At 39.4% G+C, this 121,896-nt stretch overlaps 2 protein-coding genes across 6 annotated transcripts; one reads left to right on the forward strand and one right to left on the reverse strand.

Annotated features, from left to right (window-relative positions):
- The first annotated feature begins 19,111 nt into the window (after nt 1-19,111).
- On the forward strand, nt 19,112-72,554 carry ECHDC1 (ethylmalonyl-CoA decarboxylase 1). 4 transcript variants are annotated; one of them, XM_027551047.1, is made up of 6 exons: nt 19,112-19,389; nt 40,893-41,111; nt 45,779-45,921; nt 50,567-50,619; nt 55,670-55,750; nt 70,735-72,554. In XM_027551047.1, the coding sequence occupies exons 1-6, from the start codon at nt 19,380-19,382 to the stop codon at nt 71,141-71,143; spliced, it is 915 nt and encodes a 304-aa protein (XP_027406848.1). In that variant the 5' UTR covers nt 19,112-19,379; the 3' UTR covers nt 71,144-72,554. The 4 variants fall into 4 exon arrangements, with proteins under 4 accessions (XP_027406848.1, XP_027406850.1, XP_027406849.1 ...); XM_027551046.1 differs by lacking the exon at nt 19,112-19,389 and adding an exon at nt 29,581-29,651; XM_027551049.1 differs by lacking the exon at nt 55,670-55,750 and having other exon boundaries at nt 19,126-19,389.
- A 276-nt stretch (nt 72,555-72,830) lies between these two features.
- Nucleotides 72,831-100,136, reverse strand: RNF146 (ring finger protein 146). Of its 2 annotated transcripts, none has more exons than XM_027551045.1 (3): nt 100,041-100,136; nt 91,686-91,788; nt 72,831-74,541 (listed from the first exon to the last, which is right to left on the reverse strand). In XM_027551045.1, coding segments are annotated over exons 2-3 (1,044 nt in total). In that variant the 5' UTR covers nt 91,688-91,788; nt 100,041-100,136; the 3' UTR covers nt 72,831-73,499. The 2 variants fall into 2 exon arrangements, with proteins under 2 accessions (XP_027406846.1, XP_027406845.1); XM_027551044.1 differs by having other exon boundaries at nt 91,686-91,793; nt 100,041-100,125.
- Between the last annotated feature and the right edge of the window lie 21,760 nt (nt 100,137-121,896).

The raw sequence follows: 121,896 nt of genomic DNA on the forward strand, positions 1-121,896 counted from the left end.
TTAAAGACCATTTCTTGTCTATGATTTTCTAGCAACCCTGTGTGTGTGTGCGCTAAGTTGCTTTAGTTGTGTCCGACTCTTTGCGATCCTATGGACTGTAGCCCATGAGGCTCCTCTGCCCATGGGATTCTGCAGGCAAGAATACTGGAGTGGGTTGCTGTGCCCTCCTCCAGGGGATCGTTGCAACCCAGGGATCGAACCTGTGTCTCCTACTTTGGCAGGTGACTCTTTACCACTAGTGCCACCTGGGAAGCCCTATAGCTACTCTGCTGCTGCTGCTGTTGCTAAGTCACTTCACTCTACCTGCACCAAAACATCTAAAAGAGTAGTTTCTAGCCTTTGCTTTCACTTCATTATCATCCTTTGAGTTTTTAATCAGTTGCACTGTTTCTTCCAACCTTAATGAAAACTGGTCTCTCAAAGGTAACCAATTTCAGGACTCCCACTTCTAGGATGGCAGCATGAGTTCTACGGGCCCATTCCCCAACCAAATAAGCATAATTAGTAAAAAACTGTTTTTAAAAGACAACCATTTAATGTGTGTGGAAATTGGCATAAGGACATGCAACAAATAAAGAAACATTTATTCAAGAAAACTACTAAGTGCAATAAGAACATTGAGAATCTGGGCCATTTGAATCACAACCTATTCCTCTGTCCCTTCCTCTGTTCCAGCTCAGCATGAAAGAAACTTCATTCCAGACAAATGCAGCCAAGAATATATAGTTCCCTCTCATCTTTAGTGCTATGCAAGGGACAGGCTGCCAGTGTTTATCAAACACCCCAGCTACCCTTTTTAGACGTTAAATTCCAGGTGACTGCAATAGAGGTCACAGGCTGTCTTCTTTCACCTAGCCTCAACTCATAGATCAGAGGCTCTACTACAAGCATGGTAGGCTGAAAAGATTAGGACCTTGATTTCTCCCATGCTAGCTCCTGTGGAAGTGAGAGTTCTACTACAGGCGAGGCAAGTCAAGGGGACCAGAGGCTGCTGCATACACCTTGCACCCTCCTCCTAAAGGAAGAGAAGTACGTAGAGAAGTCCCCAGCCTTTGTTCCATGGCTCAGAGATTTATTTTCTCCTCGGGAGGACAAGCAGGCCTTTAGAACAGAAAGTTCTGAAGCTCTACCAAATGGACTAACTTTATATGAATCAGAGTGCAGGCAAAGGTTGAACCTAAGTGTGCTCTTAGAAATAGTGGAGCTGTTTGTTGGGAGTGAGAAAGACGAGCTAAAAGATTGACCAACAAGTTTGTTAGAGGGAAACAGGGGAAAAGTTACCTAAGGAAATCACCCTTGGGGTCAGAGCAATCTTCATACGCTGGCTTCATACATTACCCTTGTAATGAGGCCTGGATTTAACTGCATCAAACTGTGGCGCAACTTATGCCCAAGGGCATTATAGAAAAATACCGCAGATCAGCCAGAAATTAAAGGAGTCTGACATCTGAGTGTGATCAGGGAAAGAGACAGTCAAAGAGAGCCCTGCTAAAACCACTATTATCCCAGGAATTGTTTGCAGTACCATCTCCAGACAATATTAGAGTCTCCAAACTAAAATAGTAGCACCAGTAGCTAAAGAAATAAACAGGCAAACAATGAAAAGCACCAAATGGGTGGGGGCGAATCATATGCAGAGTTGCTACAGTATATTGTCTAAATGTAAAGTTCGGGACTTCCCTGGCAGTCCAGTGGTTAAGACTCTATGCTTCCAATGCAGGGACACAGGTTTGATCCCTGGTCAGGGAACTAAAGTCCCACATGCCACACCACATTGACAAAAATAAATAAATAAATAAATAGAATTTAAGACTAAAATGTAAATTTTAAAATAATGAGACATGCAAAGAAACTGTAAAGTGTGACACATACATTTTTTTTTTTTAAAGCAGACAACAGAAACTTTATTTGAAGGGGCCCAAATGTTGACAACTGTAAAGACTTCAAAGCAACTATCACAAATACCTTCAAAGAATCAAAGGACATCATCATGCCTAAGGAATTAAAGGAAGGTAGAGTATTATGATACCTCATCAAAGAGAGAATATCTAAAATGAGAAGAAATTACAAAAAAGCAAGAGAAATTCTAAAATTGAAAATACAATAACCAAAAGAAAGAAAAATCACTACAGGGCTCAAATGCAGAACTGAACTGGCTGAAGGAAAAAGCAGCAAATAAAAATAAAGGTTGACAGAGATTATGCAATCTGAAAAAAACAGAGGGGACAAGAAGAATGAAGGAAAAATGAACAGAGCCTAAGAGAAGTGCATAACACCACTGAGCTCACCAGCATACATGTAATAGGATTGCCAGAGCATGGAAAGGAGGGAAAGAAGCAAGCAAACAAAACTACAAAAATGTATTCAAAGAAATCATAACAATTTATTATATTTCATTAAAAAATTATCCAGGAGCCTCAACAAACTGCAAGTTGGAAAAACTCAAAGAGAGATTACCCAGAAACATGGCAGTTAAATGTTCAGATATTTTTGTCTAAAGGGAAAAATTTGAAAGCAGCACAATGGAGCTCTAATAAACACAATGCCAGATTAACAAAAACTGAAAAAGATTCATTGGAAGTCCATCCAACTAACATGAAATACTAGAAGAACTTCTTCAGCCTGAAAACAAGTGACCTCAGACAGTACTTAGAAATCATATAAAAAATAAAAGAAAAGTAAAAGATACTGGTAAGGATAATTAGGTAAGGAAAAAAACATTGAATCTGTATTGCTTCTCCTTTCTTCTCCTAGTTGACTTAAAAAGCAATTATGTAAAACAACATGTGTATCAGTTCAGTTCAGTTCAGTTCAGTTGCTCACTCGTGTCCGACTCTTTGTGACCCCATGAATCGCAGCACGCCGGGCCTCCCTGTCCATCACCAACTCCCGGAGTTCACTCAAACTCATGTCCATGGAGTCGGTGATGCCATCCAGCCATCTCATCCTCTGTTGTCTCCTTCTCCTCCTGCCCCCAATCCCTCCCAGCATCAGAGTCTTTTCCAATGAGTCAACTCTTCGCATGAGGTGGCCAAAGTACTGGAGTTTCAGCTTTAGCATCATTCCTTCCAAAGAAATCCCAGGGCTGATCTCCTTCAGAATGGACTGGTTGCATCTCCTTGCAGTCCAAGGGACTCTCAAGAGTCTTCTCCAACACTACAGTTCAAAAGCATCAATTCTTCGGTGCTCAGCTTTCTTCACAGTCCAACTTTCACATCCATACATGACTACTGGAAAAAACCATAGCCTTGACTAGATGAACCTTTGTTGGCAAAGTAATGTCTCTGCTTTTGAATATGCTATCTAGGTTGGTCATAACTTTCCTTCCAAGGAGTAAGCATCTTTTAATTTCATGGCTGCAGTCACCATTTGCAGAGATTTTGGATCCCCCCCAAAATAAAGTCTGACACTTTCCACTGTTTCCCCATCTATTTCCCATGAAGTGATGGGACCAGATGCCATGATCTTCGTTTTCTGAATGTTGAGCTTTAAGCCAACTTTTTCAATCTCCTCTTTCACTTTTATCAAGAGGCTTTTGAGTTCCTCTTCACTTTCTGCCATAAGGGTGGTGTCATCTGCATATCTGAGGTTATTGATATTTCTCCTGGCAATCTTGATTCCAGCTTGTGCTTCTTCCAGCCCAGCATTTCTCATGATGTACTCTGCATAGAGGTTAAATAAGCAGGGTGACAATATACAGTCTTGACGTACTCCTTTTCCTATTTGGAAGCAGTCTGTTGTTCCATATCCAGTTCTAACTGTTGCTTCCTGACCTGCATATAGGTTTCTCAAGAGGCAGGTCAGGTGGTCTGGTATTCCCATCTCTTTAGAATTTTCCACAGTTTATTGTGATCCACACAGTCATAAGTAGGTCTATAGCATATAGAAATGTAACATTTGCCAATGACAGCACAGAGGAGATAGGTGGGAGCAAAGCCACACTGGAATAAAGCTCAAATTTTGAAGACAGCCATAAATGATAAACATGGTTTATATAATAAGTGCTATAAGTATATATTTGTTCTTCTCTCTGTTTCTTTAAAAGATATACAACTATGTAAATTAACATGTATAACAACGTAATAGGGGTGTGTAACATTTGTAGATGAAATATGTAATAATTATGGAACCAAAAGGCATAAAAAAAGGACTACATAGGAATAACATTTCTATACATTACTGGAATGAAGTTACTATAAATCTGAAGAAGATTCTGATAAGGTAAGATGCATATGGCAGATCCTAGAATGACCATTAAGAAAATAATCCCCAAATAATGAAAAAATTGTAAGCGGGAAAAAAATGTGACAAGAGAAAAACATTCATGAATGTAAAACTAAGAAGTGAAAGAAAAATGAAGAAAAAAAAGACATGAGACAGAAAACAAAAGGTAAAATGACAAATGTAAATCAAATATATCAATAATAGCATTAAATGTGAGTAAATGAAACAATCCAATAAAAGGCAGAGATTGTGACACTGATTTAAAAAAGCAACAACCAAATATATGCTGCTAGAACAGACAAATTTAGACTTTCAGGTACAAATAAGTTGAAGGTAAAAAGATGGAAAATATGTATCATGTAAACAATAACAAGAAACCTAGACTGCTTATTCTAATATAAGGCAAATTGGACTTTCAGAAAAAATATTACAAGAGACAAAGAGGGATTTTTAAAAATGATAACAGTGTCATTCTTAGATAGAACATTTGTAACCATGTTTATCTAAAATTAGAGCCAAAACTGCAGGAAAAATTCACAAAACTGAAGGGGGAAATAGACTTAGAAAAACACAAATTCAACAGTAATAATTCAATATTACCCCACTTCCTTCTCTGTCCCCAGATTTGTGGAAGTATATTGACAAATAAAATTCTATATACTTAAAGTACATAATGTGATGTTTTGATATATGTATACATTGTGATATGATTGCCACAGTCAAGCTAATTAACTTATCTATTACTTCATTCAGGTATGACTTAAATCAAATCCCTTATGATTATACAATGGAACTGACAAAGAGATTCAAGGGATTAGATCCGATAGAGTGCCTGAAGAACTATGGAAGGAGGTTTGTGACATTGTACAGGAGGCAGGGGTCAAGACCATCTCCAAGAAAAAGAAATGCGAAAAGCCAAAATGGTTGTCTAAAGGCCTTACAAATAGCTGAGAAAAAAAGAGAAGCAAAAGGCAAAGGAGAAAAGGAAAGATATACCCATTTGAATGCAGAGTTCCAAAGAATAGCACGGACAGAGAAAAAAGCCTTCCTCAATGATCAGTGCAAAGAAATAGAGGAAAACAATAGAATGGGAAAGACTAGAGATCACTTCAAGAAAATTAGAGATATCAAGGAAATATTTCATGCAAAGATGGGCTCGATAAAGTACAGAAATGGTGTGGACCTAACAGAAGTAGCAGATTTTAAGAAGAGGTGGCAAGAATACACAGAAGAACTATACAAAAAAGATCTTAATGATCCAGATAACCATGATGGTGTGATTACTCACCTAGAGGCAGACATCCTGGAATGTGAAGTCAAGTGAGCCTTAGGAAGCATCACTACAAAAAAGCTAGCAGAGGTGATAGAATTCCAGTTGAGCTATTTCAAATCCTTAAAGATGATGCTGTAAAAGTGCTGCACCCAATATGCCAGCAAATTTGGAAAACTCAGCAGTGGCCATGGGACTGAAAAATGTCAGTTTTCATTTCAATTCCAAAGAAAGGCAATGCTAAAGAACGTTCAAACTACTGCACAATTGCACTTAACTCACATGCTAGTAAAGTAATGCTCAAAATTCTCCAAGCCAGGCTTCAACAGTATGTGAACCGTGTACTTCCAGATGTTCAAGCTGGATTTAGAAAAGGCAGAGGAACCAGAGGTCAGATTGCCAACATCCTTTGGATCATCAGAAAAGTAAGAGAGTTCCAGAAAAACATCTACTTCTGCTTTATTGACTATGCCAAAGCCTTTGAATGTGTGGATCACGACAAACTGTGGAAAATTCTGAAAGATATGGGAATACCAGACCACCTGACCTCCCTCCTGAGAAATCTGTAAGCAGGTCAAGAAGTAACAGTTAGGATTGGACATGGAACAAACAATAGACTGGTTCCAAATTGGGAAAGGAGTTGTCAAGGTTGTATATTGTAACCCTGCTTATTTAACTTATACGCAGAGTATATCATGAGAAATGCTGGGCTGGATGAAGCACAAGCTGGAATCAAGATTGCCAGGAGGAATATCAATAACCTCAGGTATGCAGATGACACCACACTTATGGCAGAAAGTGAAGAAGAACTAAAGAGCCTCTTGATGAAAGTAAAAGAAGAGAGTGAAAAAGTTGGCTTAAAACTCAACATTCAGAAAATGAAGATCATGGCATCTGGTCCCATCACTTCATGGGAAATAGATGGGGGAACAATGGAAACAGTGATAGACTTAATTTTGGGAGGCTCCAAAATCACTGCAGTTGGTGACTGCAGCAATGAAATTAAAAGACACTTGCTCCTTGGAAGAAAAGCTATGACCAACCTAGACAGCATATTTAAAAGCACAGACATTACTTTGCCAGCAAAGGTCTGTCAAAGCTATGTTTTTTCCAGTAGTCATGAATGGATGTGAAGAATTGGACCATAAAGAAAGCTGAGTACTGAAGAATTGATGCTTTTGAACTGTGGTGTTGGAGAAGTCTCTTGAGAGTCCCTTGAACTGCAAGGAGATCCAACCAGTCCATCCTAAAGGAGATCGGTCCTGAATATTCATTGGAAGGACTGATCCTGAAGCTGAAACTCCACTTTGGCCATTTGATGCAAAGAACTGACTCACTGATGCTGAGAAAGATTGAAGGCAGAAACAGAAGGGGATGACAGAGGATGAGATGGTTAGATGGCATCACTGACTGGATGAACATGAGTTTGAGCAAGCTTAGGGAGTTGGTGATGGACAGGGACGTCTATTGTGCTGCAGTCCATGGGGTCTCAGAGAGTCAGACACAACTGAACGACTGAAGAGAACCATTCTAAATCACTTCACAGTTACCTTGTGTGTGTGTGTGTTTGTGTGTGTGGTGAGAACACATAATATCTACTCTTTTAGCAAATTTCAACTATGCAACACAGTCATCATGCTATATGTTAGATCTCCAGGATTTAGTCATCCTACATTATTTAAATTTTGTATATTTTGACTAATATCTTCTCATTTTCCCCATCCCCCAACCCCTGGTAACCACCTTTCTAGTATCAGTTTCCATGAGTTTGACTTTTTTATATTTTACAAATAAGTGATTTTATGCAGTATTTATCTTTTTTGTCTAACATTTCACTTACCATATCCTTCAAGATCCATCCATATTGTAGCAAGTGGAATGACTCCTTTCATTCCTATGGCTGAAAAATATTCTTTTATACATCTGTATGTGTGTATATATATATGTCCATCAGGTATAGATGTTGCTATCTATAGAATATATTAATTTATATTTTTAGAATATGCTCATACATTGGCAATTTTCACTGTGTGATGTGACTAGGGAATGTTTTTGTTGCTTTTTAAAATTTGTCTTATGTGCACAGTAACATTTTATTCCTAAGCAGAAAAATTTTTTCTAAAGCCAGCAGAGAATTACACTGTTAAAAATAGATGGGAGAATACAAGGGAATATCTCTTGCTATCTTGGGAGTGATGAAGTGTCCGAATGAGAGAGAGGGAGAGGGAAAAGCATGGTCAAGAAAGAGGAGAGCAGAAAATGGCAAAGTAACAGAAGTTATAACCAATTGATGCCCCTCATATTTGATAAAAATATCTACATTTATTTCTCAATTGGGCTTCTCTTGGACATTCAGACTCGTTAGAAAGGGATGAATGGTGACTATTCAGATATAAAATTGGGTCAAAATGCTTTTTAAGGTTTCAAAAAGTCTTCTGGGATTGTTGTAAACACACACAGAGAAAGTAATTAAGCGTGACATAGAAAAGAAAATTTTATGTGCCTCAAGAGTGAAAGCTATTTTGAGCGAATCTTTCAGAAGAGTAGACACTCAAAAGTCTTGACTGCAGAACATGAGATGGAGTAAAAGGAAGAAAGGCAGTTTAACAGCAAGTCAAGTGAAGGGGGATAAGAATAACTGGATAGGTATTTTGTGAAAACTCAGACGACTGGGAAGCCTGATGGGCTGCTGTCTATGGGGTCGCACAGAGTCGGACATGACTGAAGCGACTTAGCAGCAGCAGCAGCAGCACAAGCAGCAGCAGGAAACAATAAAAGAAATAACAAACTAATATTTGCAGATTAAGCCAGCAGTTAAACGTGGACTAGGCACTGACTTTGGCCACCTGATGTGAAGAACTGACTCATTGGAAAAGATCCTGATTCTGGGAAAGATTGAAGGCAGGAGGAGAAGGGGAAGGCAGGAAGAGAAGGGGATGACAGGATGAGATGGTTGAATGGCATCACTGACTCGATGGACACAAGTTTGAGCAAGCTCAAGGAGTCGGTGATGGACAGGGAAGCCTAGCATGCTGCAGTCCATGAGGTCGCAAAGAGTTGGACACGGCTGAGCAACTGAACTGAACTGAACTGAGGCACTGACATGGTAATATTACAGAGCATTAGTTTTTCAGTTTGTGGTTTGGAACAAAGGTTATTGTTATGAAAGGTATATTTACACTAAGTTATATGTAAAGATACACTGAAACGGTATGAGCAAACAGAACACTACTGGAAAACAAAAGAATGAGAAAGACTAGGTCTTGGAATAGAAAGCTTTATCCTACAGGATATGAGAAGCAAATATCAGATATCCTGGAGTCAGCCTTCCCAGCTCCCACCTTCCTGTCCTTTCAGGACACTTAAATTCTTTTCTGTGGTTTAGACTCAAAGTAGATCCCAATTTATCAAGGCTAATTACCTGGTGGCTTAGTTGGTAATGAATCTCCCTGCAATACAGAACACCCAGGTTCAATCCCTGAGTGTCACTGCATCACACCACTGACATGTCACTGCAGATTCTCATCTTTTCCAATTACATGCTTATATCTGTGGGTGAAGAGGAACTTCTGGGTGTGAAGCATAATAAGAGAAAAGAAATGCTGGCTGATCTCTTAGCATATTAGTTACAGAGCTGAAATGCTTATGTGTCATCTGTGCTACTTCCCATGATCTTCACTTGTTGCCAGCACAACTGGCCAAACTCCTAAGTGCTTTGGACCCCTTTTGATTATGTATATAATTTTATAACCATATATATTAATACATGTATGAAACTTTACATATTTTATCGCCTCAATTTGACGCTAAATTCTTTGAGAACTGGCAAGTAACCAAATACTCACAGAAAAGATAAGATATCGGATAGACTCATCCTTAAATGAGATGCGTTAAGAAAGAAAGATGCTATCAGGGATCTACACAAGCTGCTGAAGCTGCCAACCTTGGAAAAATGCAATATCCTGTGTTAATACACAAAGCTGGTGCAATACCACATGTCCTATACAAATTCATGACACAAACCAGACATCTAGTTACTCCCATTCATTATGCAAACTAGTTAGTGCTCCTGAATCACCTTTAAATCAAGTGAATATTTTGTTCAACAGTGTGTAATGGTCGAAGTTGCCCATTTCATATTTACAAGTGTGTGCTCAGTCATGTCTCTTTGTGAGCCCCATGGACTGTAGTCTGCCAGGTTCCTCTGTCCATGGGATTTTCCAGGCAAGAATATTGGAGTGGGTTGTCATTTCCTCCTTCAGGAGATCTTCCCAACCCAGGGATCAAACACATGCCTCCTGCATCTCCTGCATTGCAGGCAGATTCTTTTACTGTTGAACCACTGGGGAAGCCCCCCCCCCCCATTTCATATTGCTAGATAGGAATTTACTCATGAGCAAGGAGAGGTGGCCTAGCGGAAAGGGATACAAGCTGACCTTTAAATTCCACCCAGGTACTCCCAGGAGAGCTCACAGATATGCTACAAAAATAATCACAGAGACTTTTCCAACTCCTGCACAGGTGCCCTAAGCACACAGAGGATACAAACTAACCACAGGGGCTTCCTCAAGGAACTATAGGCAGCCAGGAGCCAATTAAGGGCTCATAAATAATCTATACATATACACATCTGATTAGAACAGACTAAATTATGGGAAGACATACACAACTGAGCCTGTTGTTATATAACTTGAAATTGTCAATTGGCCTTGAATATATGCCCATCTGCATCTCCTTTCTTGACTGGTGGTGGATATAAGCTCTATTTTGCATAGGGCACAACCAAAAGGAGGCTACGGGAAGTATGAAAAGGGGGATGCCAAGAGGGAGTACGAAGACTATGACTCCTTCAGAGTTGGCCTGCTCTGCTCATGTCTTAGGAAAGGTCTGAGGAAAGATCGGTCTGTTTGAGTTGAACTGTACTGTGACTTGTTTATTGCTTCAACCTCTTTAGTCTGTCATTCCAAAATCTCTGTTGTGATAAGAACCAAGGAAGAGACATGAAATGATCCAATCATATTAAATAGAAATGAAATACTTCCAGTAAGAACTTCTTCCTATTGGTTCAATCTTGTTTGCCACTTCCTCCTTATTGTACACATCTTGTTTATCAACCCTGTATTTACTGAGACCCACCTTCAGTTCCTCCTCTTTGACAGTTCAGTTGCTTAGTCATGCCAGACTCTTTGTGACCCCATGAACTGCGGCACACTAGGCTTCCCTGTCCATCACCAACTCCCAGAGCTTACTCAAAATCATGTCAAGTCCATCTAATCTGTGATGCCATCCAACTATCTTATCCTATGTCTTCCTCTTCTCCTCCTGCCTTCAATCTTTCCCAGCATCAGGGTCTTTTCCAATGAGTCAGTTCTTCACATCAGGTGACCAAAGTATTGGAGTTTCAGCTTCAACATCAGTCTTTCCAATGAATATTCAGGACTGATCTCCTTTAGGATGGACTGGTTGGATCTCCTTGCAGTCCAAGGGACTCTCAAGAGTCTTATCCAACACCATAGTTCAAAAGCATCAATTCTTCGGCACTCAGCTTTCTTTTATAGTCCAAGTCTCACATCCATACATGACATCACATCCATCCATCTTCTTTGACAAAACAATCCCAAATCCCATTCCTGGAGAAACATAAGCCTCCTTTCAGCCACCTTTCAAAGCATCTCTGATTGGCAAATAACTGTAAGCTTGTTGAGCAGTATACAAACTGCCAACATCCGTTGGATCATCAAAAAAAGCAAGAGAGTTCCAGAAAAACATCTACTTCTGCCTTATTGACTATGCCAAAGCCTTTGACTGTGTGGATCACCACAAACCATGGAAAATTCTGAAAGAGATGGGAATACTAGACCACCTGACCTGCCTCCTGAGAAATCTGTATGCAGGTCAGGAAGCAACAGTTAGAACTGGATATGGAACAACAGACTGGTTCAAAATTGGGAAAAGAGTTTGTCAAGGTTGTATATTGTCACCCTACTTATTTAACTTATATGCAGAGTACATCTTGAGAAACGCTGGGCTGGACGAAGCACAAGCTGGAATCAAGATTGCCCGGAGGAATATCAATAACCTCAGATATGCAGATGACACCACACCCATGGCAGAAAGCGAAGAAGAACTAAAGAGCCTCTTGATGAAAGTAAATGATGAGAGTGAAAATGTTGGCTTAAAACTCAACATCCAGAAAAGATCATGGCATCCCATCACTTCATGGCAAATAGATGGGGAAACTGTGGAAAGAGTGGCAGACTATTTTGGGGGGCTCCAAAATCACTGCAGATGGTGACTGGAGCCATGGAATTAAAAGACGCTTACTTCTTGGAAGAAAAGCTATGACCACCCCAGACAGCATATTTAAAAGCAGAGACATTGTTTTGTCAACAAAGGTCCATCTAGTCAAAGCTATGGTTTTTCCAGTAGTCATGTATGGATATGACAGTTGCATTATAAAGAAGGCTGAGTGCTGAAGAATTGATTCTTTTGAACTGTGGTGTTGGAAAAGACTCTTGAGAGTCCCTTGGATAGCAAGGAGATCCAACTAGTCCATCCTAAAAGAAATCAGTCCTGAATATTCATTGTTAGGACTGATGCTGAAGCTGAAACTCTAATACTTTGGCTACTTGGTGCAAAGAACTCATTGGTAAAGACCCTGATGCTGGGAAAGGTTGAAGGCAGGAAGAGAAGGAGAGGACGGAGGATGAGATGGTTGGATGACGTCACTGACTCAATGGACATGAGTTTGAGTAAGATCTGGGAGTTGGTGATGGACAGGGAGGCCTGGCATGCTGCAATCCATGGGGTTGCCAAGAGTCAGAGAGGACTGAGTGACTGAACTGAACTGAGCAGTATAATGAAGCTTCCTGGTGGCTCAGACTATAAAAAATCTTCCTTCAATGCAGGAGACTCAGGTTTGATCCCCTGGGTCCAGAAGATGCCCTGAAGGGAATGGCAATGGATTCCAGTATTCTTGCCTAGAGAATTAGATGGACAGAGGAGCCTGGCGGGCTACAGTCCATGGGGTCACAGAGTTGGACATGACTGTCTAGTACAGACACACACACAGACAGAGAGACAGACAGATACACACACACACACACACACACACACACACACACACACACACACAATGTCCCTATCACATGTGGTATATACGCTGTCTTTAACAAATCAACGACAAAAAAACCTCTCTCTGCTCAAGAACGCAGAAAAGATGTTTAAGAAGGTACACTAGTACAGCCACTATGGAGAACAGTGTGGAGATTCCTTAAAAAACTGGTAATAGAACTGCCTTATGACCCAGCAATCCCACTGCTGGGCATACACACCGAGGAAACCAGAATTGAAAGAGACACGTGAACCCCAATGTTCATTGCAGCACTGCTTATAATAGCCAGGACATGGAAGCAACCTAGATGTCCATCAGCAAATGAATGGATAAGAAAGTTGTGGTACATATACACAATGGAGTATTACTCAGCCATTAAAAAGAATACATTTGAATCAGTTCTAATGAGGTGGATGAAACTGGAGCCTATTACACAGAGTGAAGTAAGCCAGAAAGGAAAACACTAATACAGTATCAGATCAGATCAGATCAGTCGTTCAGTCATGTCTGACTCTTTGTGACCCCAAGAATTGCAGCACGCCAGGCCTCCCTGTCCATCACCAACTCCCGGAGTTCACTCAGACTCACATCCATCGAGTCAGTGATGCCATCCAGCCATCTCATCCTCTCTCGTCCCCTTCTCCTCCTGCCCCCAGTCCCTCCTAGCATCAGAGTCTTTTCCAATGAGTCAACTCTTTGCATGAGGTGGCCAAAGTACTGGCGTTTCAGCTTTAGCATCATTCCTTCCAAAGAAATCCCAGGGCTGATCTCCTTCAGAATGGACCAGTTGGATCTCCTTGCAGTCCAAGGGACTCTCAAGACTACTTCTCCAACACTACAGTTCAAAAGCATCAATTCTTCGGCGCTCAGCCTTCCTCACAGTCCAACTCTCACATCCATACATGACCACAAGAAAAACCATAGCCTTGACTAGATGAACCTTTGTTGGCAAAGTAATGTCTCTGCTTTTGAATATGCTATCTAGGTTGGTCATAACTTTCCTTCCAAGGAGTAAGTGTCTTTTAATTTCATGGCTGCAGTCACCATCTGTAGTGATTTTGGAGCCCAGAAAAATAAAGTCTGACACTGTTTCCACTCTTTCCCCATCTATTTCCCATGAAGTGGTGGGACCGGAGGCCATGATCTTCGTTTTCTGAATGTTGAGCTTTAAGCCAACTTTTTGAGTCTCCACTTTCACTTTTATCAAGAGGCTTTTGAGTTCCTCTTCACTTTCTGCCATAAGGGTGGTGTCATCTGCATATCTGAGGTTACTGATATTTCTCCTGGCAATCTTGATTCCAGTTTGTGTTTCTTCCAGTCCAACGTTTCTCATGATGTACTCTGCATGTAAGTTAAATAAATAGGGTGATAATATACAGCCTTGACGAACTCCTTTTCCTATTTGGAACCAGTCTGTTGTTTCATGTCCAGTTCTAACTGTTGCATCCTGACCTGCATACAAATTTCTCAAGAGGCAGATCAGGTGGTCTGGTATTCCCATCTGTTTCAGAATTTTCCAGTTTATTGTGATCCACACAGTCAAAGGCTTTGGCATAGTCAATAAAACAGAAATAGATGTTTTTCTGGAACTCTCTTGCTTTTTCGATGATCCAGCAGATGTTGGCAATTTGATCTCTGGTTCCTCTGCCTTTTCTAAAACCAGCTTGAACATCAGGAAGTTCACGGTTCACATATTGCTGAAGCCTGGCTTGGAGAATTTTGAGCATTACTTTACTAGCGTGTGAGATGAGTGCAATAGCGCAGGCGGCTGCAACATGGCACGCCATAGCGCGGCCAAGAGGAGCCACCCCACGTCCGAGGTCAGGGGCAGAAGCTGGGAGGACCCTATGCCTGAAGGGCAGCGGCCAAGAGGAGTTACCCCACGTCCGAGGTCAGGGGCAGCGGCCGAGAGTACCAGACTGCGACAGCGCAGGAACAGCCGAGAGGAGCTAGCCTGCGTCCAAGGTTGGGGCGGCGGCCGGGAGGAACCACCCCACGCCCCCATGCCTGAGGCCAGGGGCAGCGACCAGAGGAGCTACCCCATGCCCAAGGTAAGAGAAACCCAAGTAAGATGGTAGGTGTTGCAAGAGGGCATCAGAGGGCAAACACACTGAAACCATACTCACTGAAAACTAGTCAATCTAATCACACTAGGACCACAGCCTTGTCTAACTCAATGAAACTAAGCCATGCCCGTGGGGCAACCCAAGACAAGCAGGTCATGGTGGAGAGATCTGACAGAATGTGGTCCACTGGAGAAGGGAATGGCAAACCACTTCAGTATTCTTGCCTTGAGAACCCCATGAAGAGTATGAAAAGGCAAAATGATAGGATACTGAAAGAGAAACTCCCCAGGTCAGTAGGTGCCCAATATGCTACTGGAGATCAATGGAGAAATAACTCCAGAATGAATGAAGGGATGGAGCCAAAGCAAAAACAATACCCAACTGTGGATGTGACTGGTGATAGAAGCAAGGTCCGATGCTGTAAAGAGCAATATTGCATAGGAACCTGGAATGTTAGGTCCATGAATCAAGGCAAATTGGAAGTGGTCAAACAAGAGATGGCAAGAGTGAATGTTGACATTCTAGGAATCAGCGAACTGAAATGGACTAGAATGGGTGAATTTAACTCAGATGACCATTGTATCTACTACTGCGGGCAGGAATCCCTCAGAAGAAATGGAGTGGCCATCATGGTCAACAAAAGAGTCCGAAATGCAGTACTTGGATGCAAGCTCAAAAACGACAGAATGATCTCTGTTCATTTCCAAGGCAAACCATTCAATATCACAGTAATCCAAGTCTCTGCCCCAACGAGTAATGCTGAAGAAGCTGAAGTTGAACGGTTCTATGAAGACCTACAAGACCTTTTAGAACTAACACCCAAAAAAGATGTCCTTTTCATTACAGGGGACTGGAATGCAAAAGTAGGAAATCAAGAAACACCTGGAGTAACAGTCAAATTTGGCCTTGGAATACGGAATGAAGCAGGGCAAAGACTAATAGAGTTTTGCCAAGAAAATGCACTGGTCATAACAGACAACCTCTTTCAACAACACAAGAGAAGACTCTACACATGGACATCACCAGATGGTCAACACTGAAATCAGATTGATTATATTCTTTGCAGCCAAAGATGGAGAAGCTCTATACAGTCAGCAAAAACAAGACCAGGAGCTGACTGTGGCTCAGATCATGAACTCCTTATTGCCAAATTCAGACTGAAATTGAAGAAAGTAGGGAAAACCACTAGACCATTCAGGTATGACCTAAATCAAATCCCTTATGATTATACAGTGGAAGTGAGAAATAGATTTAAGGGCCTAGATATGATAGATAGAGTGCCTGATGAACTATGGAATGAAGTTCATGACATTGTACAGGAGACAGGGATCAAGACCATTCCCATGGAAAAGAAACGCAAAAAAGCAAAATGGCTGTCTGGGGAGGCCTTACAAAATAGCTGTGAAAAGAAGAGAAGCGAAAAGCAAAGGAGAAAAGGAAAGATATAAGCATCTGAATGCAGAGTTCCAAAGAATAGCAAGAAGAGATAAGAAAGCCTTCTTCAGCAATCAATGCAAAGAAATAGAGGAAAACAACAGAATGGGAAAGGCTAGGGATCTCTTCAAGAAAATCAGAGATACCAAAGGAACATTTCATGCAAAGATGGGCTTAATAAAGGACAGAAATGGTATGGACCTAATAGAAGCAGACGATATTAAGAAGAGATGGCAAGAATACACAGAAGAACTGTACAAAAAACATCTTCATGACCCAGATAATCACGATGGTGTGACCACTGACCTAGAGCCAGACATCCTGGAATGTGAAGTCAAGTGGGCCTTAGAAAGCATCACTACGAACAAAGCTAGGGGAGGTGATGGAATTCCAGTTGAGCTATTGCAAATCCTGAAAGATGATGCTGTGAAAGTGCTGCACTCAATATGCCAGCAAATTTGGAAAACTCAGCAGTGGCCACAGGACTGGAAAAAGTCAGTTTTCATGCCAATCCCAAAGAAAGGCAATGCCAAAGAATACTCAAACTACCATACCGCATAATACAGTATACTAACGCATATATATGGAATTTAGAAAGATGGTAATGATAACCCTGTATGTGAGACAGCAAAAGAGACACAGATGTATATAACAGTCTTTTATTTTTATTTTTTTAATTTTATTTTATTTTTAAACTTTACATAATTGTATTAGTTTTGCCAAATATCAAAATGAATCCGCCACAGGTATACATGTGTTCCCCATCCTGAATCCTCCTCCCTCCTCCCTCCCCATACCATCCCTCTGGGTCGTCCCAGTGCACTAGCCCCAAGCATCCAGTATCGTGCATCGAACCTGGACTGGCAACTCGTTTCTTACATGATATTTTACATGTTTCAATGTCATTCTCCCAAATCTTCCCACCCTCTCCCTCTCCCACAGAGTCCATAAGACTGTTCTATACATCAGTGTCTCTTTTGCTGTCTCGTACACAGGGTTATTGTTACCATCTTTCTAAACTCCATATATATGTGTTAGTATACTGTATTTATGTTTTTCCTTCTGGCTTACTTCACTCTGTATAATAGGCTCCAGTTTCATCCACCTCATTAGAACTGATTCAAATGTATTCTTTTTAATGGCTGAGTAATACTCCATTGTGTATATGTACCACAGCTTTCTTATCCATTCATCTGCTGATGGACATCTAGGTTGCTTCCATGTCCTGGCTATTATAAACAGTGCTGTGATGAACACTGGGGTACACGTGTCTCTTTCCCTTCTGGTTTCCTCAGTGTGTATGCCCAGCAGTGGGATTGCTGGATCATAAGGCAGTTCTATTTCCAGTTTTTTAAGGAATCTCCACACTGTTCTCCATAGTGGCTGTACTAGTTTGCATTCCCACCAACAGTGTAAGAGGGTTCCCTTTTCTCCACACCCTCTCCAGCACTTATTATTTGTAGACTTTTGGATCGCGGCCATTCTGACTGGTGTGAAATGGTATCTCATAGTGGTTTTGATTTGCATTTCTCTGATAGTGAGTGATGTTGAGCATCTTTTCATGTGTTTGTTAGCCATCTGTATGTCTTCTTTGGAGAAATGTCTATTTAGTTCTTTGGCCCATTTTTTGATTGGGTCATTTATTTTTCTGGAGTTGAGCTGTAGGAGTTGCTTGTATATTTTTGAGATTAGTTGTTTGTCAGTTGCTTCATTTGCTATTATTTTCTCCCATTCTGAAGGCTGTCTTTTCACCTTGCTAATAGTTTCCTTTGATGTGCAGAAGCTTTTAAGGTTAACTAGGTCCCATTTGTTTATTTTTGCTTTTATTTCCAATATTCTGGGAGGTGGGTCATAGAGGATCCTGCTGTGATGTATGTCAGAGAGTGTTTTGCCTATGTTCTCCTCTAGGAGTTTTATAGTTTCTGGTCTTACGTTTAGATCTTTAATCCATTTTGAGTTTATTTTTGTGTATGGTGTTAGAAAGTGGTCTAGTTTCATTCTTTTACAAGTGGTTGACCAGATTTCCCAGCACCACTTGTTAAAGAGATTGTCTTTAATCCATTGTATATTCTTGCCTCCTTTGTCAAAGATAAGGTGTCCATATGTGCGTGGATTTATCTCTGGGCTCGAATAGCCAAAGTGATCTTGAGAAAGAAGAATGGAACTGGAGGAATCAACCTACCTGACTTCAGGCTCTACTACAAAGCCACAGTTATCAAGACAGTATGGTACTGGCACAAAGACAGAAATATAGATCAATGGAATAAAATATAACAGTCTTTTAGACTCTGTGGGAGAGGGAAAGGTTGGGATGATTTGGGAGAATGGCACTGAAACATGTATAATATCATATAAGAAATGAATCTCCAGTACAGGTTCAATGCAGGTTACAGGATGCTTGGGGCTGGTGAACTGGGATGACCCAGAGGGATGGTACCGGGAGGGAGGTGGGAGGGGGGTTCAGGATGGGGAACACGTGTACCCCCGTGGTGGATTCATGTTGATGTATGGCAAAACCAATACAATATTGTAAAATAATTAGCCTCCAATTAAAATAAATAAATTTAAATTAAAAAAAGAAAAGGTACAGCCTTGGTAACTTCTCTCCCCTCCCCTTTGGAAATTCTCCTGGACTGTCTTTCTTCTCCACGTTTACATGGAAGCCTGAAAAAAAGCAGGACTGCAGGATTTCAGAGCTTAGGGGCCCCAGCCCTGCATAGCGAAGCTCGGGCCCAGAGACCCGCTTTCCGAGATCGCTTACTACACGAGCACCTGCAGGCACCTGGCAGAGAGCGGGGCGCTCCGCGTCCGGGGCTCCTGGGTCTGGGGTGCCCGCCGAGGAGCGGAAAACCCAGACGCCCAGAGAAGGAGCAGACATTTAACATAGGAACCTGGAAGCAGCGGGCCAGAGAGAGGGCGGCCGGCGCGTCCGGGACGGAGTGGAAAAGCGGAAGGGAAGCCGGACGGACCGGAAGAGGGGCACGCCGGGGCGGAAGAAGGGCGCAACGGGGCGGAAGAGGGGCGCAGAAGAGGGGGAAGGGGATGTCGTCGCCAGTGCTGTCTTCAGGTCCCTGTGTCTGCGGGAGCTGCACTTTAAGGAGCGTGTCTTGGCGAACCCTAGCAGTCACTGTGTAATGGACTTTAGCGCTTCTTCACTAGAATTCCAGACGACGACCCGCGGGGCTTCGGCGGCGCTGTCCGTATGAGGCCAGGCCTGTGCGGGGCGCAGGTATCCTGTGCAGAGCGACGCAGAGCCCTTTGAGGGAAGGTGATGGGAAAAGGTCAGTGGAACTTTCCTGTGAAGGTGAAGAAATAGCTGATGTTGACATTTTCAAAAGGATAAAGACGCGTGATTTCAGTGCTGAATTTATTTAAATTTCATTCAAATGCTGAATACTTTCTTATTCCTGTACTCAGTTGTTGTTGTTCAGTGGCCAAGTCGTGTCAGACTCTCTGGGACCCTGTGAGCTGCAGCACACCAGGCTTCCGGGTCCTTGAGTATCTAACTGAGTTTGCACAATCTCACGTCCATTGAGTTTGTGATGCCATCCAACCATCTCATCCTCTGTCCGTGGCTTTCTCCCCTTGCCCTCAATCTTTCTCAGTAGTGTTAAAAAAAAAAAAAAAAAGACGAAAGAAGATACTTTAGGTGATACATTTAAGTTCACACTGCCATGAAGTGGGCAGCCTCCTTTTGGAGAACTGCAGAATAAAGTGGAAGGCATGAAGCTTTCAAGATAAAAATAAAATATCCAGTTCTTTTACCAGCAAAATGGGCTTATTTGGGTGTAGCCAAGGAATTGGAGTTGGGACAAGCGAACTATAGCAAAAGCCATAGGTAAGTTCAACAAAGGAGAGGCCCATTATGTTAAAGAGAAGAAGGAGGAAGTTGAAAGGAGTTGTTTTGAAGAAAGTCCCTGGGTTGAGGTGAGAGTTCAGGTAGTGATGGTTTCTCATAGGCTAAGTAGCTAGGTGCACAGGAAATGTTCCCTTCTAGTGGGTCTGTGAGTGATGCTCTCTTGTTGGAGTATGTTATTAACAAGGAGTAATTGATGCCTTCTTTGGTAGTGTGTCCTTCCAACTATTTTAAATGATTTTTTTTTTAATTCAGTTTGACGTTTTCTACTTTTTTCTGAAAGCATCGCTGATGAAGAGGCAGGTTTTCTAGTTTCAGTGGCCTTTGTCCTTCGGTGCCAAGAAGGACTTCTTGCTGGGTGTTGTGCCCCACCTTGGCGGGAAAATGCACCGATTGGAAACCTATTGAGAAAACCTAACAAGGAGGAGTAGGAGGGAGAAATTGCGATCTTAAGATCTTAAATCGTTTGAGATCGTTCTGATCATTTTGAAATGTGGAGCAGGCCTCATCTTGTTGGACAAACTGGTTGTACAAAGATTTGACAGGCAACAAAATACAGAACTTAAAATAGTTATACAGAGTTAGAAGTTTAGAACCAAATTGTGTGATGGTTCTAAACAAAGACCTTAAGCCTGAGAGTAGCCGATAGAAGAAATCATGTTGGGAAAGGGGGAGTGTCAGGTGACTCTGTTGGAAGTGGTCTTTCTCTCTGATTCTTCTATGCAATTGAGTTTCTGCTTCTCTAATCATGTTTTGTTTGACATTTACTCAGACCCAAGGGAAAAAAGGCTCTTCCTACTGAGCCAAACCTGGAGTCAGGTATGCTTCCTGGAAGTTCCCACTCAAGGTGACCATGCATGCATACTAATTCGTTTGAGTTGTCTCTGACTCTTTGTGACCCTATGGACTGTAGCCTGCCAGGTTCTTCTGTCTATATGATTGTTCTGACAAGAATAGTGGAGTGGGTTGCCATGCCCTCCTCCAGGGGATCCTCCCGACCCAGGGATCTAACCCACATTTCTTACATCTCCTTCACTGGCAGGTTCTTTATTACTAACACCACCTGGGAAGGCCATTAAAATAGTATTGTTATTTCAAAAGAACTGTTTAGAACCAAATGTATTACCCAATAATACAGGCCGTAAGGTTGCAAATTCAGAAGCCATGAATCTAGGTAAGAATCCAGAATAGTTAATAGTCCAGACAAAGAAAAACTTAAGTGAATTCTGAACCTTCTAACTCAAAAAAGAAAAACAAACAAAAAAAACTGGCAAGTGAAAAGATTAATTTGTCATGGAGATTCTGAAAAGCCATAATCAAAAGAAGAAGTTGTCCCCTTTCACTATAATTTGAGAAATACCAGTAGGTATGTTGGGTGTTGTCTTTCCGTGAAAGAGAGAAAGGGTGTTGTCTTTCCGTGAAAGAGAAAAGCAACAGTGACTAAACGGGTATACAAGCCTGGTCAGGTCATCTTTGGAAAGCTGTCTGCCTCAGTTATTAGCTGCTGCTTTTCCTAGTCAGTTTGATTTAGGCGTTTCCAGTGTTTGTACTGGAGAAGGCAATGGCACCCCACTCCAGTACTCCTGCCTGGAAAATCCCGTGGATGGAGGAGCCTGGTAGGCTGCAGTCCATGGGGTCGCTGAGGGTCGGGCACCACTTGAGCGACTTCACTTTCACTTTTCACTTTCATGCATTGGAGAAGGAAATGGCAGCCCACTCTGGTGTTCTTGCCTGGAGAATCCCAGGGACGGGGGAGCCTGGTGGGCTCCCGTCTATGGGGTCACACAGAGTTGGACACGACTGCAGTGACTTAGCAGCAGCAGCAGCAGTGTTTGTACAGGACCAGCTGTCAGGTGCAGTCTTCTTTAGCTGTGAGATGTGTACTCAAGTTTCAAGTCCTTGAAGTTTGGTTACCTTCCAGGTCGTGAGGAGGACCTGGTATAGACTGTTCTAAGGAAATTCAAGAGCAGTCTTTTTTTTCTTACTGATTTCAAACCAGAAAAGTGGAAGAAAATTGAAAACATTAGTTTGAAGAGGAGTAGCCAGACATGTAAGGATAGGAAAAATATTTGACCAAAGAGTTACTTTGGCTACCTGCTGCCAAGAGCTGGCTCATTGGGAAAGACCCTGATTCTAGGAAAGACTGAGGATAGGATGAGAATGGGGCGACAGAAGTTGAGATGGTTGGGTTGAATCACTGACTCAATGGACATGAGTTTAAGCAAACTCTGGGAGGTAATGAAGGATGGAGAAGCCTGGTGTGCTGCAGTACATGGGGTCACAAAGAGTCAGACATGGCTGAACAACAACAGCAGAAAAATTTGGAATCCAGTCCAGCATATAGGTATGTAACAAAACCTTGAAGATCATTGGTAGGACTAGAACTTAATATCTGTGTAAGTGAAAATATGATTTCTTTCTCCCATGTTTATCCTTTTATTAAAGACACTCATAGTAAAACTAACTTGTTGGTATTGAACTTTTTTTGATTATTTACATAAATGCCATGAGAATAGTGACTGACCATATAAGCTCTTTTTCAAGTTTGTTTTGCTTGAACCTTGTAAACAAGGTATCTGGCCAGTTTATTTATTTATTTTCTTGAGTAGGTCCTTAAAGCTGTCTGGTCACATCTGAGTCTATGTACACCTTTCCTGAGTATGATAATACAGCCAAAACTATGGTAATATAGCCAGTATTTCCAGTGGTGTCTTGTTATGAGGAGAACAGATTCCCAGTGAATTTATGCAAATATACATATTGTCACGAAGAAAAAAAAAAAACTTAGGTTTTCAAATTCTGGAGGAATCAGGAAGGGAGGAAAAAAAATAAATGTTTTAACCCTTGTTGTAAGATACATTTTCTTAAAGGAGAGGGAAAAAAGGGTCCTTTAAATCCAGTTCTGTGCAATATCTTAAATTTATCTAATACTTTCATCCTAGAGTATTTGTCAGGATCTTTTCCATGAATTTCTTTGAAGATAAATACACTTGCAAAAGCCTCGGCGTATGAACAATAATTGTGTATAAATGACAAAAGACTTAAAAATAGTAATAATTAAAGATGAAGGTTCAATTTAATGTAATCGACAAATCTGTTTGGTCATTTCTTTGACCACATCTTTAAAACCATGGCTGTATATCGTCAGCCTGTTTATTTAACTTATGTGTAGGGTACGTCATGAGAAATGCTGGGCTGGATGAAGCACAAGCTAGAATCAAGATTGCTGGGAGAAATATAAATAACCTCAGTTATGCAGATGACACCACCCTTATGGCAGAAAGTGAAGAAGAACTAAAGAGCCTCTTGATGAAAGTGAAAGAGGAGAGTGAAAAAGTTGGCTTAAAATTCAGCATTCAGAAAACTAAGATCATGGCTTCTGGTCCCATCACTTCATGGCAAATAGATGGGCAAACAGTGGAAACAGTGACAGACTTTATTTTTGGGGGCTCCAAAATCACTGCAGATGGAGGCTGCAGCCTTGAAATTAAAACCATTTGCTCCTTGAAAGAAAAGGCATGACAAACCTAGACAGCATATTTAAAAGCAGAGACATTACTTTGCCAACAAAGGTCCATCTAGTCAAAGCTATGGTTTTTCCAGTAGTCATGTATGAAGGTAAGAGTTGCATTATTAAAGAAAGCTGAGTGCTGAAGAATTGATTCTTTTGAACTGTGGTGTTGGAAAAGACTCTTGAGAGTCCCTTGGACTGCAAGGAGATCAACCAGTCCATCCTAAAGGAGATCAGTCCTGAATATTCATTGTTAGGACTGATGTTGAAGCTGAAACTCCAATACTTTGGCCACTTGATGCGAAGAACTGACTCATTGGAAAAGACCCTAATGCTGGGAATGGTTGAAGGCGGAAGGAGAAGGGGATAACAGAGGATGAGATGGTTGGATGGCATCACTGACTTGATGGACATGAGTTTGAGAAAGCTCCGGGAGTTGGTGATGGACAGGGAGGCCTGGCGTGCTGCAGTCCATGGGGGTCTCAAAGAGTTGGACATGACTGAATGACTGAACTAAACTGATAACATTATACTAGAACACATGAGAATTGTCAGAATTTTCATACAATATCTAAAATTTCATACAATATCTAGATATTTCATACAATAGATATCTACAATATCTAATATTTAAATAATATTCATGTATACAAGATAACCTAAGAAAGTTTATTATAATTTCTTTGACAAAGCTTCCCATAAAATTTGACATATCAAATAAACCTAATTACCATCTCCTTTTATAAGAAGAGAGAACATGTTCTTTAAGAAGTTCTAGGGGCCCCTCTGGACATTCCTAAAGTTATTTTCAGGTCAAAAAAACTTAATTTAGAGTTTGAATTTTGGGGGGAAGTTTTTCAAAAATATCAAAAGGTTTTGGACAATTCAACAAATAGGATTACAGAAGATTACAAAACACTAAGTATCTGTTTAATCAAAATGACAAAAAGATTTCAGAAGATAAATAGAGAAGGTTACATAGCTGCAAAACAAAAAAGCCAAACCAAACCCTTAGCTCTTCTTTATAAAAAAGACAATTTTTAACTTAAAGCACCTGAAATAAATTTGATTAATGTTTTGCCAAAAGTTTTCACTTTTGTCTTGGTTCAAAGGGTTTGTTAACCTAATAAGCCACTCATTCTATACAAACGAAATAATACCAATATTTATTAGAGTTTTCTAGCTTACTTTCAATATGCAGTAACATTGAAGAGAGAAATAGAAATAGCAGAGGATACGTCATCAAATTGGGTTTTAACCAACATCCAGACTCAAACAGTGCTGGGAAGTCCCATGACACAGCACATCTGGAGTCCTAATTGGGAAAAGGTCCTAGGTAGCACGTCCACTCTGTGGAAGAGACTTCAAAGACTGCATTTCAGGGTTCCTGCTTATAATCCTAGGACACAAACTGATATCATCAACCTGTGAGCAAATTGCAGCTCTGAGTTCCTGTTTATCCTTTAAACTTGGAATGTTGTTAAGCCCGGGGCTTGACTGGCCACCCTGTCTTGAGGGGCTCAACAGTCTCAAGATTCGTCCCCTGTCTTACCTATGGTGCTGCAATTCTTACAGTCATAGCTGTCACTCACAGCCAGGGCAGTGTCCAGGCAGGTTAGAAGCAAGGTCATAGGTCTGCTCTGCTGTGTCTCTGAAGCCTAAACAAAACTAATTTCTCTAACAATGAAATGGTCTCTGAGGAAAATGAGAGATACCAAGGGAACATTCCATGCAAAGATGGGCACAATAAAGGACAGAAATGGTATGGACCTAACAGAAGCAGAAAATATTAAGAAGAGGTGGCAAGAATACACCGAAGAACTATACAAAAAAAATCTTAATGACCCAGATAACCACGATGGTGTGGTCACTGACCTAGAGCCAGACATCCTGGAGTGTGAAGTCAAGTGGGCCTTATGAACTATCACTATGAACAGAGCTAGTGCAGGTGATGGAATTCCAGCTGAGCTATTTCAAATCCTAAAAGACGATGCTGTTAAAGTGCTGCATTCAATATACCAGCAAATTTGGAAAACTCAGCAGTGGCCACAGGACTGGAAAAGGTCAGTTTTCATTCCAGTCCCAAAGGCAATGCCAAAGAATGCTCAAGCTACCACACAATTGCACTCATCTCACACGCTAGCAAAGTAATGCTCAAAATTCTCCAAGCCAGGCTTCAGCAATATGTGAACCATGAACTTCCAGATGTTCAAGCTGGATTTAGAAAAGGCAGAGGAACCAGAGATCAAATTGCCAACATCCGTTATGTAGAAAAAGCAAGAGAATTCCAGAAGAACATCTTCTGTTTCATTGAATATGCTGAAGCCTTTGACTGTGTGGATCACAACAAACCATGGAAAATTCTTCAAAGATGGGAATTCCAGACCACCTGACCTGCCTCCTGAGCAACCTGTGTGCAGGTCATGAAGCAACAGTTAGCACCGGACATGGCACAACAGACTGGTTCCAAATTGGGAAGGGAGTATGTCAAAGTTATATATTGTCACCTTGTTTATTTAACTTATGTGCAAAGTACATCATGTGAAATGCCAGACTAGATGAAGCACAAGCTAAAAACAAGATTGCTGGGAGAAATATCAGTGCACCTCAGTGGTGCAGATAACACCACTCTAATGGGAGAAAGCCAAGAGGAACAAAAGAGCCTCTTGATGAAGGTGAAATAGGAGAGTAAAAAGGCTGGCTTAAAACTCAACATTCAAAAAACTTAAGATCATAGCATCCGGTCCCAACACTTCATGGCAAATACATGGTAAACAATGGAAATGGTGAGAGACTTTATTTTGGGGGGCTCCAAAATCACTGCAGATGGTGACTGCAGCCATGAAATTAAAAGATGCTTGCTCCTTGGAAGAAAAACTATGACCAGTCTAGACAGCCTATTAAAAGCAGCGACAAAGGATGAAACAGAAGTGTTTAGAAAAGACACATGTAGGTGGGAAATTAGTGTGTATGATAAAAACAATTCTAGTCAATCATGTAATTTATCTTGCAAAACTCTGACATTTTAAGTTACCTCAAAAGATTTCAGTATGCTATTTTAAGTACATATATTGTAAAATATAATTGTTGCACCTAAAAACTCTTATCCCATTTTCATCTATCTGAATTATTTGTTCCCAACATTTATGTTTAAGTTACTCACAAAAACTTAATGAGTCATTAGACAAAGTCTGCCATCATCTCAAGCAAATTTTTTTTCTGACAGATTTGCAGCAGAGATAATGTGAATTTATCTGACTAGTAAACGCATGTGGGATTAAAGTATTCAGTGCTGATGACACTAAAGACGTGCCTGTTTCAGTTAGACTAACAAATTTAAACTATCACATGAACCACAAAAGCATTCGTGTGAGTTGCTCTTATATTTCTGATAATTTACTTAAGTAATATTTTTAGACCAATTAAATGGAGCTCTTTTTATAAATTAATTTTGGTAGTACCATCTGGCAGTATAAAAATAAGACATACCTGTGACATAACATACAGCCATACACAGAGATCTTTTAGCATGGTACAAAACTCAAAGGAGAATATTTAGATACAAATTGTACTTCTGACAGATAAACTAAGTTAAGCCTACCTGTTTATTTGCATGCTATAAGGATCCTCTTGGAGCTCTTTTCAGACTCATCTTGTCTTTTTAGAAATTTCTGCTTACCAATAAAAGAAAGCATTCCATGGTCTTTGAGATCAGGTGCCCCAAATATCAAACCTGAGTTTGAGCAAAACTACAGTTGTTTTGAAGATTTATATCCCCTTGAGGCCAAATGTTTTAAAAGGTAGGTGCTGTCTTCCTATGAAGAAATTGAGAAATTTCAGGGGGGTGGGGGTGGGGTGGGAGAGAAACAGATTATTTACATAGTATAACAGAGTAGAGAATATAAGACTTTATCGAAAAATTTGATCTCCATAGGAATGGATGTCAGTAGCATGTAGAAGTTGGGAACAATCAAGTGTCAAGGGATAACAGTGTTATTTATTGCCCCGAGGTTCTGAGCAAACCTATCCCTCTGGCCTTGGGTTTTCTCATGGGGAAAATAGATGTGTTACAGGGAATGCGTTTATTGCTTTGAAAGATATTTATCTACTATCAAGTTCTGGAATTATTATTTCCTTTTTGGGGGAGAAAGAAATCCCAGGATGATAACTTTTCTAAAAAGTCTTGGCTGGATCATCGAAAAAGCAAGAGAGTTCCAGAAAAACATCTATTTCTGCTTTATTGACTATGCTAAGGCCTTTGTGTGGATCACAATAAACTGTGGAAAATTCTTAGAGATGGGAATACCAGACCACCTGACCTGCCTCTTGAGAAACCTATATGCAGGTCAGGAAGCAACAGTTAGAACTGGACATGGAACAACAGACTGGTTCCAAATAGGAAAAGGAGTGTGTCAAGGCTGTATATTGTCACCTTGCTTATTTAACTTATATACAGAGTACGTCATGAGAAATGCTGGGCTGGAAGAAGCACAAGCTGGAATCAAGATTGCCGGGAGAAATATCAATAACCTCAGATATGCAGATGACACCACCCTTATGGCAGAAAGTGAAGAGGAACTAAAAAGCCTCTAGATGAAAGTGAAAGAGGAGAGTGAAAAAGTTGGCTTAAAGCTCAACATTCAGAAAACGAAGATCGTGGCATCTGGTCCCATCACTTCATGGGAAATAGATGGTGAAAGAGTGGAAACAGTGTCAGACTTTATTTTTCTGGGCTCCAAAAATCACTGCAGATGGTGACTGCAGCCATGAAATTAAAAGACGCTTACTCCTTGGAAGGAAAGTTATGACCAACTTAGATAGCATATTCAAAAGCAGAGACATTACTTTGCCAACAAAGATCCGTCTAGTCAAGGCTGTGGTTTTTCCTGTGGTCATGTATGGATGTGAGAGTTGGACTGTGAAGAAAGCTGAGTGCTGAAGAATTGATGCTTTTGAACTGTAGTGTTGGAGAAGACTCTTGAGAGTCCCTTGGACTGCAAGGAGATCCATTCTAAAGGAGATCCAGTCCATTCTAAAGGAGATCAGCCCTGGGATTTCTTTGGAAGGAGTGATGCTAAAGCTGAAACTGCAGTACTTTGGCCACCTCATGCGAAGAGTTGACTCATTGGAAAAGACTCTGATGCTGGGAGGGATTGGGGGCAGGAGGAGAAGGGGACGACAAAGGACGAGATGGCTGGATGGCATCACCGACTCGATGGACGTGAGTCTGAGTGAACTCTGGGAGTTGGTGATGGACAGGGAGGCCTGGCGTGCTGCAATTCATAGGGTCGCAAAGAGTTGGACACGACTGAGCGACTGAACTGACTGAACTGTGGTCCTAGTGTGATTAGATTGAATAGTTTTCTGTGATTATGGTTTCAGTGTGTCTGTCCTCTGATGCCCTCTTGCAACACCTACTATCTTACTTGGGTTTCTTTTACCTTGAACGTGGGGTATCTCTTCGCGGCTGCTCCAGCAAAGGAAATAGTGAAGGACAAGGAAGCCTGGCTTGCTGCAGTCCATGGGGTCACAAAGAGTTGGACACGACTGAGTGACTGAACAGCAACAACAGAGTCCCTGAAAGGGGAAAATTCCTAAACAAATTGCAGGTCATAGCCCAGCACAGTTCCAGTGGGAACAGCTTAATTTCAAAGGAGTTGGGCCAAATGCTAAGTGCATGAGTGCTCACAGGAAGGATAAAGCCTTTAATACAGAAAGTTATCTACTGGAGGTTGTGTCAGTTTGGATTTGCTGAGGAGGCAGCCCTGGCAGCAGTAGCTGTATTTTGTGCCTAGAAATTGATTCCAACCGTCAGTAATGTTCTCTGGGAACTCTATAATTGTCCTTCTTGCTGCCCATATTAAGTTATCTTAAGTAAAATTTGCATCATTGATTTCATGCAGCCAACAAAAATGAAAAACTCATTTTTGGTAAATGTTCTTTCATTCTAGTATTCTTTTTGAGCCTCAAAAATTCTTTTAATACTACACACACACATGTAATTGTGAAATCAGCTGGGGGAGGGAGGAGCATAGTAATAAAACAGCTGATCTTTTCTTGATAGTTTATTGGTCTGTCCTGAAAGATGAGTAGATCTTAGTTAGCTGGTGAGTTGGCAGTGATAAGCATTCCAAGAAGAGAGACCAGCTTGCATAGAAGAATGGAACTGAAACAAGGTAAGTGGTGGGATTAATGAACAGGGTAGGTGGAGTTGACTTGTGGAAAGATTCTTTAGCCTGTCTCGTGTTGTGGATTCTCAAGCCTTGTGTGCCAAATTGTTATTGGCAAATATTATTTGTCAAGTACTGTACCAGGCATTCGGAGAAGGCAATGGTACTCCAGTACTCTTGCCTGGAAAATCCCATGGACAGAGGAGCCTGGTAGGCTGCAGTCCATGCTAAGGGTCGGACACGACTGAGCGACTTCACTTTCACTTTTCACTTCCCTGCATTGGAGAAGGAAATGGCAACCCACTCCAGTGTTCTTGCCTGGAGAATCCCAGGGACGGGGGAGCCTGGTGGGCTGCCGTCTATGGGGTCGCACAGAGTCGGACACGACTGAAGTGACTTAGTAGCAGCAGCAGCAGCAGCAGTACCAGGCATTGCCAATGTCCTCTTGCAGCTAAATCTAGTGGGAAGATTTGGTTAAAGGAATAGTTACAGCAAAGTTTGAGTGAAGGTTAATGAAGGATCTAAACATTGTGAGAGCAGACAGAGTATTTTGTGTAGTTGAGGGTATTAGAGGAGTTGATTTGGAGTTGCTTTGAGGAAGAAAAAACTGTAATGGGGAATCACATACTCAGAGGGTTGGAATGAATAGAACAACTGAAGGATATGAACAACTGAAAGAAGTTCATTTTGGCTGGCAGGAAAAAAGGTATATGTGGCATACTCAGTACATACACAGTATAGTGTATGACTCAAGTAGTGAAACTTGAAAGTTAATTAAGAAAGAAAGAAAGTGAAGTTGCTCAGTCTTGTCTGACTGTTTGTGACCTCATGGACTGTAGCCTACCATGCTCCTCCCTCCATGGGATTTTCCAGGCAAGAGTACTGGAGTTGGTTGCCATTTCCTTCTCCAGAAGATCTTCCCAACCCAGGGGTCGAACCCGGGTCTCCTGTGTTGTAGGCAGACGCTTTACCGTCTGAGCCACCAGGGAAGTGAAGTGTTAATTAATGACAGCCTAAAACCAAATTCAAATGCCAAAAACAAGTCATATGCTGACAGTCTGAAACGGAATAGTTCTGATTTTTTTGTTTACTCCGTGCCTTATGCTTATTTTTTTCTTGCTCAGTATGTGTTTGTGTTTACTTTCTGGATATTTCCAGCACCTGATGAAACAGGTTACAGCTTCTGAGAGAACAGAGAGCTTAGTCTCTGTGTAGGGAAGGGAGCTTACTTGTTTGCCTTTGAAAAAGTTAGAAAACATGGAGAGAGTGAAACCTTTGATCTCGGACCTCTTCTCTTTCCCCTTTCTGATGGCATGGTTATGAGCTTGTTCAGCTGGGCTGAATCTGGTTGTGGTAGGACAGCAAAGCAACCAGCAGGATGGATTAGCAACCCTGACAGGCTACAGTCCTTGGGGTCACAAAGAGTCAGACATGACCAAGCAACTGAACTGAACTGATCCATATGATTTGTGGTAAGTTGCTCAGTCATGTCCAACTCTCTGCAGCCCCAAGGACTGTAGCCTGTCAGGCTCCTCTGTCCGTGGGGATTCTCAAGGCAAGATACTGGAGTGGGTTGCCCTGCCATTCTCCAGAAAGTATTCATAATAGGCTCTCATCCAGTGTCAAGGATTAGACCCCTAATCTTGGAACTGGCAAACTTGAGAGGCTTAGCATTGTACTTGAGTTTCTCAGGTACTACTCTTTGCCACAAACAAGGGGATCTGAGGAGAGAAAAGAAGGGAGAGTTAGTGGAAGGAGGACAGGAGTTTGGGGGGCTAAAAAATGGAATCAATAGAGGAAAGGATCCATGAGGTTTTTATTATGAGGTTTCCATGGAAAAATGAGTATATCAAAGATGTCCAATGAGGCAAAAATATTAGTGACATAATGTTGAAATTTGGTAATGATTTAAGTGTAAAAAGGTACATCTGATGATGTCTATACTGATTGCCCTTGTTTTGGATATTGGAGTGGGGTGCCATGCTAAGTCACTTCAGTCATGTCTGACTCTTTGCAACCCTATGGACTGTAGCCCCAGCAGGCTCCTCTGTCTGTGGGATTCTCCAGACAAGAATACTGGAATGGGTTGCTGTTTCCTTCTCCAAGGGATCTTCCCGACCTCGCGTCTCTTAGATCTCCTGCATTGGCAGGTGGATTCCTTTACCACTAGCGCCACCTGGGAAGCTTCATTGGAAGTGGTGGGCGGGGAGGGGGATGTATGTGAAGACAAAACAGACAGACTTCTTACAATGAAAAAAGATATGTTGTTTATTGATTCTGTTATCCCTTCATAATTAAAAATGCTAATGATTTTATAAGTCTTACTCCTTATTTTCTATTTTAACTATTTTTTTATTTTCCCTAAACAGAATACTGTGGAAAACATAGGCAACTTTTTTCTTTTTTTAAATAGCCATCTAAGTTCTCATCAAGTTTCTTTGGCACAGTTCTCTTACATTAAAGTCACGGTCAACGTGGAAAAGACCTCACCCCCAAATGAATTTTACATTTAATGGTCTCTTTTATATATGACTATATATGACTTATCACTCGGGGCAAAATGTGCAGAGAGCATATTCTAGGCAAAAGCCAGCTTGGTCATGTTGTGTTTGGCTCTCTCTGTGTAGGCCCCTCAGTTTTGTGAACTGATCTGGCCAGTGACCTTGAGAGCTTATTTTTCCTAGACTAGAAGCAGGCCTAAGGAACCCTGAGCCCTACAGCTTTAATCTTCTTCAAATGCCTTCCCAAGATAAAGGCAGCCCCTGGTTCCATGTCCCACACAAGCTGAGAGGCAGAGAGGGGAGCATGAGAGAGAAGGCAGTAGAGATGAAAATGACGAAAGAAGGGAAATGAGAACAAAGAAAATTCAAAGCGGCAGCAGTACCAGTGGAAACAGTTTCACTCTGTTGCCTTCTACGGAAAGCTGTAGTGCTGTGACTGAATTACTTATCTTGGCTCAAAACCAATAGTTTTGTTCTTTGGAAGAAGGACTGGGGAAAGTAGATCAAGTCATGGGTTCTCCACTTAAGTTTGCTGCTAACAGTTACTAGGTCTTAGGCTCAGTACTCCCTGGGTAAAATGCCTCTGATTCTGAGAAAGTCAGAGAACGTAACTGCCTCGCTCTAACCCTTGTGATAGAAATCGTTATATAGTTAAAATATGAAGTACACTACTAACCAAATCCTTGTAAAATGTGAATCACTAACCACAGACATTATAAGTAGGTAATGTCTTATTATCTATAACTTAACCTCATTTCTTAAAAAGTGTCAGTATTTTTTTTAATGATGTGGTAAAGATTGTGTTGTATGCAAACCTGATTTGTATACCTGAAAAAAAAAAAAAATCAGACCCACAGCTCTTATCCTTCTTGTGAAGAGGGGTAGGGACTCCTAAGCTGGGAATGATAGTGGAGTGGTGGTTCTGCATCAAACTGACCAGGGGCCAATGAAAGGGAGACCTTCTTCTCTGGCTGACTCTAATACCCTTAAGCACTTAGAGCTACATATTCTGGACTTGGAATTCCTAAAATCCCCACAATGAAATAAACTTTTTCTGTCTGGCAGATAGAGATCTTTTATTTAGTTTGGGAAATGATGGTTAAGTATACAGTAATCACTGGGCTTCCTGGGTGGCTCTAGGGGTAAAGAAGCCCCTGCCAGTGCAGGAGATGCTGGTTTGGTCCCTGGATGGGCAAGACTCCCTGGAGGAGGAAGTGGCAACCTACTCCAGTATTCTTGCCTGGAAAATTCCATGAACAGAGGAGCCTGGAGGGCTAATAGTCCGTGGGTCACAAAGAGTTGGACATGACTGACCATACAACAATAACAACTATAGTAATCCCTATACAGTAATAACCACATTAGGTGTCATTTAGTACCACAAATGTTAAATGTAAAAACTCTGTGCGCTAAAACCATGAGTAAGATGTGGTCCCTGCCAATAGGGAGTTTTTAAATTTACTGGAGGCAGGAGCATCATTATGAGTCGTCATAATTTACTGGAGGCAGGAGTGTCTCTAATTCTTTCTTACCTGGTTTCTGGTCATACATCAAGTTTTAAGAAATATTATTACCTTTAATGAGGACACTTCTTAGTTTTCAGAACTGCCAGAGACTGCAGATACCTATGTGGCCACCTATAGCAATATGTGTGTTCTTTATTAAATATCTTCTATGCAAAAAACAGAATACTTACAAAAATTAGTTTTGAAATTAGTGTTTTAGAAGATTGGGAGAGATTATTGGTAAAGGCAGAGACATCTCTCCATTCCACATTTGAAATGATATCCTTTAATAAAAAAAAAGTTTAATGAGAAATGTAGCATACTTGCACATAGTTTCAAAGCATAAGAAGAGTTTAAAGAACAGCAACAACAAAAATAAGTACCTGTTTATCCATTGTCTAGGTTAGGAAATACAACACACTCATTCTGAAACCTAACTTTTTCAAAAGTATGTTAGGTTAGCTTTATTTATGTCTACGTTTATTTTCCTTCTAGCCACTGTACTGAAACCTGATTTCAAATTTAAGACAACAGTCTTTTATAGAAGTAATTTAGGAATAATAATATCACAGTTTCATAACATAAATATTTTTATTTCATCAGATACATATTTTATGTAAAATATATTCTTATCTGTTCAAAAGATTTGTGATTCTGGGCAGCTGTTTAGTTACTTGAAGTGATGCCTCAAGTTTTAAAGCTTTTTAATAAATTAATATTATGCTATAAAAATATATGTATTTATTTAGAGAAAAAGAGTAAGAACTTTGAGGTCTTTCCTATTGCTTCAGAATTTGACAGTAAGTAGGTGACTCCCTAGAGGAAAGCTTCACATATAGGTAAGCTTTCATTACTTATGAAATGGAAATGTGGGCCTTGTTTCTTGTTTTCTTAGATTTGTTTTGGAAGGGTAGTGGGGCTGTATCATTTTCATTCTAATTGATTAGTGCTAATTTGGCTGTGTGGATCACAGTAAACTGTGGAAAATTCTCAAAGAGATGGGAATACCAGACCACCCGACCTGCCTCTTGAGAAACCTATATGCAGGTCAGGAAGCAACAGTTAGAACTGGACATGGAACAACAAACTGGTTCCAAATAGGAAAAGGAGTACGTCAAGGCTGTATATTGTCACCCTGCTTATTTAACTTATATGCAGAGTACGTCATGAGAAACGCTGGACTGGAAGAAGCACAACTGGAATCAAGATTGCCAGGAGAAATATCAATAACCTCAGATATGCAGATGACACCACCCTTATGGCAGAAAGTGAAGAGGAACTCAGAAGCCTCTTGATGAAAGTGAAAGTGGAGAGTGAAAAAGTTGGCTTAAAACTCAACATTCAGAAAACGAAGATCATGGCATCTGGTCCCATCACTTCATGGGAACTAGATGGGGAAACAGTGGAAACAGTGTCAGACTTTATTTTTTGGGGCTCCAAAATCACTGCTGATGGTGACTGCAGCCATGAAATTAAAAGACGCTTACTCCTTGGAAGGAAACTTATGACCAACCCAAATAGCATATTCAAAAGCAGAGACATTAGTTTGCCAACAGAGGTCCATCTAGTCAAGACTATGGTTTTTCCAGTGGTCATGTATGGATGTGAGAGTTGGACTGTGAAGAAAGCTGAGCGCCAAAGAATTGATGCTTTTGAACTGTGGTGTTGGAGAAGACTCTTGAGAGTCCCTTGGACTGCAAGGAGATCCAGCCAGTCCATCCTAAAGGAGATCAATCCTGGGTGTTCATTGGAAGGACTGATGCTGAAGCTGAAACTCCAGTACTTTGGCCACCTCATGTGAAGAGTTGACTCACTGGAAAAGACCCTGATGCTGGGAAGGATTGAGGGCAGGAGGAGAAGGGGACGACAGAGGATGAGATGGCTGGATGGCATCACCGACTCAATGGACATGAGTTTGGGTAAACTCTGGGAGTTGCTGATGGACAAGGAGGACTGAATATAGTTAGGTGAAGAACGGATACTCTGAAAGTATATAAGATGAGAGTTTCTTAAAGGTAGCCCCCTCTGCCAACATTTTGGCCACAAGACACTGTAGAGAAAAGCTAATCTGAGTTTACTTTTTCCTTTCCTTACTCCCCAGCAAATTAGGATGGTGCTTAATTTTTGTTCTACTTCTGCCTAAAATGTTAAAACTTGGAAAGAACGAAGGCAAGTTAAATATCATAATCCTATGCACTGATTTAGTATCTTCAGGTCCCTTTCTGCCTATAGAAAATTCTCAGACTTCATGATAAAAGTTTACTGGTGAAGAGAGGGGAAAAAAATCAGGTCTCTAATAAAGCTTAATAAAAGGAGGAATTTTGTTCTATTTTCAATTAGAGAATTGAGTTATTTTTGCTTAGTAAATACTTCATTTCTTTGATAAAACTGAAAATTTGTTGAGGGTAAAATTTTTTTTTCCTGAAATAGCTAGTTGATAGAGGGGAGATGACTAATAAGAACTCAGTTAATTTCCACTGAACTGTTACCAATTATATCTTACCAAATGCACATGTGTTTATATACTAGGATCCCAGTCCTATGAATTTCTTGACTATAAAAACCTACATGTAGTGTGTAATTTACTTACTGGGTCTTAAGCACAGAAACTCTTCAACCCACTTTTTATTCTTAGAATGAAACTATTGTCTATTTTAAATAATCCAATAAAGAATCCTGACCTGTTTTAAAAGATTTATCTTAATTGCTAATCTAGTCGTTATGTATATTTCTCAAATTTTGTCTTCAAAAAGCAAAAAGGCTTCCAAACTCATTTTGAAATGATGTACAGTAATTTGATCTATTTCTTTATTTTTCCCACAAACATTGATCACTGAACTTGAATCTGGGGATAGTGAAAGGGGAGATGAAAAAGAAAGAACAGTGTTTGAGGTCGAGATGGATTTTTTATGCACATGGCTGGAGTTGTGAGCTTATGTATGTTGTAGGAAAGGGTCTGCAGGAAGGGAGATGCCGTCCAGGGTCCAAGAGTAGTCTCTTGTCTAACATTTAGAAATGAATTGTTCCAGATGATAAATGTGTTGACAAAAAGTGGCTCCCAGATGAAGAGCAGCAAGGTAAGGGAACCCAGAGCTGCTCTGCCACGTGGCTTGCAGTGTTGGTTTTATGATAATGGAGTTAGTTTCTGGGTTGTCTCTGGCTAATCATTCTGACTCAGGTTCCTTCCTGGTGGCCTGCGCATTGCTCAGCCAAGATGGATTCCAGTGAGAAGGATTCTGGGAGGTTGGCAGGACATATGAATTGGTGTCGCACTCCTTTTGACTTCCCGAGTTCTTTCAGTTGGTGGTAGCTTCCGTGTTCCCTACCAAGGTCTCCTGTTGTAAGATAACTCATGCAAGGGGTTACTGTTGACCCTGGCCAGGGTAGGTGGTTTTGGGCAGTGGTTCTCCTATGTATATAGGCATGAGAATATAAGTTTTGTTTGCTAATTTAATTTGTTTCGAGCTCCATTGCTTGTCATTTCTCAACAACTCCTGAAATTTTTAGTGTAGATTTCCTCTGCTAGCTAAGAGAATCTTGAGAAAACTTGATATTTACATTTAGCAAATAATTTAGAAAGCCTCTAAAATCCTTTATTTTTTCATAGCTATTTCATATTTTAATTAGTAAAAATACTATATTTTTGAACTTCACCTTCCATTTCCAATAGACCTAAGTTTATCAACCTTTATCACTTTATTTCTTCTTCATGTTCATTTAGGTTCATGCTCAAGTCCTGAGAAGTCACCCTATTTTAAATCTTTTCAGTTTCTTTGAAAATGTATTTGTAGATTTGTGCTTTTAGGAGCATACAGTATAAAGGTAGCTCTGATTTTAAGGAGTAGTGTGAAACTAATGGTGGCCATTGTATTCATCCAGAGACATAGGTTTGAACTTTGTTGTAGGGGAAATAAAGGATTAGAAAAATAAAAAAGGTAGGTTGTACATGAGATATGAAGGAGGGGAAGGAGATTGGGAGATTGGGTTTTCTACTCTGGCTTTCTCTGTGGTTGATACTACAGATAGTTAAGGGAAGGAATAAAGTAGTTACAGGTTTTAGTAGATTTAAACTGATTTTGAGAAGCCTGTGGTACATCTAGAGGTGAGGAATATGGAAGTAGATTTTTGTTTGATTTAGGAGTACACAGGCATTTCCAATGGAGATGGAAATGCAGGATTTATTGTCATAAGAATTTTAATAAAAGCTGTAGGCAAACGAATAAAAGAATTTCTACAAGGTAGTAGTAAAAGGTTCAGTTCAGTGCCGTGCAGTGCAGTCGCTCAGTCATGTCCAACTCTGCAACCCCATGAGCTGCAACACGCCAGGCCTCCCTGTCCAACACCAACTCCTGGAGTCCACCCAAACTCATATCCATTGAGTCGGTGATGCCATCCAGCCATCTCATTCTCTGTCGTTCCCTTCTCCTCCTGCCCTCAATCCCTTCCAGCATCAGTCTTTTCCAGTGAGTCAACTCTTCGCATGAGGTGGCCAAAGTACTGGAGTTTCAGCTTTAGCATCAGTCCTTCCAAAGAACACTCAGGACTGATCTCCTTTAGAATGGACCAGTTGGATCTCCTTGCAGTCCAAAAGATTATCAAGAGTCTTCTCCAACATCACAGTTTAAAAGCATCAATTCTTCGGCACTCAGCTTTCTTCACAGTCCAACTCTCACATCCATACATGACCACTGGAAAAACCATAACCTTGACTAGACGCACCTTTGTTGGCAAAGTAATGTCTCTGCTTTTGAATATGCTATCTAGGTTGGTCATAACTTTCCTTCCAAGGAGTAAGCGTCTTTTAATTTCATGGCTGCAGTCACCATCTGCAGTGATTTTGGGGCCCCCAAAAATAAAGTCTGACACTGTTTCCACTCTTTCCCCATCTATTTCCCATGAAGTGATGGGACTGGATGCCATGATCTTCGTTTTCTGAATGTTGAGCTTTAAGCCAACTTTTTCACTCTCCTCTTTCACTTTCATCAAGAGGCTTTTTAGTTCCTCTTCCCTTTCTGCCATAAGGGTGGTGTCATCTGCATATCTGAGGTTATTGATATTTCTCCCGGCCATCTTGATTCCAGCTTGTGCTGGAATAAAAGGTAAATAAATAGAAAAAATGGGTAAAAAAACTTGGAAGAGGCACTTTACAATAGATGATATACAAATAACAAATTAGCATATGAAAATGGAGTTTCACTTCATTAGACATCATAGAAATGCAAAGTAATACCACAATGACTGTATCACTATCTAGAATACCTAAAATGGAAAGAAAGGAAATAAAAAGACATTAGCAAATGATTAATAAGATCATGGAGCAACTGGAATGTTCACTGTGTTTGGATATGAAAACTCTTATTAGCCAATATGTCTTAAAGTGAAACAAATGAACTGGTATGATCATTATGACCAGCCCTTGGAAAATGGCAAATGGCAGTGTGTGTGTGATATGTGTGAGCGTGAGAAGGAGAGAGAGATTGATATGTAGAGTTTGCTGATACTTTTCACCATGAGTAATTTCTGTGGGAAATAAAGCCCACTGGCCCAGACTGAAAGAGGAACTTGGAGACACTAGGTGCAGCTAGAAGAGAGGCTTTATGACGGTCTTGCAAGGTCTGGTGTCTGGTGGGCAGGCATACCCAGTGTCATTAAAACAAGCAGTTTTATCCCCTAGCATGCAAGCCCTTCCCCTGGTTCCTTCTTGGCTGAGTACTGTGTGATGAACAGTCTTCCTGGATGTTGCCTAGGTTTGTTCCCTCTCTCTATATGGGCTTGCCCCTCCCTGACATCTTGTTTCTTCCTTTCCTGTGTACTCATTCCTGTTTTCTGTTTTGAATTCACTAGTAGAATGAGCCTCCATGAAAATCCTAGACATTCCACTCTCCTTTTGTTTGCCCGGACTTTCCAGTTTTATAACCCTTATGGTTACTGTGTCAGTAAGCTGTTAGGCCACTTTGGCTGGTAGTAATTTTTCCACCCAAAGTCAGCACCCTTGAAAATGGACCATTTTAAGTTTTTTTATTTCTTATAATTTCAAGCTACCAGTGGTTTAAAAAAAACAACTTGCAAAATTCTTCACTGTTTAACAATCAGTTTTAGCCAGCTGCTGCCTGATCCACTACTTCTATTTTTAGATATAGCCAACAGAAGTGCATATGTGTTGACCCAAAGACAGATACTAAAATGTTCACAGCAGCTCAACTTGTAATGCCAAAACCCAGAAACAACCCTAATGTCTGTTTACATTGGAATTGATGAATGGTGGTATATTCATATAATGAAATACAACAATGAAAAGAATGGACTATTTAGAATTTCATTACACATAATAATAGTAATAGGTGTCACAAACATAGTTGAAACCAGACAAAAGACGATATACCATATTTTTCAATTTGTATAATGTTCAATAGCAGGCCAACTAATCTTGAGTGTTAGAAGTCAAGATAGTTGTTATCCTTATTTGGAGTCATGACCAAAAAGTGGCACAATGAATGGTGGACCTTATAAGGTTCATGTTCTGTTTCTTGATCTGAGTGCTATTTACTTGAATGTATTTGCCTTGTGAAAATTCATTGAACTGTAACTTATGATTTGTATCATTTCTGAGTGTATTTTTTATGTCAGCAAAAATACTTACAAAAAAGCATTTGAACAAATAGGTGATTACCCGGAGATGAGATATGTAAAATGAGAAGAGTTGACAGAACTTTGGGGGATGCAGAAACCTTACATATGTGTTCCTATTTCTTTCCCTATTTTCCTTGGGACTCCTTCCAGCTGTTTCTGTGAGAGCATTACATAAGATAAGGATAATACCAAGAATACCGCTCTGTTGCATTTCTGCCTAGAGGTTGTTTCCAAAGGGACTTTTGGACTGAATTTTTTCTTAGATTTAGAGTTAGAAGAAGAACTGCCATCATGAAGAAGACTCCCTGAAGGCAGGAGATGGTGCAAACTACAGAACAGCAAGTTTTCTAAACCCTCCTAGTGTGTTGGATCTCAGTAAATGTCCTGTAACTGTGTCATCATCTCCTAGTGATGTACTGAAATCATGTACTTTGGGAATTGTTTGGTTTGAGAAGCTGGGAAAAGGGAAGTAATCCGGTACTTAGAGTGCTTTGAGAAGTAGGGAAGTCCTTTCAGTAAACAGAAAGGTTCCTCGCTAAAGCCTATTAATGTGTTATATTAGAAAAGTGTCTGTTTAGCTAGACTACTGCCTACTTCTCTCTTTTTTCCAGAAATGGCAAGTCTTTTGAAGACATCGCCTAACGCTGTAAAGAAAAGATTGCTGCATCAGATAGGATTGTCACTTTATAATACTTCTCATGGCTTCCATGAAGAAGAAGTGAAAAAAAAACTTGAACAGTTTCCTGGTGGATCCATTGACCTTCAGAAGGAAAACAATGGCATTGGCATTCTTACTCTGAACAATCCAAGCAAAATGAACGCCTTCTCAGGTATAGAGATCTTTGTTATGTTAAAGAATGATACTAAATCTAACCTGCTATCTTGTGATTTTTATTCTTAAACTCTGTAGACAGAATTCTTGAAAGTCATGGTACTCTTTGTAGAACATGTAAAAATGAAAAGCTGTCACATGAACCAGGAATATTTTTAAAATTTATTTATTTTTAATTGGAGGATAACTATGTTGTAATATTGTTTTGGTTTCTGCCATACATCAGTCAGTCATAGGTATACATATGGCCCCTTCCTCCTGAACCCCCCCTTTCACCTCCCACCTGATCCCTTCTATGTTGCCACAGAGCACTGGTTTGAGCTCCCTGCATCATACAGAAAATTCCTACTGGCTATCTGTTTTACATATGGTAGTGTATCTGTTTCCATGCTCCTCTCTAAATCTCCCCCAGCTTCTCCTTCCCTCACCGTGTCCACAAGTCTATTCTCTATGTCTGTGTCTCCATTGCTGCCCTGCAAATAGGTTCATCAGTTCCATTGTTCTAGATTCCATGTATATGTGTTAATATATGATACTTGTTTTTCTCCTTCTGACATAACTTCACTCTGAATATTAGGCTCTAGTTTCATCCACCTCATTAGAACTGAACTGACTCAAATGCATTCCTTTTTATGACTGAGTAATATTTCATCGTATATATGTACCACATCTTCTTTATCCATTCACCTATTGATGGGCATCTAGGTTGCTTCCATGTCCTAGGTCTTGTAATAGTGCTGCAGTGGACATTGGGGTACATGTGTCCTTTTCAGGTTTAGTTTTCTCAGAGTGTATGCCCAGTAGTACAATTGCTGGGTCATATGGTAGTTTTATTCCTAGTTTTTTAAGGAATCTCCATACTATGCCCCATAGTGGCTGTACCAGTTTACATTCCCACCAACAGTGCTAGAGGCTTTCCTTTTCTCCACACCCTCTCTTAACATTTATTTTTTGTAGTTTTTTGATGATGGCCATTCTGACCTGTGTGAGGTGATACCTTGTGATTTTGATTTGCATTTCTCTAATAATGAGCTGTCGACATTGAGCATCTTTTCATATGTTTATTAGCTATCTGTATTCTTTGGAGAAATGTCTGTTTAGGTCTTCTGCTCACTGTTTGACTGAGTTGTTTGTTTTTCTGGTATTGAGCTTCATGAACTGCGTATCTATTAATCCTTTGTTAGTTGTTTCATTAGCTGTTATTTTCTCCCATTCTGAGGGTTGTCTTTTGTTGTCTTTATACCTTGTTTATAGTTTCCTTTGCTATGCAAAAACTTTTAAGTTTTTAAGGTTCCCTTTGTTTGTTTTTATTTCCCTTAATCTAGAAGGTGGGTCATAGAGGATCTTGCTATGGTTTATGCCAAAGAGTATTCTGCCTATGTTTTCCTCTTAAGAGTTCTATAGTTTCTCATCTTATATTTAGTTCTTTAATCCATTGTGAGTTTATCTTTGTGTATGGTGTTAGGAAGTGTTCTAATTTCATTCTTTCATATGTGACTGTCCAGTTTTCCCACCACCACTTATTGAAGAGACTATCTTTTCTTCATTGTATATTCTTGCCTCCTTTGTCAAAGATAAGGTGCCCATAGGTATGTGGGTTTATCTCTGAGCTTTCTATCTTGCTCCATTGGTCTGTATTTCTGTTTTTGTGGCCATACCATACTGTCTTAATGACTATAGCTTTGTAGTATAGTCTGAAGTCAAGAAGGTTGATTCCTCCAGCTCTATACTTTCTCAAGACTGTTTTGGCTACTCAGGGTCTTTTGTGTTTCCATACAAATTGTGAGATTTTTTTTTGTTCTAGTTCTGTGAAAAACGCCATTGGTACTTTGATAGGGATGCATTGAATCTGTAGATTGCTTTGGGTAGTATAGTCATTTTCACAGTATTGACTCTTCAATCCAAAAACATGGTATATCTCTCCATCTGTTTATGTTGTCTTTGATTTTTTTCATCAGTGTCTTACAGTTTTCTGTATACAGCTGTTTTGTCCCCTTTAGGTAGATTTATTCCTAGGTATTTTATTGTTGCAGTGGTAAATAGGATTGATTCCTTAATTTCTCTTTCTGAAGGAATGCAAATAATTTCTGTGTATTGATTGATTTTGAATCCTGTGACTTTACTAAATTCACTGATTGACTCTAGTAATTTTCTGATAATATCTTTGGGATTTTCTATGTATAGTATCATGTCATCTGTAAGCAGTAAGAGTTTTACTACTTCTTTTCTTGGATCCCTTTTATTTCTTTTTCTTCTCTGATTGCTGTGACAAGTACTTCTAGAACTCTGTTGAATAATAGTGGCGAGAGTGGGCACCATTGTCTTGTTTGAACTAGGAACATTTTTACTAATTGTGTGTTTTAATTATTTTTAAATATATGAATACAGATATTGATAAAATTAATCAAATTGAGCTTGATTATGTTTTCCATGGAAATTTTAAGTGCTTAATAACTTCATTTGTGTTCAGCTGTCACTAGGAGACAAAGGGAAGGATATTTCAAAGATTAAAAACTAAAGAGAAAAGCCTAAAATGAAAAAAAAAGTTAGTTTAATTTTTTTGTGAACTAAAATAAGACTGTCATTTTAACCATGTAATTCTAATAATCAGTGAAAGCACTGCACTTGCCTATTTGCTGCCCCTTTTCTAACTCTGAGATACAGGTAAATACCTTGTATTGCTAGGCAACACTCTTGGCATATAAGAATTTTACATTTAAGAGACCTCAACGTCCAGGACCTGGATAATTTGTAATTTTTTGCCAAAGCTCAAATTTGAGTTATTCTACCATGATGTAATACAGAAGGCAATGAATAACCTTGCTGACTACCCAGCACTCATGTTTCAAGGTGATTTTGGCAGTCTCTGTTTATCAGTTATATGCTTCATGGAGGGAGGGGGTTGTGAATTATATTTTGTAGTAGCATTTGAAATATTGGGTTCAAAAATATCCCAATAAAGTTTTATGTGTCTTTACATAATCATAACTATAGACATAATTCGATAGACTGTAAACTTTGTAAATTATCAATGATGTCTTTCAACACAAGATGACTTTTCTTTACACTCAGCAGAATTCAGAGATATCTCTTGCTATTAATGTTAACGAATAGAAATATAATGCAGGATACAAGTGTCAGCTATATATATCATTTAAAATTTTCTGGTAGCCCTATTTTTAAAAGGAAAAAGAAGGGTTAATTTTAATAACATTGTGTTTAATCAGTGTATTTCAGAATATTGCAACTTGTGATTGATATTAAAAGTATCAATGAGATATTTTCCTCTTTTTCATACCAAGTCTTTGAAATCTGCTATGTATTTTACACTACTGTTAGTGAAGTGAGTCTGGCTGCTTGCTACTCAAAAATCAGCATTCAAAACAAGTGTTATTAGGAAAGAAAGTTGCTTTTAGTCAGAATGCTGGCAATTTGGGGAGATGGTGGACTCAGTGTCCCACAAAAACCACCTCTGAAGATTCTGCTCAGCCATGAAAGTTTTAAGGGAAAAAGGGGACATAATCTCAGTCACCGGGATAAGGTGTCTGAGTCATTGCCATCCCCCACTGTGTGCTGGCTTGTTGACTTCTTGTAATTTTTCTTTAGATGCTCTCGTTCACACAGTTTGCACGGATTTGTTCTTGAGATTTCTGAAGAAGAAGCTAGGGAAGAGATCTAGTCCTTTGTTAACTTATTCTTCGTCTCTACTTATCTGATCTATGGAAAGAACCAACATGTTAGGCAATGTATTGTGTCATCCAGAGATCTGATAGTTGTGCCTAAGGCCAGAGATGAGTAGAGGATGGGATTGCCTGGCCTAAGGTTAGTGACAAGACAGGGGCTTCCTGTCGAGAGCTCTTTCCTGCCAAAAACTGTTTACACTACTGCACATCTCAGTTTAGACTAGCCATATTTCAGGTGCTCAGTGACTTCATGTGGGTGGTGGCTACTTCATTGGACAGTGCAGCTCCATACCTTCAGTTGGTTCAGAGAATAAAAGGCAACTTTTATATGAGCCTAGAAAAAAATAAAATTAGAAAGGTAAGACTGTTCTAGAGATTTTAGACTAGCTAGCTACTAATTTTAACTAACTACTGAATAGCTATACTTTATGATTTATATCAGTAAAGCTTTTTATTCAAATGGAAACAAGTATTAATTTGATGCCTAGTGTTTAAAACTAATACAAGCAGAGCTACTTTGATTAGAGTGATGGGGTTGGTTTGGGTTGAGAGATGATGAATGAGCCCCACACTCAGAACTCTCAGGTCTTTGCCTGAAGATCACCCAAGCAGATACTCTTCATGGTCCATTTCATCTCATGTTTATTTCACAGAGTCAATAAGATTAGTTTAACTACTGGTATAGGTTTCTCATACTCAGTGCCAGCTTTTTTTCCCTACCTAACCACATATTTATGTGGTGTCTTAATTAAGGGGGAGATAAAGAGAGATCACTAACAAATTGTAAATTTTTAAAGCAGAGAGACTGTCATGCTTATCTTCTTCGTATATACTCAGTACCAACATTATAGGCATTTGATAGACATTCAGTATTTGTAAAATTTGTGATCTAAGAGTCTTGTTTGACACCTTACAGTTACTAAATTATTTCTATTTGTCCAATATTTTATGTGTATGTGATTCCCCCTCCCCTCTCCGGCAGGTGTTATGATGCTACAACTTCTGGAAAAAGTGATTGAATTGGAAAATTGGACAGAGGGGAAAGGCCTCATCATCCGTGGGGCAAAAAATACTTTTTCCTCAGGATCTGATCTGAATGCTGTGAAAGCACTAGGAACTCCAGAGGCAAGTATTGTATGAATTATGCAGTAGATTCTACACGTTTGTCAGCCATCTATGGCTAAGATATTTATATTCTACTTATATGGTTATTATGATGACAGCTATTCTCTAATAGCTTTCCAAAGATCAGAGTTTTTGTTTTTGCATCTTAAAGATTAGCTTGTAATAGTGTGAAGTGATGGGGAAAAAATGAAGGACAGGAAGGTTAGCAATAAAACGTCCACTATTAAAACCAGCAAGGATGTGAAGCCCTATAGCATCTCATGATATGGAGTTTTGCATGAGGTACATATATAAAATACCTAGCATGGCTTTGGCACTTGATAGGCTCCAACAAACGCTGGGAGTTGAAACATTTGCTTTTGAATTATGGTGACAGAAAAGCAGTCTGAATCATCTCTCAGTATTTGTCCTCCATGGAAGCTGTTTTTCTTGAATTCACCCCTCCACTAACATCCCCTAGGCAGGAAAAAAAAAAAAAAAGCAGATGAGAGAGAGAGGAAAAAGGGAGAAAAATGTATCTGTTACCATTTAATGATAGATGTGAACTGTATGTAGGTAATAATGTTTTAATGTTATTGGACAGCTCTGGCAGCACTCTATGTAGTATAAGGATTTCAAGTTGCATAATATCTATGAGGAAAGATCTCTCTTTCATAGTATCTCTTTCTTTCACAGTATCTCTTTCTCTTTCACAGTATCTCATAACCCTGAGAAATCACTCTGAGGCTGTGAAGGGGAGCCAAGATATATGGGTGTGTTTGCAACAAAGGGCAAGTAGTCAGGAAATTATTGTTAATTAAAGAAAGCCAGACATTGAAGTTAAGGAATTCAGCACTTTTCTGTGTATGGGTAGATTCAAGAGTCTGGGCTCACTGAAATTGTTTCCTTTGGTATGTACCTCAGCTGTAGGGGCCAGTATCCTGTTTTCTCATCCTGAGTTCCCTCAAGCTGCACTGTTGGGAGTGGCTACAGTCTAATGACTGCTCGATGGGGGTGCATTCCTTGTTTCAGTTCTAAGCTCCCTTAGGGTTCACCATCAGGGTTGACTGTGATCGCTGATGACTGCTTCATCCTTTGTTTACCTATAGGATAGGCAGTATTTTATTTTTCAGACTAATGTGTTGAAACCCTCCTGTACTCAGAATCGACAATCATCAGCATTGTATTTGCTTATCTATCGGTAGTTTTTTTCTTTTTTTCTTTAGGACCTGGTCTCAAGAGGTTGGTTTCATTTTGATACCCTTTTTTTAATGAGCAGGGAAAAAAGCTCTCATTGTTCCTAGTGAAAGAAAGTGAAAGTCACTCAATCATGTCCGACTCTTTGCCACCCCTATGGACTATACAGTCCATGGAATTCTCCAGGTCAGAATACTGGAGTGGGTAGCTGTCCCCTTCTCCAGGGGATCTTCCCAACCCAGGAATTGAACCCAGGTCTCTCGCATTGCGGGTGGATTCTTTACCATCTGGGCTACCAGGGAAGTCCCTAATTGTTCCTATTAGACAGTTAATCCTTCATTAAGATGGTCCAAGCAGAGAGATGAATTAGCCCTAAAAAGCATTAGCCTTGAAAAGTTTTGGAACAGAAAAAAAGAATAAAAGAGGAAAAAAATCTAGTGCAATATTAACCCATTTCTAAGATGTGACTTGATGCTGCAGATATTCTGCAGACTCTGAGAAGTCTTTTTTCAGAGGACAGAAATAATAAGAGTCCAGTTGAAGCTTTAAGATAGGGGGAAATAAAAACCTTCTTACTCTGCAGTGAATGGGTTTGATGCCTCGAGGAAAAGTTTGGCCTTTTAGAAACCTGTATATTTCTCTATGTTCCTTGAAGATAGTATCCTCCTTTGTTCAGTGACTTCCCTTGTTAAGTTTCTGGCCAGTCTGTTGCCCCCTATTTCTCTGTGGCCTAAATTTTCGCAGTTCTTGTCAAAGAGCCTCAAAGTTCTTGTCTAACTTCTTTGCTTTTGCTGTGCTTATTGTACAGTTCCATTGTAACCTTATTGATTTGTAGACAAGCTGTTATAAATTTCTCAAAACACTTCTGTGTATTTTGAGGAAATTAGTAAATTCATACAACAGGCACTTAGGGAAAAAAAGGAAGGCCCATTTATGGTTCTCTTACTGGAAGGGGGACCGCTTCCAGGGCCCAAGAGTGGGCTCCTGTCTAACACTTGGAAATGAATTGTCCAGGGAGACACATACTGACAAAGCAAAATGCTTTATTGGGAAGGGATGCCCAGGCAGAGAACAGCAGGGTAAAGGAACCCAGGAGAACTGCTCTGCCACATGGCTCTTGGTCTCAGGTTTTATTGTAACTGGGAGTTAGCTTTCCAGGTTATCTCCGGCCAGTCATCTTGCTTATATCCATATTTGGTCCGATTCCTAGCAGCACATACATCTCTCAGTCTCAATGGTGTCCAGCAAAAGGATTTCTGGGAGGTTGGCAGAATATATTATGGGCTGGCATCTCCTCCCTCCTTTTGGCTCTTCCCAAATTCTTCCCAGCTGTATCATACTGGATTTACTACTCATTGATTGCCTTTATTTTGTGAAACAACGTAGTTCTCCATCTCAAATTCATCTGAGTCAGTTAACTTCAACAAGCACATACTATATGCAGAACGTTGATTACACTGCTAGCTTCTGAGGATAAAGAATGCGTTTTGTCAGCCTCAAATTATCTAGCAAATGCCATCTCCTCTTCTCCTCTGTAAAGCCTCCTCAACTACTCCAACCCAGTGAATCGTTTCTTATTTGCCACTATTCTCAGCTTGTTTAAGCATTTCTCAGAATACTTAATGTGTACCTTGATGCATGATGCATTTCTTTTTTCTCACAAGACTTTTGAAGACTGGGAACCAAGGCCACATTCTACTGATCATGTTCCCTATCTTTATCTTGTATAGATGATGTGACTAATAATAAATCTAAACACAATGTATACAATCTATAAATTCTCTAGTTAAGTTAGAAAAAGGAAAATACTACAGAAACACAAAAGGAAAAAGTTGTTACTCTGGGATTTAGAAAATCTTGTTGAAAAAATGTTTGATTCAGGCATTCCTTGAAATAGGTAGAGACAAGGACCAGCTGTTCCAAATAGTGGGAATGACGTGAGCCAAGACATAGAACAACAATAAATGTAAGGTGTTAAAGGAATGGCAAATAGCTTGTTGCAGAAGAAGTTAGGATGCTTTACTGAAGGGTACAGTAGTCAATAAAGTTGGTAAAATAGTTTGGGATCAATCCTTCCCAAGGAATTCTGACCTTATTTTATTGGTGATATGAAATTATCCTGTAAGAAGGTTTTTCAGGCAGGATGCAAGATACATTACAGAGGAAAGAGAAATTAAATACAGAGAGGCCAGTTAGGAAACAAGGCTGTTACAATAATCTAACCATGAGTAACACAAGTTCAAACTTGTGAAAATAGAAGACAAAGGGATTTAAATTAGGAATATTTCAAAAGAAGGATTGAGGGGACATGCTTGGTAACTCAGCAAACACAAGAAAACTGAAATGGAGGAGTTAAAGATAATGCCAAGAATTCTGAACCTCTTGGACTAGAGAAACCGTTCCTGTTAATTCAGAACTCTGTGATCTATTACAAAGCATCTAGGTACATTTTCATCTTTCTAACCATTCTTTAAATCAAATGGAACAAGTCTTTAAAATTTTTCGTTCCTTCCTTATTGTGTAAGAAAACTGAAGTTCATTGTTATGACTTGCTCAAGTTTATGTTTTTATTATGTGGTGATACTCGTGTTAAAAGTAAGCTTTTTCATAACTAGTTGGTTTTGTCATGCCAAATTTGAAATGTTGGCAGAATGTGAAATTTCTTAGCAGGTTTTGGGACTCTTAAAGGAAACACTAGTTGAAGCAATGGGAATGGATGACACTTCCAAGGAAGAAATTATAGATAAGGTAGAGAAAGAGAATCATGGATTGGATTTTTGGTAACATGTATTTAGCTGAATAAAAAAGAGACAAGAAAACTAGAATATAGTAATCAAAGAAATAGGAAGAGAATTGGGAGTTGAAGTGTCGCTAGAAACGGAGACTATCAAAATGAAAAAATTGATCAAAGGAAGATGCTACGTATGTTATAGGGATACAGAAGGAGATGAGAATAAGGAAAAGCTATTTAATTTAACAAATAAGAGATTGTTAGAAACCTTTGAGGACAGTTTTTTGAGAGAAGGCTGAAGACCCCATTATACTTGGTTTAAGAAAGTATATGAGGGTAAAAAGAAGAGGCAATGAGTTTATACTACTATTAAGAAATTTGTTTTTTATATGTTTATATTCATAGGGGATCAGAGTTTGGGATAATAGGTGGGTATGTCTTATGCCTTGTCCTTCCAAATTACCCTGAGTAGATCTCTACACTTTTCTGAGACCTGACTCTTACACCTAAGTCCATAGTAATACCTCATACAAAGCTGAATTCAAAAAACCCTTGAAGATCAACACAATAAATACACTATAATTTGCATTTCAGACAGCTTCAAAGAGTTTTTAAATGAAAACCTCATTTTAAAAATTTCATTATTTTTGGCTCTACTTTCTAAATCCTAAAAGTGTTTTTCTTTTTAAATTTCTTATGTAAAACATTTACATTGTATCTTTGTGTTTATTCTTAAAGGATGGAATGGCCGTATGCATGTTCATGCAAAACACCTTAACACGATTTATGAGGTAATGTATCTTTGTTTTTAAAACATGATTTCTATGCTTTCTTCTCTGTAACCACCCTCTGTGTTTTTTCAGTCTTCTAACTTTATTGAGGCTTTCCGTGGCTAAGTCAAAGATCTCTCTTGGTAAATGTCACATGGTACTTGAAAATACATGGGTTATTTTCAAATATCTTTTGATACTGATTTTTAGCATCATTCCACAGTGGTAAGAGAACAGACTCTGATTTTGATACCTTTAGACCATGAAATTTTTGCATCTTGTTTTATGTCCCTGGATATGTTCCAGGGCCTCCTAGTTTATAGTCTATGAGAACTTGAATAGAATTTGTATCCTCCTATTGTATGAAAATTGTATAAATCTTAATTATGTTGAATTGGTTCATGGTACCTTTCAGGTCTACTGTATCCTTCTACTTTTTTGTATGTTCAGTCCATTAATTTTTGAGAGTTTGATATTGAAACTCCAACTAAAAATCTTTATTAAAAAAATAATTGTAATATATAGTGGAACTGTATGTAACTTTGTTCTGTATTTTCCAAGTCTCCTATAAATGTGTTATATTTTCATAATTTAAAAAATAAAAAAGGCAATAATTAAAAAAAGAACACAATTTCTAAAAAAAACCCAAATAACTCTTTATTAGTCTATGCTTTGCACTAGTTAAAAAATAGTCACTGATACTCTATTCATATTTAGAATATATGAATCCAATATTCATATATTCTGGTTCATATTTATTCTAATGATGAACTGTTTATTTTTGCCATCAAGGACAGTCATATAATTAGGTGTTAGTGAAGTACATACAAATATTTAAAAAATAAGAGCCTTGAGAGGTAAAAAGAGTTTAAGACTTAGCTCTTTTCCCTAAAGAGTTTGTATTTAGTTATAAGCTGGCTATATTTAAGTATAGTTAAATACTGATACTAGAGCAGAAAAGATGCATAAAGATAACCTAATATTCAAAATTAGTAGAATGTATAGGAGAAGGCAATGGCACCCCACTCCAGTACTCTTGCCTGGAAGATCCCATGGATGGAGGAGCCTGTTAGGCTGCAGTCCATGGGGTCGCGAAGAGTCGTACCGGACTGCGAGATTTCACTTTCACTTTTCACTTTCATGCGTTGGAGAAGGCAATGGCAACCCACTCCAGTGTTCTTGCCTGGAGAGTCCCAGGGACGGGGGTGCCTGGTGGGCTGCCGTCTATGGGGTCGCGCAGAGTTGGACACGACTGAAGCGACTTGGCAGCAGCATAGTAAAGTGGTCTGTATCCACAAGGAGAGAGAAGAAGAGTTACCAGTTGGAGAAAGCTTTTACATATGTCTGAGAAAGATGGATTCACTTTGCACCTAGAAGAGGAAGAAAAGGGAAAAAATTTGGGTCCTGTCATTATGCATTTGGGGTTACAAACTATGACATGATTGGGGTGATTAGCTTTCTACTTCCATATTCTGAATGTAAAAAAAGTTAAAATTCGGGGAAACTAAGGAAATTCATACTTGTTTAGCACACTTATTTATTGGACATGAATGTATTTTTGTTACTCTTTATATATGAGAGTCTAGAAAGAGTGATCTTCATTGTATTAGTTCCTATTCATCACATTTGACCTTTTCTTAAGTAAATCTTAGAAGTTTTTTTCTTTAGATAATCCTTTTTATTTGGAAGCAGTGTGTGTTAAGAAATGTGTAATTTCTTAAGACCTGTATCTTTTCATTTTGGTTAGACCTACAAAAAAATTTATATTTTTGAAACACTTTAAATTCACCTTTTAATACACAGTTCTGCAAACTGTGTCTTTGCAAACATGTCTTTTCATGTCTTTGCAAACATGAAAGGTGAAGACTATTTTTACTTCAGAACCATTCTTTTATGTAGGATCAGTCTCTGGGTCATTTCAATGAGGAATGAAAAGATTTTTGGTAGGAACCTTCCATACCACATTTCTTCCTTTTTGATACAGCCTTAATTTTCCCATCTATAATTTGATATCAACAAAAATGGACTAAGACTATAGCACACCGAATAATTCCCAATTGTCAGGTGCTTAGAAATTCCAGGAGCTCTCTACAAGCTTGTTAGTCAGTCACTCAGTCATGTCTAACTGTTTGGACCCCATGAACTATACCCCACCAGGCTTCTCTGTCCATGGAATTCTCCAGGCAAGAATACTGGAGTGGGTGCCATTCCTTCTCCAGAGGATTGTCCCGACGCAGGGATCAAACCTGGGTCTGCTGCATTGCAGGCACATTCTTTACCATGTGAGCCACCAGGGAAGCCTGTATACAGGCTTACCTCGGAGATATTGCAGGTTGGGTACCACACCACCACAACAAAATGGTAGCAAAATAAAGCAAGTCACAGAATTTTTTGGTTTCCCAGTGCATATGAAAGTTAATTTATACTCTACTGTAGTCTGTTAAGTATGTGATAGCATTATGTCTTTAAAAATGTACGTATTAATTTAGAAACACTTTATTGCTGAAAAATGCCAATCATCATCTGAACCTTCAGTGAATCTTAGTCTCTTTGTTGGTGCAGGGTCAGTATTGATGGCTGCTAACTGATCAAGGTGGTAGTCACTGAAGGTTGGGGTAGCTGTGGAAATTTCTTGAAATAAGACAACAGTGAAGTTTTCAGCTTCATTTGACTCTTTCTTTCATGAACAATTTCTCTGTAACATCCAGTGCTGTTTGACAGCATTTTTACCCACAGAGGAACTTCTTTCAAAATTGGAGTCAATCCTCTCAAACCCTGTGGCAGCTTTATCAAATACGTTTATTTAATATTTAAAATCTTTTGTTGTCATTCCAATAGTCATCACAACATCTTCACCAGGAATAGATTCCATCTCAAGAAACCACTCTCTTTGCTCATCCATGAGAAGCAACTCCTCATCTGTTAAAGTTTATCATGAGATTGCAGCAAAATCAGTCACAGTTTCAAGCTCCACTTCTTATTCTCTTGCTGTTTCCACCACATCTGCAGTTACTTTCTCTTTCTCTAATGTCTTGAACCCCTCAAAGTCATCCAAGAGGTTTGGAATCAGCTTCTTCCAAACTCCTGTTAATGATGTTTTGAGTTCTTCCGATTAATCACAGATGTTTTTAATAGTGTCACCAGGCTCCTCTGCCCATGGAATTTTGCAGGCAAGAATACTGGTGTTGGTTGCCATTTCTTCCTCCAGGGGATCTTCCCGACCCAGGGATCGAACTCCAGTCTCCTGGGTCTCCTGCATCACAGGCAGATTCTTCATCTGCTAAGCCATTGGAGAAGCCCCAACAGCATCTCAAATGGTGAATCCTTTCCAGAAGGTTTTCAATTTACTTTGCCCAGATCCATCAGAAGAATCACTCTCTGTGGAAGCTAAAGACTAATGAATTATATTTCTTAAATAATGAGACTTGAAAGTTAAAATTACTACTTGATCCACAGGCTGCAGAATGGATGTTGTATTAGCAGGCATGAAAAACAGCTTTTATTTCACTGTACACCTTCATTGGAGCTCTTGGGTGATCAGGTGCATTTCATTGTCAATGGGCAGTAATAGTTTGCAAGAAATCTATTTTTTCTGAGCAGTAAATCAGCAGTGGACTTAAAATATTCAGTAAACTACGTTGTAAACCAATGTGCTCACCCAGCCTTTGTTGTTCTATTTATATAACACTGAGTAGATTGAGCATAATTCCTAAGAGCCCTAGGATTTTCAGAGTGGTAAATGAGCATTGAGTTTCAACTAGTAACAGGCTGCCCCTAAAACGAGAGTTAGCCTGCCCTTTGAAGCTTTGAAGCCAGGCATTGATGTCTCTCTAGCTGTGAATGTCCTAGATGGCATCTTCTTCTAATATAAGGTTGTTTTGTCTGCGTCCTCACCTTCATGAATTATGTTAGATCTTCAGGATAACTTGCTGCAGCTGGCATCTGATCTGCATCAACACTTGCTGCCTCACCTAGCACATTTATGTTATGGAGACGACTTCTTTCCTGAATCCTCATAAACCAACCTCTGCTAGCTTCACAGTTTTCTTCTATGTCTTCCGCATCTCTCTCAGCCTTCATAGAACTGAAGAGAGTTAGGACCTTGCTCTGGATTAGGCTTTGGCTTAAGGAAATGTGGGTAATTTGATCTAATATCTGGACCAATAAGACTTTCTTCCTATTAGCAATAAAGTTGTTTTGCTTTCTTATCTTTCATGTGTTTACTGGAGGAGCACTTTTCATTTCTTTCAAGAAATTTTACTTTGCATTCACAACTTGGCTAACTGTTAGCCAAAGCTTAATCCAGCACAATAAGTGAAAGTGAAAGTTGCTCAGTCATGTCCAACTCTTTGCAACCTCATGGACTATATGCAGTCCATGGATTTCTCCAGGCCAGAATACTGGAGAGGGTAGCCTTTTCCTTCTCCAGGAGATCTTCCCAACCCAGAGTTTGAACCCAGGTTTCGCACATTGCTGGCGGATTCTTTACCAGCTGAGCCACCAGGGAAGCCCAATAAAATGAAGCACAAAACAATGAGGTGTGCTTGCATTATACAGAAGCAACTGTTTATTTGGAAGAAAGTTAATATGCCTATAGTTTAAATAATGATTTGGGGAGGTATGTTGGTCAGTTTGGGGCTTCCCTGGTGGTTCAGAACAGTAAAGATGGCAATGTAGGAGACCCAGGTTCGATCCCTGGATCAGGAAGTTCCCCTGAAGAAGGGAATGGCTACCCACTCCAGCATTCTTGCCTGGAGAATTCCATGGACAGAAGCTGGCAGGCTGCAATCCATGGGGTGGCACAGAGTCGGATACGACTTAGCTACTAACACCTTCACTTTGATAAGTTTGCATAGCATTTAGTATGAATTATTATATCTTCATTATTATACTGTTTTGCTTCTCATGATTTACAGGCTAATGAGTCTACTGTACCTTGAGGTGTGCTTGTTTTTTAAACATAGATCAATAATTTTGTTTCTACTGTATTTCAAGTTTTTAAAATATTTGTAGATTAATATCAGAATTTAAAATATTAACATCCATTTGTCCTTCTTCCTTCAATATACAGACTTCCTTTAATAAGTGTTGCACTGGTTCAAGGTCGGGCATTGGGTGGAGGAGCAGAAGTTACTACAGCATGTGATTTCAGGTAGGGTAAAAATTGTATTACTCCTCACACAAATATAATTAACGTGTGAAATTTATTTCTTTGCCTGAATTATAAGTATTTAATATATTTTAAAATAGGATGATTGATGAGGAAATATTTTCTTTCTGCCAATCATATCATTAAAGTAGATAATGAGTCTAATATAACTCCATAATTACTTCATTGCTGTGCATTTCAAAAAGTTAAAATGATTTTGAAAAAAATCCATATTAACAAAGTCCCCAGGGAATGAAGCCAAGGAAATACAAGCCAAGAGTCACAAGAATTATACAAGAAAAGAATAAATACAAGCCAAGGAAATACAAGCAAAGAGTCACAAGAATTATACAAGAAAAGAATTAAAAAAAAAAAAAAAAAAACCCAAAGAAATAGAATGGGGAAAGGGTCTGCTTGGGTCTTCCTCTTACTAATGACAAAAGGTTTTCTGAGACCCTGTCTCTACTGTGATTTGTAGAAACTTTGTGGGGATTTTGAGCTGATTAGAGAATTCATTTAGAGAAAATTATTTGGTATCAATTAACCCTTTAATCCAGAGAAGGCAATGGCACCCCACTCCAGTACTCTTGCCTGGAAAATCCCATGGATGGAGGAGCCTGGTAGGCTGCAGACCATGGGGTCGCTAAGAGTCGGAAACGACTGAGTGACTTCACTTTCACTTTTCACTTTCATGCATTGGAGAAGGAAATGGCAACCCACTCCAGTGTTCTTGCCTGGAGAATCCCAGGGACGGCGGAGCCTGGTGGGCGGCTGTCTATGGGGTCGCACAGAGTCAGACACGACTGAAGCGACTTAGCAGTAGCAGCAGCAGCAGCAACCCTTTAATCCTAGAATTCTTTTTAGTATTGGATAGCTGTACTTTTGGAGAAGGGAATGGCAGTCCACTCCAGTGTTCTTGCCTGGAGAATTCCAGGGATGAAGAAGCCTGGCGGGCTACAGTTCGTGGGGTCGCAAAGAGTCAGACACGACTCAGTGACTAACACATGCAGCTGTACTTTATAGGAATGATACAGTTTTTGTAAGGCTTTCTGTATTTTGGTTTTGTGTGTATAAAACATAAATGTCAGTTTAATGACTTGCTACAAAATAGGAAGCTATGTAACCATCTTATAGGTCAAGAATTGAAACATTATCAGCATTCCTGAACTCCTTAAGTCATAACCCCTTCATTTCCATCTGTAAGAGAGTATTACCCGAAATTTTATAATTACTTTCTCATTATCCTTTATAGTTTTATAAGTTAACCATTCTATAACCAATATATTCTATTTATTTTCCTTTTGAACTAAATATAAATAGCATACTAATAGAAATACTATGAGGAAAGATTCAGTTAGCTAATTCATGCAAAAGAGGTAACTTTTTAAAATTTATGACTCAGGTTTCAGTTTATAAGTTGAAATATGTCACTTTATATTCAAATAAATTGAGATTTTAAAATAGTTTGGGTGTATAAGACAAATTACAAAGATCCTAGTCTCTTTGAAAACTGTGTTAAAGTTGCTTCAGTTGTGTCTGACTCTCTGTGACCCTATGGACTGTAGCCTGCCAGGCTTCTCTGTCCGTGGGATTCTCCAGGCAAGAATACTGAAGTGGATTGCTATGCTCTTCTCCAGGGGATCTTCCCGACCCAGGGATTGAACCTGTGGCTCCTATATCACACGCAGATTCTTTACCTTTGAGCCACTGCCACCTGGGGAAGTCCCTTTGAAGACTACTGCTGCTGCTAAGTCGCTTCAGTCGTGTCCGAGTCTGTGCGACCCCATAGACGGCTGCCCACCAGGCTCCCCCGTCCCTGGGATTCTCCAGGCAAGAACACTGGATGGGTTGCCATTTCCTTCTCCAATGCATGAAAGTGAAAAGTGAGTGAAATCACTCAGTCGTGTCCGACTCCTCGCGACCCCATGGACTGCAGCCTACCAGGCTCCCCCGTCCCTGGGATTTTCCAGGCAAGAGTACTGGAGTGGGGTGCCATTGCCTTTTACTTGCTAATTGGGGAGCATTCTTGTATACAACAAAAACTGGCCATTTCACACGACAGTGCCCTCTGCTGTCATCAGTGCAGATTGCATTCAGTTCAGTTGCTCAGTTGTGCTCAACTCTTTGAGACCCCATGGACTGCATGCAGCACACCAGGCTTCCTTGTCCATCACCAACTCCCGGAGCTTACTCAAACTCATGTCCATTGAGTCGGTGATGCCATCCAACCATCTCATCCTCTGTCGTCCCCTTCTCCTCCTGCCTTTGGTCTTTCCCAGCATCAGAGTCTTTTCCAAGGAGTCAGTTCTTCGCATCAGGTGGCCAAAGTATTGGAGTTTCAGCTTCAGCATCAGTCCTTCCCATGAATATTCAGGACTGATTTCCTTTAGGATGGATTGGTTTGATCTCCTTGCAGTCCAAGGGACTCACAAGTGTCTTCCTCAACACCACAGGTCAAAAGCATGAATTCTTCAATGCTCAGCTTTCTTTATGGTCCAACTCTCACATTCATACATTACTACTGGAAAAACCGTAGCTTTGACTATATAGACCTAATTGCAGATTCTATCAGGAAGCTACATTTTCATTCTATGAGGAGGAAGCAGTTATATTGGCTTTATGGACGATATGAGACTAAATAGAAAATGTGTGTGAAAGGATTAAATGCTTTTCTCACTTTACCCTGAAATAAAGGTACTTATGAAATATATCATTTAAACATATAATTATATGATATATAAGTATAAAGTATATATTTAGATATAATGTAATATATCTAAAGAATCCTAAGCTATATGTAAATATACATTATTACACTTAAAAATCCTCTACATAAAAGTAAGTGAAAATTAAAACTTTATAGATGTACTCTGGACAAAATGTACCCTCTAACACAGAATGGTGTGCTCATCTTTAAGCATTTATTAGACTTTTCCTTCATCTTTTATACTCATTGCTGATCTGTGTTTGGGTGGAGTTAGGGTTTAGGACAAAAGGCAAAATCACAGAAAAAATAATTAAAGATTACTTAGTCCTTTAATACTACTAATTTACCTTTCTATGTTTTTCTGTAAATGAAGTGTCATATGTCCTAGAACCTCATAAAATACTGAGTTTTTTTGATTATGAGAAGTCTCAGGGTACTACCCTCATCAGATATATTCAGTATCATAAACTGATACAGTCACTTTTCCGTGAAGACATATTCATTTGTGGATCAATGACTTGGCTTGTATAGATCCTCATATTAAGCTGCATTCAGTAGAGTCATTCATTAAACATATATTTAGCACACATTTATGCTAGCTCGGGAAGCAACAGTTAGAACTAGACATGGAACAACAGACTGGTTCCAAATACGAAAAGGAGTACGTCAAGGCTGTATATTGTCACCCTGCTTATTGAACTTATATGCAGAGTATATCATGAGAAACGCTGGGCTGGAAGAAACACAAGCTGGAATCAAGATTGCTGGGAGAAATATCAATAACCTCAGATGTGCAGATAACAGCACCCTTACGGCAGAAAGTGAAGAGGAACTAAAAAGCCTCTTGATAAAAATGAAAGAGGAGAGTGAAAAAGTTGGCCTAAAGCTCAACATTCAGAAAATGAAGATCATGGCATCTGGTCCCATCACTTCATGGGAAATAGATGGGTAAACAGTGGAAACAGTGTCAGACTTTATTTTTTGGGGCTCCAAATCACTGCAGATGGTGATTGCAGCCAAGAAATTAAAAGACGCTTACTCCTGGAAAGGAAAGTTATGACCAACCTAGATAGCATTCAAAAGCAGAGACATTACTTTGCCAACAAAGGTCCATCTAGTCAAGGCTGTGGTTTTTCCAGTAGTCATGTATGGATGTGAGAGTTGGACTGTGAAGAAAGCTGAGCGCCAAAGAATTGATGCTTTTGAACTGTAGTGTTGGAGAAGACTCTTGAGAGTCTCTTGGACTGCAAGGAGATCCAACCAGTCCATTCTAAAGGAGATCAGTCCTGGGTGTTCTTTGGAAGGACTGATGCAAAGAACTTTGCAGTACTTTGGCCACCTCATGCGAAGAGTTGACTCATTGGAAAAGACTCTGATGCTGGGAGGGATTGGGGGCAGGAGGAGAAGGGGACGACAGAGGATGCGATGGCTGGATGGCATCACCGACTCAATGGACATGAGTTTGAGTGAACTCCGGGAGTTGGTGATGGACAGGGAGGCCTGGCGTGCTGCAATTCATGGGGTCGCAAAGAGTCGGACACGACTGAGTGACTGAACCGAACTGAACTGACTGATGCTAGCTCAGCATTGCCATTCAAGAAAGTTGTGTGTCTTGGTTTTTCATTTAGTATTTTTAGTAATACAGTTTTATTACATTTTATAAAATCCTTGGTTCACAACTTATAAGAAGTTTTAAAAACATAGAAACTGATCCTTCACAGTAGAAGTGTGAAAAACACTCTCCTAGACTATTCAGCTCTTTTAAATGTACACAGTCAATACAAGAGTTCTTAAAGGTAAAGCCTAATAGAAAGGCTTGTATAACTGAAGTACATTACTAACCACTAGTTACAAGGTAGTGATAAACCAATATAAATTACTCTAGCTGATCTTCCACCTAACTTTACCATTGTTCTGTCGGATATTTTCTATAACAAACTGGAAACTATTTCTGGAGATGAGAGATACTTTTTTTTTGAGAAATATTTTTAATATGAATATTCCTGATAAGTGAGTGCATTACCCCACTCCCTGCCCTGAAATCCTTTAAGCACCAGCTGATAATACATGTAATGAATTAATATGTCAGAAACACTCAGGTCTACATAACATATATAGACTCTCATACTGAATTGCCTTCAGTTGAGTCATCATTTTCATGTAAAACTTGCTTAGAGAAAATGGCTTTTAAAAAACATTTTCTAAAGTTGGTAACTTAAAAATTGTCATTCCACAGTGCTCAAAAACTAGTCATTCAAACATTATGTTTCTCTTTAGTGACAAAATTGATGAGGAAATAAAAAGGTAGAACCGTGATAAAATCATCTGCTTCTAACTTTTAAATTTGTCTTGATTAAATGAAACACAAATTAAGAAAATATGTATTTGAATATTAGTTTTCTATTGCAGCCATAACAAATCACCACAAATTTATTGGCTTATAACAGCACGTGTTCATCTCACAGATACATAGGTTGGAAGTCTGGCTGGGCTGAACTGCGTTCTCTAAACCTGGTCACGCAAGGCCCAAGTCAGTAGGTTGACCGGACTGAGCTCTAAGGACTCGGGGGAGCGTGCACTTCCAGGCTCATCCTGGTTACAGCTGGCAGAATCCAGTCCCATGCACTTGTAAGACTGAGGTCTCTGTTCTTCCATCAGCATGCCAGCCAGGGGTTAGTCTTCGCTCTTGGAAGATGCCTGTATTCCTTCTCATGTTTTCCATGTGACCCCCTTCAGCAGCGGTGGGTTAAGTTCCTTTCATACTTTAAATCTTTCTCACTTTTCCCTCTGCTGCATCTCTCTGACTCCAGCTGGAGAAAGTTTTCTGCTTTTAAGAGCTCACTGGTTAGAATGAGCCCACTCAGATAATCTGGGATAATGCCTCTGTTTTGAGATACACACACACACACACACACATAACCTTAATTAGATCTGCACAGTCCCTTTTATCATGTAAAGTAACATATGCACAGCTTCCTGGGATTAGGGCCTGGATGTCTTTGTGGGACCATTCTATCTCCATCACAAGGGCTTGTCATAGAGAATATAGTTGCCAGCTTTTTTTTTTTTGCTAACTTTTATATTCCTATTTGATCACCAATTAAAATTGGTAACTTTGTTACTCTAAGTTACCTTTGTGAACTGCATCTTTTTAAACTTGTTTAGATATACCAAATTGGTAAAGGTTCATTGATACAAAAATTACTTAATGTGTTGTTATATTATAGTTTCTTAGATTGGTTTCAAGCTCAAGATTCTAGAGTGTGCTTTAGGAGGTACTTAGAACACTCATTCCTTGATTCCCCTTGTCTTATGCCCTATCATTCAACAAAAGGAAGGGGGTGTGAGAGGGAAGGGGGTGTGAGAGGGAAGGGGAAAGGAAGGAAAATCTCTCAGAAATATCCTAGAAAATAGAAAATTACAAACTCAAACTGCTTGAGTTTTCAGCATCAACTTTTGGCAGTCAGAAACATGTCAACAGTTTAATTCAGTTTTTGCTACTTAATTTGGTATAAGAGAGAAATTGGAATTGTGCTTTTGGTTTGAATTTACAGTCAGCTCTCTGTATCTGTGGGTTCCAAATTCAAGATTTCAACCAAGGATTGAAAATACTCTGGAAAAAAATTCCAGAAAATTTCAAAAAGCAAAACTTGAATTTGCCATGTGCTTGCAACTACTGATGTTCCTTTTACACTGAATTAGGTATAAGTAATCTGATAGAAAAGTGAAAGTGAAGTCGCTCAGTTGTGTCCGACTCTTTGCAACCCCATGGACGGTAGCCTACCAGGCTCTGCCGTCTATGGGATTTTCCAGGCAAGAATACTGGAGTGGGCTGCCATTTCCTTCTCCAGGGGCTCTTCGCAAACCAGGGATCAAACCTGGGTCTCCTGCATTGCAGACAAACGCTTTACTGTCTGAGCCACCAGGGAAGCCCTGGTGGGTAATCTAGAGGGATTTAAACTATATGGGAGGATGTGTACAGGTTATATAAAAATACTACACCAATTTATGTAAGGAAATTAAGCATCTGAGGATTTGGTATCTGTGAGGGATCCTGGCACCAGTTGTGGAATGGACAAAGACTCCCTGCACCATAGTATAATGTAACTTCACCAATTTTTAACATTTTGCTGTTCTGTTTTTCACCTCTTATGTGTGTGTGTATATGTATGTTTTATATATATACACACACATATATATGTAAAATAATTTTTTATGAGAAATTTGAGAGTAAGTTGCAAACATCTTACCCTTTTACTCCTTTATACACACACACACACACACACATATAAATATATATTCTTCTTTTAAGAACTAGTTGTTCAGTTGCTCAGTTGTGTCTGACTCTTTGCGACCCCATGGATTGCAGCATGCCAGGCTTCCCTGTCCATCACCAACTCCCGGAGTTTGCTCAAACTCATGTCCATTGAGTTAGTGATGCCATTCAGCCATCTCATCCTCTGTCTTCCCCTTCTCCTCCTGCCCTCAGTCTTTCCCAGCATCAGGGTCTTTTCCAATGAGTCGGCTTTTCACATCAGGTGGCCAAAGGATTGGAGCTTCAGCTTCAGCATCAGTCCTTCCAATGAATATTCACGGCTGATTTCCTTTAGGGCTGACTGGTTGTCTCCTTGCAGTCCAAAGGACTCTCAAGACTCTTCTCCAGCACCATAGTTCAAAAGCATCAATTCTTCAGCGCTCAGCCGTTTTTATGGTCCAACTCTCACATCCATACATAACCACTGGAAAAACCATAGCTTTGACCAGATGGACCTTTGTCAGCAAGAGTCCATATAGTAACTGACTATACTGTAATGAAGAACTAGAGTGTTCTTTATATAATCACAGCACACAGTTGTCAAATGCAAGAAATTTAACATTGATGCCATACTTCATCTAATATACTATCCATATTGTAATTGTGTCAGTTTGGCAGTGATGTCCTTTATAGCACTCCTGACATTCCCTCTACTGCAGGGTCGTGCACTGCACTTAGTTGGCAGAGCTCTTCATGTTCAGAACTGAGATAATGCTTATAAGCCACTAAGTTCGTGTGATAACATCAATAGAAAGTAACACAGATAATGATACTTTAAAAATGTTTATTGTGCTTTCTATTGTAAAAGGATATTTTGTGCATTCTGGGGAATATGAATCACCTGAGGATTTTGTTGAAATGCAGTTCTGATTTCATCTCAGGGGTGAAGCCTGAGTTGATGCTGATATTACTGGTTCACAGACCACTCAATGAATAGCAACGTTCTAGATTACTTTGTGTGTTGGTCATTCAGTCGTGTCCAACTCTTTGTGATCCCATGGACTATAGCCCGCCAGGCTCCTCTGTCCATGGGATTCTCCAGGCAAGAATGCTGGAGTGGGTAGCCATTCCCCTCTCCAGGAGATCTTTCCGACCCAGGGATCAAACCTGGGTCTCCCACACTGCAGGCATATTCTTTACCATATGAGCCACCAGGGAAGATTGTTTTGAAAATACTTACTTTGAACATATTGTAAATATTATAATAATAAAATATACCTTACTGTATATTAAATTTTAAGAATATAGAGTTAGCTATAGCATAAAAATTAAAGTTGCAGCCAAAGGTAATTAGCAGTAGCACTGCAGTGTGCTTTCTTCATATCTTTTTAAAATAGACATAATTTTCTATTTTTAAAAAATTAGGATCATATGACCTATATTTTATATTTAATGACAGTGTTCCCATATCACTTGTGTACTTGAAAAATATGAATTTAAAATTTTTTAAAATATCCCATCAGTTTGGATGTACTAAAATATCCTCTTTTGGCTGTTTCTAATTTTCCTCTATCATGATTAATGCTGTGATAACTGCCTTATATGTAAGGCTTTGTCATTTTGGATTATTTTCTTTGATTTATTCTATAAATCCTAACACTTACTAAGTATTTCAGGTACTTAGTCAAAGAATGTGAACATGTTTGAAAGTTTGGATATATAGTGCCAAGTTACCCTCCAGGAAAGATTCTGCTAGTTTATGCTACGACCAGCAGTATATGAGTGTCTATTGGAGAGCATCCTTTTTACAATAAGTATTACTCTTTTAAAAGCTCTCTTCTAACTTTGATAATCAAAAATTAAATTTTATTTTGTGTTTTTTAAAGTTTTGGTGAGGCATAAATTTTCATATATTCATTGATGTGTATCTGTGTGAATTGTGTGCATTTTCTTTTTGTTTTTCTTTGGAGTATCTTAAGATTTTGCTGTTTATACACTGGATGAAAAACACATTTTTATTCCGTCATCTCCCTAGAGGAATAAAATTCTCAATTATGCAATTTAGAGCCTGTTATTTAATTTGTTTTCAATCTTGAACATTGATTTTATGAATATAAATAACTCTCAGCCAAAGGTATTAGCATTTCCAGCTGCTACCTTTTAGTTCAAAGTATATCACAAAGAAAGGGAGCTGTAAACAGGCTTGTCCCAAGGGAGCTACTGTACATAGCCCTTTTCTTAAAATACTAACCTAATAAGTCAAACATGAAATACAACATAATATTCATACTTGCACAAATGTGCACACAAACACACACACACCCCCTAGCCACCACATCCCAGAGTCATTAAAAAGCAAACTCCATTTTTGCTGTGGCAGTGCCTGTATTCTGAATATGAGATGTCCAGCTCAGGAAGCAGTCACATTTCCTGTGCATGTTGCTTTTTCTGTAGTTATCACTGTTTTATGTGAAAAGTCTTACTTCAGAGCCTGTGGTATCAAGAACATCCCCTTCTCTGAGCATGCTAGGATTACAACTGAATACTAAAATCAGACTTTATATTCCCCAAACATTCTCCTGCCTGTTGCTCTCTCACTGTACCACCACCGTCACACACAAATGCGCACATGCACAAATAGAAAAAAACTTCATTCAACCACATACTTCTTACTCAAGCGGTCTCTTTACATAAAGTACATGGAGCCTCATGAGACCAATCAGCTAAGAGCAGGAAATCAGAAAGGTGAGATAAGGGGAGGATCTTTGAGATCTTTCCCTCTCTTTTCTGTAATTTGCCTATGATGTGATAGACAACAGGAGGAAGAAAATGCCAGGAAGGTATGCACAAAAATAAATAAGTGTCTGTGTTCAAGGCATGATTCTAAAAAGTATTGTTTGCGGTCAGAGATGTTGCTGCTTATGTACCGTATTTCTCACGTCACTACAGTTTGCTTTGTTGTATTTGGTTTGTTCTTAATGTCATGTAAACGACCAGCAATTTCTGACCCTAAAAGTTTATTTAAATCAATGATTCCGGACTTTAAATTTATGATATCATGTGATTTAATTTTATAACAGGACTGCTGTCTTTAAAATTTTAAATATTTATGCTTTTACTTATATTGCACAATATTCCTTAAGTTAGTCTTAGGTATATGTCTATTTCTATGTTTTTAAAAAAAAATCAACTTGGAATCTTCCACTTCAGTCATATCTATAACGGAACACAGTATTATTTCTACCTTTATTTGGAAATTAAGAATTGTATATAGTTTGTAGTCTCCGTTAACAGATATTGAGGAAAGATAGTGTATCATTCAGAGAAGGCGATGGCATCCCACTCCAGTACTCTTGCCTGGAAAATCCCATGGATGGAGGAGCCTGGTGGGCTGCAGTCCATGGGGTCGCGAAGAGTGGGATAAGACTGAGCGACTTCACTTTCACTTTTCACTTTCATGCATTGGAGAAGGAAATGGCAACCCACTCCAGTGTTCTTGCCTGGAGAATCCCAGGGACGGGGGAGCCTGGTGGACTGCTGTCTATGGGGTCGCGAAGAGTGGGATAAGACTGAGCGACTTCACTTTCACTTTTCACTTTCATGCATTGGAGAAGGAAATGGCAACCCACTCCAGTGTTCTTGCCTGGAGAATCCCAGGGACAGGGGAGCCTGGTGGACTGCTGTCTATGGGGTCGCACAGAGTCAGACACGACTGAAGTGACTTAGTAGCAGCAGCAGCAGTGTATCATTATTTGCTGGGCTTCCAGTGCAAGTATAGCTCTTTTACATTTCAATACTTTAGGGATTGAATGACTTTAGTCCAGCAAAAAACTTTATAATGCCATTCTAGCAGAAACACTGCTATTATTTGTAGTGACTTACCTGTTAAGGCAACCAACTTGATAATAATGAAAGCTAGTACACAGAGAATGTAATACGTGTACTGTGAGGCTATAAAATACATAGTTTTTATATACCAAATAAAAGTATAAATAATACTGTGTTCTATAGATGTGGCAGAGGCAGAAAATTTCACACTTTTTTTTTTTTTTTTTGATGTGGACCATTTTTAAAGTCTTTATTGAATTGGTTACAATATTGCTTTTGTTTTATATTTTGATTTCTTGGCCAGGAGGCATGTTAGAATCTTAGCTCCCTAATGAGGGATCAAAGCCACATACCCTGCACTGAAAGGTGAAGTCTTAACCACTGAACTGCCAGGGAAGTCCCACACTGATTTTTTTTAAAATATATGTATAAGCAAGTTCCTCTAGGATTAACAGAATTGTGGTGTATATATGTCCTAAGTAACTTTCATATATTAACTCATTTATTGTAGTACTCATAGAAATTCTAAGGCATAAATACTATCTTTATATCTATTTGCTGGACAAGCATACAGAGGCCCAGGGATGTTAAATAATCTACTCTTGCTCCTCTTTATAACATTGAGTCTTTGGTCTCTGCTGTGTTTTACAAGGTGTAAAATGCAGCCGGTCTAGTGGTCAGGCCTGGTAGTCTGGCTTAAGTTATATTCTTCCCCAGTGCAGTTATCTATTTGTTTCTCATTTCTTTGCCATTTAGTTCATGAAAAGTACCTTTCTTTAATAATAAACATTTTTAACACTTAAAAAAAATAACTTTTAGGAAAAAGTTTCCTATTTTAATACAATTTGGTAATTGTTTTTCTTGAATAAGTTTGTTCAAAGTCCTGAAACTTATAGCTCAACTTATCAGAAATTAGTAGCACAATGAACAGTCTTTTCAGGTATCAACATTGACTTTGCAACACCTGTCAAAAGATACTCTCTTCCAAGTTATGGTTAGTTTTTCCTGATGTATCCATACCACAACACCAGGTATATCCAGGTTAGATTAATTTCCTTATCACCCCTCTCAGTGGGTGTCACAGGAGATTTTCAACCTTGCCAACGATAATGACACTAACAGTCAGAGGATACTTACAGTTCTACTTGTCAAAATTCTAAGAGAGTTAATATGGTTTAATGAGTCTGCTATAGGGCTTCAGAATCTTAAGATTTGGGTCTTCCAGTTTTCTACATAGATTAATAGATTATCACTTGCAGGAAACTACATTATACGTGGTGCCAGATAACTGCATCTAAACTAGCAGGAATTCGTGTATAATCCTGTAAGGGCTCTTAGGAAGAAGTTTCTAATTTTGGATACATCTTGTTGATGGGACATTTTCTTCATAAATTCTGATTATCACCATTGAAAATTTTATATTTAAACTTGAACTTTTAGATTAATAAAGAGTCTTGTGAAGGGTTATCATCTAAATGTCCCATATTTCTCATTGTTAAACTACTTTGTGTTCGTCACTAATAAAATTTTTGGTCTTATTTTCTAATGTAATATGCACTTCAGTTCACAAGTACACCCTAGGCATGACGTATAAAGAATGGATGTCAGAGTTTGATGACAACAGGTATTTATACAAGGACAGCCTCAGGATTTGTTAGCGTTCTTTACAAGTGATACCTCACCTTATAAAACGTGGCAAAAGGAAAACAACCAGTATAAAGATGATGTTATTCTTCAGGAGAAGTGAAGTCGCTCAGTCGTGTCCGACTCTTTGCGACCATGGACTATAGCCTACCAAGCTCCTCTGTCCATGGGATTTTCCAGGCAAGAGTACTGGAGTGTATTGCCATTTCCTTCTCCAGGGGATCTTCCTGACCCAGGGATCAAACCCGGGTCTCCCACATTGTGGGCAGATGCTTAACCATCTGAGCCAACAGGGAAGTGGCTTTAGAAGGCATTCTTTACAAGCAATTCCAAATATATATATGTTTTATACATAATAACTTTTGTTGTCATAAGTTCATCTGCATTAGCCCAACATCTAGGACTTTAACCAGCTTTTATGTTCAGATGATTTTAAGTGAATTTTTTCCTGACATAGTCCTTCTTTGTATTGTAGACATAGCTCTGAGCCATCAATGTCAGTTCCAGGGCATAATTAGGAATTGTGACAATTTTATCTGTGAAAAGCTTTTTAGGATTTTCAACATTAATAATATTATTTCCCAGTTATTAGACATTACTGTAATTTCTACTTTCTTTTGACCTTGATTTCTGTTTAACGAAGCTGTTCTTCCCTCACAATTTGGGGCTAGTTCAGATTCTTAAGACACTTGGTTCCTTCTTCCTCCCATTTGAAAATTATTTATTGAAAACTACTACTTTCATGGCTGTTTGCTTCTAAAAACAGTGGTCCATAATTGAGGCAGATTGTCCCTCATAGGAATTCACAGCTGCCAAGGAGAACGTCCTCTTTCCCAGTGGGTTAGTAAATAGGCTTTTGTGAGAATTCTCTATTGGAATATTTCTCTTGATTAAAGGATCAGAGACTGAGAGTCTGTTGTTCTTGGTGCTGAAAGAACCAACCACCTGCAGCTGGGCATTGAACACTTGGGAAATGCAGAACTAACTTAGTCTTCATTTTTGTAATGAGTAGCTTGAAAGCAATAATTTTTCTTAAAAAATTAAAATTCAGACATGACCTTTAAACCAAATTAGATTTTAATAGTGAATGCATAGAGGCATGCAGTCAAAATACTGATAGGCTGCATTCCCCAAACACTGTGGCTTTATGCAGCCTATTAATAACAGCATACACATATTTAACTGGTAAATGATTGCTGTGCCTACTAGTCTCCTTGTTTATTCCCTTTTATTGTTCCACTTGATTAATCATCCTGTACATAAAAGTCCCAATATTTGGGGAAAATGAATCCCTGCTGTAGGAAATCATCCCTCTCAAGTCCAACCCAAGCCACTGTCAGCTTTCTTACTAGCATCCCCGCTTCCACTCTCCCCTAGTTACCTATTGTATGTAGTGGGAGGTTTAGAGCATGCGTGGGGAAGCTAACTTGCTTGGATTTAAAATTCTGTCCCTGCTATAGCTGCATGGCCTTGGGTGTGCTATTTATTTCATCTGTTGCCTCTGTTTCCGTCTGCAAAATGAGCATATTACTATACCTCCAGGGTTGTTCCGAGGATGTTAACATAGAGTTCCTTAAATAGTTGGTGTGCTATTAAATGCTAAATAGGCAACTCTTACAAAATAAATCAGATACTACTCCTTTGGATGGTCTCCTCCTAAAGAGCCTCACACTTAAAAAATAAAATCTGACCTCCTATCCAAGTGCCTATAAGCTCGCTTTGATCTCATCCCCCATTTCTGTTCGCTGTATTCCTGCTACATAAGCCTGGTCCCCAGAGATACTAAGCAGTTCTGCTTCAAGGCCTTTGCACTTGTAATTCCCTCTTCCTGGAATTCCCTTCCAGAATTTTGCATTGCTCACTCACTTGGGTAGTTGCTCAAAAATTCAGAGGCCTTTTCCATATAAGATGGCACACACCCAACACATGTATCCTCATACTCTAGTCCCTTGCCCCGTTTTCTTTGTAGCATGTAGCACCACTGACATTATATTGTTGTTCAGTGTCTTTCTCTCCTAACAGGAATGTAAACTGAGCAGATTTTATTTTGGTTATTCCTGTAGTCCTGCATCGAGACCACCTGGCATTGATAGAGCTTAGTAAATACTTGTGGGAAGAGTGGAGCTAAAAAACAAGTCCCAAGTTAGAAAACAGTATTTTTACCCTAAGGACTAATGACTTGAACTTATTATAATTTTTTTTTTATAGTATGCACCTAACATTTTCTACTCCCATATATTCACTTTAATCCAGGTTTTCTCATTAGGCTACCACTCACTTTAGATTGGGTTTTCAGAATAAACGTCAAGATTAGATTCATATATGCAAAGTAAAAGATAACACAAGATTGGTGACCTTGTTTTCAGACAGAAGCACTAAATGCCATGTAGTAAATTGAATTCTATACTTAGCCAGGTTTTTTGAACATTATTTTTAATGACACAGCTACCTATAAAGACCTATGAGATTTCAGGTCAGATTATGAATAGGTAGTACTTTGTGACTAAAGCATACATACTTTCAATTAGTTTTTTTCTTTTTTTTTTTTTGCAGGTTAATGACTACAGAGAGTGAGATCAGATTTGTCCACAAGGAGATGGGCATAATACCAAGCTGGGGCGGTGCCACCCGGCTGGTTGAGATCATCGGCGGTAGACAAGCTCTCAAAGTATTAAGTGGGGCCCTTAAGCTGGATTCAGAAAAAGCATTAAATATAGGAATGGTGGACGACATCTTGCCGTCTTCAGATGAAACCGAATGTCTCAAAGAAGCACAAGAGTGGCTACAGCAGTTTATCAAAGGGCCACCAGAAGTAATCAGAGCTTTGAAAAAATCTGTTTCTTCATGCAAAGAGCTTTGTTTAGAGGAGGCATTACAGAGAGAGAGAGATATTCTAGGAACAGTTTGGGGTGGACCAGCAAATTTAGAGGCTGTTGCTAGGAAGGGAAAGTTTAATAAATAATTTTTAAAAATACATCAGATCAGATCAGATCAGATCAGTCGCTCAGTTGTGTCCGACTCTTTGAGACCCTGTGAATTGCAGCACGCCAGGCCTCCCTGTCCATCACCAACTCCTGGAGTTCACTGAGACTCACGCCCATCGAGTCAGTGATGCCATCCAGCCATCTCATCCTCTGTTGTCCCCTTCTCCTCCTGCCCCCAATCCCTCCCAGCATCAGAGTCTTTTCCAGTGAGTCAACGCGCAAGTTAAAACCCCAATGATTAATATGGATAAAAGTTGAATGATACCAAATATGAATATCAAAACTACTTAGAAGGTAGTATTAGTATTTGTAGTATAACAGCTGTTTGACTACTTGAACTCAGTTGGCCTAGTTTTCAGTTTATTCAGGTAGTTGCTAAGTAATTCTGAACCTCTAACTAAAATACACAACACTTTGGGCTTAAACATAATCATTAATTCCCAGATTCCCATGATAGTTATTAGGCTATACCCAAAGACTAGTTTTTGAAAGGAAAAACTACACAAAACCTATTCCTGGTGTTCTTTCTCAAAAAGTCTTTGTCTTGTCTTAACCTGGAAATAACTTACAAAAATAACGTAATGAAGCTAAGAGAACAAAATTGTAAAGGGGTCAGGGGACAGGAAGATACGCAAAGTTATGATTCGTCCTTTTCTTCCCCTCCATGCAGCTGCATTAAAGAAGTCATGGACTGGCCCTTCTTTTAAGGATGCTCCTCACCCCACCCTTCTACGTCTTTGGACCTTATTTGATGTTTCAAATAATTACTAATTTCTATTTTTGGTTATCTATGAAACAATGATGGCCACCATACAAAAAGTCTGTTGATTCTACAAAATTGGCCAGTTGATTTGTATGCACCAGAATTTCCAAGCTAGCAATTACTATAGTTTATGTAGTAATCAAATTTTCTTTGATCAGAGACTCATGAAGCATTGTGTTACACATGAATCAGATTTCTTTTTTTCCTAAGAAGTAGCCATCTTCTTTTATAACTAGCTATATTTAAAAGTAAATTTAATAATAATGGATGACAAACTTTTATGATCTTAGTAATACAGACTTAAAAAAAAAATCTAAGTCAATTAAGTCCTAATCTAAGAGGTAAAAGGTGATTTTATTAATGCCAGTTTATACTTGCCATTGTAACATTCAATTCACATTTGATAAATTGTATTAAAGACAACTTGCATATGCTTCATCAACATGATCCTGCTGTTTTGATTTAGGAAAATACAGAAGATAAACTCATGTTACTTTTTTGCAGAATCAAATTCTGGATTACCAAGTTAACCCAACATTTCCAACCTTGCTGTAGATTCTACATTTTGTGTTGAGTGAGTTTGTGTCTACTAATGCTATTTAGAAATAAACCTATCATTTAATTCATGTAAGTGCTAGCCATTAATGAAGACTGGCAAGGAAAACCCAGTATATACATAGCCTCTACTATCAAGTTATTTAAGACAGGCTTTAGGTTTATTTCCACACATATTTATTCCATGAAAATTCCCTGGAGACTGTTTAAATATTCTCTATGAAGAAATCAAACTTTTCTGAGCAAGTGGCCATGTAAGCTGAATATACCAATTTAAATCACCACTTTTAGTGATCTTTGGCCACAAAATGTTTCCCATTCCCTTCCAGATTCAAACAAGAGACAGATTAATTTTGATAAATTCTAATATTTATTAAATTATAAAGTCTGTAATCAAAAAAAAAATGGATCAAGAGAAACCTCTTAACTACAAGGACTAGACAGCAAAGCCTATGAGAACGCTATGAAGTGTGTTACAAACAAGATTCTGAAACATAAGTTATAAGCTGTTTCCTTTACATTTCCATTTCAGTAACTTTACTGTTAAGTAGTTGTTATTTTAAAACCCCAAATTCACATTTGTTCTCACGTTATTTAAGCTTTCTGTTCATACTGATACCAGACATCTTGTAGGTGCCAAATTTTGGTAATGGTTTTACGTCAATCCATGCAGAAAAATATGAACCAAGGCAATAGTCAGATGAGGACCATTAATGCACAAATACACACACGCTGGCCAAAAGAACTGAAGGTATTTTAAAAAACTATAAAATAAACAGACCTCAAGAAAACTGCGTTATTACTAAACAGCTCTCAACTATTAACACCCAAGTTCTTTATATTAAATAAATTTCTCAACAGAGGTGTGTTAGACATATTAATTACAAGTCTATCCTTCCCATACCCCTTCCCACCCCAACTCCCAAAATGCACTACTGGGGATGAGTATAATGTTACGTGGGCAAAAATTTACAGATAACCATTTTCATCTTGAGCATGGATCTGAAAACTTTTATTTAAACTTCCGTTACTGTGCACTGTCCATCAGGCCTTCGAGATCTGACACTCACTGTTCCACCCGCTGCCACTGATCGATCAGATACTGTCTGACTTGGATTAGGAACCAAAAGTCTCTGTTGGGTCAAGGAGTGTTGTGCAACAAGCGCAGATACATCCTCACTATCACTACTGGCATCGGATTCGGTTTCTTCAATCGAAGTGTCTGGTGCTGGTACCCTGCCTGAAGATGGTGATTCATGCTCTTCTTCTCCTTCCCCTCTATGACTCCTTTCCGCTATGCTGTCTCCACCAAGTTGTAAATGTGCAAAAGAGTCTTCCAGAGAAGTGCCTGCATCAGGGGATGGTGTGGCGGGGCTTGTTAGCTGACCGTCTACTGACGTCAGGGGCCTCACAGAAGACGACTGAACAGAAGCTCCGCTCTGAGCTGGTACACTGTCCGCTCCGTCAGCAGAGCTCTCTCTCGCCAGGTTTACAGTATTAGCATCACAGTCCAGCCTAAGTCCAGCTACTCCCTTCTTTGGTATATCTATTATATCCCGCTTGATCTTCCTGCGACGTCCATGTTCGTTTCTCCTATACTGTACCATATTTTCAAGATCGGCAACATACAGAAACCCGGCAATTAACATTTCAGTGCTCTTTTTACCTTTGGAAAAAGCATCTTCCAGCTCTCTGCTAGTGCGCTCGTCATACTGCCACCACCCATTTCTTCCTTCATAATACCAGGCATATTCACCGTTTCCTCTACTTGCTGCCTTGAGTTCTTCTGGTGACAACAAGGTTGGCTTATCAAGGAAATCTTCGGGAATTTCTTGTCGACAGAGGGCACATCGCTTTCCAAGCCATGAAGCTCCCTTCACACACAGATAGCAGAAAACATGCTTACAAGGCAGACTGACTGGGTGAACACATGTCTGCAGACAAATGGCACATTCAGGGACAGTTAGAGAAGGTGCAGTATTAGAACAGGACTCATTTGCTTTCCTGTTTGTAGGAAGCATGTTTATAGAGTGATCAATTTCTCCACAGCCAGCCATCCTGAGAAAATGAGAGAAAATACATGTAATATTAAAATCTTGTTTTAACTCTTCCAAAATCTTAATTCAACATTCAGAAAACACTTATTAAGCACCAATTATATGCAAGTCAAGACAATGGGGACACAAAATTGAAAGCAGAGAAAAAACTTATGTAGAAAAATATTTTTGATTTGAATTTATTCTTATTTGTGGGCAGGAAATGAGGCACAAATAAAAAGGTACAACCAAAGTATAGATTTGAAATAAATATACCATTTCTATTCACAGAATAGAACTAAATGCTAAGATTTTAAAATGTACACTCCATCTACACTTTTAAAATCAGTCTGGACAGTAGAGAAAAACAAAAAAATGGTTAAAAATAATTCAGATTACAATCTCAGAAAGTAACAAATTTTATACCTTTTAGGATACCACTAAGTGCAATTCTGCAATACTTCCATGTATTAATGTACTTCTGGTACTTGACAAGTAGACCATGTAAAATGACTAGAGCTGAAATCCTAGAAACTCCGTTTCTCTGCTGTATAATCTTAAAAACACTGGTTAAACCAGTCATCTCATTCCCCCTCTGTGAAACAACTTTTCTTTTAATGGCCTTTTTATTGTTGAGGCTTGTTCTAAACCACACAAACGTTCCTCTTGCTGTACTCTTTCAAGATGATCTCATCTACGTTCATGGCTTCAATTTGTTACCAACTCCTAAAATGATAATCACCAGCCCGGGTTTTTCGTTTTAGCACTAGAACTATCTTTTAATTGCCTACTTTAGCTCTCTTCTTGGCTAAAAAACTGAATTTATGATCTGTTTCCTCCTTATTTACTTATTCCCTAAATGCCCCTCTGGAGACACCTCTATTCATTTGCTTTTCAAGCCAGAAATCCATCACTGAAGCTGTCCTCGGTTCGGTTCAGTTCAGTCGCTCAGTCATGTCCGACTCTTTGCAACCCCATGAATCGCAGCACGCCAGGCCTCCCTGTCCATCACCAACTCCCGGAGTTCACTCAGACTCACGTCCATCGAGTCAGTGATGCCATCCAGCCATCTCATCCTCTGTCGTCCCCTTCTCCTTCTGCCTCCAAACCCTCCCAGCATCAGAGTCTTTTCCAATGAGTCAACTCTTCCCATGAGGTGGCCAAAGTACTGGAGTTTCAGCTTTAGCATCAGTCCTTCCAAAGAAATCCCAGGGCTGATCTCCTTCAGAATGGACTGGTTGGATCTCCTTGCAGTCCAAGGGACTCTCAAGAGTCTTCTCTAACACCACAGTTCAAAAGCATCAATTCTTCAGCACTCAGCTTTCTTCACAGTCCAACTCTCACATCCATACATGACCACAGAAAAAACCATAGCCTTGACTAGACGAACTTTTGTTGGCAGAGCAATGTCTCTGCTTTTGAATATGCTATCTAGGTTGGACATAAGTTTCCTTCCAAGGAGTAAGCGTCTTTTAATTTCATGGCTGCAGTCACCATCTGCAGTGATTTTGGAGCCCCGAAAAATAAAGTCTGACACTGTTTCCACTGTTTCCCCATCTATTTCCCATGAAGTGATGGGACCGGATGCCATGATCTTCGTTTTCTGAATGTTGAGCTTTAAGCCAACTTTTTCACTCTCCACTTTCACCTTCATCAAGAGGCTTTTTAGTTCCTCTTCACTTTCTACCATAAGGGTGGTGTCATCTGCATAGCTAAGGTTATTGATATTTCTCCCCGCAATCTTGATTCCAGCTTGTGTTTCTTCCAGTCCAGCGTTTCTCATGATGTACTCTGCATATAAGTTAAATAAACAGGGTGACAATATACAGCCTTGATGTACTCCTTTTCCTATTTGGAACCAGTCTGTTGTTCCATGTCCAGTTCTAACTGTTGCTTCCTGACCTGCATATAGGTTTCTTAAGAGGCAGGTCAGGTGGTCTGGTATTCCCATCTCTTTCAGAATTTTCCACAGTTTATTGTGATCCACACAGTCAAAGGCTTTGGCATAGTCAAGAAAGCAGAAATAGATGTTTTTTTTTGTTTGTTTGTTTTTTTAAAGTCTACAAGCAATAAACGCTGGAGAGGGTGTGGAGAAAAGGGAACTCTACAGCCACTATGGAGAACAGTGTGGAGATTCCTTAAAAAACTGGAAATAGAACTGCCTTATGATCCAGCAATCCCACTGCTGGGCATACACACTGAGGAAACCAGAAGGGAAAGAGACACGTGTACCCCAATGTTCATCGCAGCACTGTTTATAATAGCCAGGACATGGAAGCAACCTAGATGTCCATCAGCAGATGAATGGATAAAAAAGCTGTGGTACATATACACAATGGAGTATTACTCAGCCATTAAAAAGAATTCATTTGAATCAGTTCTAATGAGGTGGATGAAACTGGAGCCTATTATACAGAGTGAAGTAAGCCAGAAAGAAAAACACCAATACAGTATACTAACACATATATATGGAATTTAGAAAGATGGTAACAATAACCCTGTGTACGAGACAGCAAAAGAGACACTAATGTATAGATCAGTCTTATGGACTCTGTGGGAGAGGGAGAGGGTGGGGAGACTTGGGAGAATGGCATTGAATCATGTATAATATTATGTATGAAACGAGTTGCCAGTCCAGGTTCGATGCACGATACTGGATGCTTGGGGCTGGTGCACTGGGACGACCTAGAGGGAGGGTATGGGGAGGGAGGAGGGACGAGGGTTCAGGATGGGGAGCACGGGTATACCTGTGGCAGATTCATTTTGATGTTTAGCAAAACTAATACAATATTGCAAAGTTTAAAAAAAAAAAAAAACTATAGAAGGAAATTTCTGCTGCACCACACACACAAAAAAAGATGTTTTTCTGGAACTCTCTTGCTTTTTCCATGATCCAGCGGATGTTGGCAATTTGATCTCTGGTTCCTCTGCCTTTTCTAAAACCAGCTTGAACATCAGGAAGTTCACGGTTCACATATTGCTGAAGCCTGGCTTGGAGAATTTTGAGCATTACTTTACTAGCGTGTGAGATGAGTGCAATTATGCGGTAGTTTGAGCATTCTTTGGCATTGCCTTTCTTTGGGATCGGAATGAAAACTGACCTTTTCCAGTCCTGTGGCCACTGCTGAGTTTTCCAAATTTGCTGGCATATTGAGTGCAGCACTTTCACAGCATCATCTTTCAGGATTTGGAATAGCTCAACCGGAATTCCATCACCTCCACTAGCTTTGTTCATAGTGATGCTTTCTAAGGCCCACTTGACTTCACATTCCAGGATGTCTGGCTCTAGGTCAGTGATCACACCATCGTGATTATCTGGGTCGTGAAGATCTTTTTTGTACAGTTCTTCTGTGTATTCTTGCCACCTCTTCTTGATATCTTCTGCTTCTGTTAGGGTCATACCATTTTTGTCCTTTATCAAGCCCATCTTTGCATGAAATGTTCCCTTGGTATCTCTAATTTTTTTGAAGAGAACTCTAGTCTTTCCCATTCTGTTGTTTCCCTCTATTTCTTTGCATTGATCGCTGAAGAAGGCTTTCTTATCTTTTCTTGCTATTCTTTGGAACTCTGCATTGAGATGCTTGTATCTTTCCTTTTCTCCTTTGTTTTTCGCTTCTCTTCTTTTCACATGTATTTTGTAAGACCTCCCCAGACAGCCATTTTGCTTTTTTGCATTTCTTTTCCATGGGGATGGTCTTGATCCCTGTCTCCTGTACAATGTCACGAACCTCATTCCATAGTTCATCAGGCACTCTATCTATCAGATCTCGTCCCTTAAATCTATTTCTCACTTCCACTGTATAATCATAAGGGATTTGATTTAGGTCATACCTGAATGGTCTAGTGGTTTTCCCTACTTTCTTCAATTTCAGTCTGAATTTGGTAACTTTAAGGAGTTCATGATCTGAGCCACAGTCAGCTCCTGGTCTTGTTTTTGTTGACTGTATAGAGCTTCTCCATCTTTGGCTTCTCCTAACCCCTCCCCATTCAAAACATTAGCAAGTCCTACATTTTATCTCCTAAATATCCCCTAAATCCAACTATAGCCCATCTCTGCCCTTCCAAGTCATCAAGTAAACAATATTTATTAAATTACTGCATATGCCTTTTAATGGGTCCAGCCTTGTGTCTTGTTAAAAACTTGGTTTCAGGTTAGAGACCAGGATCTATATGCCCTGCACAGTCTGTCTGGACGCCAGCTCTCATGCCAGCTTCATCTCACAGCATGCTTCTTGGACTTCAGTTTTCTTATCAGTAAAATGGGGAAAATTCATGTTTTGACTCAATTCCCTTTTCTAAGATATCTAATACACACTACATAATAAATACTTGATAAACTGAATTTAGCTCCTCTCTTTTCTGTTTATTGGCAAAAGCAGATTGATTATATTCTTTGCAGCCAAAGATGGAGAAGCTCTATACAGTCAGCAAAAACAAGACCAGGAGCTGACTGTGGCTCAGACCATGAACTCCTTATTGCCAAATTCAGACTGAAATTGAAGAAAGTAGGGAAAACCACTAGACCATTCAGGTATGACCTAAATCAAATCCCTTATGATTATACAGTGGAAGTGAGAAATAGATTTAAGGGACGAGATCTGATAGATAAGAGTGCCTGATGAGCTATGGAATGAGGTTCGTGACATTGTACAGGAGACAGGGATCAAGACCATCCCCATGGAAAAGAAATGCAAAAAAGCAAAATGGCTGTCTGGGGAGGTCTTACAAAATACATGTGAAAAGAAGAGAAGCGAAAAACAAAGGAGAAAAGGAAAGATACAAGCATCTCAATGCAGAGTTCCAAAGAATAGCAAGAAAAGATAAGAAAGCCTTCTTCAGCGATCAATGCAAAGAAATAGAGGGAAACAACAGAATGGGAAAGACTAGAGATCTCTTCAAGAAAATCAGAGACCAAAGGAACATTTCATGCAAAGATGGGCTCGATAAAGGACAGAAATGGTATGGGACCTAAAAGAAGCAGAAGATATTAAGAAGAGATGGCAAGAATACACAGAAGAACTGTACAAAAAAGATCTTCACGACCCAGATAATCACAATGGTGTGATCACTGACCTAGAGCCAGACATCCTGGAATGTGGAGTCAAGTGGGCCTTAGAAAGCATCACTATGAACAAAGCTAGTGGAGGTGATGGAATTCCGGTTGAGCTATTCCAAATTCTGAAAGATGATGCTGTGAAAGTGCTGCACTCAATATGCCAGCAAATTTGGAAAACTCAGCAGTGGCCACAAGACTGGAAAAGGTCAGTTTTCATTCTGATCCCAAAGAAAGGCAATGCCAAAGAATGCTCAAACTACCGCATAATTGCACTCATCTCACATGCTAGTAAAGTAATGCTTAAAATTCTCCAAGCCAGGCTTCAGCAATATGTGAACCGTGAACTTCCTGATGTTCAAGCTGGTTTTAGAAAAGGCAGAGGAACCAGAGATCAAATTGCCAACATCCGCTGGATCATGGAAAAAGCAAGAGAGTTCCAGAAAAACATCTATTTCTGCTTTACTGACTATGCCAAAGCCTTTGACTTGTGGATCACAATAAACTGTGGAAAATTCTGAAAGAGATGGGTATACCAGACCACCTGATGTGCCTCTTGAGAAATTTGTATGCAGGTCAGGAAGCAACAGTTAGAACTGGACATGGAACAACAGACTGGTTCCAAATAGGAAAAGGAGTACATCAAGGCTGTATATTGTCACCCTGTTTATTTAACTTATATGCAGAGTACATCATGAGAAACACTGGACTGGAAGAAACACAAGCTGGAATCAAGATTGTGGGGAGAAATATCAATAACCTCAGATATGCAGATGACACCACCCTTATGGCAGAAAGTGAAGAGGAACTAAAAAGCTTCTTGATGAAGGTGAAAGTGGAGAGTGAAAAAGTTGGCTTAAAGCTCAACATTCAGAAAACGAAGATCATGGCATCTGGTCCCATCACTTCATGGGAAATAGATGGGGAAACAGTGGAAACAGTGTCAGACTTTATTTTTCGGGGCTCCAAAATCACTGCAGATGGTGACTGCAGCCATGAAATTAAAAGACGCTTACTCCTTGGAAGGAAACTTATGTCCAACCTAGATAGCATATTCAAAAGCAGAGACATTACTTTGCCAACAAAAGTTCATCTAGTCAAGGCTATGGTTTTTCCTGTGGTCATGTATGGATGTGAGAGTTGGACTGTGAAGAAGGCTGAGCACCGAAGAATTGGTGCTGTTGAACTGTGGTACTGGAGAAGACTCTTGAGAGTCCCTTGGACTGCAAGGAGATCCAACCAGTCCATTCTGAAGGAGATCAGCCCTGGGATTTCTTTGGAAGGACTGATGCTAAAGCTGAAACTCCAGTACTTTGGCCACCTCATGGGAAGAGTTGACTCATTGGAAAAGACTCTGATGCTGGGAGGGATTGGGGGCAAGAGGAGAAGGGGACGACAGAGGATGAGATGGCTAGATGGCATCACCGACTCGATGGACATGAGTCTGAGTGAACGCCAGGAGTTGGTGATGGACAGGGAGGCCTGGTGTGTTGCGGTTCATGGGGTCGCAAAGAGTCGGACAGCACTGAGCGACTGATCTGATCTGATCTGATATATATATTGTTCTCAGGAAAAAACAACTGAAAACAGTTGTAAGGCACTGACTAACTAGGTTTCATTCATCAGGTCCTATTGCTACATTTAAATCATAGAATAACTTGAAACATTGTACTAACAGAAAGAACTAAAATTAGCTAGAGAAAGGGTGAACAATATCATCTTTTGTCCCTTTCAATTAAAAAAAATTCACTGTCAATGAAATTCTGAAAAAAAAACTTTAATTTCCACATTTAAGGCCTAATTAAAAATAATGAAGTCCTTCATCCACAAGTAATAATTTAACTGAGTAAGAGAGATGTTTGATTCTATTTGTAAGACAAAATGTTTAAATGAGCTACTGATCACCACTACTTTGGAAAAACAATAGCAACATCTTATATACACCTAAATGATCTAGGTGCCTTCTGGACAAAAGAAAGGCCAATAAATTTAAAAATTTTAAGAAGAAAAATAGAAGTCTACTAAAATGTAAATTAAGTATCTAACAGTGCAACTTGGATGAATGCCATACTTTTAAAAGATACACAGTCTCAGACCCTGTTGTATTATAAATAAAATTAACCCCAAATATCAATTTTCCATTAGATGCAGTTACCTTATCTATGAAAAAGAAGTTTTCAACCTAAAAGCATTACTCTCCATCCTGACCAATACTTTATATGAATCTTACTCTTGCATGCATAAATAAATGTAAACATATAATTAACAAATTAAAAAAAAAATGATAGACATCCCAGGGGAAGATATGAACTGTGAAAATAACATACTAGGAAAGGCAAAACAATTCTTTTTGGGCAGGTATTCTGGTTCCCTCATTAGAATGAGATAAAACTGGGTAAACATCATCAGAAAACAGGTAGAAGATAGTTAAAGCTTCATTATTTCACCTAAAGAACTTTCAACGTTCAGTTCAGTGGCTCAGTCGTGTCTGACTCTTTGCGACCCCATGAATTGCAGCACGCCAGGCCTCCGTGTCCATCACCAACTCCCGGAGTCCACCCAGACCCATGTCCATTGAGTTGGTGATGCCATCCAACCATCTTATCCTCTGTCGTCCCCTTTTCCTCCTGTCTTCAATCTTTCCCAGCATCAGGGTCTTTTCAAATGAGTCAGCTCTCCACATCAGGTAGCCAAAGTATTGGAGTTTCAGCTTCAACATCAGTCCCTCCAATGAACAACCAGGACTTATTTCCTTTAAGATGGACTGGATGGATCTCCTTGCAGTCCAAGGGACTCTCAACAGTCTTCTCCAACACCATAGTTCAAAAGCATCAATTCTTCGGCACTCAGCTTTCTTTATAGTCCAACTCTCACATCCATACATGACTACTGGAAAAACCACAGCCTTGACTAGATGGACCTTTGTTGGCAAAGTAATGTCTCTGCTTTTTAGTATGCTCTCTAGGTTGGTCTGGAGAAGGCAATGGCAACCCACTCCAGTACTCTTGCCAGCAAAATCCCTTGGGGGGAGGAGCCTGGTAGGCTGCAGCCCATGGGGTCTCGAAAAGTCGGACACGACTGAGTGGCTTCACTTTCACTTTCATGCATTGGAGAAGGAAATGGCAACCCACTCCAGTGTTCTCACCTGGAGAATCCCAGGGATAGGGCAGCCTGGTGGGCTGCCATCTATGGGGTCGCACAGAGTCAACTTCACATGACTGAAGCGACTTAGCAGCAGCAGCAGCAACAGCTAGGTTGGTCATAACTTTGCCACCAAGGAGCAAGCGTCTTTTAATTTCATGGCTGCAATCACCATCTGCAGTGATTTTGGAGCCCCAAAAAATAGCCACTGTTTCAACTGTTTCCCCATCTATTTGCCATGAAGTGATGGGACCAGATGCCATGGTCTTAGTTTTCTGAATCCTGAGCTTTAAGCCAACTTTTTCACTCTCAGTTTCATCAAGAGGCTCTTTAGTTCTTCTTCACTTTCTGCCATAAGGGTGGTGTCATCTGCATAGCTAAGGTTATTGATATTTCTCCTGGCAATCTTGATTCCAGCTTGTGCTTCCTCCAGCCGAGCATTTCTCATGATGTACTCTGCATTTAAGTTAAATAACCAGGGTGACAATATACAGCCTTGACGTACTCCTTTTCCTATTTGGAACCAGTCTGTTGTTCCATGTCCAGTTCTAACTGTTGCTTCCTAACCTGTATACAGGTTTCTCAAGAGGCACATCAGGCACATCTCTTTCAGAATTTTCCACAGTTTGTTGTGATCCACACAGTCAAAGGCTTTGGCATAGTCAAGAAAGCAGAAATAGATGTTTTTCTGGAACTCTTGCTTTTTCCATGATCCAGCGGATGTTGGCAATTTGATCTCTGGTTCCTCTGCCTTTTCTAAAACCAGCTTGAACATCTGGAAGTTCAAAGTTCACATACTGCCGAAGCCTGGGTTGGAAGAATTTTGAGCATTACTTGACTAGTGTGTGAGGTGAGTGCAACTGTGCGGTAGTTTGAGCATTCTTTGGCATTGCCTTTCTTTGGGATCGGAATGAAAACTGACCTTTTCCAGTCCTGTGGCCACTGCTGAGTTTTCCAAATTTGCTAACATATTGAGTGCAGCACTTTCACAGAATCATCTTTTAGGATTTGAAGTAGCTCAACTGGAATTCCATCACCTCCACTACCTTTGTTCGAAGTGATGCTTCCTAAGGCCCACCTGACTTCACATTCCAGCATGTCCAGCTCTAGTGAGTGTGAGTGATCAAACCTTAGTCATTATCTGGGTCGTGAAGATCTTTTTTGTACAGTTCTTCTGTGTATTCTTGCCACCTCTTCTTAATATCTTCTGCTTCTGTTAGGTCCATACCATTTCTGTCCTTTATCAAGCTGATCTTTGCATGAAATGTTCCCTTGGTAACTCTAATTTTCTTGCAGAGATCTCTAGTCTTTCCCATTCTATTGTTTTCCTCTATTTCTTTGCAATGATTGCTGAGGAAGGCTTTATCTCTCCTTGCTATTCTTTGGAACTCTGCATTCAGATGCTTATACCTTTCCTTTTCTCTTTGGCTTTTGGCTTCTCTTCTTTTCACAGCTATTTGTAAGGCCACCTATCAAGATTTCTTCAAAAAGTTGAAGGTATCAAGGGAACATTTCATGCAAGGACAAGCATGAAGGGCAGAAACACTAAGGACCTAAGAGAACAGATCAAAAAGACGTGACAAGAATACACAGAACTAGAGAAAAAAAAGTCTTAATGACCTGGATAACCACAATGGTGTGGTCACTCACCTAGAGCCGGACAACCTGGAATGTGAAATCAAGTGGGTCATACATAGGAAGCATTACTACGAACAAAGCTAGTGGAGGTGGTGGAATTCCAGCTGAGCTATTTCAAATCCTAAAGCTGATGCTGTTAAAAGTGCTGCACTCAGTATGTCAGCAAATTTGGAAGACTCAGCAATGGCCACAGGACTGGAAAAGGTCAGTTTTCATTCCAATCCCAAAGAAGGGAAATGCCAAAGACTGTTCAAACTGCCATACAATTCTGCTCACTTCATATGCGAGCAAAATTTTGCTCAAAATCCTTCAAGCTAGACTTCAATAGTAAGTGAACCGAGAACTTCCAGATGTACAAGCTGGGTTTCGAAGAGGCAGAGGAACCAGAGATCAAATTGCCAATATGTGCTGGATCACGGAGAAAGCAAGAGAATTCCAGAAAAAAATCTACTTCTGCTTCACAGACTACGCTAAAGCCTTGGCTGTGTGGATCACAACAAATTGTGGAAATTCATAAAGAGATGGGAATTCCAGACCATCTTACCTGTCTCCCGGGAAACCTGTATCCAGGTTAGAACTGGACATGGAACAACAGACTGGTTCAAAATTGGGAAAGGATCACGTTAAGGCTGTATATTGTCATCTTGCTTATTTAATTCTGTGCAGAGTACATCACATGAAATGCAGGGCTGGATGAATCACAAGATGGAATGAAGATTGCCAAGAGAAAGATCAATAACCTCAGATATGCAGATGATACTGATCTAAAGGCAGAAAGTGAAGAGGAACTAAAGAGCCTCTTGATGAGGGTGAAAGAAGACAATAAAAAGCTGGCTTGAAAGTCTACATTCAAGAAAAGAGATCATGGCATCCAGTCCCATCACTTCGTGGCAAATAGAAGGGGAAACAATGGAAACAGTGACAGATTTTATTGTCTTGGGACTCCGAAAATCACTGTGGATGGTGACTGCAGCCATGAAATTAAAAGATGCTTGCTTGGAAGGAAAGCTATAACAAACCCAGACAGTGTATTAAAAAACTGAGACATCATTTTGTCAACATCTGTATAGTTAAAGCTATGGTTTTTCCAGTAGTCATGTACGGATATGAGTGTTGGACCATGAAGAATGCTGAGCACTAAAGAATTGATGCTTTCAAATTGTGGTGCTGGGGAAGACTTGAGAGTCCCTTGGACAGCAAGGAGATCAAACCAGTCAATCTTAAAGGAAATCAACACTGAATACTCTTTGAAAGGACCGTTGCTGGGTAAGATGAAGGCAAAAGGAGAAGGGAGCAGAGGATGAGATGGTTAGATAGCATCACCGACTCAATGGACATGAATTTGAGCAAACTCTGGGAGCGAGTAGAGGACAGGAAAGCCTGGTGTGCTGTAGTCCATGGGGTCACAGAGAGTCAGATATGACTTAGGGACTGAACAACAACAACTTTCAACTATCAATTTGCCATAGCAAATACCAAATTATGATTCTGTGTAGCTCACCAAGTATACTCCTAGTGTATCCCAAGTAAGACATGAGGAGGAAAATCTTTAAGTACTTTTTACATAATTCTGTATTAAGTACATGCAGTAGACAAGATACCATTACGATGTGTAAGAAGATAAAGACATAGCAACCCAAACCACTAGCCTGCCCATCTGTAAGACACACTCCATGCACGTGTGCTGTTGCTTCAGTTGTGTCCAACTCTGTGACACTATGGACTGTAGCTTGTGAGCCTCCTCTGTCCGTGGGATTTTCTAGGCAAGAATACTGGAGTGGGTTGCCACGCCCTCCTCCAGGGGATCTTCCGGACCCAGGGATCAAACCTGCATCTCTTAGGTCACCTGCATTGGTGGGCAGGTTCTTTACCACTAGCGCCACCTGGGAAGCCTTCGATGATCTTCAAATAGGCTGAAGGCTAAACTTGTGCAGAGGATCATACAAATATGTAAGTAAGAAATGTTTTTATTTCTTTCCCTTTTGTAGAGTAAGGATTTGACAAAGAGAGTGCTAATTAAATAGAAATATTCCCTAAGTAATAAATTTCTTAGGAAACTTTAGAGATCATTTTAAAAAAGGAAATTTATTTCCTGGTTACTAAATTAATATGTAGAAATTTGGAATGAAGTTGGTCCAACTCTACTGAAGAACACAAATGTATCACTCACTTCCCAAGACATTTTTTTTTTTACCAACTGAACCCTTAATGGGCTATTATTACTTTTACACATAAATTCCATTCTTCTAAACGATGTAAAATATTTCTGGAAGATGAAAAAATGTCTATCAATGCTATTTAAGACTTCTCTGCAACAAGACCAAATACAGAGGGATATAGGCAAATTCAGTGGAAATCTGTAAGTATTCAGATTTTGTCTAATCTTCTTAAAGACATCTAATCAAAAGAAAGGTAAAATTACTATAAATGAGAAAGATCTTTAGCTTACTAATATTGAGGAACTTTCTGACACCAATAAAAACTACAAATACTGAAAAACCGGTTTTTTTAAAGTATGGGCTCAGAACCCAATTAAAAGCATGAAAGAGAACAAAGAATAAAGTACTACAAGCTCTTTTGTGGAGACCTATCAAAAAAGAACGTCATCTTCTTTCCCAAAATTTTGTTTTTTTGTTTTTTAATTCCTCAAATCTTTACTTCTGTTGGAATATAAAGCATTTGAACTTTAATACAAGTTAAAAAATTTAACATTAAAATTTTCAGAATGACCATTTTTAAGTCCTTAAGACAAAATTCTTAACTTTTCCTATTGCACAGTGTCTTGTAATTGGTGGTGGTCGTGGTTTAGTTGCTAAGTCGTGTCTGACTTTTGCAACCCTGTGGACTGTAGCCTGCCAGCCTCCTCTGTTCGTGGGATTCTCTAGGCAAGAATACCGGAGTGGGTTGCCATTTCCTTCTCCAGGAGATCTTCCTGATCTAGGAATCGAACCCGGGTCTCCTGCATTGCAGGCAGATTCTTTACCAACTGAGCTACAACGGAAGTAATTTCATTTCTGTTGGATGCCTATTGATGTATGTTTTATTATAGTAAACTATTTAACAACTAACAATTACTGATTGCATAATATGTGGCAGATATTTTGTGAAATACTTTAATCCTCCTATCACCCTACGAACTGGGTCTGTTATTTTCCTTTTTACAGATGAGGAAACTGAGGTACAAAAAGCTCAGATAATATACCCAAAGTCATAGTTCATTAAGTGATTGAGCCAGCCTCAAATCTAGGTTCCATAACCCAGATGATCTGACTTCAGAGTCTTTACTCTTAACTGCTACATATTGTTTCTAAAACAACCATGTCTATCCAAATATAAGAACCACCATCAGTAATTTTAGGAAAGATAAGGCTTCAGGAAGTTACAAGAAATTTCACAGACTGATAGAAGAACGGCATCTTATCACCTGCTGCAAGAGCTATCATGTATTTCTCCTTATTCCTTTTCAACTTTGAACAGAGAACACATGTGAGCATCTACCATGCCCATGGCACTAGGAAAGGAAATGCATAATAAAGTCTGCCATCAAAGTTAAAGAACACTGCATTACCTAATGATTTTTTGATAAGTGTAACAGACACCAGGGAGTACAAAGGAAGAAATGGTAACTAGCAAGGAGGGGATAGATACATTTGAATAGATGAAAAGTACTGTGCAAAGAAGTACAGCAGAGACCTTCTATATTATGGAATCTTAATAAAGTTTAAACATTTTAAATGCAAACGGTTCGTAAACACTTCTGGTCACAGCCTTATTAAAAATTTAGGGAAATCTTACATATAATTTAAGGAGTTCAAGGATCTCTATGAAGTTGGTCCTTATACTAACTCCTAAGGAGTCAACAGGAATTCACTGAAAGGTTATGTTAGGAAGTGACAAGTTGGTTTACTAGTTTATCAAGACCAGTTGGACAGAAGTTTGGAGGAAGACTTGGCAGGATGAGGCCAAAAGGAAACTAGAATTTATAATAATCCAGGTAAAAAAGATAATGGGAAGGAAGGGACAGATGTAAGGTTCTAACAGTAGAACATAAGAAATACTAAGGAAACAGAAATGAAAGCATTTAGTTACTGATGGATGATCAAGATTCAGAATCTGAGGTGAGTTCTGACATTGTAACTTTAAGATATTTATAAAGTCTTCAAATGAAGACAGGCAGATGACAGTTGAGTTAACTGGACAGGTACGCTCAAGAAATCTAAGCAGAAAGAAGTGTCTTGAGCCACCAACACATACATGATTACTGACACATGAAAATGGATGGATGCCCAAATTAAATCTGCACACACAGCACACAAAAGGGCTAATCACAGAACCTTGGATTACTCCAACATTTGTAAGTGAGGCAGTGGACAAGAAGAATGGCAGAGAAGGATGGGGAATAAAGTGAGACTACTCCCTCAAAAGCCACAAGGAGAGACATTTGCAAAAAAAAAAAAAAAGATCAAGCAAGGAGCAAAGTTACAAAAGTTACTCAACTTATGAAAATTTCCACAATTGTAGTGAAATACATGGTGCAAAATATGTGAACATCACACACTGATTAGCTATTTTGAGTTCCCAGAACCCATTGTGCCTGGTATCAATTACTTTTTACTTAACCAAGACACCTTTCTTTCCTTATTGTCCCAAAGACTATTATAAAAGTTTCCCAACCTCTTAGTTAAGAGATATCCTGAACCCTCAAATTAAGAAATTAGGTATGAATGACTCCTCAAAATTTATCTTTATCTTCATTCTATCTTATTCCTCTTGGCTCAGGATGGAGTACTGGTAGCTTTCCAAGCTAAACCATCCCAATTCCTCCAAGATTTCAATTAATATTCTATTCCTAAATTTCAAAATCAACTAACATGCTAAGTCTAATGATCTCTTTCAGTCTTATCTATTTGATTCCATTGCATTAAATCATATTAACCACAGACTCTATCTAAAAATTTATATTATTCATTTCCATGATGGTACTCTCTCCCAGTTATCATTTCCCCCTCTCCCCCCCCACCTTCTTTAGTTTCCCTGAAATACCAGGATTCCTCACAGAGGCTCTGAGTGACAAAATTTTCAATATTACATTTTATGCCTAGACAATCTACAGGATATTCCAAATTTATATGTATGAATGTAAATCTCATATCCCCAAAATGTAGTATCTGGAACTGTTCTGGATTCCTAAGAGCTGTATTTCCAATTCTGTATTCAAAAGGTCTACCTCAATATTCTCCAGTCACCTGAAATCAAACATGACTAAAATAAAAATTAACTCCTTTAAACCCACATCCTTTTCTCTTGGTCTCTATCTTGGATAAAACTTAGGAGTCATCCTCAGCACTCCCCTATTCCTTGGCTACTTTGCTTTTCTGCAACAAAAACCTTTATAGAATGTGTCCCCTTTGTTACTAAAGCCTGTGACCTTAATTTTGGCCTCCTGGGCACACTCTTATACAAAATACTGACCTCTCAAGTGGCCTTCCTGACCTCTCAGTCTTTTCTTCCTCTCATCTTTCCTCAGTTTAATTATCTAATTAGTCTTTCCTCCACTCAGTCTTCAGTAGTTTTCTATTGCCTACATAATGGAGAAGGCAATGGCACCCCACTCCAGTACTCTTGCCTGGAAAATCCCATGGACGGAGGAGCCTGGTGGGCTGCAGCCCATGGGGTCGCTAAGAGTCGGACACAACTGAAGCGACTTAGCAGGAGCAGCAGCACTGCCTACATAACGTCATCAAAATTGCTAAGCACTAACTTTCAAGTACACTGACACAGACTTCAGAGTAAAACAAGACTTAGTTAAAAATCCGTCATTTATTCTTACTATGTTGACCTAGAACAGTGTTTCCCAAACTTCTCCAAAGATAAGAATTAGCTGATGTGCTATCTCTTGGAAATTTGGACTCATCTGCATTAAGAGTCTAAAAATCTGTTTTCAGTAAGTGCCCTAGCAGATAATTCTGAGAAATTTGGTAAACAATGACCCAGGGAAAATGAGTTTTATCTGTTTCTTCATTAGTAAATAAGGCTACTACAATCTTATGACTGAGTTCAATAATCCAAGTAAAACATCCAGTAAGCACCAGGCAATAAGTAGGTACAAATAAACACACTCATTCCCTTTACTAACTGTGAAGTCTCTGTTTCCCATTGACCTTCACACACAGGATTGCTCCCTGAGTCCTCTAAGATGCCTGGATATTTAGGCAGCTGTGCCCTTCCCCATTCCCTTGGCTTGAAAAATAATTCCTAATTTTCTGATTGTTAAGATTCTATTCATTCTTTAAGACCGAACCAAAAGTTCCCCTGTTCACTCTGAACTCTTCAGATGGAATACACTCTCTCAGTTCTGAAAGTGTTTTACTGGTGTCTCAATATAGTATTTCTTCCACTGTATTAATTATATATGTGTCTTACTTACTAAACTACAGTCTAATTCCTTGATGGCAGGGATAGTCTGATGGTCAGACTATCTGACCTACAGGATTAAAAAATATACAGAAGTATATAAACAGACAGATAACATGTAAACAGGGTTAAATTAAAACTATATTTGCCCCAATTTTAAAGAAAAATGCTTACTGGTTTCATTTGTCTTTTATTAAAATTCTCAACACTAAAAATGATATGGTAATACTTTTAATGGGAGTATATAATCAAAGCATCACACTAGAAAAGTAGATAACAACAGTTACATGTCAAATGGGGAGAACATATGAAGTAGTATCTATAAGGGTTACTCTTTGGTCAAGTATTTTAACTACTGTAATCACCAAAAACTGTCAACTTGCAAGATGGCAATATGATGTTCATTGTGTAAAAAAGTTTCATCAATAACAGACTAAAGTTCAATATGGCCAAGACAGAGGTAGTGTTAACATTTTAAAGCATATTTCACAAAGAGAAACTGATAGGAAAATAGAAGTAGTAAAACTGGGGACTAGAGTGACTCCAATAAGAATTAAAATGCAATAATGTACTTAAAAAAAAATAAATTAACTTTGTTTATTTAAATAAATTACTATGTAAAGAATAAGTAGAACCTAAAAGACCTGGAGATCCTTCCAGTTTTTTAGCCTTCTATGTGCAAATTTCTCTATCTTCCGTTTCACTTTTATAGGGATTATTCCCTATGAAGAGATTTTTTTTGGAAGCCTATATTAATAGTAATTAAATGTGAAGAAACTTGTCAATTCAATTAAAGATCTAAAAGTCAATATAAAACATTCATTTTGTTTGATTAAAACTAACTGATACTCTATTTATTACATTTTATACCAGTCATTTAACTTGTTGCAGCTTTGTAAAAACCATGATGCCATACTTACATTTCTATTACAGACCCCACAGATGCCTGCCACAAAAATAAAATCTTATCTTCATGAGTAATCAGCCAGTTTGCAGAATTTTCTCCTCCATTGCTGGATCATCCTGTGCTGCAAAAGAAAAATTTCAACATCAACTTCTCAACAAAATTAGTCAATTATGTATGATTCTTTGATTTAATAAAATTCAGTGGCAAATTTTATCTCGAAGAGGAAAAATTTCTAGACAAGGATGCCAGCTTTCCCCACTGCTATTCAACACTTCACTGGAAGTTTTAGCCAGAGCAATCAGATCAGAAAAAGATATGAAAGGCATACAAATTGGTAAAGAAAAAGTAAAACCAGATCTATTTGCAGAGATAGTAAAATTTTCTCTGTTCTCTATACAGAAAATTCCAGAGAATCCCGAAGAAAGCTGCTAAACCTAAAACAAATTTAGCATAGGTGCACTTTATAAGTTCAATGCACAAAAAGTCAGTTCTGTTTCTATATCAACAATTCAAACAAGGAATCAAGAAAGCATTCCCACTTATAATAGCATCTGAAGGAATGAAATACCTTGACCAAGGAGGTGAAAGACTTACACGCTGAAAAACTACAAGGCACTGCTTAAAGAGATTCAGAGCAAAATAATGGAAACACAACTGGTGTTCATAGACTGGAAAACTATGAAGACGACAGAACTATCCAAAGTGATCTACAGATTCAACATAATTCTTATCAAAATCCCAATAGTTTTTTTTTTCTGTTTTTCAGAAATGAAGAAACTCATCTTCCAATTCATATGGAATTGAAAGGGGCCCCAAATAGCCAACACACTTTTGAAAACGAACAAAGATGGTGAATTCACACTTAAAGATTTCAAAACTTATTACAAAGCTACAATAATATACGTGTGGTTTTGGCGTAAGAATAGACAAATACGCCAACAAAAGAGAGAGTGCAGAAATAAACCCATCTCTATGGCCAACTGATTATATTTTACAAGAAAAAAGAATTGTTTTTTAAGTGAAACAAGTTCTATATGGACATGATATGTATTTCACAGCCTCTGCCTTCCTACAGGAGGTAATGCACGGGAAGGCAAGGTCATCACATTAACTAGGACCTCCTGGTACCTATATGAATGTCCCAGTTTACAACCATTAAGATGGTTCCTGGACAGCAGGCATCTTGAGGCACCAACCAAAACATCATCTCAGTCATTAGTCCTCTTTCTTCACAGTTAGTGTTACCTCCATCCACTTCATGCCCACTACAGGAGGCTCATTTACTGCAAAGAACATACATGATGATGACAGAGACAGGCTCTACAGTAATAAGACAGAAGAGACAGCTATTCTTTCAGTTCCATGCACCTCTTACAGTGTGGGAATCTATCTCCCTAAAAAACTTGGAATTTTATTTAGTGTTTAAGATTTTTTAGATAAATGCCCTTTTAAGATAAGCCAGCATATCTCACCAAATGTTTAACAGAACAGACCAAACAATATGTAATCTATCTCAAAACTGAAGACCTTTCAAAGTAACTGACTAAAAGTGTTTATAAACAACTTGACTTTTTGTTTTACTCTGACTTCAGAACCTAGTCTTTCCATGACAAGGACTCCAGTGTCCTGACTTCCCTCCACAACCCTTTCACTTTACTAAGTGCCTACAACTTCAGTGGCACCAAAGAGGACTCCATCATTCACTTCCCTCCTAGAGTCTACTCAAAATATTAGAAACCACCCACTTTCACACACAGGACAATAGGAAACATTCTACTATTCTAATATCATTACTCTTAAACACAAAACAAACAAACCCCCACTTATTTTTCGAAGTCTCTAACCATTGGCTGTAATCCCCTAAAGCTATTCTCTTAACCCTTAAAATACTGACAATCTATCTACTCACTACTGGTCATCCAATTCATTATAATTCCTGACACCTGACTATGAATTTATTAAATATCCTTGAGAATAAACCATTCAACACCTAACTCAGAGGTTCTTGAACTTCCCCAGAGACACACATCCTCAGACTCTAACTCGAGATACTATAGGCCAGTAGACATGGGTTTCAGCCCAAGAATCTCACCTCAAGTGATGCTGATGCAGGTAGTCCCATCAAATACAATTTGGGAAACACTGTCCTTATTTTTCAATTCCTAAATTCAACAAACTTCACCCTCTGCCCCAACAAAATATGATGGCCACCTAAAACTGCTGTCTCTCTAAAATCTTAAACTCACTCTCAGACCACAAGGTCTGGTTCTTCCAGCTCACTTACTCATTTTTACACCCGTTCTTTAATTCCAAGTGCCTCTTCAGTCTCTTGCCCACCTCCTTTCCTTTCTCCAATACCTGATTCCATTTCCTTTTCTGCCCAATCTGGAGTCCAGCGATTTTAACTTCTTGAGAGAATGCTTGGCTCTCTCACATCTCTGTCTCTCATCTACACATACTCTACACACCCCCATCTCCGCATGTATCTTACAACGTGACATCTCGGCTTCTGTGCCTTAACCAGAAGTGCCAATGGAGAAATACAAAATTATTTTTCTCACTGCCCTTTCAACATGTTACATCAAACTGTCAACTTTTAGCCCTAACACCTTTGGAATCTATCCTCCATTCTCTTGCCATTGCTAGTGCCCTAGTTCAGACTTTTACCATCATTGGACTACTGCTCCATCTGATTATTTTGCTTCAGTATCACCCCTTAAATTAAGTCTCCGAATGTGATACACTTAAAAAGAAAAATGAATCCTCCATACGTGAAGCCCTATATGGGCTCTCCAGCCTACACAATAAAGTAAAGCTCCTCAGACAATATTCAACAGCCTTAAAGACCTGAAACCTAAATAACTCTCTCCCACAACCACTCTCATAGATTAATACTCTAGTTACACCAAATTACTCAGTTCTCCAAATTTCTTTTTGTAATTCTGTATTTCCTCCTACCTGTATAGTCTTTCTTTTAAGGTTTATGAATGCTACTATCTTTCTCTGATTGCCTCTGGAAAAGCTGTTCCTTCCCCTTTATTTTGTAATTTTTCTATTATTGAATTTACCATATGCATTGCAATTATCTGTTTGCTTCTGACTCTTCCAGTAAACCATGGGACCCCTGAGATAAGGATTACTTATATCTCTAAGTGGCTAGTCAACTGCCAATCAGTTGTTGCTGTCTTGAGCTGGTATTCCTTGGATGAATGAAAAACTAAATGCATTTAATCACCTAACACAATATTTACATTCTAATTGTGAACAGGCACCTAGCCACAAAAGCTATAAAGGTATACAACTTTCAATCCTTTCTTTAAACAACTTAAAATCCAACAGAGGGAGTTACCACATTTACGAATTATAAAATTGATGCCATCTTTATATCTTTTGACAAGTATATAATTTACCCAGCTATTCTTCACTGGCAGTGAATTCTCCAGAATGCAGATTAAAATCCAGGAATAAAACAGACTTTAGTAAATCTTGTCAGCTACAGGGACCTTTCCAATTACTATCTCCCGTGGCTAAAATTTCAAAGCTGACTGTAAATGGATAATAGCTGAGGGGAGGAAAATGAACTAAAACCTATATAGTAATCTAGACTTCCAGATATGACAACTGTGGTCCTCAACCAGCAGTATCAGTAGTACCTGAAAATTCTTTACAAACAAATATCCAAAGCCCCACTCTCTGCCAAGAGAATCAGATCTCCAGGTATTTCATATGCATACTGAAGGTCACTAAGTAGATGCATTATATCACTGAATCCTCAAAATGACTCTGTGAGAAATTGTATAAATGAGGAAACCCAAGCCCACAAGGATTTAGCCCCAATTCACAAAGCTATCAATACTGGGAGATGAGATTCAAACTCAAGTATATCCTTAAAAAAATATTTTCCTCAATGTGCTGTATCTCAAAGAATATCATTATCTAACAGAAATACCATGCAAGCCACATAGGTAATTTCACATTTTCTATTAATGACAATAATAAGAAACAATCAAATTTAGAGAGTATATTTCATTTAACCCAATATATTCAAACCGTTACCATTTCCACATGTACTTTATATAAATTATTAATGTGGTATTTTATACTTCTGTGTGTGTACACTCCTTGAAATCTGATACACGTTTTACTTTATAGCACAACTCAGTTCAGACTAGCCACACAGCTTACTCAATAGCTCCATGTGGCAAGTGGCTAGCATGCTCACGATGCAGGTTTAGAATGTCTTGCATACCAACAGTCTTAAAAAAAAAAAAAAAGAACCTGCAATTTAGTGCAAGAATTGTTGAATAAAGAAAACGAACTCCATGTTCCTTTACTCACACCTTTGCTTGCATAGATTTAAAAAAAATCGTATATTCTACTGTGATCAAAACTGACTGGTTTAGGTATCCCAATTCTACCAATTAGATCCATCAACTCTAGCCTCTGAAAATTGTAATGCCAACTGGGCACAACATATGGTGTGGCGTGTAATATTCAGAATAGTCATGTGTAATATTCAGAATAGTTGAGTGGCTCTCAGAAAACTTACACATTTGAAATCAAAGAATTTTTTTAAGGGAGGGAGGGGGAGTCTTTTACTTTTAACCAAAGATAAAAGAATAGTGTAATTCTAACTGCAGACCACAAATAATTTGGCAAACATAAATAACTCAAACATACATAATTCATTCTGCAATGAATGATTTGTAAATTATCACCAAACTAAATACAATTTATGAATTATTCAGTAAAATTTACCATTATATTTTGGCATGCATCTATCAACTAGTTAATGGGTTAAGTTTCCTTCTTAAGGTGCAAATTTATACAGAAACAAACTATGAGGAAGGTAACATAAAAAGAGAAAAGATTTGAAACTAATCAGTTATTTCTGCACCTCAATTCTAAAGGGAAAAAGCGGCAGACTATTTTTTAAAATATATAAAAGTTTAGAGATTATCATTTACCCATTCAACCAATCAAGTTAAACTGAAAATGAATATTGTATTATTTGTAATTTTGTGACCACTCAACAAATTCATGCGCCTATTATCTGCACCCACTGTTATTTTCTCTGAAAATATTTAGGATTAATTACGATTCTACTTTTTAAATCAGTCATGGACTAAGTTTTTTTTAGATAATAGATTCAAATAAATGATTATCTTTTTAAAAAATCAAAGAAAAGATAAGCATGCTGAAGTTAAAATATCGAATTATAAAGATCTGAAGATTTCCTGTATTTTTCCAATTATTAACAGCCAGTGTTTAATAAAAGTTATTACTCTTTATTCAAAATACACATAATGTTCTACATAAAATGTTCTACATAAAAGAGATCAGTGACAGAAAAGAAAAATATCACACATCTTACAACTTTTGTTATAGTCAAAAAAGAAAAAGGAAAAAAAAAATTAAGGACCAGTAAAAGGAACAGAGATAGAGTGGGTGTAATTTAGCAGATACATCTTAATATGTAAGAGAGAGTCCCAGATTGAGAGATGTAACTAAATGCCCTAACGTTTTTCCATTTTTAGCTTTCCTTCTCCTCTCCTGTTAAAACAGCTTACAGAAAGCACAAGTCATACTAGGAAACAAAAGTCTTCAGTCAAAACTCACTTCTACTAAATGGGGTCCAATATTTTACACTACTCTGTGTTAAAGAATTATATTTCCACCACTTCATTTAATATTTCCCATAAAAAAAAGTTACTGTATGACAATCTCTGGGCTTCACAACCTTCATATCCAAGCATTAAACCTTTACTTTGCACTTCTCACCCAAAAATGTGGGCTTTGCATTTTAACATTAAATGTGAACAAGTAAACATTTGCAGAATTATTTTCATTTAGCTCACAATTTACATTACAATTTACATTGGCCCATTTGAAACAAAATTCTAAATCAAAGACTGAGCTTAACAAACGCTCCAATTTAAGATGTACAAGCAAAAGCAAACACATCCAAAATCTATTTTTAGAGTGGGCTTTCACTCTTCCGGTTTGCTCTTTAAAATTAGATATTTTTGGACATATTTTCATGTTTTGTTAGCGCACTTCACAGACTCCCAGACACTCAACACAAACAATATTTGCTGGTCACAAAAACAGCAAAGCCAACATCATAAATCCCGTTACTTGAGCAGGTGATTTTCTTCCTGTGTCCTATATGTCAGGTCTTTTAAAAGTATGAATATAGAATCACTTATTAAAAAACAAAATAGCCTTAAGTCTTCCAATTTCTGGAAACGTATATTGCTTTCAATGACATATTTTCAAACCCTATTTTAAAAGGACACACATTGTAAGCACTTCCACTTACCACATCACAGTTTGACCATCCAAACTGTATATAATTATTTTATAGTTAAGTTAATCATGTTCCCATTATGGCCTGCAATTGTAATTATCTTTTATCTTGCCATTGATTGTGAAAACTGATAACATCTTTCACTATTGTGATTATATAACTATTACTCACTTATTATTATTTATAATGATTGATCAACAGAAAAATAGAACTCAGTATCACCAAAACTATGATTTAATAGAAAGACCTGTATCACTTTTTAATATCCAGATGCATATCCGAATTATCTTGAAATTTTTTGAAAAACATAAATGCCCAGGTATTGCTTTTCTCCCGAGTTCCAGATATGTTTCTAATGAGCAGTCATGTTTAAAAACAACTGGACTATATGACGATCTTTTATCTAGTTTGTTTCACTTTTTCTATTTCATATTCAGTGCTCCCATTTCATTTATATTTTCCAATTCTCCATCTTTTCTTTTTGATGTTCTCAAATCTTTACCAAGCACAGTAGAAAAGCTTTGTATACATATATACAATATGCACATTTTAGAAAACTTGTGACTTTTTAGGACATTTTGATTCCACTTGCTTGACTCACTATGAATAGAATGCAGATTTCTAATTTAAAAAAATAAATACGCAACAATCAACAAAAACTTACTGTATAGCACAGGAAACTACAGTCAATATCTTGTAATAACCTATAATGGGAAATAACTTCAAAAATAATGTATGTATAACTGAATCACCTTCCTGTGCACCTGAAACAGCGTAAGTCAACTATACTTCAATAAAATATATATGTTAAGTGAAAAAAAAAAGTAATCAAAAAAGAAAAGTACACACATTGGAGGGGCACCTGAAAATATCAATCACAAAGACAATGCGTTTTTCTACCATTTCTTGGCTTTCTTCTCTCAATTCCAGTTTCACTATTACTTAACAAACAAAATGTACCTACTTTAGAAACTTGAGAAATAAGTGCTCAGTAAAATGGTACTTAGGGAACAGAAAGAAAGCCGTACTAAATCTGATATCAAGAGAAAAAGATCTAGTTGCCAGAAGTACGTATAAACTCAAAACAATTTTTCTGCCTTTCTCTAGGTGCCCACAGAAAACAAAAAATAGCGGCCACAATGGAACATCCATTTACCCTTTCAGACGGGATGCGGGGGGAGGTGGAGGGGTGGTAGGGAGAGAACTCCGCACCCAGCAACCAAAAGAACAAAGCAACAGCCTCGTCTTTTAAGATGCACTGAGGTTTTGGAGACTCAGCGGGTACGGAGACACCTCTCAGTGGTTCTGATGCTTTAACAACAGTGCTGAGCATTAAACCCGGACAAGACGAGGGACTGGACTGCTCGTCGGATTAGGCAAGACCCAGGAACTGAGCAGGAGGAGGAGGGAGAGAGGGGAGAGAAAGATGCCAAAGACACTCCGGAAAAACAAAATGCAGGAACTGTACGTCCGGACCCAAGGCCCGAGTGGACGCCTCCGCACGGGATGCTGGGGGCGGGGGGATTACCCCTCCAACCATCGCCGCCCCTACATCTTGAGGCCCATAAAGTCCCCTAGTAGAGGCCTGACACCTGCGCTGAGGGGACAGGAAAGGGACCTGGCTGCCACCGAAGGCAGCTACGAGGACCCCGGCGGAAGAGGCTGCGCAGTAATGGCCGCTGCTCCGCCTCTCGCACCCCGACCGTGACCAGCTCCGGGCTCTCGCCCAGGGCAGCGGCTGCGGCGGCCACGGGCAACGCGGCGTCCGTCACAGTCTTCCTGCTTCTGACAGCAACCAAGCTAGGGGCAGCGGAAAGGGCTGAGCTGTGCCACGCCGGCTCGGTTCCACTGCCGCGGCCGCGCCGGCCCAAGGGCGTCCACCCGCGTCCCAGCCCCTGACCCCGCCGCCGCCCCTCTCAGGCCCGGAGAACAGGGCCGACCCGGGGAGTGCCGCGCTTGGAGGTGACGCCACGGGCCATCACTCCTCTCCCCGAGTAGAACCCAGAAGTGGCTTCACTTTCACCCTGCCCCTCGAGTGGGCTTCGCCCCGACTCCCACCTCTGTGGCCACAGCCGAAGCCGCCTCGCCGTCTTTTCTCTTCGGCCTCCGAGCCTGCAGCGGCCGGGAACGCGCGCGCGGGCGCGCGGCCGTCACGTGACGGCCGATCGCGTCGCGGGGGCGGGGCCGCGAGAGGCGGAAGCAGCGCCGCTCCAAGGGAGCTCGCGCCGGCCCCGCCCCCGCCTTATTTCCCCACGCCCCTTCCCTGAAGCCCGAGCGGCTGATCTTCTCGGATCTCTGGTGATGTGTAGTTTCGCGGCTTGGGTCTTTCTAACTACATTATATTTTGCTGTGCTTGTAATTAGGTGCCGAAGAATTATGAAAGACTGCAAGTCCACCAGAGAGAGAGAGATCGGGGGCCGAGGAAGTAGGACGCGTGTAGGGCCAGCAGGTGGTGCTGCTCAGAAACCCGGCTTCCATACCCAGGAGAACCTTTTGGGCACCTAGCTGGATTTGAGGTTGAAGAGTCTGTGGCAACACTGCGCGTTCTCGTTCAAAAAAAGTCCAGTTTATTCCTATTTTGAACCATTGAGCAATTAATTTAATCGGCAAAAAAAGAATTACTTTCCTTTTGGGCCCCTTTTTCTTAGACTGGCTCACATGTGGTCAGTCGTGTCCGACTCTTTGCGACCTAATGGACTGTAGCCCGCCAGGCTCCTCTGTCCCTGAAATTCTCCAGGCAAGAATACTGGAGTGGGTTGCGAGTTCTTCTTCCAGGGGATCTTCCAAACCCAAGGATCCGACCCAGGTGTCCCGCATTGCAGGGGGATTCTTTACCGTCTGCGCTACCAGAGAAATGCAGAAGCTGGAAAAAGATTAATCAGTATACAAATCTAAAAACTAAAGAAATGGCTTAATTTGTTGGACATGTGTGGTTTTAAACATCAAACTCTTGGCTGTATCCTCCATTTCATTTGAGCCTGTACGTTGTCTTTTTTGAAACTGTACTTTCTTAATTCTTAGTAAAATGAAGGTGGAAGAGCATGGTTTCTTACCTTTAAAAGAGCAGTATATATTTCAAATTCTTTGCCAGTATCTTCTTACTTGCAGTCCTGTCGAATTTCCAACTCTCATTAACTGTTTAGTCAAGGTTCAAAAATTTTCATTTCTTATATGTAGAGAAATCAGTGCATTTTATTTTAATCTGTTTATCTGTCTGCTGATTTATCCATCTGCACGCAGAAATGGAATTCGTCTACAGGAATCTCACTAAAATGCCCTTGTGGGCTTCAAGCTCTGTCTCAGTTGCACTCGTAGTGTTAATCATGTCAGTGAATAGCTCTATCTTTCCTTGTTCAAGCTGAGGCAGGATGTAGCTGCCCCAGGGCTCCTAAGGTAAAGGGATTGGTGAGTCATCCCCTGTGGTTGAAACTCCAAGAGAATTTTGTTGTTGTTCAGTCCCTCAGTCATGTCCGACTCTTTGTGACCCCATGAACTGCAGCATGCCAGGCTTCCCTGTCCTTCACCCATCTCCAGGAGCTTGCTCAAGGTCACATCCATTGAGTTGGTGTTGCCATCCATCTGGTCGTCCTCTGTTGTCCCCTTCTCCTCCTGCCTTCAATCCTTCCCAGCAGCAGGGTCTTTTCCAATGAGTCAGCTCTTCCTATCAGGTGGCCAAAGTATTGGAGCTTTACCTTCAGGATCAGTCCTGCTAATGAATATTCAGGGTTGATTTCCTGAGAAATAACTTTGGCCAAGATGAGAATAGCAGGACAACTGAGAGAGGAGGCTGGGGCCTGCCCAGACACCGTATTAATAATGCTCATTCTTTAAGTCAGGAGACCTCCCTGACCACAGGCAGAAAGGCTCCTTGAAGGTGAAAGGGCTATGATGGGAAGAAATGCTATACCCAGAGGCCTCTTTAGTAGAATCCTTTTTAGCGAAGAGATTTGAGTGCACACAAGGGAGGAGCCTGAGATATAACAAATATGGACTCTGAACCAGGCAAGTCAAAATGACTGACCAAAGGAAAATCAGAAGAAATGACTCATAAAAGTAATTCAGATTGCCATGAAGTTTCGACTCAGAAACTCTGAGTCTGCCCATGTGTCTATCCACACGTGCTATACTCTTTTTCCTCCCAATAAATACTGGCTTCACTACATTCCATCTTTGTGGGAATTCTTTTCTGCAAAGCCAAAAAGCCAGGGCCCTTGTCACTGACCACTGGTCCAGTGGTTAGGATTTGCTGCTCTCACTGCCACGACCCAGCCTCTATCTCTACTTGGGAAGACAAGCCACTCTTCAAGTCATTGCAGGCTGAGGCCATCCGAAATCAAAACCTATCTTTAATTTCTCTCTTTCTCTTATGCTCATATCCACTTTGCAAATAATCTGTTGGCTCTTCCTTCAAAACACATTCAGAATCGGATTCCTGACCTCCTCTGCTACAACCTACCTTATCTCTTTTAAATGGTTTACTGAAAGAGATTAAATCAGAGTCCAACAGATTCAAGATATTTTTGTAATAATGTTATTATCATTGGCATTCTATTTTGCTTCATTGAATCAGGGAGAAAGGAGTGGCAACAGAATGCTAGGATCTGCTCAGTATTCATAACTCTTTCCCCCAAGAATATGAAATGTGTTCATAAATACCACATATCTCAGGCACCCCTTCTTCCCCATACTATCCTCCCAACATATAAAAATGTTTGATGTTGTTAGTTTAGTGATCAAAACATTCTGTTTGGTTAATTCTGAAGACATCCATGAAAATGTGCTTGAGAAAATCATATGTGTTTCAGTGGAAAATGCGTTGAAAACCGTTGCTGTAACTAGTTTAGGGCAGTGGTTTTCAGAGTGTTTCCTAGTGTTCTCTGGGGGTTGTTCAGATCCTATCAGAGGGTCCTAGAGGTAAAAAATTATCTGGATAATAATACATACAAAAACTCTAGCTGCCTTGTTTCTCTTTCTCTCTCTTTCTCCCACCCCTCTCCTTTAACTTTACCACGGTGGAGTTTTCCAGAGGTCACATGATGTGTGACCATCTGTGTGGCCAACAGATTGAATGTAGAAGCAGATTCTAGAATTTACCTATATTAATTAGGCCAGGCACTAAATAAATTTGTAAAACTTAAGATAATACTGTTCTTTTTCATTGTTAACTTTGCTTTGAAAAATATAGTTATTTTTCAGGAAATATTTATGTACTTACTTTAACATTATGGATTATTATTTTAAATGACTTAATTTTAATTGATGAATTTTAATGAATGTAAAGTACTCATGAATATTTTAAACTGTTTTCAGTTTTAGTTTTGTAACTATTGATAGATTAACATATATAAAACAGTTCTTTTGAGGCTTCTATAATTTTTAGGACTATTAAAAGTTCCCAAGACCAAGAACTTTGAGAAGTCTAGCTCTAGAATAGTCTGGGACCATTTTGTGCACCAGCCCTGAGCTAGATTTCTTCCCACATGCCAGCAATCATCTGATAACTGTGGACACAACTTTCTCATGTGTTTGGAACCAGAACAAACCAGATTCAGGAATGCACCCAGTCATTATTGCTAGCAGATGAATAGAAATAAAGCCAAGAGGAAGTTTTGGAAAGCAAACTTTTCCATTTCCAGTTGAAGATTTTGCTTCAAGAGCTGATATATAGCTTGATCTCTGTCCTACTATTTGACATGTTGTTCAGTAATCAAAAATATCTACTCTTTGAGTAGAGTTCCTTTGTAAATAGTAGCAGACTGGACAGTTTTGCTTGTGCTCATCCTTTACCTAACATGATAACCAGTGCTCTTCCTTTGGCTCACTCTTAGTGTTTCTACAGCAGCCCTGGAAGCTACAGCTGAGTTCTGACAATTTTATGCTTGGGAAATAGCCCAACACAAAACAGTCCCTGAGTAAGATGTTATAGTTTGACTGTAAAGGCAAGCACACCTTTCCTAACCTTAACTGTATGTGTACATTATATACATATTAGTTTTTAGATGTTTTATATTGACAACATTAGCTATTATCTCCAAAGTTCATATTTCCTTCATTGGACATGACCTCATTGAGCATTATGTTGAATAACTACTATATTTTATTTATTGGCAGAATTGCTTATTATTTTAAAGCTAGATCATTATTTTAATAGAACTGACACAGTGTACCCTATTGCATAAAGGAAATAGCTCACAGTCATAAGGGAAGCAAATATGTTTTGCAATGCCACATTTTCCTCCAAATGGTTAGGATTTAGGAAAGCAATGTCAAATAGTTTTATAATTATGCATATTTGAATTTTTATTTATTTATTTAGGAATTATATACATATCAATGATCAGTTTAATGCAATTATAACCTAGAAGCTTGAAATATTTTTCCCAGTGGTATATTCATTAGGGTCCTGTTTGAAAAACTGACACCACTGTAAGTATTTAGAACAAAGGGACTTTAATGCAGTGAATTGGCTGCAATATATTATGAAACTGGAAGACCCAGAGAAGGAAGATGAGGATACCCTGAAATCACTAACTGCGGACACTCACAAGCTCTCCTAAGGATGGAGGAGCAAAATTTTCATTGATGTTTCCAAGAGCCTATTCATATTCTCCCATAGGCTGTTCAAGCACCCCTGTATGAACTGCTGTAGGAGGAAGCCAGGACTCATAAGCTCACTAAGCCTACAGGAACTCATGGTGATTAGCAGTCGCCTACCCCACCACTGCCAGAGCCAGGAACAAGAAAAGAATCACATTCTCCCTCCCCCTTCTTCTATTTCATATAAGTTCCTTGCATTACTAGAACCACATAGGAAACCAGTGGTCAGTGGCTTCTGGGAAATAACTTTTCCAGATCCCTTTGATATAAAACAGAATATGCAAGTGCCAATGAGAGGCTGGGCATCAGCAGACAAGGAATTTGCTGCTACTCTGACTAGAATTGAGTTCCCCCTTTTGTCCCCTGATATCCATATCGGCCCATGAGATTCTGGGTAATATGACTTCATTCTTGTAAATGGAGAATGTAAACTAGATGAAGTCATTGAGGATACATGAACCCCTGGCTAATGACTGTAAGATGTGGACATTTGACCCAAGATGGTGCTATCATCTGAAATTTGAGGACATTTACAGAGAGTTTGAGGATAGGGAGCCTCTGCTTCTTCAGAGGGCATCAAGTGCAGGTGTGACGCCTGACCTGCCTCATCCATGTTGATATCCTGAGGAAAACCAGCCCGAAGGGGAAACTAATAGATAGAAGACAGAAGGGCTCGCAGAACGAAAAGGCCTCACCGAAGCATGCAGAAAAGCTGTCCTTTCTCCTGACTTCTCAATTTTCAGAGTTCATAGGTAGCCCTTATGTTGTTTATCAATTTGAGTTTGTTTTTCATGTAGTATTTGCAACAAAAAACGATCTAATAAAATGATTCAGTTCCTGAATCTAGCAAAAAATGGTTGCATACTTGAGCTATAAACTTTCATATTTCTGGCTGTCACACTTTCATAATCCTTCTAAACTGTTAGAAGTGTAAGACAAGTGTGGGGAAAAAAAAAAACTGTTTTGCACAACTGATTCATCTTTCAACCTTCCACAAAATACACAGGAAAAAAGAAGATAATGATAAGGAGAAATTGCATGATCATTTAAGTCTGAATCAATGGATATATAATAAACTTTATATCTATGAGAAGATATACCTTATATTCAGATGGCCATGTAATAATTACTAAACAAAGAAAGAAGAAAAAAACTCATGAACTCATTTACAAATATTTCAATAAATTTCTCAATGCTTTATTGGGCTATATTTTTTCTGATTAGCAATGTAGTTAAACTTGATATTAATAAGAAACTATTAAATGGGAAAAAATCCGGTATCATTTCAAAATTCCAAGTCTCTAAACCTTGGACCAATAATAAAATTAGTATTGTAATCTGAGACAATCTTAAAACAAGAATAACAAGAACATAATATATTAGCACTTCTTGAACATGGGCAAAACTAAACTCAGAGAAAATCTCATAGACTTAAAATGTTTTATTGCTCAAAATAAAGAATAAAACTAGGAATTTTTAAAAGGACACAAGAATAGAGAAATAAAATTGTAGGTATAAAAATCAAAGAAGGATCAATAATCCAAAAGTTTTCTTTGATTTAGAAATAAATGCACAATATAACAGATAAATTTAGACAAATTTTATTAAGAAGAGATATAAAGTACAAATAAGCATTATTATTCAGAACAAGAAAAAGAGCCACATATAATGGGAGAAGTTAGCATCATTAGACAACAGTATACTAATAAATCTAAAACTTCCAGTGACTTGAGTAACTTGGAACATACCAATCTCTGTGTGCACAGAAATTTTTCCTACATTTTGAACTAACTGTGTCTTCTACATAAAATCTTGCTATGGTCTGAATATTTGTGCATAGCCAAAATTCAGACTGAAATCCTAAATTCACAAAGGCAATGATATTAGTAGATGGGGGCTTTGAGGTCTTGAGGATAGAGCTCTCTTAAATGGGATTAGCACTCGTATAAGAGACCTTGAAGAGCTCCCTAGAGCCAGATATGCTGGAGTGCACAGTTAAGTGGGCCTTAGGAAGCATCACGACTAACAAAGCTAGTGGAAGTTATGGAATTCCAGCTGAGCTATTTCAAATCCTAAAATGCAATGCTGTTAAAGTGCTGTACTCAATCTGCCATCAAATTTGGAAAACTCAGCAGTGGCCACAGGACTGGAAAAGGTGAGTTTTCATTCCAATTCCAAATAAAGGCAATGCCAAAGAATGTTCAAACTACTGCACAGTTGCACTCACTTTACATGCTAGCATTCAAGCTGGTTTTAGAAAAGGCAGAGGAACTTGAGATCAATTTGCCAACATCTGCTGGATCATCAAAAAAGCAAGAGAGTTCCAGAAAAACATCTATTTCTGCTTTATTGACTATGCCAATAAAGCCTTTGACTGAGTGCATCACAATAAACTGTGGAAAATTCTGAAAGAGGTGGGAATATCAGACCACCTGAACTGCCTCTTGAGAAACCTGTATACAGGTCAGGAAGCAACAGTTAGAACTGGACATGGAACAACAGACTGGTTCCAAATAGGAAAAGGAGCACATCAAGACTATATTATCACCCTGCTTATTTAACTTATATGCAGAATACATCATAAGAAATGCTCAGCTGGATGAAGCACAAGCTGGAATCAAGATTGCCGGGAGAAATATCAATAACCTCAGACATACAGATGACACCACCCTTATGGCAGAAAGCAAAGAGCAACAAAAAAAGCCTCTTGATGAAGGTGAAAGAGGAAAGTGAAAAAGCTGACTTAAAACTCAGCATTCAAAAACCGAAGATCATGGCATCTAGTCCCATCACTTCCCATCTATAGCATCTAGTCCCATCTATAGCAAATAGTTGGGAAAGCAATGAAAATAGTGAAAGACTTAATTTTCTTGGGCTCCAAAATCACTGCAGATGGTGATTGCAGCCATGAAATTAAAAGACGCTTGCTCCTTGGGAGAAAAGCTATGACCAACCTAGACAGCATATTAAAAAGCAGAGACGTTACTTAGCTGACAAATGTCCATGTAGTCAAAACTATTGTTTTTTCAGTAATCATGTATGGATGTGAGAGTTGGACTATAAAGAAAGTTGAGCACTAAAGAATTGATGCTTTTGAACTGTGGTGTTGGAGAAGACTCTTGAGAGTCCCTTGGACTGCAAAGAGATCAAATTAGTCAATCCTAAAGGAAATCAGTCCTGAATATTCATTGGAAGGACAGATACTGAAGCTGAAACTCCAATACTTTGGCTACCTGATGTGAAGAAGTGACTCACTGGAAAAGACCCTGATGCTGGGAAAGATTGAAGGAAGAAGGAGAAGTGGATGACAGAGGAGGAGATGGTTGGATGCATTACCAACTCAACGGACATGAGTTTGAGCAAGTTTCTGGAGATGGTGAAGGACAGGGAAGCCTGGTGTGCTGCAGTCCATGAGGTTGCAAAGACTGGGACATGACTGAGTGACTGAACAACAGAGCTCCTTAGCCCTTCCACCTGGGGGGCTACGAGGGAGAGGTTTACAGCCTGTTAGAAGGCTCTCACCCAGTCATGCTGGCACCCTAATCTTGGACTTACAGCCTCCAGAACTGTGGGTGTAGGTTTCTGTTGCATATAAGCTACCCAGTCTGTGGTATTTTGGTATAGCAGCCCAGATGTGTTCAGTTGCTAAGTTGTGTCCTACTCTTCGTGACCCCATGGACTGCAGCATCCCAGGCTCCTCTATGTCTATAGAGATAGAGGCTTCTCTATCTCTATAGTTCTTCACTATCTCCCAAGGATTGCTCAAATTCATGTCCATTGAGTTGTTGATGCTATCTAACCATCTCATTTTCTGCCACCCTCTTCTCCTTTTGCCTTCAATCTTTCCCAGCATCAGGGTCTTTTTCAATTAGTCGGCTATTCACACTCGGTGTCCAAAGTATTAGAGCTTCAGCTTCAGCATCAGTCCTTCCAATGAATGTTCAGGATTGATTTCCCTTAGGATTGATTGGTTTGATCTCCTTCCAGCCCAAATGGACTAAGACAAATGTCTTTCCATTGATTTTTGCTGGTTCTTTCTTGTCAATGATGTCTTAGCCTTAAATGTCACTTGCTCATAGACGCTTTCTTCTGACTCTTCAAAATTTTTCAGCATCCCTCAGCGTCATTCCCTATCATATCACATCCTTAATTTCACCAAAATATTTTTGTTAACTTGATATTTAAACCTTTTTATCTTAATTTATTATGCTTTTTCTTCTGAGAATGTAAGTCTTTTGAGATTAGGAACCTTGTAAACCTTTATTGCCCAAAGCTCATAGAACAGAGGCACAGAGCTTCTATCAATAAAAGTCTTAAATAATTAAAGTCATTTTTAGGAAAGTAAAAAATGATAAGAATCACAAAATATACATACAATAATCATGGTATTACTTTAAAAAATAGTTTCAAGGCATTACAGTGTTAATATTGAACTCTTTAAATATTCAATAAATAGAAACTCTCTGTGTTATATAAAATGTTTGATAGCCCAGAAAATTATGACCATTTATTCAGCTATACATTTAGAAAACCCAAAAAAATAAATTTCAAAATACTTAGAACTAGAAAAAAATTAAGTCAAATATTTAGATATAGAATAGATTATAAAAAATTAAAATTTTATTAAAATAGCAAAAAGAAATATTATTTATTTTATAAATATTGTTTGAATTAATAATGATTTACTCTGAAATTAAAATTTCAAAATCAAAATCAAAATCTGAAAGGATGTTGTTGGACATGAACAAGTTAGTCTTCAGTTCAGTTCAGTTCAGTCATTCAGTCATGTCCGATTCTTTGCAACCCCATAAATTGCAGCACACCAGGCCTCCCTGTCCATCACCAACTCCCGGAGTTCACTCAAACTCACGTCCATCGAGTCAGTGATGCCATCCAGCCATCTCATCCTCTGTTGTCCCTTTCTCCTCCTGCTCCCAATCCCTCCCAGCATCGGAGTCTTTTCCAATGAGTCAACTCTTCACATGAGGTGGCCAAAGTATTGGAGTTTCAGCTTTAGCATCATTCCTTCCAAAGAAGACCCAGGACTGATCTCCTTTAGAATGGACTGATTGGATCTCCTTGCAGTCCAAGGGACTCTCAAGAGTCTTCTCCAACACCACAGTTCAACAGCATCAATTCTTCGGTGCTTTGCTTTCTTCACAATCCAACTCTCACATGCACACATGACTACTGGAAAAACCATAGCCTTGACTAGACGAACTTTTGTTGGCAAAGCAATGTCTCTGCTTTTGAATATGCTATCTAGGTTGGTCATAATTTTCCTTCCAAGGAGTAAGCTTCTTTTAATTTCATGGCTGCAATCACCATCTGCAGTGATTTTGGAGCCCCAAAAAATAAAGTCTGACACTGTTTCCACTGTTTACCCATCTATTTCCCATGAAGTGATGGGACCAGATGCCATGATCTTTGTTTTCTGAATGTTGAGCTTTAGGCCAACTTTTTCACTCTCCTCTTTCACTTTCATCAAGAGGCTTTTTAGTTCCTCTTCACTTTCTGCCATAAGGGTGGTGTCATCTGCATATATGAGGTGACTGATATTTCTCCCGGCAATCTTGATTCCAGCTTGTGCTTCTTCCAGCCCAGCGTTTCTCATGATATACTCTGCATAGAAGATAAATAAGTAGGGTGACAATATACAGCCTTGACGTACTCCTTTTCTTATTTGGAACCAGTCTGTTGTTCCATGTCCAGTTCTAACTGTTGCTTCCTGACCTGCATATAGGTTTCTTAAGAGGCAGGTCAGGTGGTCTGGTATTCCCATCTCTTTCAGAATTTTTTACAGTTTATTGTGATCCACACAGTCAAAGGCTTTGGCATAGTCAATAAAGCAGAAATAGATGTTTTTCTGTTAGTCTTAAATTTACCCCAATATGCTGGTAGCTCAGCTGGTAAAGAATCTGCCTGCAATGCAGGAGACCTGGGTTTCTCTCCCTGGGTTGGGAAGATCCCCTGGAGGAGGGCGTGGCAACCTCCTCCAGTATTCTCCTCTGGAGAATCCCCATGGACAGAGGAGCCTGGTGGGCTGCAGTCCATGGGGTCGCAAAGAGTGAGACACGACTGAGCAACTAAGCATGCATGCACGCAGTAAATAATAGATAGTGGCTAGTAAACAAGTGTACAGTGTGTGATGAAGCACGAAAAAGATCTTAAGAAAGTCTATGTTTTCAGCAACCAGTTTGGGGGGAAAATTGTGTACTTGAAGAAAAAATATCTTCTCTCCATCTCTTATACTGTAAAATCAAGATTACAAACTGGCCACCCTTTTGCCATAATTGGGCCACACATGTATATGTTTATTGCATTGTATTTTAAAAATCAGAAAATCTTACATCAAAATATAAAAGTTAAAAAAAAAAAAAAAAAAACAGCTTGGGAAGAAAAAGCAAATCGGAAGATAGAGCGAGGCTGAACCCACATTTCCAGATGGCACTAATTGGCAGGAACAGAGGAGTGGCAGCCCTCCTGGTGCTCAGCAATTTGGCACAACTCTTCCTGCCTCCTGTGCTATGCCAGCTTGCCTCACGCGTTTATTTGAGTGGCTCCAGTCCTGTAGCCATTTGAGATGAAAAACGCCAGATGGATCAAGAGTTAGATGTGAAAGATGAAACCATGAAATAAATTAGATGAAAACACAGGTGGATATTTAACTGGTTCTCGTGAGCTGGACTAACTCTTTGATTATTCTTATTAATGAATGGTAGGCTCCAGCAGTTAGGGGTGAGTGAGGATTAAGTATTTCCTCACAACTCTGTATCAGATTCTAGAGAAAGCAATCTTCATACCAAATTCTTCCCCACAAGCAGCCATTTATCCAGCAGTTTTTATGAGAAAGTTGGCAAAACATCTCATCAGGATCAGGCTAAATGCTGTGCTATACTTAGTGGCTCAGTCATGTCTGACTCTTTGCGACCCCATGGACTGCAGCCTGCCAGGCTCCTCTGTCCATGAGGATTCTCCAGGTGGAATGCTGGAGTGGGTTGCCATGCCCTCCTTCAGGGCATTAGGATATTTAGGGCTTCCTAAATTCTTATATAGATGCTTCCCAGGTGGCTCAAGGATAAAGAATTCACCTGCCAATACAGGAGACATGGATTCGATCACTCAGTCTAGAAGATCCCCTGGAGGAGGAAATGGCAACCTACTCCAGTATTCTTGTTATTCCAGTAACAGAGGAGCCTGACAGGCGATAGTCCATGGGGTTGCAGAGTTGGATATATGACTTAGCAACTGAAAAAGCAAATTCTTACATGCTAATTAAACAAGAGTAGGAAGTGTCTCTGAATTTTTTTATCCAATGTGCATATCTCAAATGCCATTAATTTCACCAGTGAGTTCACCAATAAGAACTCTTCTCACCAACAAAAACCCTTTTCCACAATTTGTATATTGATTAGCCAAAGCTCTAGCAGTAGCAGTATTAGAGACAAACTCGCTGAAGCATTCAGAGTCTTTGGAGTGTGGCCTTTCTGATTGAGTGCTAGTTAATCACCATTTGGATGGGAAATTCTAATTAGGACAAATAGTTACACATAAGGAGTAGCTTAAGCCAAGGAGCATGTACCTCGTAGCACACTGTCTACACTCAGGTTCTTCAAAGTGAAGTATACTGGCATTTTGCAGAAAAAGCCCTTTCCAAGTATAAAAGAAATGGAAGAAATTACGAGAGAAAAGAAAATATTTAATGCCACAAAAATGACGAGTTTCTGTACATTAAAATACCTTAAATTAAAAGGGGAATGAAAAACTGCTGGGATTATTAGGAGCAGTTATTTCTTAAGTGAAATACACATTTACATGTTACACACGTGTGTGTGTTTCTAGTTTCCTCTTTGTCTTTTTATATGAATCTCATTGTGCAAAAAATGGTTACATGAATTTTCACTAAATGCTTGCTTCGGACTAAGCAGTTTCTTTCACTCCAGCATTCTCATCTGGCTTCTATGCTATATTGCTGCTGCTGATTCTCTTGAGTGTTACTCTGCTGGCCACAAACCATCTATTGGTCACTGTTGAGGAAACCCCTTCCTGATCTTAAACAAAGAAAAAACTCCTGCAGTCCAAATGACTGCAGTTTTCCTTTTTTTTTTTTTTAGGAGAGAACAGTTTTGGGGGAATGTGTTTATTTTGTTTTCAGAGTTTTTTTTTTTGTTTGTTTTGTTTTTGCCATGCCCCAGTTATCACCGACCTGGTGGACATAAGTTGGAGCAAGCTCTGGAAGCTGGTGATGGACAGGGAAGCCTGGTGTGCTGCAGTCCATGGGGTCACAAAGAGTTGGACACGACTGCAACTGAACTGAGTTATTACTCAGAGGTGCCTTCCATGACACAGAAGAATTCTACAACCACGAAAAGCTCCAGAAAATAGCTTATCTTTCTTCACTGTTGCTATTGCACCTCACACAGCACACGGAGATTCCCAGAAGCCACCCTAGGCAGAAGTAGTTCTAGGATAACATCTTGGTGTCATCATGATGCATTCAGCTCCAGAGAGTGAAGAAAGACCCTTTTTCTCCCAGATAGAGGCCCATCTCAATTCCTACTCTAGTATTAACCACTTCCTGGAATGACTGATCTTGAAAAATCCTTTCTCTTACTAAAAAATATCATGGTCACGCACCAAGGTTCAACTTGCATCACAGTGTTGTTCTATATTGGTACAATTCCCAAAACCTGTGTTATTCAGTCATGCACTGGACATCTGTTGTTAAAGGCTGCCAAAAATCCACTTCCCCTTCTTTTGAAATGGTGCCCTGAACTTAACATTGGGAAAACTACTCCTTTACTATTAGTTGCAACCCTGGAATGATCAATCGAGATGTCCCCATTTCCCCTGGCCAAGGGATGGACACGTGAACCAAGCTATACCAACCAGATCCTTTCTCTCCTTGGAATTTGAAGCTCATGTGGAATGTGGGGAAAGGTGGAAAAAGCAGTTGGAGTGGATCCACTCCATCTGGCTGTGACTTTTCATTCCTTTTAGTTTTTGCCATAGAAACTTTGGCTTCTGGCTTTTCCAGGACTGACTCTGAAGTTGTGTAAAGATGTCCCATGTTCCTCAATCCTCCAATATATTCCTCTATGGTTTTTCCTTGCACCTAAAATTCTAAGTAATACAAGTTCTACTCATGATTATATTTTTATGTAAGTGTGCTTTTTCTCTAAACTTCCTGTTGTGTGTGTGTGTGTTAGTCTCCCATTCGTGTCCGAAGCTTTGTGATACCGTGGACTGTAGCTCACCAGGTAACTCTGTCCATGGAATTCTGCAGACAAGAATACTGGAGTGGGTTGCCATTCCCTTCTCTATGGGATCTTCTCGACCCAGAGATCAAACCCTGGTCTCCTGTCCAATCCTAGGGGGATTCTTTACCATCTGAGCCACCAGAGAAGCCCAACTTCCTGTTACTCAGCTGCATCTATCAGGATGGAATTCTACATTGGTCTTACCAACTCCATTCACCCATCTGGTCTACTTTTCTCTTGAGATGTTGGATCTATCTCAGCATGAGATCAAGATCAGGTCATTCCTGGAATGTGGTTGGTAAGGTAAAATAACTCTCAGGAAGCATTTTCAAATAATAATACTTTCATTTTTGCTTTTCTATTGCTTCAAATCAAAAGCACTCTTTGAGTCCATGACTGAAAGAGAAGAAAAGAATGGAAATAATGACCAGAGATGTGCAAGGTCTTTCCCCTGTCCTTGCCACTTGGCAGGAATGAATAGGTCAATGCAAGTGTAATCAGAACTGAGGCTTATGAGTTCCGGGTGAAAATTTGAGTTTATCTTTGGGCAAGACAATCCCTTGTTTTGTATTAGACTTCTTAAAAATGTCTCTCTAAGTATTTCTCTAATCTCTTTGGTGGTGGTGGCCTAAAAGTTAAAGTGAAAGTGTTAGTAGCTCAGTCGTGTCCAACTCTTTGCTATTCCATGGGCTGTAGACTGCCAGGCTCCTCTGTCCATGGGATTCTCCAGGCAAGAATACTGGAGTGGGTTTCCATTTCCTTCTCTAGGGCATCTTCTTAACCCAGGGATCAAACCCGGGTCTCCTGCACTGCAGGCAGATTCCTTACCACCTGAGTCACCAGGGATGCCCCAGTGGTGGTCTAATGGCTAAGTCATATCTGACTCTTTGAGACCCCAATGACTGTAGACCACCAGGCTCCTCTGTCCATAGGATTTCCCAGGCAAGAATACTGGAGTGGGTTGCCATTTTGTACTCCAGGGGATCTTCCTGACCCAGAGATTGAACCCATGTCTCTTGCATCACAGGTGGTCTCCTGCATTGCAGACAGATTCTTCACCGTTGAGCCGCCAGGGAAGCCCTAACTGCTTTAATCACAGTTATAAAGCAAAAATCTGTCTGTAAGATAATAGAAAAAAATTAAGTGTGTTTGTGGGTCTGTCTTGGGTTCCTGGCACAAAGCTCCTAAAATTCTTGTAACTTCCTAAGTGATAATGGAACTAGGAGTATCCTTTGTTCTAATATTTGGTGTTTGACCTTATTCCAAACTCAGAGTTCCTAAATCCCTTGGAATCTCCTGGGTGATAACAGTGTCTTTCACTCTAATGAGGTGACTCCTGACAGGCTCTTCAACGTGTTAGTGATGATCGTGTCTACATGATGAAGCCTTCATAAAGATCCCAAAGATACTAGGTTCAGGGATCTTCTGGGTTGCTAAACAAAGTGGAGGTGCTGGGAAAGTGGTGTGCCTCAGAAAGCTTAGATGCCCCACACTACTTCCCACTTACCTTTCCTTCTGTATCTCTTCCATCTGGCTGTTCTTCTGTATTCTTTGTTATATTCTTTTAAAATAAACTGGTAAATAGTAATTAAGCTCTTTTCCTGACTTCTGTTAAAAGCTATAGAAAATGAATTGAACCTGCGGAGGTGGTTACAGGAACTCTGATTTAGAGCTGATCAGTCAGAAGTATAGGTAACAGCCTGGACTCTGGACTTGCTGTTAGCGTCTGAGGATGTGGGCAGCTTCGTGAGACTGAGCCCTTACCTTGTGGCATAAGATGCTCTTAGTAGATAGTGTCAGAATTGAATTCAATTGTAGGACACACAGATGGTGTCACAGAATTGCTTGGTGTTTGGAAAACCCCCACACATCTGGTGTCAGAAGTATTCTGAGTCTCATGCATACTTCCCAATATTCACTGCAGCATTATTTACAATAGCCAGGACATGAAAGCAACTAAACATCCATCCACAGAGCAATTGTTTGTTACAGAGAAGAACTGATTCTGACTCCATGTTGGAACTGTTTCTTTGATTTGCCTTTTGTTGCTGTTATTATAATCATATATAATGCACTGCCTCAAAAGACCCTGCCCTCTGCCTGACTTAAAGTGCCTTTGTTCAGCTCACAGAGAGATAATCTGACCCTGCCCACCTGTGAATAGAAGGGATTACCACACCCCTTCTAAAGGCTGGCCCTTCCCAAAGATGTTTTGCAAGACTGCAGACCCTTTTTACTTTACCTCCTCACTGCCTCTTCCTCTCTATTCTGCCCTTTGACTTTAGTTCTGCATTGCTTCTCGAATCTCTAGTTCTACGAAAGGACCTGCATCCAGACCCAGACAAAATGATTACTTTGAGGCTTTAGTCTGCCGTCTTCTTGGTCAGCGAGCTTTCCAAATAATGTATTCTTTGCGTCAACGCCTCTGTCTCTTGGATTCATTGGCCTGTCATGTGGTGAGCAGAGCAAGCTTGGACTTGGTAAAAGAATGGATAAAGATGTGATGCATATATACAATGGGATGTTCAGTTCAGTTCAGTCGCTCAGTCGTGTCCGACTCTTTGCGACCCCATGAATCACAGCACTCAAGGCCTCCCTGTCCATCACCAACTCCCAGAGTTCACTCAGACTCACGTCCATCGAGTCAGTGATGCCATCCAGCCATCTCATCCTCTGTCGTCCCCTTCTCCTCCTGCCCCCAATCCCTCCCAGCATCAGAGTCTTTTCCAATGAGTCAGCTCTTCACATGAGGTGGCCAAAGTACTGGAGTTTCAGCTTTAGCATCATTCCTTTCAAAGAAATCCCAGGGCTGATCTCCTTCAGAATGGACTGGTTGGATCTCCTTGCAGTCCAAGGGACTCTCAAGAGTCTTCTCCAACACCACAGTTCAAAAGCATCAATTCTTCGGCACTCAGCTTTCTTCACAGTACAACTGTCACATCCATACATGACCACTGGAAAAACCATAGCCTTGACTAGACAGACCTTTGTTGGCAAAGTAATGTCTCTGCTTTTGAATATGCTATCTACGTTGGTCATAACTTTCCTTCCAAGGAGTAAGCGTCTTTTAATTTCATGGCTGCAGTCACCATTTGCAGAGATTTTGGAGCCCCCAAAAATAAAGTCTGACACTGTTTCCACTGTTTCCCCATCTATTTCCCATGAAGTGATGGGACCAGATTCCATGATCTTTGTTTTCTGAATGTTGAGATTTAAGCCAACTTTTTCACTCTCCTCTTTCACTTTCATCAAGAGGCTTTCTAGTTCCTCTTCACTTTCTGCCATAAGGGTGGTGTCATCTGCATATCTGAAGTTACTGACATTTCTTCCGGCAATCTTGATTCCAGCTTGTGCTTCTTCCAGCCCAGCGTTTCTCATGATGTACTCTGCATAGAAGTTAAATAAGCAGGGTGACAATATACAGCCTTGACGTACTCCTTTTCCTATTTGGAATGGTTACTTGGCCATAAAAAGAATGAAATAATGCCATTTACAGCAACATGGATGGATCTAGAGATTTTGTACTGAGTGAAATAGACAAGAAATATACTGAGCAAAAAGACAAGTATGTGATATCACCTATATGTGGAATCTAAAAAAAAAAAATGATACGAATGAACTTGTTTACAAAACAGAAATAGAGTCACTGATGTAAAAAACAAACTTATGGTGCAGGGGAGGGATAAATTGGGAGATTGGGATTGTCATATACAGACTACTATATATAAAATAGATGACTAAAAAGGAAGGACCTACTGTGTAGCATAGGGAACCCAACTCAAAACTCTGTAATGACCTATATGGGAAAAGAACCTAAAGAAGGGTTGATTTATGTGTGTGCATAACTGATTCACTTTGCTATAGAGCAGAAACTACAGAGCATTGTAAATCAACTATACTCTAATAAAAATTTTAAAATGTGAAATATTGTGAGTCTGATAGTAATATGAGAGTAAAGGAGAAACACAGGAATAGTATAGATTTTCTTTACATTATCCATTATTCTTAGAAAAGCCATGTTCATATTTAATATATTGCATGTTTTACTCCTCCATATGATTTTTAGGATTATTTCTAAATTTAATTTAAAACCTGTTGGGATTATTTTGGATCATACTGGATCAATAGATGAGTATATTATAGAGTTACCTAGTAAAATCCAAGATGTTCAGTTAAATTTGAAGTTCAGATAATCAAAATATATGTATATATTTGTATAATTGTTGTATGTATATAATTTTGTAGTATAAGTACAGTCCATATAGGGCTTCCATGTTGACTCAGGTGGTAAAGAATCTAACTACAATGCAGGAGACCCAGGTTCGATCCCTGGGCCAGGAAAATCCCTTGGAGAAGGGATTGGCTACCCACTCCAGTATTCTTGGCTGGAGAATTCCATGGACAGAGAAGCCTGGCAGGCTACAGTCCATGGGATCACAAATAGTATAATACTTGGGACATATTTATACAAAAGAGCCTTTTGTTATTCATTTGAAATTGAAATTTAACTATTTTCTATTCTAATTTGATAACTCTGGCAATGTAATCTGGGAAGAAATGACATCTTTAAAATACTGTCATCATTTTCACAAATACTATATCCTTTTCATCTATTTAGTGTTTGTATCACTAAATCATTGGTGTTTATCTGTCTCATTTTGTTAGATTTATTCCTAGGTGACTTAAAATTTTTCAAGTTATTTTAAATGAGAAAATTTGTTACTGTCCAGAAATTCTATTAATTTTTGTTTAGTGATCTCATATTTAGCAGTCTTATTGAACTTTATTAATACATTTGCCTATAAACTATCCTGAATTTTTGTATTTACAATGCTGCTGCTGCTGCTGCTGCTGCTAAGTCGCTTCAGTCGTGTCCGACTCTGTGCGACCCCATAGACGGCAGCCCCACCAGTCTCCACCACCTCTGGGATTCTCCAGGCAAGAACACTGGAGTGAATTGCCATTTCTTTTTCCAATGCATGAAAGTGAAAAGTGAAAGTGAAGTCGCTCCCTTGTGTCTGACTCTTCGTGACCCCATAGACTGCAGCCCACCAGGCTCCTCGGTCCATGGGATTTCCCAGGCAAGAGTACTGGAGTGGGGTGCCATTGCCTTATCCATGTATTTACAATAACATCACTTAAAAAGAATGAGCTTTATTTACTTCTTTCTAATCCATATTTTTTTATCGTGTTTAAAAAATATATATATATATATATTTTAAAATTTGGCTATACTGGGTCTGAATTGTGGCACACATGTTGCAGCATGTGAACTCTTAGTTGCAGTTTCCAAACTCTAAGTTTCAGCATGTGTGATCTAGTCCCCTGACCAGGTATTGAACCCAGGCTCCCTGCATTGGAAGCTCTAAGTTTTAGCCACTGGACCACTATATTAGTCCCTAATCCATACCGTTTTTGTTTTTTTTTTAACTGCACAGAAAGGATCTCCAGTACAATGCTGGGAAGAAGTGGTAATAGCAGGTATCTTTGTCTTGTTTCAATTAAAAAAAACATGTCTATAATTTTATCAAACTTTTATGTTTATTGAAGGTCTTTAATAGATAATTCCTATCAGGCTAAAATTTTTCTATTTCTAGTTTGCTAAGAGTTAATCATTATTACAGTGAACAGGTATTTAAACATCAAAAATATTTTCTGTATCGATAGAGATCATCATATGGTAGTTTTCCCCTTTAATTTCTCAATGTGGTAAATATAGTAACAGATTTCCAGATATTCTCAACTTAGTCATCAGTTCAGTTCAGTCACTCAGTCGTGTCTGACTCTTTGTGATCCTATGAATCGCAGCACGCCAGGCCTCCCTGTCCATCACCCACTCCCAGAGTTCACTCAGACTCACGTCCATCGAGTCGGTGATGCCATCCAGCCATCTCATCCTCTGTCGTCCCCTTCTCCTCCTGCCCCCAATCCCTCCCAGCATCAGAATCTTTTCCAATGAGTCAACTCTTCACATGAGGTGGCCAAAGTATTGGAGTTTCAGCTTTAGCATCATTCCTTTCAAAGAAATCCCAGGGCTGAGTCAAGGCATACACAGAAACAAACACACATAAACACTGGTGGATTCCATTCGTTAATAGTTTGTTTAGAGGGTTTTTATCCCACGTGATGTCAGCTTATAATTTTTCTTTCTTGTAGTATTTGTATCTGACTTTGGAGTGAAGGCTTTCTTGGCTTTCTAAAATGAAGTCATTAGAGAGGGGTTTCTGTTTTTACTGTCCTTTAAAATAGTGTGTATAATTTTAGATTGATCTTTTCTTTGAAACAAAATTCTCAAACTTCAGCCTGCCTTGTGTACAGACTCATCAGCTCTCACGTGGGATTGCTCATTTAGTAGGTGTGAAGTGGAACTTGAGAATTTGTGGGTCTGACAAGTTCTCAGGTGATGCTCATGCTCATGTTCTAAGGGCTCAACTTCAAAAACAACTGCTATAAGTATTTGGTAAAATTTATTCATAAAATCTGATGGGCCAAGTTGTTCAGTTTTGTTTTCTTAAGTAATGAGTACATTTGAAACTATTAATTCATTATAGATCTAATTCTAGTCTAGTTTTCTTTTGAGTCCGTTTGGAAAGGTATAGCTCTCTAAGAAATTGTCCAAAATTTCACTTATGTCGATAGAATTATTCAGGATATTCTCTTATAATGTTTTAAGTCTTGGAGCATTGTGCTCTAGTTTTCAATTCTAATAATATGCGTTTGTGACTTTTCTCCAGTGGTGTCCTGGAGCTGGTTTGTGCCAGCTGCCCAGAACCATTTATATGGTCTCTTCCTAATGTGTACAGTGACATCATGTCAGGAGATTAAAATCAGCAGAAGTGCAAATATTTACATAATAGGGATCAGAAATCTTACAACTTAGAGTCTACCTCCACCCCAGAGACAGCTGATTAACCAGCATAACTCCCTCTCTCTTTCTTTGCCTACTCTTTTTCTCCCCTTTTCCCTCTAGTCTTCTCTCTTTTCCATCAAACTTATTATATATTTTTCTGTTTTATTCAGTTCAGTTCAGTTCAGTCGTTCAGTCATGTCCGACTCTTTGCAACCCCATGAATCTCAGCACGCAAGGCCTCCCTGTCCATCACCAACTCCTGGAGTTCACTCAAACTCATGTCCATTGAGTCAGTGATGCCATCCAGTCATCTCATTCTCTGTCGTCCCCTTCTCCTCCTGCCCCTAATCCCTCCCAGCATCAGAGTCTTTTCCAATGAGTCAACACTTTGCATGAAGTAGCCAAAGTACTGGAGTTTCAGCTTTAGCATCAGTCCTTCCAAAGAACACCCAGGACTGATCTCCTTTAGAATGGACTGGTTGGATCTCCTTGCAGTCCAAGGGACTCTCAAGAGTCTTCTCCAACACCACAGTTCAAAAGCATCAATTCTTCGGCACTCAGCTTTCTTCACAGTCCAACTCTCACATCCATACATGACCACGGGAAAAACTATAGCCTTGACTAGACAGACCTTTGTTGGCAAAGTAATGTCTCTGCTTTTGAATATGTTATCTAGGTTGGTCACAACTTTCCTTCCAAGGAGTAAGCGTCTTTTAATTTCATGGCTGCAGTCACCATCTGCAGTGATTTTGGAGCCCAAAAAAATAAAGTCTGACACTGTTTCCACTGTTTCCCCATCTAGTTCCCATGAAGTGATGGGACCAGATTCCATGATCTTTGTTTTCTGAATGTTGAGCTTTAAGCCAACTTTTTCACTCTCCTCTTTCACTTTCATCAAGAGGCTTTTTAGTTCCTCTTCACTTTCTGCCATAAGGGTGGTGTCATCTGCATATATGAGGTGACTGATATTTCTCCCGGCAATCTTGATTCCAGCTTGTGCTTCCTCCAGCCCAGTGTTTCTCATGATGTACTCTGCATAGAAGTTAAATAAGCAGGATGACAATATACAGCCTTGATGCACTCCTTTTCCTATTTGGAACCAGTCTGTTGTTCCATGTCCAGTTCTAATTGTTGCTTCCTGACCTGCATATAGGTTTCTCAAGAGGCAGGTCAGGTGGTCTGGTATTCCCATCTCCTTCAGAATTTT

This window comes from Bos indicus x Bos taurus, chromosome 9 (assembly GCF_003369695.1).
Source record: "Bos indicus x Bos taurus breed Angus x Brahman F1 hybrid chromosome 9, Bos_hybrid_MaternalHap_v2.0, whole genome shotgun sequence".
NCBI lineage: Eukaryota > Metazoa > Chordata > Mammalia > Artiodactyla > Bovidae > Bos > Bos indicus x Bos taurus.

Excerpts from the sequence above, each read along its gene's own strand:
- ECHDC1 (XM_027551046.1), top strand. Across the intron at positions 50,620-55,669 it reads ACCTTAACACGATTTATGAG|ACTTCCTTTAATAAGTGTTG; the intron begins GTAATGTATCTT and ends TTCAATATACAG. Across the intron at positions 55,751-70,734 it reads ACTACAGCATGTGATTTCAG|GTTAATGACTACAGAGAGTG; the intron begins GTAGGGTAAAAA and ends TTTTTTTTGCAG.